Genomic DNA, 139,486 nt, shown 5'->3' on the forward strand with positions numbered 1-139,486 from the left:
AAAGAAAGAAAGAAAGAAAGAAAAAGAAAGAAAGAAAGAAAGAAAAAGAAAGAAAGAAAGAAAAAGAAAGAAAGAAAAAGAAAATGTGCATCTTTAGCTGCAACTTTTGCTGGGCTGGCTGACAGAGATCGGCTCCCAACTACAGCAGCGGAGCATGCTGAAGGGAGTAGGTGTAGGGGTATAAAGACCAAAATAAGACACGTTAGGGGGATGGCAAGGAACAACAGGAAAGAAAGAATGAGAGAGGGGAGAGTGAATATAATTGAAAGGGGCAAGGAAAAGAGAGAAAAAAGAGAAGTTAAAGGAATATAAGGACGTAGAAAGCAAGGATGGAAAAGCAAAAAGAAAAGAAAATGAAGGACATTGAGAAGGAAAACAAAGTAGGCAAGGAAAAAAAATAAAATAGAAGGACTAGCCAAAGATAGTTTCCTTGAATACTTGCCACAGACTAGTTCACTAGGGCAAGAGCTGGACCACATGCTTTCAGCTTTTGGAAGGAGTCAGTTTAGGCTTCCTGTGCTACAATCAAATGTGAAATCCCCATTTCTCTTATTTAACTGCTACAGACATGGGTTCAAGTGCTGAGCTCTCCTCAGCACAGCTAGAAGAGACAGCGCTTGCCACATGGCACCTAGTCCTAGATGCTTCATGTGCAAGCTCTGCCACAAAAACCCAACTGAAAAAGGACTGTGTTTAAGAAAAAAAGAAATGCAGGGTCAGTAATTTAGCAGTACCCTGTGGCAGCACTAGAAAGCAAAACAAACATACACATTTGATTAACAGGTATTTATCAGATAAAGTCTGTTCAAGGCGGAAAAAAAATATCAAAGGAACAAAACTTTTCCACTGCACAAAATCAGATATAAGCTTTTCTACACACTTTAGAGTTATAAGAAAGGGTCAGAAGCCCAAACAAAAATTTCCTTACAAAGTAAGGAAAGTTTCCTTACAAAATTAAGTCACCCCAGACCTTTGGTTAATATATCAGAATACAGCTGATCTGCGCAAAGAAAACTGATATTTAATTGCACAAAAAGCAAAGTAATCTGAAAATATTTGCAAAAGTTTAGTCACATAAAGAGACACCATAAATTGCATATAGAAGATACAAAAGTGGTCTTGCTTTAAGAAAAACAAACAAACACACAAAAATCAACAAAATAAATAGACTGTGATGATATCAGAAAGACTGAAGTGAGCAAAATAGGCACATAAACTCTTTTTGTCTTGGCATGGAGAGTGATGCAAAGGCAGCACCTAACTTTTTAGCTCTGATTTACTCTGTTATTTAACTCAAGTTTCATTTTTATAATTTAACATCCACGTTTAAACACAGAAAGATAAATTCTGTGGCTTTCAAACAAAATACAACCTCAACCCATGCAATTAGACGAGTTGCTCAAACATTTATTAACATGCACATAAAATTCTCATTTGCAGTAAGAAAAATAATACAGATAGCACAAAAATCTTGATTAAATTCAAGCCGAGCAGAAGCCATTTCAGTAGCAACTAAATGGCATTTTTAAGCAGAAGGTGGGACTAAACTTCACAGAAGCATAAAATCCTTCTGATGACTCATCCTAAGCTTATCTACTGAAAACCTTCATGAATATTCAAGATAATTACTACATAATCACTAAGTTGTGCTGGCATGTGGGACTAATTTGTTTTAAGAGAGATGAAAAATGTGAATTGTCTCTTCAAGCAAGAGATCCTTCCCTAAGGGAAGGAGTTCAGGTTCTTGTTTGTGGGTTCAGGTTCTTATTTGTGTGCATTATGGTTTTCAAGTCAAATCAGTCAAGTCAAGTTCCCAGAGCAGGTCTGACTGCACAATGATCTGTCTCCTCTGAGTGCTTTGGAGCATTAAGGAAGACTTCTATTTCAATCCTCACTCAGATCATCCTTTTCTATTAATTGTTTAAAAAAAACACCCCACAAACAAACCAAAACAACAAACAGGAAATAATATGAATACCTTAATAACAGGAATATTGAAGTCAAAAGTTTCCTTAGGTAAAATTAGGTAGAATTTACAAGATCAAAGAAACCATATACCTTATAAGCACAGCTTTTGCTTGTATTAACTAGTTTTAAGGCATCTGTCACAGACAGAAGTGTATATATTGAACTTTGCCAGATAGGTCTCACCTATATAATTTAAACATTCTCCCACTTCCCTTGCTGTCCTAAAAATCCCTGCCAAAAAAGAAAGCAGCATAGGCTTCAAGCTCACTTTTTCCTCTTAACGAAGAAAGATTCAGGAAGATTCACCATAGGAGTTAATGTACTGAACTGAGTCTATTATAGCAAAATTAAGCAATGTTGTTATAAAAGTGTTAACTTTGCAACACACTGAAAGTTTGATAAGAACAGGATGACTGTGGTGATGGCTCTGAACTGAAGAGCACTGGGTTGGGCTCTCTGCTGTCATGAAAACTTGGATAGTGAGACTGGGCAAGGAAATTAATAAATTTCCATCTGTAAAATGAGGGTGACAATTGACTTAGATTTGTCCATTCAGCCCTTTAGAGAGCAAATCCTCAAAGCCTCAGACATCCTGTGTGCAGGCAGTCATGAAGACACTAGGTAGCTGGAAGGTCAGGGTTTGACCGAAAACTGTCAAGCATCTCCCTCCTGAAGTAAGGCACCCAAGACAGCAGGACTGCAACGTCAATAATGATCACTGCATTCTGTGGTCTTTTCCTGAGCCAAAAGCAAATGTTTCTGAAAAATATGCAATTAGCAAGATATTGAATTGTTCTACTGCTATGAAAGTGCTTAGAAACATTCATTTTTAGCTCTTAAATTATTCAGATAGGATTTTTAGGTGACTGCATGAACAGTTTTTGTCAGTTTCAGGCTGGTGTGCCACCTTATTCTTACACCTGTAAATCTCCTGAAACATTCAGATTCCCTCTCATTAGAAATGCCAAAGCAGTCAAGCTTTTGTCATCAGCTACAGCTTCACAGCTGCACAGAGCACTCAGATCCAGCCAAAGTTAAAAGCTAAATGCATAACAGATTTAGGACATGATCTGTGAAGTGAATATAACGCTTGGCACCCAAGAGCGCCAAGGTGCTTGGCACTTTCCTGAGTGGGATCCATGGAACTTTATGTATTCCTTCCTGAGCCTAAAACTGAATACCTCAGGACATCACAAAGATGAAGGGAGATGCTTCCCTGATCCCCAGGTAAATCATAAGTCTTTGAAGAAACACTTGCATTGTTTTTATGGACTTTGCCTGTATGCATCTAGTTTTGAGGCTTGCAGACACCCCAGCTGCAGAGTTCAGAAGGCTGTATTAGGTGTTCATGCTTTCTGTGGGGCAGCTGGCATCCAGCTCTATGGCTAACACAGACACCTATGAATGCCATTTCCAGTGCTTTTTCTAAGGACTCCTATCCAATTAATGTTTCACATAAAATACAGGACCAGGATTAGGAAAGTAAGCAAGCCCTGGGACTGCTTCCTCTCAGTGAAGGCCCAGGTCACCAGCCCACACACTTTTTTGCTACATCAATCTTTCATGAAATTGCTGGTATCATGACCTGGCTTAGCAGATATTTTATAATAATAAGGAAAGACAGCAGCAAGCATTTGTTTGGAAACCATGGGGTTAAGCAGATCTGACATCTCAACTGAAAGAAATGGCTTTTTACCTATAGGAATGAAATTACGTCTTGAAACCCTAAATAATGAGGATGTTTATGTTTGCTGCATTTAGCATCCTGACCAGCATGCTAGCTACTGTAGCTCTTCTTCTGAGAGTCCTGGACATCTTCTTAGATGTTTAGATCAAAGTTTAGCTTTATTCATGGCTGTAGTCATACACCCAGAACTGCCTGGTGCCAGGCTGTAAAACCCAGCAGGTTCTCGGGGAATGAACTAATGCAAAGTCCTACTGAGTCACACATAAACTCCTTTTAAAGTAAAGTTATTGTTCCAGCACATAATTGATCTTTTACCACCCCTTTTCGTGTCTATCTGGGGACTTCTGAGAATAATACTTCTGGAAAAGAAAGAGCAGAAGCTCCAAATTTCCTCCAAGTCCCTGGGAATTTCTCCTGTAATTTAGTTCTTCCTCTAGGGTGAGAAGTCCCTCTGGTCATATGTACATATGACAAACACATGAATGGCTGGGAAAGTGGGCTTAACTTTTCTTTTTCAATGATCTTGCCACAGAACATAAAAAAGATTATTTTTATCTCCCCTTTTTAAACTCAAATACAGTGGGACATCATGCATTTAGCTTTGCTAAAAAAAAACAAGTTGAAAAAGTCTCTCTGCGGAGAAGAAAGCTTTGCACATAGTGTTTTTATTCCATGTTTCCCCCAGCCATTCCAATCTATACCAATTATTCAGTCCCAGAAAATACCCAAACTTTTACTTGGTTGTTCTCAATTTCCACTTGACCTGGGTCCTGTCAGCTATTTCCTGACAACTCACTTGCAAAGAGCCACCTGGCACAGCTGTGGCTATTGGACAACTAATAACCAACCAAAGGAGTTCCAGCAGCTTGATGAAAATTGTTCATTGCTGCTTTGCCCAACAACAGATCTGGCTATAAGTGGTAGGGCTGTGTTTCTACCTGTGGTAGATGTGGTGGGTTGACCTTGGCTGGATGCCAAGTGCCCACCCAGCCGCTCTATCACTCCCCTTCCTAGCCAGACAAGGGGAGAGAGTAAGATGGAAAACAACTTGTGGGTTGGGATAAGGCACTTTATTAGAGCAGAAGCAAAGCAAACGTTTGCCCATGCAAAAGCCAAGCAAAAGATAGCACTGTTTATTCTCTACTTCCCATCAGCAGTGATGGTTGGCCTGTGTGAAGCAGGGCTTCAGCACACGTGACAGTTCCTCAGCAGGAGCAGGCAGCCATTGGAGACAATGAATGGCTGCCTTCCTGCTCCTTGCCTGAGCTTTGATATCTGAGCTGACGTCATATGATATGGAATATCCCTTTGGTCAGTTTGGGTCAGCTTTGGCCTACTTGTCTCCCTCCCAGGATCTTGCCCTCGATTGAGGGAGGAATGTTACAGCACTGATGCTGTGCTGAGCAGTAGCCAAAACACTGGTGTGTTATCAACACCCTTCTAGCTACCAATGCAAAGCTGACTCAGCACAGTAGCTAAGCATTAGTATCTGGTGCAGAGGCACTGGGAAAAAGAAGACTGTCTGTTTATTTTTGAAAGCTTCCTCATTATTGTTGTTCTTGTGGGTTCAAGTACTGTAGGCCTGTCAGGAGAAAAAGAGGCCTTTCCTGGCTGCTGAAGCCAGTCTCCAATATCTGCCCTGTCCAGAGGGAAGGAAAGCTATGCTAAAGAAAACAAAAAAAGCCACCACAATTGTTAGCTATTTGCTAGTATGTTTAGGCCATGAGATCAGAGCGGTCAAGAGGAAGAAAAGCTTGTTCAGTTCTGATTAAGAGTACCAAAAAGCTTCTGGCACATAGGTTTTCATCTTACAGTAAATCAAAGAAGTCTCTCATGAACAAAGCCCTTTTCACATTTTAGAAACTATAAAACGGTCCACTGGGTGTTTACTTGCAAATGACAAAAGGAATGACATGCAGATTTCACAGCACATTGAAAGACACTGGTCAGAAGTTAGTTTATATTTAAAAGCAGTTATTGTAAACTTGATTGTATAACATGCTGATCTTCAACAGCAAACATCTGCTTATTCTTCTCAGACATTTGTTGTCCCACTTTTCTTCTAACAAAATGTTTTGAATACTGAGGAAGAAAAGTGTCTCCATGCTGTGTTCAATCTACATGCACATAAAGTCAATGTGTGAGCTTTTTCCAGGGACATTGTGTGGAAGTTAATGTGGTTTTACTACCAGCAATCTACCCCGAAGCTGAGAGAGACATCTGCCACACAGCATAGGTAAACAGAGTTTCATTTTCATGTCTGTGTTTCAAAAGGCTATTCTTCAAACCATTGCAAATTGTCTGTAACCTTTGGAATATTGTCTACAGTGGAAACATTTCTTCCAGACCTGTCTGTCTAGGCTGAAAATTGATGCTGATTGCCAGCAAGTGACCAGCCAGGACATGCACAGGAAGGACATTGTCACTGAGTTGTGTATTTGAAGACCAAAGGTTTAAATGTCCATATTAGGAAATGTTCACGTCACCTTCTATGATGGTGATGGTAGGTTCAAAAACTATAAATAAATTGACAAACTCCACTGAAACCTGGACAATAAAGCAAAGCCCAAGTAGGGCTTTTCCTTCCCACAATTAGGTTGAGAACCTAGAGCTGGGTGTAATAGTCTTTAAATTTAAAAAAAGCAAATAAACAAAATACAACCAAACTGTAGGGAAATTGTCCTTTTCAAATATTACTTAATCCGTTCATTGACTATTCCTGATTTCATTGGAATGTTTTCTGGCTGCATTAGGATTAATGTGTGTCTTCTGCTGTGCAGAAGAGAAACCTGCAGCAGCCCTTCAGCAGCTGTAGGAGCTGGGATCATAGGAAAATCAACCCTTGAGGGAGGAGAAGATGCCTCGTGTTACTCAAAAGTGATGTGAATGGATGAGTAGACACCACAGTCAGGGGACACTCTTCCAACTTCCAACCAAAGCAACGGCTGCAGGCAGGGCTCTCTGCAGCTTGATGTCCTGTGACAGGCTGGTTTGGGCATCACACTGAAAATAAGAAAATAACAGCATCTCTAGTGACTTTTCCCTGGGGGAAGGAAAAGAACAAGCGTGACTGCTATCAAGAGGTCTCATCTCGCTTCATGTTAGGCAGTGATTTAAATTTCTGCTGGCTACCGCGTGTTCCCTCTCTCATCAGTGGAGCCCGTAGTGTGAAAGACCGCTCTGTTTGTTTGTTTGCTGTTCATCTGTTTGTTTAGGATGGAGAGAATCATGCTGTGGAAGGGCCTGTTTCCTTTGGTTAGAGACAGTGTCTAGAACACTCTCTCAGCGACAAACATTTGCACTGGGCAGATGAGATCCTTTTGAAGCAAGTGGTCAGGAAGGGCAAGCTCAGAGCATTTGAGTGACTTGGTTAAGAATCTAAGCAGACCTTTCTATCAGGTATGAATCATGGAACTGGGGAGGGCTTAAATATTTCTGGGAAACAACATGGTTTGGATTTTACTTAACAGACGAGTCACTAAGCAGTGCTTATTCTCTGGTCTGCATAGTCAGTGGTGTGTATTATACCATTACCCCAACAGTTCTCTTTTGTAATGGCGTGAGCTGGACTGATGCTGGTTGGATGCCAGGTGCCCCCCAAAGCCACTCTATCACTCCTCTTCCTCAGCTGCACAAGGAAGAGAAAATCTGAGTAAAGGCTGGTGTGTCAAGATAAGGAATGGGAGGGATCACTCACCCATTACTGTCACAGGCAACACAGACTCGACTTGGGGAAATCAGTTTAATTTATTACCAATCAGATCAGAGTAGGATAATGAAAAATCAAACAAAAATCTTAAAAAAACCTTCCCCCCACCCTTCCCTTCTTCCTGGTCTTGACTTCACTCCTAAATTCTCTACCTCCTCCCTGCCAGCAGCAGAGGGAGTCAGAGAATTGGAGCTGCAGCCAGTTCAGCACACTTTGTCCCTGCTGCTCCTTCTTCCTCAGGAGAAGGGCTTCCGACACTCTTCCCCTCCTCCAGCATGGGGTCCCTCCCATGGGAGATAGTCCTCCATGAATTTCTTCAATGTGAGTCCTTCCCACAGGTTGCAGCTCCTCGTGAACTGCTCCAGCATGGATCCCCTCCACAGAGTGCAGTCCTTCAGGAACAGATTGTTCTGGTGTAGGTCACCTGCAGGGTCACAATTCCTGCCAGCAAACTGGCTCCTGCAGGGGCTCCTGTCTCTAAGGGTCTACAGATACTGCTGGGACCCTGCTTCAGCATGGGCTTCTCATGGGGTCACAGCCTCCTTTAGGCATCCTCCTGCTTTGGCATGGGCCGCAGGTGGATCTCTGCTCTGTTGTGGACCTCCGTGGGCTGCAAGGGCACAGCTGCCTCACCATTGTCTGCACTGCAGGCTGCAGGGGAGTCTCAGCTCTGGCACCTGGATCACCTCCTCCCCCTTCTTTTCCACTGACCTTGGTGTCTGCAGAGTTGTTGCTCTCACATATTCTCACTCCTCTCTTCTCTGGCTGCAATTACGTCTGTGCAGAAACTTTTCCCTCTTCTTAAACACATTATACCAGAGATGCTTCCACTGTCACTAATGGGTTCAGCCTTGGCCAGTGGCAGGTCTGCCTCAGAGATGTTTGGCATTGGCTCTGTTGGACACAAGGGAACCTTCTGGCAGCTTCTCATAGAAGCTACGCTGGTACCCTGCAGCTAACAGAGTCTTGCCATGCAGATCCAATACATGGAGACACTGAATGGCACAAGTAGTGGAGGAGGTGCAAAATTCCGGCAAAGAGACTGATGGAAAGCCAGGCCTGGGAGCTGCTGGTATGCGTGCTAGCTAAGGAGGCAGAGTACCCTGGGGCAGGGGGCTTCCACTTGTTCCCAGCCATTCCTGCCTTCTGGAGAGAACCTCACCCAGAGCAGTATGAATGTAGAGTGACAGCATTCACTAAAGCTGAATCTTTTTAGAAGGCAAACCCAGGACATATCCAGAGTTGTTTCTCAGGGAATTGAATTTCTCTCAGCACTAACATTGCATCACAGAGAAATCTACCATGGACACAGGAGATGCAGAACTCATCTGTACAGGTTTTTCAGATCTATTTTCTCTGAATAATGTCAGCTGTGGTGTTGCTTTCTAATGGTTTTTTTGATGACACTAAACCTTGAGATTTTCCTATTCCCAGCAGGAAAACTCCAACTCTTATCCTCTCAGTTACAAGTACTTTCTAAAGAGTAAGTGATAACCAAATGTATATAAACATTTGCACTGACTGGATATTCTTAATCTAATGAATTCCCACTAGTATCAATAAAAGTCTGTGTCTATCAAGTGCAACCAGACACTGCTAAGCAGATAATGATGTTAAACTGAAATATCACTCTGATCCTGCCATTCATATTAGTGTACTTGTATCTGAATCCTGTGCAGTCTTGACAGACGAGAATCTGAGCCCATCCAAGGATACCTTTGTAGGCTGATGATTAAAATACCTGTAGTGCCCTGGCCGAGACTGAGATTAAGTATGTGCAAACACATAATCAAAAAAAATTGATGTCTGAAGTCCATGGCAGCACACCATAAACCTGGAAAAATGTGAGACAGATTTCTCCCAACTCACACACCCCACAGAAACCACACTATGGAGAAAATTTTACACCTGAGTCTCAACTTGACACAGTCAACATGCAGATGGGGTACCTACCTAAACTGAAGTTAAGAAATGGTCAACACTCATCAGTTTCAATGGACCAAGAAGATCCTTCCTCAGATGAAGGCACATGCTAATCCAACCGGTAAAGTTTGACATACAACCTGTGTCTCTGCAGACTGACCCACTCCAAGTCCTCCTCCATGAAAAGCCAGCCTCTCGGTCTAATTTTTCTGCTGCATTCTGATGTCTTCTTGTGTCTACGCTGCACTGGTGTGTGATCCTCATGGCTCTCCCCCTTCCCACAACATGCAGGTTCAAGTAAAATGTTAATATAGTAAGACTGATGCCTCTGTTAGCACAAGTTATTTGTTGCTACTTGTTACAGAAAAAGTCTGACAGCTAAACATAGCTTGCAAGTTTGACAAACAACTTGTTTGTGAATAAAGAGAACTATAAATATGTAAACAAAGAATGGGATAAAATATGTTATTACAAAAGTTAATTCTAAAAATATTTCTTGCTTGACTTCCTAGGTGACCACTAGATTGAAGGGTAGATGTTGTAACATTTAGAAAGCACACATTGGGGATAGAGAAGGTTTTCCATCTGTTTGTTCTGTCTGTTAAAATTATAATGTGGTTTCTGAATCATAAATCGTGGAGAGGAGCTGAAGCTGCATTAGCTGTACTACACAACCTCCCTCCTGCACACAAACTCTCTTAAATCCATTTGTACCCTATGGTGAAGTTAATATGTCCACCTGTATATCCTCCAGTCAGTAAACACAGAGCAGGTGAAATCAGGAAGAAATTTAAATGAGATCAAAAGATATGTTCAAAAGAAGGGCTTAAGCCATCTGGAATCCCTCAGAGCTGCCAGCCACACGAACTAGACCTGCTGGCATCCTAAGTGGAATTTCTTGTTTCCCTTTCTTCTGGAGCTGGAGGAAGTTCAAACGAACACTCAGCAAACAGTTGGCACTTTCTTTGTAAGCAGGCTCATTGTTCAGAAAGGTGAGATCAGACACATATTTCAAGGACACCCAGATTTGAACCCTGAAAGGTTGCTGCTTTTGTTTAGGGAGTTCTTCTACACAGGAAAAAAAAATGAAAAATAAAAAATAAAAAAGAAAAAAGAAAAAAGAAGTGTATTAATCCCTGTTTTTCCATTGTTCTATAATACACTTTGACTTGTCCTACATCTTTCTTTAACTGAAGCAGAAAATTCGTTTGGCTCTTTGTTTGGAAAGTCTCTTTATTTAAAAGAAACAAAATAAATAAAACAAGTTCCAAGACTTTGATTTCAGAGAAACTGGTCTGGCTACATGGTAAGCGCAAAGTAAGAATTTACCATGTAGGATTTCCCTGCAATGATTGGAATAATATGTGCAAATCCATGACAGAATGAACAGGATTAGAAATCTAAAGTAAATAAATATGCATCTTTATTCCTGAAGTCAAAACTACAATTACAGGGAGTCATGTACTTCAAACAAACATCCAACAACATTTACATATCAGGAAGGAACACTGTGCTCCTCTTCTCCACAGACTTTCAATACAGGATTGGCAAAGGGACATTTAATGCAACATATTTAACACATTCAGAAATTGTTTCTACTCTATCCTTCAGGTGAACTGAATATCTCCAATTTTGTCTTAAACACTGCATTCAGAAAGATGCACCCCTGGGAAACAAGGATGCTTCATTACAGAAACTACTGGGATCGTATTCCAGGTGTGCATTTCTTGTTTTGGGGAATGAGCATGACAGTTCACAGAAGTCTTGGGTAGAAGGGGAATTGGCTGTTCCTGATGTACTGCCAAAGGATGGCAAAGGGATTTTCAAGTGTGTTTGTCTTTTTATCTAGCTGCTGAGACACTCCAAATCTAAGATAGATCTTAGGTACTTCTATGCTGAATTTTAACTATGGGTCTGCATTTGCCCTAAAATTTGCCCCTCTTTCATTCTGCCTGGATGTGAGACACTGGCCCTCCATTCACTACCTGCATCTCTTAGAGATAACCCAGGCTGATATATACTCTAGATTATGGCCAGAAACACATAGGGTCTCCGTCCGTTTAGCAAGTGCCTACAAGACCTACCACAGCGCTTGCTGCTGGTGGTACATAACTGATGCTGAATCCAATCCTGGGCTCCAAGAGGCACCACAGAACACAGAAGTATCATGGCAGTGTGGCCAGCAGAACAAGGTCCTGAAATAGAGGCCTTCAGCCTGCTCCTGAGGAAAGCATAAATGTAGTCTTTAGTCCGCGTTTACTTTGGCCTCAGTATATAAAGGCTGATATTTACATGGAATATCAGAAAATATTTCATTACAACGGTGTTTCTGAAGTGGAGACCACATTTTGGAAGAGTTCACAAAGCAAAGCAAAGTAAAAAAATTCTTTTGTGTCTCCAGGAGAAACATAAGTACATACATTTCTATCATAACTGAATCCTACAATAACCTTTGTGTGCGGAGCAGTGTTTCTTAGCCTAGGAAGTAATAATTTCAATCTCAGAAACCCTGTAAAACTGTTTTAAGCCCACACATTCCTAGAAAACAGATACCTTCCTCTTCAGAAATCATGTTATAAATCCAGACAGACTTTCACTGGAGCTCCCAAACATACTTCAGCAGCAGACTGAATTTAAAAAAAAAAAAAGCCCCTTGCCACTTTAAAGTACCTCCTATTCTGCAGGACTCTGGTTTTAAATTGAAAAGCTATATGCGCTAGTGACATTTAGTTGACAGTTCAGAAATTGTCTTGCTGTAAACAAAGAAATTCCTAGAAAAGGAAGTCCTTCAGCAAGTTCTCTAGTTCCCTGACTGAAAACATGGATATGTACAAGTAACTGTAAAAAAAGGGGACCATATCCTTTGATGTTCTGTAAAAGGCAAAATAGTAAAAATTCAGAATGAAATAATAACAACACAGAATAAATAGAGTTATTAAACAGAGTAAACCCTTTGTGGGTTTAATAAAGCAGGATCCCACAAAGCAGTGGAGTGTTTGCAGCAGGAGCAATCAGGCATACCTGTGTGGAAACTATAACAGGTAAAATGCACTTGAGCACAGCCAAGGTGAGGTGCTGTAGGTGGAACTCAAATACTGGTATTAGTTGTGCATCAATTCTTTAGTGCTCTCTTGCTCACCGAGGCATAACAGCTGCACATGCCAGCAGAGCAAAATATACACTCTATTCATTATGTTCCATCTGCCTTCTCCCAGTAAGCAGGGCCTCAGTATTTGTAATGGTTACTTGGGAAGACAAACAACATAACCATGCCTGCCCCTGCTTCCTCCTCCTTTCCTTGACCTCTTATTGCTAAGCATGATATTATATTGTAGGGAATATTCCTGTGGCCAGGGATATTGGGAATCTGTCCTTGGTGTCCCATCCCAGTCCTCTCCCAGTGTTTTGCCCATCCCCCGTCTCCTGGCTGTGGATGCAGAGTCAGAAAAAAAGAAAGCCCTGATACCGCCAAGCACTGCACAGCAGTAGCCAAAACACTGCTGTGTTATCAACTGATTTAGTCCCAAATCCAAAACACAGCACCATATGGGCTGCTATGAAGAAAATTAACTCCATCCAAGCCACACCCAACACAGCTAAATAGACTGAGCTCTCTCAGCCTTTCCTCATAGAAGAGATGCTCCAAACATCGTCATGGCCCTTCACCGAACCTACTGCAGTGAAGTCCATGTGTCTCTTCCACTGGGTAGCTCAGGACTAGACCCAGCACTCCAAGTGTGTCCCACCAGGCTGAGCAGAGGGGAAGGATCACCTCTAGACCAGCTGACAGGGTCTGCCTGATGCAGCTCAGGAGGCTGTTGGCCTTCTTGGCCACAAGGGCACATTGCTGTCTCCTGGTCAACCTCATGCGTTTCAAGGATCTCATCCTGCAAATATGATTTTTTCCTTAATTTCCGAGAATCATAGGCATCATTGAATTCGAGCATTGCATCCAACATGGGAAGGATTTAAATGTAGACTCCTGTTTACACAGAGGCTGTTAACAGAAGCAGGAGGTAACTTAGGACCCAGTGATAATGATTTCATTATCTTTGTTCTGTGTACCTAGAACAGAGTCCAAACCAGCAAGCTATACACATCCTTGGGACTTGAAAAGTGACAGCTTTCTACCAAGCTGAAAACAATTGACTGAAGTCAGCTAGAAGGTTACTCTAAAAAGAAAAATGTTAATTAGGAGATATTTAAGAATATTTCAGTAGATGCTAGGAAAGCCACATTACCACAACTGGGAAAGAAGGCTGTGCTGGTTACAAAATAATGTGACTTAGTAGGAGCGCAAAATAAGCTAAAAGTATTAAAAAAAAAGAAAGAAGACATGAATGAAAGACTTAATTGATAACAATTAATATGGATTAGGAATAAAAAGATAGTAAGAGAAACAAATATACACAGGTAGAATTTTATGGCTGGCATGTCTAAGAATAAAAAAAAAAGGACTTTCCTTAATAGACCAAAACAAAGAAGCCTAACCATACTGCTGGTTTACTACTGAAAGGGAGTGGTGGTGTTGCTGCTGTAGAGGACTGTGATTTCTTTTATATTTGGGAAGAGAGTCCACAGAGAGCAATTGTTTCCCAACCCTTTCACAAACACTTTTGAGCTTGAAGAATTAAATCCTCCCATATCTAGACTTTATTCTTCCCATATCTTTTCTTGTCTCTGTTTTCCCTTTCTACGCTTAACCAGTCATGCTTGGTAGTTTTCCACTTTCTACCTCAGTCTCATGCCATAAGTTGCTGACAGGAAAGCCAAACACAAGGCTAACTCCTTGCCCTACTCATGCAGCCTTCACATAACTTTTCTGCCTTCAAAAGACTCAGCTGAGTTCAGCCAGCACCCTTTTGAAAGAAAACTAAGCCCTTGGCAAGTGTCTGCTCACACCATTTCTTGCCCAGCTTCAAGTGATACCAGGAGAGCCACTAGGGCTCTGCAGATCCATTTGTGCTTTCCCTGCCAGTGTGGGATGTATACTCCACTTTCCAGAAGGTACTGTAATTAAAACTGACCTAGACAGGCTAGCAGAAAACAGATCCTGCCACCATTTTTAGACCTCAAGGCTTCAAGGCCACTATTTTCCTCTGTATTACTGATGACTGGTTAAAGTGTCATACCAGTGCCAAGGGAATATGGCGGTGCATAAGTGAATTAGATACTATAAATTAGGTGCAAATGAAGGTGGAAACATCGCTTTCAAATGACCAGTACTGCAAGGTCCTGTGCGCAACCATGCTCTGGTTAAAGCTTTTTCAGTTATGACCAAAAGAAAGAAAATGAGAGATGGAGTCTCAGAAATCACACTGACACCAAAAGGAACTATGGCACACTGAGTCCTGTGGGCAGTAGCTAGATTTTGTCTCCTCTGCGAGTTGATGTTGTGGGTACTGTTCCTTTGCACAAAATCCTGTAGGAATCTGAGTTTCCAAATCTCCTAAGCTTCAAGTTCCTAATTGCAGGGCCACAGCACAAGTCACAGAGCAGATGAGGGAAAAAAAGCTGATGGACAGACCTCCCCAGGACACACCTACAGGGTTGGACCTCACACAGAGCCCATCCACAGGGTTTCTCATACTCTCTCGGCAAAGAACACGTGTTTGAGTGCAGTTCTTTGCACCTTATAGGATTGTGGGCTTCTCTCAGACTCTCCTGCTGAAAGACTTTCTATTCGCCTAAATTAATTATATATTTGTCTGAACAGGACTAAAAGCATGGAGATTCAGAGACAAGCTGTAAGAGTAACTAAAGGTTATTTGCAGTTAGATTAAGGCAGGGAAAGCTGAAATTGAGTGCGCACACTTGCACATAAAATTGGAAGGCGTTTCTCCTCTGAGATGATGCTAGGAATTTCCATTTAAATAAATTCAGAAAATAGCGACCACAGTCCTAATAACACAACTGCCATCATCTGAGGGAATTGTCCATGCCTGGAAACCAGTCTTTGCAGAACAGTGCTGGCTTTATTTGCCCTTGTGTTCTTCTGTGATTATAAGGGTGAGGTCTTATCAGTATGTTAGACAGGGAATCAGACAAGGTTATCAGAGTGGTCCATTCTATCACACTTATCATATATGGTGGAGGATAAGAAGCAATTCACCTAGGTAACAAGCAATTAATCTTTCACTCAAGTAACCCCCTCCATTTTTTTTAACATTTTGTTGATTTGCAGGCCCCTACCTTGTTTACACTCAGAAATATTCCCAGCTATTCTCAGTTTCTGCAAGCAAGCTCCTTTCCCTGTCTCTGGCTTCTCCACTTCTTCTTCCAAGGAAAATGTCCTTCATCCATCTGTTAAAGCTTTGAAATTTAGAAAGAGCAGATAAAAGAAAAAATATCCTTGAGTTTGGACTAAACCAACCAGAAAACTGAGCAGAGCTTTGACAGGAATATTGGACAATTTAAATAGATGACTTAGATGGAGGCTCAGGGTGCCAAGGAAGGTAAATAACATGTCTGGCTGCCTCCTTTTCAGTTCTCTAAGTTGGATGTATAAATCAACAAATGATAAAGAAAGCATTTCTGAAATTTTGGAGGTAAGAAGAGAACTATAAAAACTAGCCAATTATTTACACTTTCACAACAGCAAAAGTGTTTAAAGCAGTTAACCTGAATTAAACACCCAAATTGTACTGCTTTTAACTCACAAAACTACAGCCCACAGACAAAATCCAATTCAGCCTTGCTGTGAACAGAATGCTAAAACTTCAGAGAATGGTAGGTACCATGCCAGAAATACATGGACTGTATAAACTCTGCTGCCACAGTGCAGGGACCCAGCAAAGACCCCTCTTTGAAAAGGGTCTTCTTGGGCTGACGGTCACTGGAGGGTTTTTTGGATATTTTTAATGATATCCGACACCTTTGGCACCTTCAAAACCATTGTTCACTCCAGTGGAGGTTTTCTCTCCTCTGGAATGAAAAATTTGGCTGCTTTTTAAAACCTCAGGGATGGAGTGAAACAGAAGTCAGTCAATAAGCCACATGGCTAAGCCTGATTTCTCCATTTTCAGTTACAGATGGACTTAGTAATATGGAAAGGTCATGACTGCATAACAGCCCCAATGTTCATTAACATTTAACAAAGAGTAAAGAATACTTCATGACATTGGCATAATTTCCATACTCTCCAGGACACTGAAAGCATAAAGCAAAATTCTATTAAAAATTTCATATTATGACGCCTACTCGAGTACCCTCCTTTTCTACTTTGCCCGCTACTCCCCTGGAAATCAGCAAGGAATATCTACCTCATAAAACACATAGACAAAATCTTAAGCCCAAATCTATATCCTCTGATGGATAATTCACCAGAGACAATTTTGCCCTTAAGTCAAATATCCTGGGTTTCTATGTCTGCAACAGTTTTATGACAAGGAAGGATCTTCATTTCTTCCAATGAAGAACTTTCAACTGAATTTTAAAGAAAAAGTGGAGAGGTTACAAAGAAAAGCACTATGGGGGTGAGGAACTGACACGCTGAGGGAAATTGGTCAAAGCTAGGAGAGAAATAAACCTGAAACGTTCCATTTTTAGACAATTGCACAAAATGCACATGTCAAAGGTCAGGGATTAGAACAGCAGATTTGTGCTGAGATGCGCTCAGGAGAAGTAAGTTTATTCACATAAGATATCAGACCATTCAGATATTGTGAAATGGCAGAAGATTATAACTAACATGCCAGAAGCATGACTGAATGCAGAACTCTTACCGATAGGGTACATATTAACATAAAATAATGATGTGTTTTTCAAAAGTAAATAAAGATATATATATAATTGACAGTTTCAGCTTTAGTACCCAAGCAACAAAATGTACTTAATCAGACACTGGAAGGAAAAAAATTCCACAGTTATTATAAAAGTCTCTAAAAGACAGCACCATTTATGGACACTAGAGGTTACTATTCCCAAGAGGAATCTTTTTTGGTTTTGTTGTTTTGAATTGGTTGTTTTTGAAGAAAAGAAGCAATTTTCATGGTTGTATGTGAGCCTGGAGATGATGGTGACTGGGTTCAACTTTTTGTTGGTTTTGGCTCACTGTGCTGTACTGAGCAAATAACTTAACTTCGCTCTGCCTGTGTCTCTTAAACAATAAACATCAGAGCAACCTTCAGACCTTCTTCTGTTTGGGAGGAGCTATTTTTGTCAGTGTTTTTGTCCTATCTGTTGTTCTGTTATACACTCATTATGCAATATTTAATTAAGTATTTAATGATAGGTTTCTATTCACAGCTACCATAAATGATAATGTAAGGAGTGACAGAAAGTGTCAGAGGAGCCAAGATGGACATGGAAGACAAGAGCTAGAAACAGAGAACTGGGAGAAAAGCTCATGTGTAGAAAATATGCAAGGGAGAGCTCCAGAGAAAGTGGAGTTTGTTGCAAAGGCAACAGATACCTTTAGGGGTTCAGCCAAGAATGATAGCTCCACCCCTGCCAGGAGGCATGAGGAGAAGCTGGTTTCTCTTCCAGCTGTGGCTTGACACCTAAAGATATATACAATGTGATGCAATGCAAAGGCCTTTTAGAGGCAACTCAAAGCAGCATAAGACAAGCCTTGCTGCTTACTGTGTGATCTGCCAGTTTTTCTTGGACCACAGAATAGGAACTTCTGCTGTAGTTTCTTATAGAGGCGCCTTGCAGTTCATTCCCAGAACATGTTATCTGAACCAAGTGAGGATTTAAGAATGTTTTCTGGAGAAGGTCTTGTCATTTGTTATTTTGGGGTGCTTAGGAGACAGGCACTCCTTTCAGAGAGGGGAGACAGAGAAGCTTTTCAGAAGTTCCAAGGCTCCATGCAGTAGGGAGCTACAACTGTACAACTGTCTTGAAAATGGTAATGGGGGATATTTGTCCTCGGAGCATCTTCAGACATATGTCCCTGCCAAAGAACCCCGGGGGGCAGGGGAGGGGAGAAAGACATATTTAAATAACAAAGACACTCTGGTACCTTGCTCTGAGGCAAGGTACCTAACAGGGCTCAACAGGCAAGCAAAGCAGAGGAATGTGTGAAAAAACTGAATAATTTATTTTGGTTTTCCTTTTTTTTTCTATTAATCTTCAGATTTATTTTCTTTCCTTTACATTTCTTCTACTGCCACACATCCTCCCCTGGGGTAATCTTTCTTCACCTCCCCTGCTCACATTCCAGCCAGCCTTGCTGTGGCCTTTCTCTTCTCCTGTCCCAGGGATGTTCCTGACAACCTATTAATTATGTAGAATCCCTGTACTGATAAATTTCCTGTTGGTGCAATTGTGGTATGCTGAATAACATCAGAAACTTCTGCTAAACTGAGCAAATAGCTGGATCAAAGTCAGAAAGCTTTCTGCTGAACCCAAGATGCCTGTGAGTGACAAAAAAAAAAAAAAAAAACCGGAGAGATTGTTTTTTACTAAAGTCACAGCAAACAGTTAACTGGCTTAGGGCTTATTGCAGAAAGGAGGGATAAAACCTAATGCAAAATACACCTGTTCTTCCTCAAACAAAAAGCCACTCCATTTCTTCAGGCCTTCTCTTTCCCTTAATGACTTCCTTATATACCTAATCTGTGCATTGTAGTTGCCTCTTGCACATCTCAGAGCATCCTGACTCAGGAGATAGTTTCAATTCTTTGTTAGAAACAACAACAAACATCAGAAAAGCACTAGTATTTCCTGAGAAAGACCATCATCTGCCTTAGGTTTCAGGTGAATCTGAGTGGGTATTCTGCAGGCAACAAGTTTTTGTTCCACTGAGCCTTTATCCTCCAGTTAGCAAATGCCAGGAGCCTGTGCATTCTGTGGGTAGCTTAGTGCTCAGAGAAACCTCATCTTTACATAAAGGCACTCACATACTGTGTGCCAAAAGGAGGGAAGGACAAACTCCCCCTCCCTTCTTTAACAGTTAAGTTTAGGGAGAAAAAATCACCCCCATACTTCTCTCAAAAGTAAAATGCCAGAGGATTGCGGTGTTCCAAGTCAGTTGAGGAGGGCTTTTTCAATGATATAGGACATATGATTTGAGTTAAATCACATAATGTAAACACTGTAAAAATAGAAACTGGGAATTACAATGTTTCATTAAAAACTTGAGTATGAGGTGTTGTTAACACTGTGAGGTGTTGTTTGGGGTTTTTTTTGCTTAGTTTCACTTTAACTAAACCTAGCAAAATCTACTCAGAATGTTTCAACCCCCTTCCTTGCAAAATGTAAGTGCACTTTTCCTGTCAGCTCTATACTCCACTCTTTGGGATCAAATCAGACTCTTTTCATTCAGTGTTACACTTTCATACACATATAATCTGTTGGTGAGTAATGCAGCAGTAGGTGGTGCTCAAAATCATACTGCCAGTTGCCCTTCTTTTTTACAAGTATTAAAGCTCTATGCAGCCCTACGGAGACCTTCCTCCACATACGACTTCCCTGTAGAGAGTTCTGTGACTTCCAGATAAAGTGATTTTGCTCATCAGCTTGGTTCTGCTTTTCCATTTAGCTCTGAACAGCAGCAAACAATAGCCCAGCTTCTTCTCGACTTTCTGCTGTTCAGCACTCTGGTCTCAAACAAAAACATAAATCAGAGTGGCCCCAGGGTAGCTGTCATGGGGGCTGGATGCCAGTTTTGGGATGACAACTCACAGTAGGCTTTGTTATTGATGGTGGCAGCTCCTGGTTGGCTGGATGCCAATGGGATGCTCCTTCCTCACAGATCCTCTTCCTTTCCCTGTTGTCCAGTTCAACTTCTTACAGCCTGTGCTGTCCAGGTGACGGGTCTAAGCCGCTACAAGGTGTTGTAAGGCTAAAGCCTAGGGGGTAGATTTCCTGTAGTTCAGCCTTAAAATTATGTTCTCTTATGAGAACATACAGAAAATGCAGGAGAAGGAGGTGCTTGCCTGCTAGGGTAGCATTCCCAGCCTCAAGAGCAGCTCCCCATCTCTTCCAAAGAAAACAGCGATGATGTAGACGGAGGCATCCCGCAGACAAGTTGTCATAGGTGAAGAGCTACGCAGAACCTGCAGTTCAAGTTGGAAACAGCCTGATTTAGAGAGACACTATGCACAGGGAGGATAGGCAAGGGGCACCTTGCTGTCATGTCTCAGCTTCCTTCAATAGGATCCTTCCTTTAAGGATCTTCCAAGCACTAAGGGAAGATGGAATCCATCCTTCTTCAGCTGAGACCACCATTTGAAGGCACCTGAGGACCTGAGCTGACATTGTCCTCCCATCCTGAGGTGACCTTAACTTCAAACAAGAGCCCGTAGTACAAGCAAACTTAAGGTCTGCGTCACAGCAATGTTGCATACAATTTCAAGAGCCAAAAAGAGAGCCTGGCAATACCTCCCAGAAAACAGTCATATTACAACACTTATTCTGAGGGTAATAACTTCAGGTTTAGTGGATTCAAGGCATTCTCCACTTCAGTCCTCTGCATAGGAATAGTGAGCAAAACAACATGAAGAATACATTTCGTCTGTAATGATCTGCATATGTGAATGGCAGAGCTTGAAAATCATGTGGGCATGTTCTACCTGACAGAAAAGAAAGCTGGACCTGTTTTCTGTTCAGCTATACTGGATGGATTTTAAAAGTCAGTGAATAATCAAGATGCAACTTATCAATCCCACTTCCAATTAGTCAGTCCACTGTGTGAGAAAAGAAGAAGATAAAAGAAGAAGTTCCTTTTTTTTTCTACACATATGTGATGGCTCTTTTCATCATCATCAAAGTACCTTCATTAAAGCTTTCTATACTCTCCCATGGGACCTCAGAGAAAAACATACCTCTGAAAGAGAAATAACAGTATTTCACTCATTCACTATTCACAGTCAGTTTTGACTGCAGCAAATTCCCAGTGCCTCCACCTTCTCTGAACAGCAGTGAAATACACTGACAGTGAGCAATTTTAACCTTCAACTAGTTCTGCAGTAGCGTCAGATGTGTAGTAATACCCTCATATGGCTTGTCTTTTACTGTAGTGATTCCATTGAGTGGTAAAATATAGTCTCAGATATATACTTTACTTGTTTTCTAAGAAAGGGAGGCAGAGCGTAGATCACTGTACAGGAAAGGAAGGGAAGAGGAAAGCCATGCCCACCCCAATCCTTTCCAGGCTGGAGCCTTGCTCCCAACTTCTGTTAAGCTTCTGCAGTTTCTGATTCATCTTACTCTGAGAAAAGTTGCCTTCATGAGGCAGGTAATTTATTTGTTGTTGTCAGCTTGAATAACTACTACTCTCTCACTTTTGAAGAACAGCAACATTTTTCATGTCAAAATGCTATGAAATCACACAATAAGCCTCCAGAAGTATTCAGAATCAAAATAAGAGTAACAGCTTTGGGTAACTTTTTTGCTTCTGATGTTAAAACTTTTGACAAAAAGCTTCTCAGACCTAAGAGAGCTAGAAACACAGTGTTCTTTCAGTTTTGCAAAGGAAACTGAAGGAGAGGCCTGGGGTGGTGTTTTGGGTGTTTTTTAGGGTTGGTTTGTTTGGTGGCTTTTTTGGTATACTGTAATATTAGAAGCTAAGCTTTCAAAAAAAAAATAACAGAGAAAACCCCCACAGAGTGAGTATCTAAGTGGGAAAGCTTGCAACACAGGAGAAAGAAAAAAAACACAACCAAATTTGATGAGGAGAAAAGTAGACATGAAGAAAAAAAAAAAAAGAAACTTGTGGCTGGTTCGCAGTAGGAGTGGAGATATCAAAAGTGGCCTTGTTGATCACCAGGTGGTGCACTCAAGTCCCTGCAGTGTACTGAAACAGAGATAAACCATTCAGTTCTCTCCATAATTTCTCCTGGAAGCCTGGAGGCACATCACAGGTCTTGTGTAAGAAGAAATGGATGTGAAATGGAAAGGTGGATAAATGAAACATCACAGGCAGGTTAGGTACCACTGTGCTGCTTTTTTGTTGTTTCGGTTGGTTGGTTCATTGGTTTTTATTTTAATACCAGCTGTAGAAAATGCTCTTGGTCTGTTTGGGAATGAAAGGAGGAGGGGAAAAAGGCAGGCAAGAAGGGAGAAAAGATCAGGCAGGCAGGCAGGAGGGAAGAGAAGAAGAATGGAGGGAAGGAAGGAAAGAGGAGTAGAAATTTTTCAGTCTGTCAGCTTTAACAGTGGTGGCACCAACCTTTTTGCCACGGAGACACTACAGAAGGGCATAAGCCAAACCCAGCCAAACCCTTGTTTATGGGGTAAGTCCTTTTCTGGAGACCAGCAATACCTTGTGGGATCAACAGTCAGTATCAGCACCAACAACACTGCATGGTAACCTGCTAACAGATGAGCGTGGCAAAAAGTCAGTCACCTGCCTGTACAAACTGTGTAGTTACAGCTTTGTTATGGTAGATACACTTCCAAACCACTTTTTTCCTGATGCTGAACTTCAGCAAATACCAGCATTTCAAATGTTTGTAGTGTTCTGGTCCCTCTAACGTATCATCGAGGCTACACATGGCTTCAGAGATCAGAGACCAACACCTTCTCTCCTGGCTGCTGTTTGAGGTGTTGTCACTTCATACACCGAGAGGGGAATGGTTAGGGAAAGCTTATCATTACTTTAATTCAGACAGCAATCAGTGTTCACCATATCGACTGGTTATACCTGTAAGGTAACAAATATAACAGCTAAAAGCTTGATGCACTTTGTGTCCTTGAAGGAAAAGGGTATGTAAAATTTGTATATTCAAAAAACAGACCCACTTCAGCTCAATATACAGTCAGTACCTTAGCCAAAAGTGCTCAGGTCTCATTTCTGTACTCACTGGAAAATAGAAACATAAAAGCAAGCTGGAAAATGACACAGGAGATTTATTATGGGTTATCTTTAATATAGAATGTATATTTAAATTATGTCATTGGTATCTTTCAACCTTTTTCCATTAATCCAAAGAAATAAGCCTCTGGTTGAGACAATTCCCTGCACAGGGGTCAATCTTTTTTTCCCCATAATTATTGTAGAATGAAAGATTTACCCACACACAGGTGGTGGGGCCCAGGTCTCCCTCATCCATATGAGTGGCCAGAACTTAATAAGATCTTGTTCCCATTTAAAAAGCCTTAGTCCTTAAATGTATCTAGGATACTTGTTTTTTAAGTGACCTACATTCAACTAGTTCTTTTTTCTTGACAGTCTGGTGCACATTCAGTCAGACTGTGTCAAACCTGTGTGTTGCTGCACATGTCCAGTCAAAAAGACTTGATGAGTATACTGCTGAAAAATTGAACTGTAAATCTAAGTCTCATCTCGTTTTGCTGGGATGCTGACAATGGCTGTGTCTTTATCACACATGTACCTAAGAAGTCACCATGAAATTATACAATAGTTTGGCTTAGAAGTGACTTTTAAAGGCCATCTAGTCCAACCCCCCCTGCGATGAGCAGGGACAGCTTCAGCTAAATCAGGTTGCTCAGGGCCCCATCCAACCTGACCTTGAGTGTTTCCAGGGAGAGGGCACCTGCTACCTCTCTGGGCAACCTGCATCACCGTTTTACTACCCTCTTTTAGTTTAAAACCATTCCCCCTTGTCCTATCACAACAGACCCTGCTAAAAATTTTGTCCCCATCTTTCTTATAAGCCCCCTTTAGGTACTGGGAGGCTACTATAAAGTCACCCCACATCCTTCTCTAGCTGAACAGCCCCAGCTCTCTCAGCCTGACTTCACAGGAGCCCTCTGATGATCTGATCAGCCCTCTGATCACCTCTGTGGCCCTTCTCTGGATTCAATCCAACAGATTCACATATTTCCTGTGCTGTGGACCCTGGAGCTGGAGGCAGCATTCCAGGTGGGTTCTCACCAGAGCAGAGCACAATCATCTCCCTTGTCCTGCTGGCCATGCTGCTTTTGATGCAGCCCAGGACATGGATGGCTTTCTGGGCTGCAAGTGCACATTGCTGGCGCATGTCCAGCCTCTCATCCACTTGGACACCCAAGTTCTTCTCTGCAGAGCTGCCTGCTCTCAATCTGTTCATCCCCCAGTGTGTACTGACACTGAGGGCTGCCCTAATCCAGGTGCAGGACTCTGCTCTTGGTTTTGTTAAAGCTTAAAAGGTTCACACAGGCCCACTGCTCAAGTCAGTACTGATTGCTGACGACAGGCATGTGGACTTCAAATTCCAGTTCTCAGCAGAGGCAAGTAATTTTTCAAGGTTCTACAAGATTCACATGTGGAGACATGAAGGTGGTTTTTCTTCAAGCTCTGGAAGCTTAAAACATTCAGGGATTCAATAGTAAGATCTCCAGGGCAGGGCAGCAAGCAGGCAAGTACCTGAGAGGAGGTACTCACTAGTTTATTAGTTTAGCTATGTTTTGTTGGTTGTCTTTTATTTTAAAACAAATTTGACAAAACGGTGCGTTTTTTTTTCTTTCAGCCTTCAGCATGGAACAGCTCAGCTCCACTATTTATGATAGAAATACTTCAGCTGATTAATGACTGGCAGTATCTTGTCATTGCTGATGCATTCATAAAACAAAAGAAGTTTCAACAAGGCACCCGTGAATCCAGCAAGCTTCCTTCACCTGCCTGTCACTGGAATTGTGTTTGCCAGCTTGTCCTCCAGAGAGAAAATGTATTAAACCACTGACTGAGAGCCTTTAGAGCATTTTAGAGTCCTGCTATGGGCCGTTTCCAACGACATACCATTAGGCTGTCTCTGTGCTTTGGGATCACTGTGCAAGGTTAGCAACCTTACTAAGACTTCTAAAATAGAGAACAGAGGTTGCAATGTGAAATCAAAAGTGAACGGCCTGGAAACTGCTTCACATCTGACCGAAAACGGGTAAGAATTGGAAACACTAAGCTGCAGCTGTATTTCCTTTCACGGGAATTGCTAAATGCTTGTGTTTGCATGGAGCACCAGTGGCATCTAGCGGCCATATTTAGAAGATCACCACGAATGGATACGAACACAGAAATACATGGTGTGGGCTGAGACAGTGTTCACAGCACTGACCTGCTGGTGGTCATGGCTGCAAACCTGGTCTAATCTCTATCAGCAGTATTGCATCTTTGTGGCCAGATGTTGTAGCACTTTCACAGAAGATGCTATCATGTCTTGCAAACTGCAGTAGTGAAATCCCCCCCAACTCTGTCCATCACATCGCCCTGGAGGTTCAACAGCGATGTGGGACAATCTGTGTCTCACACATGCCAGAAATGTCTCTTGGGCATGAGTGGAACACTTTCCAGTCTGTATGAAAACCAGTGACTCAGTGCTGGCTGGTGGGGATAGAGAATGTGTCAAGCAATATCAAGTCGCCTGGCACTCTGCCAAGCAGGCAATAGTCCTTCTGCTCCCTCTGGAGAAGCCTCTTCTCCAAGAGCACCGGAGGCCAGACAGTGAACAGTATTGTTGCAGCTGGGTGAAAAGTTTACTAGTCCAGGGGAAGCAGTATAAAAATTATCATATGCAGTAATCAGGAGTTCAAAAGGGCATGATGTATGTCTAATGTAGCTGGCTGGCAGTGTGAGAACAAGCTTACAATGATCAGGTTTACAGCTGTATTTTGGCGCAGATAAAACAGAGCAATAGACCCACATATATTTTTAAACAGAAAACCAAAAAACAACAACAAAACCAAACAAACAACCCTCAAAAAAAAACAATTTAACAAAAAGATTTCATTAAGAGAGTAAGGGAAGCTGCAATTGTAAGTCACAGTTGTGAAAAACTTGTACAAGTTCTGACACCACTTTCGTTGCCTGGAACTACAAGTTCACACCCTGTAAGGCTCCGCTCAGCTCTCCTCTCCCTGTGACTGGTTGCTGCCAAGCTGACAATCTCTGGCCTTTCAAAGTCTTAACACTGGACTTCTATGCCTATGCTAGGTGGTTGACAGAGACCTTAACTACTTTTCGTAAGAATAAAGTTGCTTCCTTCTTGCTACTCAAACCCCTTCCTTCCACTAGTGTCCTTGTGGTATGTCTGTACTGACTGGCACCTGCCCTTCAGTCTGGGTCAATGTTTGTACCCATGCGTCATTTGGAGATTCCCCTGGAGCTGTTAGGAAGGGAAAGCAAGGTGGAAGAGCCATCACAGGGAGTGAGTGCAAGAGCAGAGCAACACCATTGTGTGTGTCTGAACAGGGCTAAAAAACCAGTCAGGAAGTACTGGCTGTGAGCCCTTCAGCACTGCATGGGCTGTGTGAAGCATTGGATCTGGGCTTTCAGCCACATCTGATCCTCTGAGGGCCTGTGAGGCTTTCCAGCCTGTTCCTACTTCCTGCCCCTTTGGAGGATCCCTCCAGCCCAGTCCCATTGTATCTCCCCAGCCAGAGAAGGACAGTCAGCCTGGAAGGGAGAAATAATTGTGAGGCTGGAAGTGCAAGCAGTGCCCACAGAGGCAAACAGGCACACAGCAGGAACCAAAAGAACTGCTGCTTCAGGCTCACGCTTTCTGGTGTTTATTATTCTTTTCGTTCTTGGCCATATCTCCATTATTATTATTCTTTTCATGTGAAGGAGGAAATTTTGCTGATGAAACTCTGTGGTCCCTGCTGTGCATGCAGCTGCCCAGATCAGCATGCTACTAGTTTGCTGCTGGCTCAGCCATCCACCTCGTCTCTGTGTGATATGCTCAACCCAGGACAAATCGGATGACTGCCCCAAGAGAAGGCTGTATCTGGATGTACTGTATTCCTACAGAACTCCTTTCTTAGGCATTTCCAACCATTACTGGGCAGAGAAAAGACGCTAGGCTAAGACAAGCAGCAGGGCTATCCTTATCTTCCTGAAAACGCTCACCACAAACACAGGCAATGAATGCAAGAAACATTTCAGTGTTCACAAAGGGCACAAGCAAGAGGAATAGTTGCAAAACTATTGAGTGCTGTGATGCAGAAAGCACCTGTCTTTCCTGATCCAGTGTTCAAAAAATGAGGCACTGCTCAAAAAATTTCCCCATGTTACAATTATAAAAACATCAGAAAATCAACAAATGATAATGAAACACCATACACATCCTTGAGAGAAGAAAAAATATACCACGCAGAAGCCCGTTCCATCAGACATCAGGGTTGCTGCTGGGACACCAGACACAGAGAATTACATCCCAGCGCTACTGGGCTTCAGCAGTGCACATATACACCAGATCCCCTGCCAACTGGTGCAAACCATGCTCTGAGCACACATAGGCTTGCAGAGCCTTTGGGCTGAGCTAGCAAGTCAGCTCTGCATTGCAGAGCTGCAGTAGCTCGCTGAGCTTTGCCTGGGGTTGCACAGCCACATCCATCCAGCAGTGGCCTGGCACACCTGACAGTCAGCAACACTTACTAGCCTAGTTTTGGGGCAGTGTCGTCACAACCACATCCTCCCCACAAAGCTGGCTCAGGCGAAAAGAAGTCAGATGTGCCAGCAATGACTGCACATTTTACCCCGGCTAGTATTTGAGCATTCACTCCCTTTTCGATGGCTCACTGTGTCAAGCGAGCCACAGCAAACCTCATCAGAGAGCTCTCCACTGGCATCTCCCTCCTGCCAGGGCAGGCTGGGAGCACCATTGGACTACCAAGTGGGTGGACATCATTACAGGGTGTGGCATCTTGCTGTCATCACACAAGTCCATGATCACTTTGAACACAGGAAGGATGAGCAGGGAGCAGCACATCATGGATCTGATCTTTTGATCTGTTGTTTACAAATAAACAATCTAAAAAGCAGTACAGGCACTGAGTTTGCTTTCCCTCAAAACTTCTTGTACTTTTTGCCTGGATAGGCTGCTCCTTCCCTCCTCCCACCCTCTCCATCCACATACATCATCTCCCATGCCACCACCACATCTCTCCACTTATTTGTGGTAAGACAGTGTGGTTTGATAAGGTTTTATCAGAAGAAGACTTGGAAACATTTGTGGTTCTTTTTAAATCTGTGGTGAGCCAGTAAATGCTGTGTGCTGCTTGTAGGATGAAGCACAGTTGAAGCAGCATCCTGCAGGCTAGGGGAGGCTGGGCCTGGACATGGTCTGACACTGCAAACCACTTCTATGTCCTAAATCATGTTAATCTTGTATCAGCCAAGTCAGCTTGTGCAAGCCCTGAAGGAAGGCTCTTCAATGGGGAAGGATGTGCAGAAGACACTCTTCACATAGGCACTTTCCTGCCGTGTGCTGGATCCACCCCTCCCACACATGACCCTCCCAGAGGAGTACACCTTCCCAAGGATGATGTTAAGAACACAGAGGTGGTCAAAGGTGTCCAAGCAGCTTCTGGCTGCCTGAGAAACCACCCACCTGGCCAGTGTCTGCTGGCTGATGACACATGGGCTGAAGGTGCTGGTCTGGGATGACTGCACATCTCACATCACTTGCAGGACTCCACAACAACCCCCTGCCTTGAACGAATCTTTCACCAACAAAAGTGAGTAAAACTGGAGCAAAGAATTGACAAGGGTAGGGATGCATTACGATGAATTTCTGTCTCTTCCTGCTTCAGTGGAGCTGGTGTCAGATGATATTGGTTCCCTGCCACTCAGCCAGATGTAACTGCTGCCCATGGATGGGCACGAGGTAACTCATTGCAAAGAATGTCAAGGAAAACTACAGTATGGTGAAGCCACTCACCTTATTTCTGTATTAACAATTTCACATCATTTAAAATACATGCTGTGGAGGTTTGAAACAGTTTTTTAAGTCTTGAATTTTGAACATGAACATCTACCTGAATTGGAAATATCAGTGTAAAGGGCTGCATTTTACTTTTGCTTGAAATAATGTTTTGTTGCTTTTCTAGCAATCATTTAGGATTTTTTGAATGGATTCTGGTGGGATTTTTGTTAAGCACACAAAATCGAATTTTTGCTATAGCTGCAGTTGAGGATGTATTCTCAACTGTTTGCTGACAGTAATTCTGAACAACTGATTTCTACCATATACTATTTTTACCACCCAAGTGCAGACAATTTCAAATAACCTCAGAATAGCTTTGGACCTGTTTCCACTTGCAGGACTGTTAAGTGTCCTCAAAATAGAATCAAATGCTCCTTCCTTGAAAGCTTTCATGTGATGATGGTGAAACACATTCTCAGAAGGTCAATCTGATCCTAATACTTTCTCAAAAAAAAAAAAAAAAAGGAAGAGAGCATTAGCACACGGAGGCCTCAAGGAGAACAAAATATTTATGGAGGAGTGGAGGAGAGTCCCACCAACATGCTTCCCAACATCCTCAGTTCATCATCAGACCTCATTTGCTGAAGGGATTCTTTGGGGAAAAATAAGGGAAACTTCTCTGGAGTTCCCTAGACCTCATCTTAATGTTCCATCTCAGTGCTAAGTGATGAAGCTGTCTTTGTTGTATGTTCAACAGGCAGATTTCAGAGGGAGAGTGAAGATTCTTTGAGGTAATGAAATGTATCTTTGAGGTAGCTAAAATGAAATTGTATTTTCCCATCGAGCAGTACCTAAAGAAGATGTCCTGCAGCAAGCATCATCAAACTAATGCACTGAGTTGCTGTGGTTCCTTTGCCTCAATCCTAACATTCCAAGTACAGGGCCCTGAGTGCACACTCATCAATTATCGAATAGTTCTGGATCAATAGAATGTGTTCTGTTGGCTTTCTTTCCCAAGACCTATATCCATGCAAAACTTGCTGCTTTTCCACTGCTTAATCACTCCTTAACATGTTGAAAATTCATGTATGTATTTGCAACATTTTAGCAGTTTTTGCAGATTGACAGTCTTTATTTTTACTGGTTCAGCATACAGCTGCATGATACACTGAAGCTAAGAAAAACTGGGGAGGATGATTCACAGTAAAATTTTTGAGAAGTCCATTTCTTCTAAATCAATGCAGAAACAATTCACATACAGTTCATGATCAGGGACTAAATTCTACATTATTTTAAATTTACTTAGCACTAAAAGTAATCATTAGTGACAACACTACTATAACCCGGAAATAAGGCAGGGGCAAGATCTGATCTACACCTGTTTTATATTTATAGTGTTCATTCTTGAATATTGTTTTATATGCACACGCTTGCATAAAACAGCAAAATTGTTGTCCCCACAACAATGAACAGGGTATATTGTACAGCTTATAAGTTATGGTATACAGTAAAATTGATATAACATCCTACAGGTTATGGGATACGTTAATAAATACACAATAATAAATTAATTTTCAAATTTAACAAAGACTTTAAAAAAGGAAGTAAGATATTACATACAATGGGGTTGATTCATCATTACAGCTTTTACTCCAGTTTCAAATTATGGCCCTTCCATGCCACAGAAAACTTGGAAGTAAGGTAATGAATCACAGTCAGTACACACAATTTAGCAGAGCTACAACATTTTAAGAGCAATCTGAATTTCTTGGAATTTGAGTGTTTGATTTTGCAACCCTGAAGTTGAATTATCCACGTTTAGTTTCTCTGCCTGCCTCTGGAATATATATATATACACACACACATATATATATATATGTATATATACACATACATAGTACTTGTCTTATGATATTCACCAGCTTTGCACTTTTTAATTTGGAAGTAAACATTCAGTTTATCACTTTGCCATTTCTCTTTCACACCAAAAAGGAACCAAGCCATGGAAGCCCGTGGGTCCATCCCATTAACATACTGGCTGATGTGTTGGCTTCTAATGGGAAGCGGCACTCTAAGTATCTAATCACTCTATTTAAAGAATTTAAAACCCTAAACTACTTTGGAACATTCATATATTTTACCTACCGGTAAGCTGGCAATTATTATTTAACTACAAATCTAATCTAGATAATAGCTTTTAAATCCATTGAAGCCAAGATGTGCCATAATAATAATCATACAACTACACATATAGTTGTACCTAATTCCTAATTTTACAGTGCTGCAACTCTCCAGCAGTAAGTAACAGAAATGTATGTATGTACACATGTAACAGAAAAGGAGCAAATCAGTGTTGCGGATGGACTTATGTCTGCTATTCTCATGCTCACTGACTACATTTATATTAAAAACAGTATCAGCAGAGAATTGCTGTGGGAAGAGAAGCACAAAATGCTGCTTAAAGAACATCTGAAGCCAGATGTCATGAAGTGATACTTTTGATTGCTAGGACTGCTTGTGCTTCTGTTAAGTCATGGCTTCTTTGGCTCTCATGGAGCGTGAGGATGAGGTCTAATGGGGAAGCTGCGTAACAGTCACGAAAACTGTTATACCCGTCTGCTGCACTGGACAATTTGTCCTTCGAGCTCAGAAAGACAGGAGGCAGCCATGGGGGGCTGAAGGGCTAAAGGCAGCTGGTGATTTAATATCTGAGTTAGATTTAAAGAAACAGCATGCTTTGCACTGCAAATTAATGTTTATTTTACACAGGACCATCAGAATTGACAATAGGGTGCCAGAGCACATTTTCACTAATCCATCCCATAACAACACAGGAACACAATTTTCAAAGACACCTATTTATGCATCTGGTAACCACTTTTGTCTCCATTACTTAAAGATTAGAAACACTCTGGGATACACATACACATGCATACATTAAAAAAAAAGGGTAATACAATTTTTTTGTAGTTTTTGTATTCATCGTTTCCTGGTCCCACTGTTGCCACTGGCAGACTTATTGAAACTTCTGCTCATTTGTGGGAAGTGTACAGTTGGCGTTCTTTCAGTGGGGCCATACAGCCCTAAATTCCTGGCTGTAGCTGACTTTCGAAGAGGCTTGACACTGGGAAAAGGATTGAAGACTTGTGGCTTTGGGTTCACAGGTTGGGGCAATTTAGCCAGGTTTCCACTGTCTCTGGATGAAGTGGAGGACTCTGATAAACGTGGCTGGCTGGACTGACGGGGTGTTGACTCAGCGTCGGTTTTGCTATCTGAGGTGAGTTCAAGTGCTTCCAGTTTTAGCTGAATCACTGCCATGTTTGTACTGCTGCCCCCAGAGAGCCGCTCAGACAACTGCTGATCAGCTTTCTGAGTAGTCCTGTTATCCAAACCACTTCCTTCTCTTTCTCCAAAGTCAGAATGTTCGGAAGTCTCCTCCTTTGCACCAGGACTACTTGTTTTACAGCTCTCACTCTGCTCATCTATCAGTCCTACGGTATCCCCATAGCCCAGCTGGCCTTTGGCCCTAGCAATATTCTTCCGATGAACTCTTATGTGAGTGCGCCATGGAGAGTTGAGTTTTGTTTTAAGATCTTCTTGGGGAATGGGAGACATCTTCCCTGTAGCATGACTTGGGATGTGAATAACAGCATTTTTGAGAGACCTGTTATTCAATTTCATCTTCTTTCCTAAAAGGAGGTGGTTTATCACCGGGGAATGGTTTACCTGAGAAGGGAGGAGGCTGGTAACTGGCCCCTTGTCTGAAAGAAAGCATTTAAAAGAAGCACAGTATTGTTAAAAAACAAAACAAATTAGTGTTCTAAGGATTAACCACGAAATTTTAAGCCTTTCTTGAGATATAGCAAAGGTTTGTAGGACTAAGTGCTTACTTAAAAAAAACAAACCCAAACTTAAAAATCATCACTGAATTTCACTAATGTCTTGGAGTTGAACACAAAGCTGTACCTTCTATGATAAAGATTTTCTGTTCTCCCTCCCTGCTTTGCACCTATGGGTAAGTCCTGAGCCAGAAAGACCATAAAAATAAATCATAAAAAAATTAGCTTCTTGATTTTTGGAATTGCACTTCTTCCAACTTTAAGAGGCAATTCAGTCTCCATATATGGTCAATAAAATAAGCCTCTCCACGAGGCTTGTGTGACTAGAGAATGAATCAAAGTACTTTTAATGGATAAACCATATCTTATTAAACCAGAGGAGTAGACTCAGAATTAGAAATTAGCTCAGAATTAGAAATTAGATGAAAGTTTGATTAAACTAGAAGCCCAGTCCTGCATCATGATTAGTAAGATTAGAAAGGTTTGTATTTGGAAGGTAAAGGTTGGCAATCCTTGGGAATCAACATTTTACTGTTTGCACTGTTTCTGTTGGATATAGCCTTTGTTCAAAGCAAATACTTCATTAATATTTTAAAAAAATTCCTAACAAATTATGTTAATGAAAAATTGTAGCTCCATGTATTGCAACACTTCTGCTAGCACAGGTTTAGACAATCCAGAATAGAAATAAAAGTTCTCCACAGTGACCTATTTGCATGGTTGAATGCTGACTTAGAAAAAGTGGGGTAGAATGAATGGAGTGGGCTGTGTTCAGCTTGCAGGCCCACTAAAACCATCAGCTGTGCTGTTCATGCCAACCTCTGCATTGTTGAGTCTGCCAATAAGGGAAATAGACTCTGCAACCTGGATTGCTAAGTCCAGGTTGACATCCAGCTCAGCCCTCAGAACAGTATCATTATAGCTAGGTAAAGTGCCAGCCACAACGGAACACCTAAGCCTGTTCCTTGAGCTGCATAATTTGCCAGGCCCAGAAAAATTCAGAGTTCAGATAATACAGACCACATGGTCTGAAGCATCCTCATCTCTCCATTTACTTTTTTTCAGTGCTTCAGTATGTCAATTCCAAGACTGCCCAAGATTTAAAGTTTTTAATCAGAGAGAACAACACAATGCACCCAGATAGTAAAGACACTTTTAAATACCATTGTTCAGTTGGTCCCTGGGACCTAAAAAAATCCCAGGGTCATCATCTTCAGATCCTGACAAAAGAAGAAAAAATATCACCTTCTCATTTTCTGTCTGTATGAAGTCATACCCACTTTACTACTAATGTGCTATATATTCCATCAGTCTTTCTTGTTTTGTCTTTTTGGTTAAATGTAAAAAACTATCATTTGCCTTGTCTCCACTGATGAAGCTAGCCTGCAATAAATCAGTAAATGAGGCATATTTCAATTATGTTACCTGCTCTGATATATACATGGTGAACCTGCTGTTGCTGCTTCTTCTTTATCCTGGAATATTGCTTTTTCAGTGCATTAATATCAGTGGTCATACGCTCCATCATCATGCTGTTAAAAGCAGCATGATAGTCGCTTCGGCAAGAGTCTATTGCTCCTGGACTTAACTCTGCAATGTTACTGGAACCGAGACTTTGTTCTTCATTCTGATCTGCACAAGGTGGGAATAAAGGGGAGGTGAGGAATAAATTGGCCTACTTGAGAGTTCCACAGATTATTTACAGGGGAATTCTGTATCTGATTCCTATCATCTTATTTACTGTATTCTTAAATTAAAAATTTATTATAATATGTACATTTAACTAAGCTGTGTTATTTACAATAAGTAGTATTACTACTGGTTAAGAATAGCAAGGGTCTGAGGGGAGGTTAAAGAGTACAAAAGTTGATTAACATGGCAATGCCAAGTTATAAGCACAGTTCTTCAAATATCCAAAAGTACATCAAACCATCACTGAAGTAATTCAGTAACTGATTATTAAAGACACTCAGGTGGTCAAAGAAGAGGCCAACAATGCAAGTTATAAAATACCTTACAGTCAAGGAGGCATGAGCTTAAACAACTGACCTAGTGATACCATCAAGAAACAGTTACACCACCACAGGGTGAAAGCTGCTAGTAGCGACAAAAGGGATAGGTGCAGAGCAGCTGAGGGTCAGACAACTTCAGAGGGTCTCTAATCAACAGCTGCAGAGCAGCAGCAGCAGGGCAATTTATTTTCACAGCTGTTTCTGATGCACCACCAACCTGGCACTCCAGGGTCAGGGGGATAATTCTTTTCAAGGGATGTTTATTTGCCTTTGGCTTAGTTTGCAACAGCAGTTTGATGTTCTGACTAAGCGCTAGCTTGAAACAGCAGGTAGAGTCTTACAGTCCCTCCGGAAGGGAAAAACAAAACACCACAGTAATCAAGAGGAAAATTGCAGCTCACAGGTCTCAGCAAAACGAAGACACAGGAACAACGAAGTGTAATCAGAAAACAGCAACTGCTACATCAGTCTGGGCTTTTTTTGGTGGTAAGGTGGAGGTGAGTTGAGGATAAGTAACAATGGCCTTCCCCAGGATATTGTGAAATCACTGTTAATCCAGTACCATTTCAGAAAGGTTGCTACAAGTTAACAAATCATCTTTGCTTTTCTTGTATGGATCAGAACTTTGTTCTCCTTGTAGAGGAGGTATGCACAGGTATACATACAATTCTGTCAAGAAACTTTATTTCAATGTGGAGGGATTGGAAAAGTAGTGGCATTTTGTCAGAACATCCTAAACCATACCAATTTTTTTTTAAAAATGTGAATATATCAAAAAACCAAAACAATCTGAAGGTTGGACAAAAGGGCAGTGAAATGACCTGCAGAATTCACTCACTGTGAATACTAATACTAATACTGAGGTTCCAGTATTAGCCATGCATATATGAAAAAAGGTCAAGATCATTTATTATATGTACACTCTTCAGAAAATGCTGACAACTTGACTGCTGTCTTGGAAATATGCATGGATTTAGGGTGGACTGTTTTCCATGCTTTGGTTTTCTGTTGGTGGGCAACATTATGGGGTTGTTTTGTTAACCATTACTGTAGCCAAGTCCTTAATTCACACTGTCATTTACTGTATACCTACAGCCTTCCAACTCGACTTTGAGGACATCTTCAATGACTGCAGAGCATGTCATTTGGTACCTGCTGTAACCTCCACGTGCATATAAAACACATTTTCCATAGCAGCTTTCACAGAAGAAGGTACAGACAATTTCTGCAAGGCCATGCAGATTTAACCACATGTTCCAAAATCAACAAAATCACTTTTACCTTTCATCTGTTTTTGGTATTTTTGCAGCTCTGGTGCCAAAAACCCACTTAATGGTCCAAGACAGCCAATTGCATTTGCAATTGAGTCTTCATCATCTAAGTCATTCTCTTCATCACTGTCTCTGGTTCTGCCTAACCTTCTGTCAAATGAGAACATAAGAGAAGTTAAGAAAGAGACATTCTTAAATATGAACATTGCCAAACATCTTTATCTTCTTTAAGAGCATACAAGGGAGGGTGCCACCTGCCTTTTCAATTCTACATAAACAATAACCCTATATGACATAAGCAGTACATTTCAAACTTACCCTGAAAATGAAGTTGATTTTACTGCTGCAGGAAAAGGAGTAATGTTGTATGTGTACTTCTCCCTTAATTCTGCCAGTTGTGGGAAGGGAAACTGAGCCATGGTATAAACAGTCTGCGGGGGGGAAAAGAAGCTTTTAAAATTGTTGATTTAACGAACAGTCCCACAAAAGATTTCTCCATGAAAAGACTTTCAGAGTCTTGCAGGATTAAAGGATGCACATTCTTGCACATTCACGTGCTTAAGAAAACGGTCAGGTTTTATGATTCAGTCAGTACTTCCTGCAAGACTCACTCACTAGAAAAAACCCAGAGCATGAACTGAAGTTTTGCCACTCCATTAAACTACAGTGCTACTGTGAAAGAAAAATATTCTCTAGGGCCTGAACAGTGATAGCCTGCCAGTCTAACAGACAAAGGCATTTTATGATCCAGAGAAAAACCTACCTCTGGCCCAACACTTCTGCCTGTTCGTTTCATCTCCACCATACTTTCCTGTTTGTTTTTTTTTTCCATAAGTCTCAACTCTGTCCCTTCATAGAGAAGGAAGTTTGTCTGGAATTTATTTCTACTCTTTATGCCTTTTCAGGTAACCTTTTCAGAGGATAGTTACCCTCTAAGTGAAACCATTGACTCCGAGTCCTCCACTTACTCCTTGTACCTACTGTTTTAGATTATGTTTTAGCTTTTGCTTGTCTCCACTCAGTGTATCTTCTAGATCCTCTACAATTTCTTTCATTTAGCATACACATTTTTAGCTTAATTATTTGTTATCAGATTGTAACTGTAGGCCTTGCTTGCCACCTGACTAAGAGATCCACAAAACAAATTTTATGCTGATGCAAGTTCCACTGGAAATTAAAAAAATATTGTCAATCAACACCTGTGATATCCTCCCAGCAACATTTCAGTGTCAAAGTATTCTGTTTCTAGTTTGTACACAGCCTTGGAAGCCACTTGGTTAATTCTGGTGAAAACTGCGTCAGAGGGAATTGGCCTATATACTCAAAGCATGATGCAGCCAAGCTTAGTATCTTATTTATGGTGATAGGGGACAGATTCTGGGAATAAGAAAAGAGACAAGGAAAAAAACCCCTATTTTTACCTTGAATCATTTTACAATTCTCTGCCTTACTCTAAAAATTCAAAGGCATCTACACCCTCAGCAGCACACCATACAGCAGGCTGCAGCATCCAAAAGAGAGAAAGCTGTTTTGCAGACAGCTCAAACACACTCATCTCAAGAGCTGACCAGCGCTGGTTTAAGGCTATTCTCTCTTTTCACTTTCATGAAAAAAAACAAAACAAAAAGCAAATGCAAAAATAAGCCCAAAAGATAACACAAAAAGTGCTATTCAAGTAGGAAGTTAACAGTGAATACCATCAAGTCAGGGTAACTGTCTAGGGAGATAGTCTAAAATGCTAGAGTACCATAGAAGGATTAATTCCTGTTCCACTCCATCCCAGTAAATACACAGGGATGCTTCTCTTTTTCCTGTTGGCTTCTCATCTCCTCTACACTTCAATGTTTCTGGGTGTACAAACTGAGTTAGTTTAGCTGCTTATAAAAATGCTTGCTTTCTGAGAAGGCATGAAAGCATGGATTCAGTCTAGCACAGGCTGTTTAGAATATCTGCAGACACCTGGTGTACAGCCTTCTGTCTCCATTATAAACAGGCCAATAAAATTACATTACTGAATACTGTATTTAACTCCTACTCTTGAATAAATATGCTGTCTAGAATCTGATGTATAGCATTCACCTTTTATTTACCCAAACTGTTCAATCTGAAAAAAGAAGAAGCTGTAGGCTTGCCTCCTCCTCCAATCCCTCCACACTCCACTCAGTAAAACATTTTAATAACCCTTGCAACACAACGGCCAAATCTGCAAAAGCTTTAAGCCCTCAATCCAAGGTACATGTACTGCTTGCATAGGAGGGATAAACTTACAGCAACTATATATGCTGGTGGAGAGAATGAGGACAAGAGTCCTCTGACCTGCTTTAGACATCTGCTCTGTCAACACTTCCCTTGAAGGATCAGTTATCCCTCCCTCCTCTAACTCCCAAAGGAAACAAGCCTTTTAAAGCACAATTTGTTTCCCAGTGGTTGAGAAGTGCCTGTTAGTCTTCACTGGCTTAAGTGAGCCTGGACAAGTAGTTCAGATGCAAATCTAAGTATTATGCAAGTCTAAAGAAAAGTGAGATGATTGCCACTAGCAAGCTTTCCTGAAACACCAGTGAAGGTAGAGCGGGATATTAGTCCTTTCCTGCAGTAGGCTACTAATCCTTGAGCCACCTTGTAAAAAGTATTAGATGTAAATTCATCATTCTGATTTTTATTAGGGGAAAAGAAAAAAAATTGAAAATAAAGCAGTCCAAACATTCGTCTCTGTCTGATTCCGCTGAAAAAGTTTAAAGAAATTTAAAAAGCAGTGTGTTCAAGCAGCCTAGGTGTTTTCATTAATGCAGTGATTCATATTTCTTAATTTTCTTCTCTAACCAGACAGATATAGCATTCATAAATAGCATTCATCTACCCTGATGGTAAACTCTTGTAGTACCTATTTCTCTCCACTTATGGTAAAGAGGGCCTAGAGTGAAGACCTCAGAGATGGCTACACTGCCAGTGTCTGCCTTCGACTTGAAGAACGTTATCAAACTATATTGTGGTCTCCTCAACTAAGAGGACACACATAAACCAAACACATTTCTTCTCTATGGACAAAACTTCAACCTGCCACACCCTCCATATCAATGGCAATGCCTTCCTACCTTAGCATTCCTGTCAGTGTCACAAAATACACACATATGCTATGACTACACACATACTTTGCACCAAGTACTCATTTTTTTGCTGAAGCACAAAAAGACTGCTAATTTAGTGTACCTGTAATTGCAAGTTAAAAAACAAAAACGATCCTTCCATCCCAACAACTAGTAAGTTCACTATGCCCTATTTTCTATTACACACAACTGCAAAAAAAGAAATCCACACTGAGCCATTGAAGTCCACTTTTCCCAAAAATATTCTTTGTCACAAATATCACATCTTGATTTTGTACCACACTGGAGACCAGGAACTGAAACACAATGAATATGAGAAGGCTTCAGCTTGTACTGCTTTCCTCACAGATCCTCAGTATCTGAACCGTCTTGAGAGGAACCTGAACACTCCTTTTAAAAAGCATGTGAGTAGCTCTGACCGGCTGCATTTCCATTTTTGAAGCAAAACAAAGCCACAGCACTCACCTCTCCCATTCCTAGAGCTTTCTCATCAGACAAAAGAACAATAACCAAAATAATAAATCTGAAAATAATCCTTTACACTTCGGGGCAGTACTTTACCAGACTAGGGAAGTGTATTATCCCAGACAGTAAGTTTTGCTTCCAATAACGGGTAACAGAAGTCACCTGCTAACTACTGTTATTAAACTCATGCAACTTCATAGGCCAACTTTTTTCCTTCCTCAAGGTAGGTACAAAATTTCAGGTTTATTATTTGCTCTGTACTTGCATCCATTAAATCACAATGCTCTAACTCATCAAAAGGAAAGTTCTAAGAGTGTAGTATGAAATCTTCATAAAACATCTAGAGTAAACAACACCTTAAAGATATCACAAGAATAAGTGTAACCATGAATAAATAAATTTTATCTGCGATATTAAAGGCTCTTTATTTTTCCAGAACAATGTGGGTCTTCGTTCTCATACAATGATGTATGCTGTGAAAACTCAGGGACTGCAATTATCTACAAATGTCTTTGTTTATAGTTCACTAATGACTGTTCATGGCCTTTCACTTTTTTTTAAATCATGAAGGATTTTTTATTCCCTTTTCACTGCATAAACTCTTGCTTCCCACAGTGTCTGCAGAATGAAAAGCACATTGTGCAATAAACAACTGACCAAAACATCAAAATAAGACAAAAGAACACCCTAAAAATGATGACTACTAAAAGATTCTATATCTCACTTGTGTAAATCAAATTTTATTGTACTTTATTGGATTTTTATAATTGGGCATTATAGCACAACAAACTTTCAGATGTCAACATAGAACCAATTTTTATCAAATGAAGTCTAGTGGTTCTCTATATTTAATGCATAAAATAAGAGCTTTAACTGCAGGTCATCTATTTGTTTCATTAATGTGCCAGCTCAACCCAGTTATCTGAAACTTTTTTTCTCGGGAGAGTTTAGGTTTCTGCAGTATCTGAACAAAAATGTAATTTGTTGGGAGTCAACATCTGAAGGATGACACAAAACCCACAAACTATAATTATATCACAATTACTCACCTGCATAAGTTCATTGCTGTCAATCAGACTGTCTTCAAGCATCTCCTGGGTCAGCTTGCCCATGGTACTGTAAAACTCATCTGCAGTTTCACAACACTCTATTTGCCTACATCAGAATACATGTTGGTTTTTATTTTACTTTTACATATGATGATATGTAAACCAAACCTGCTTTTTTATCATTATAAAATACACGTTTCCATTAGTCAGCCTAACTTTTAAGTTTATTTGCAATCCTGCTTAGACTTCCAAATAATAAAATTGCACACATGACATTGGAAAAGCTGGTGCAGTAAAACAAAGGACGTACTGAGTACAGCTTACTGTCCTGATTGCTCATGATAAGGTATTTATGTATGTCCAGACAGGCCATTCTTCTGTCCCTTTCACTTCTACAACACAAGAATCAGTAAATCCTGTCTCCTATTAGCACAAGGGGATCCTCTCATCAGCTCAAAAAGGGAGCATAAGGATTTCTTGACTGCCTCATCACCCATTCTTCACCATGCACCAGATGGCTGAATTTACTGGTTGAACTGTCTTTTTGTCAGACAGGAACATATTCTCTGGCCAGAAACCATTCCTGTGGAATAAATTAAGTATAGGTGTATATATACATGTCATTGTGTTCAAAAAGAACTAAGCTAGCATAATGCAGAATGAAGGAAAATTCCCTCATCATATTTGCAAATCCTATTTCTAAATTAAAGATGCCAAGTTTTTTGTTTTGCCTTTTTCTTTGTCTGCTTTCTAGTGTGTTTTTATTTGTCTTGGGGTTTTTTTTTGACAGGGAGAGAAGTCAATTGGTTGAGGTTCTTCCCCCAAAGTCTTCTTTAAATCTCTAAAAACACAGAATCACCCAGTGTCTGCTAGAGGAAGAGAAATATGAGTAATATGCTTGTGTTGGTGTTCTCCATATGTTAAGGGTCAGCTGCTAAAAATCTCTCCTGTCAAGCGAAAAATTTGTTTTACTTCTATCCCAAAGAACTGCACTGATGGCTACATACCGTAGCCGCTCCTCTAAAATACAGCTACTGGAATGATGACAAAAATACAGCGCCATTTTTCTTGAGCTTTAGAAGAAGATGCTTCCTTGATCCTCAGCCTCTGTACAGAACAACCATTGAACTGTGAAACTCCTACTGAAATCTTAACATATTTTAGTTAAAATAATGATTACGTAGCTAAAAAAAAATTAAAAAATTAATATGGTATGTAGCCAATTATCACAAACTTACTGCTTACCTTCCCCGATACCTTTCCTCTCTCATGACCTCCACATACTGCACCTATTCCACTGCATCTATTTTTAACTTCCCTGTTCTTTCAGCCTCCCTCAAAACAGAAGTACAACTGAGCCACCAAGATTTTTAAAATGCACTTCTCACCACATTTTCATTTCTAGAACCATAGTCTTGAAAACCATGAAGATCATGAGACAACAATCATAATTTCAGGCCCCACTTCTTTAAATCTCCCCTGTTCTATTTCCAATGGTGGACAAAGAGAAACAAAAAAAACACAATCTTCTCCGAGCAAAAACATAATGCCCAGTTTTTCACCAGACCTCCCATTCACCACAAACAACAGTTACAAAATGTGCAGTCTGATCAGCTTATTCTTTTGGACATATTCTTATATATTTCTTGCTTCTTTTTATTTCCATTTTTTAAAACATGTTAAATTTTTCTTCAAACTTTACAGTAAAATCTTCAAAGCAGTAACTTCCTTTTTATCATGGGTTGTAACACTCACAGTTACAGCTTTTAAGTGTACAGAGACTCACTGCAGTAGGACCTTTTGTCTAAAGCCCTATGTGACTACATATAGCTTAATCCTAAAGCAAATGATTTGAGCAAGTTTCATGTATGAACTCATTAAAAATGCTCTCAGGAAATTATTATTACAATTATTATTCTTCAGATTAAAAATTAAATGTACTAAACAAAGCCTCTTACAATGCTACTGGCTTGCAGTGCTAATTTATTCAGTAAGAAAAATGAAGCAACACCTCCAAGAACAGAGCCGAACATAAATCCCAGTGTTTCGGTCTCAGGGAAAAAAGGAAGGTGAGTGTTAAGAGGCATCACAAGGAAAATTTGAGGCAGCTGCTGATGCCAGCTGAAAAATGTTTCCAGCTGAACTAACATCTGCTTGACCTGTCAGAGCTCACACCTCCCACTGAAGCCAGCGACAAAACTCATTTCTCTGGGAGCACTGTAAACTCTCTGGAATGCAAATATTTGCTGTGACAACAGAGAAGTTTAGAAGAACTAACCATCTCGTGTTTTGGCCATGTGGTGAGTTTCCAAGACCTTAAAGGACTATGACAGAAACTTGGCTCAAATGTGCTTAAAAGCAGGGAATTTCAGGAAAATTTGTTTTCAGTCCTTAACAGAAAAGACCTGTGTCCCACTAAGTCATTCCCTTAGTAACACTGAACTCTTTTATTGGGCGTAGCAAATGGGTTCAAATCCCTAAGTCTCCTTAAGTGAAAACAAGAGAATTTACATCTCCAGGTACCCAACAAAGTTAGCTAGTCACCCTCAAGTCTCTGTGTGTGTTTTTCCAGAGAGTATTTACCAGTTCCTTCAGACGTTTATGTTCTGGAAAGTCCAACCAACCTTTTAGCACAGCATGAAGACATTATACACAGACAACTCAAACAACTGGAGACATTTCCTACAGCAAAGGTTGGTTATCATGCCCATTCTGATATGATGTCAGAATACCGTGTTTTTGGGAAACCATAGAGGTCCTTTGTGCAGCTTTTTCAAAACAAAATCATTCTCCTGAAAGATTCCATATTGTTTAGAATTGAGAACATGCTCTTTGGGAAAATAAAAGTTACACGCGGCTCATACCAAAAAGAAAAATCACATAAAAATGACCACTTACTCTCCGAGCTTCGCCCAGATAGCCAAAGCTACTCTCAGGATAATTTCAGAGCCTTCAAAGAATACTGAATCCCAGATCTTCAGAACTGTATGGTTAGGCAGACAAGTGGCAAAGAGTGTCAGAAACCACTGCATTGTGAAAACATTTGTAAGTGGGGGTTCGTAGCCTCCTGAAGTTAAAAAACAAACAAACAAACAAACAAAAAACTTGAAATACTACAATTTACTATTATTTTACAAGAAGTATAAACCGCACTCTCAAATCCACCAGACATTCTAGTACCTCTGTCATTACTCAAAACTTACTTAGCCTGCAGCTGTCCAAAGATAAGCTGAGAAAAGCAATGGAAAAATGACACGGTCACCTTTCATTCTGCTGCTGCAAAAACTAAGCAGCAACACTGGGTTTGGACTGTAAACCCTGGAATAAGCGACCACACTTTTTTTCCCTTGTATCAGAAAGATTGCTTGTCTTTCCCAGAAGCCATATGAAATAAAAACATTTATTAAAAAGAAAACTAAAAACTAAACATACAAAACCAAACAAACAAGAAACCCAAACCAACAACAACAACAACAAAAAAATACAACCAAAAAAACACATCAATTCCCCCCCCAAACATTTACTGCATTTCTTCAGCAATTGACAGCATAAGTCTTTATCTACATAAAGGTGAAGATGACTGTCTGTGTAAAGTCTTATGCATAATTTTAATATCCTCATGTACTTGTTAAGTTTCAAACAAGATGCAGTATTTCAGCCTGAAACTCTGAAGTTTTACTTTCTTGTTACACTCAGAGTACCCTTTGTGCATCCCAGTATTAACTGTTGTGCTGAAGGCCATGACCAGAGAGGCTGGCCTGTGAAAACACTTTCAAACAGCAAATACTTCCTTGATACCCTTTCTTTGTTTTTTAGAGTTTGGACATAGCCACATGGAACATAGTAGTAGATCTTTTCTAAGATGTAACTCAGAGTGCACTTAGCTTCCTGACTGAAAAAGAAACCCAACCAATTAACAAAGAAACCAAAATATGATTCCCAAAACACTTCCAAATAAAAAAACTGAAAGTCTGGAGGGAATGCTACACCAGTAAAAAAAAAAAAAATCACAGTGAAAAGCCTGTTTCCAGGTAGCAACCCAAGACGTACTTTTCAGTTTTGCAGCTGTGTATTGCTAAGCATCTAGGTGAAGAAATACTAACCTACCCCCACTGGCTCTCCCACTGTAAATCTTCCCTATAGCTATATAAGCTAGCAGCTACAAGGAGCAATAGTAGGACAGGTATTTTGAGCTAAGGCAAGAAATGACCTTTTCAACATAGCCCTTGTACTAAACTATGTGTTAGTGTTGTCACTCCATGCATTATATAGTCTTATCAACACAATTCTGTTTGCATCTAGTGGTGGGACCAAATTATTTCCCCTTTTTTTTTTTCCTGAAAGCACCACCTATTTATGTTAAGGTTATCAATAACTGAAACCATCATGTTTCACCTTAACAATTTAAAATATATTCTAAGCAATAAGCTCATGTAAACAAACTGTACTTTTAAATCAGTGCTCAGATGAAACAATAGCAAGACAGAGTTAATAGCATTTTCTGTTGAACATACCTCCACTTTCTCTGTTAGCAGCTCTTTGCAAGGTGTCTAAGTGCTGGGACAGTTCAGGAAGCTTCATTTGTAAAAGATCTCGGAAAACAGCCATATCCACAGAGAGAGCACGGAGATTATTGACAAAGTAGCTATCAGGAAGCACCTTATCAATCAGGTAAATCATGATCTGTGGGAAAATGAAAGATCATCATGTAAGACTTACAGAGCCAGTTATTTTCTAGGAATAACATAAAAATAAAACCAGAGAATTTGCAAGTTCTCTTCACTAAAGAATAGCTCAGAGCCAGTGACAACATATGCCTCTGGCACCTCCATTTATATGGGGAGAAAACATTATAATTTTAAGCATCTACAAGTACTCTTAAGTATTCACAAGCAATCAAAATGCAAAGGCCTCTTAAGGCTGCCCAGAATTTATGAACTGTGAATGACTGAAATCAATGTCACACTAAGCTATGCCCAAATTGGCAGCATTAATCAAATCAAAGGCAACTTTTAGCACTTTTGATGTTGGATGTGTTTATGACATTCTCCACACTGTGGGACAGTTTCAGGGTCCCTTCTCTGGTTAACTGCCACAGCTGGAAGACTGATTGTCCAAATCACCTCTTTTCCCTCCCCAGAATGCAAGATACTGTTCTTTAAAAAGAGATTCTTCATATATTTTACTGTGATATATTACCATGCACTTGTAAAAATATGCTTTATTTTGTTCAGATATATTTCAACCAATGGAAGAATAATTTATTAAAGCAACATTAACTTACAAGTATACTATTTCTGCTTTCATTAACTACTTATGACATAAGCCATAAAGAAACCAATTTATAAAGGCTTTTGCCCCCTTCTCACTGAATCATATTACTTAACAGATCTCAGACATATGAAAGCATAGAAAAGAACAGAAATCTTTTTTCAACACTTACTTCAATAGAACTTCATTCTGTTTCATCAACGTGCAAATTGCTTTGAGAATGCTTTTTTAAAAAGCAGATTCATGTATTTCCCAGTTTGCAATAGATATTTTCTTCATTACACATATCTACATATTTATTTTTATTATTTGACTCTGTAATATTTCCCCACAATAATGTGCAAGAAAAAATATTTTTTAAGTTTCAGTATCTATGAGACTCATATGCACACCTTGATAGCTTCTACACATGCAAGTTGTGATTTTCTTGCTTACCCTAATTTCCGTAGGCTAACTTTAAGGCACTTCCAGGGATTTAACTTAAACATGCTTACCTTAACTAGTGAAGGCTCAAGCATCACTGGCTCAAGCACCAAGCATTCACTGAAGCTACCATCTTGGGTCCTATGCTGTTAAAGCCTCATGGTGTCAGTAGTACCTGTCATTTCCCAGCCTCTGGAAGACACTTCCCACAGAGCTTTTGTTTGTAATGTCCTTCCCAGAAACGGGACCTGACTGGCAAGCCCTGAGAATGCCCTTACTCCTTTAACTCCTAGACTCTACAATAATTCAAACATAGTTACTCCATAGCTCCAGTCCTGAGGGCACCTTTATAGGCAGCAGCATCTATAGCTGTTCTGAAGTCACTCATTACTTGGTTTAGGTGGCAGTGACCACACCAAAACAGTCACATACTAACTCCCAATTATTTTCTACTCCTCCCCCCGCACCCCCAGTTCCTTCCTCCTTCTTCCCTCTCTCTTCTGGGAAAATTCCAATCCTGCAAAGCCCACACACTAAGTTTGGAGAAGAAACGACTATTTTTCATTCTTGTTTTTATCAGGTAAGACCTGTTTTGGTGCAAACAACCTTCAGTGCTTTATATCCCTGGGGCAGTCTGGCACCATTCCATTGTCTCCTTCCCACAAGGAGCCCAATACCACTCACAATAAAAGACAATACAATAACATAAGGATGCACACAGTTCTTATAATGAATTGGGACTTCATAAACCTCAGGTGATCCTATTTCCTATATTACCATAATGCGTTTGATATAAAGTAGGTATATCGTGGTATTTTCTTCCTATTACAGGCAGCTCTCTAGAATGCAGGAACAAACACCAGCTATCTGAACTCTACTACCACAAGCTTTAAATTTTAGGAGCTCTGAGTGAATTTAAATACTTATAAAATTTAAATCATTGCCTAAGGCAAACAGCTCAGTATCTCAAGACTCATAGTTATCTTTTACTAATCTGACCCCCAACTCACACACGAGTTTACTTCAGGAAATTTGCACATAACCTTGGCAAACCTTAAACCACTTCCTAGTTTAAAATAAACTTCCATTTTCTGACATACTATAAATCTCATAAAGCTTTCTTTTAATTAGAAAAAAAATGGCCTAAGAAAATAAACCACTGTATGACTAAGATAGCCCAGAAATCAGTTTCAAGGTGATTTACTTGCCTTTTAAATATTTAATGTTTTCCTAGGATTTGCTTTAAAATATAGCAGATTTATTAACTGCCTTGCGTGCCACACAAGAGGTTGATATTGCAATTTTAAAGTTTCAGCTACCTCTGATGTCTGCAAGCAGACCTGGGAGTACGGAATAAGATATTTTGAAGCAAGTAGCAGTGTTGCCATTTATTTTTATTAATTATTATTTCATTAATTTTTATTATTTTATCACAGCCAAACCCTCATTTGTTTCTGTTGGAAAAAAAAATTAACAGTGATAACATTCAAACTGTTCATTTCAGATAGGATAAAAAAAAAATCTGCAGATACAAACTGGTTAACTCCTTTGAGTGCTGCTCTTTTAGGCGGACTACAAAATTCATTTACTGGCTTATTCTGAAGTTCACTAATTAAAAGCAATCTTCAACACTGAAAAAAATATTTTACTCACTTTCAGGGCATCCCCTTCATTGCCCTCCATTACTTCCAGAATAAGTGCAGCTAGTATGTTAAATCCTTGACAATAGCCAACAGATTTGTTCCATCTGGCATAAGCCAGCAAAACGCGCTTTAATACCACTCGATCTTGCTCTGCCTCCTGGCCGCAGTAAGAACTGCAACCAGTTCGGTGAAGGTCCTTTAAAGAAAAAAAAAACAAACCAAACAAGGACAGACAAGGTGTGTATTCCTTTAGTTCTCCTGCTTATCCCAGTTTTCCTTCCACCTCTGCCTTCCCAATACCTACTCTCAAAGTTGATGACAATGCTTCTTTTTTAATCTGTAAACCTTTAGCCAAGAGAAATAGTTTCAGCAAGCTCTGAAGTAAACAAGTTACCTAAAAGATGTTCATGCAAAGTTGTCACAGAAGATATTAACAGATCTCTGGGTTTCAAAGAGGCAAGACATAACAGCTGCTTAATTGAACAAAAAAGAGCAGCTGTTTCTATCAAAGTATAAAAGAAGTACTGGGTAACTAAGTTTTCAAAACAAAAATCAGAAATCGTGTCCTTGAGATTTAAGCGATTTATAAGTGAAAGGCAAAACACCTACTACAATGTTTAATATTTAGTAAGTATTATCTATAAGCTTAAACTACCAAGTACAGACAACAACTGTAATAATCAGGAACAAAAAGTATCTTGCTTCATGTACTCTAATTAGGGCGACTGTAGAACACAATCTCTCCCAAACAGAGTAATACTCCCTAAATAGGTAAACAGACTAATATTTAAATCACTGCAGCAATAAAAGTCTCTTAAGCTCTTCCCTAAAACTGCCGTCTGCTTTAAATATTAAACATTCATTCGCTGAGAAATATATACGGACAAGCATGTTTCACTCCTGCAAAATAACTGAAAAACATTCAATTGTTATATTATGAAACATACTTTTAAATCTCAAATTTTTTTGTTTGTTTAGCGAGAAAGAAAAAAACCATTTATGTTTCTTTGTCTCCATTAAACTCCAGTACCTCTTTCAAAATTAAAAAAAAGTAAAAATTGAGGAAAAAATATCATTAATAGCCATTTTTTTCTCAGCTGACACTAACAAGACTAGTGCAGAAGGCCCAAAGCGGCCAAAAAAAAAATTTTTTTTGGTGGGCCAAAGGGAATTAAGATGTAATTTTTGCCAAAGCAGTTCCAGAGAAGAAAATAAAACCAAATTCAAATTTCAACTTTTCACTACAAAAAACCACAACAACAAATTAATTACTGGCTACCTTTACTATCTGGATGCCCATAGAGTCATCATCAGGATTACTTCTTTCATTGAATGTGAAACGCATGGTTTTGTCCCAGTCAATTGCTATACTGTGTAAGTACTGATCAGCTAGGGTCAGCCAAACCTAGAAATACACAAAGAAAGTCAACAAAATTAATTATTTCTTGGATTAAAATATAAAGTTTTTATATATATTGTTAGATTAACCTCATCAGCTTCACCCATATATGATCTCCTTGAAATATGCAGAAGAGGACTATATCTACAACAATTTTTGCACCATTAAAATAATACCTCGATCCCTAAATCAGAAAGGAAGGAAAAGGTCAGCATTAAGTGTCCAGATCTGTGAACTGCTTACAAAGATGTAAGTCCACTGTCAGACACTGAAACCACAGGGGCCCTCCATGATGGAAGCACAAGGCAAGGACCCTCTTTTTCAGTTCAGCCTTTCTATCCTCATAACCTACAAGGAGTTTTACAAAAGGGTAACACTGCTGCTGGTTTTCCTCAAACTCAACCATGGATACATCTCTTGGAAACTCCACAAAAGAAATCTCAAGGTGCTAGTGCTTCTCTTTACCAGAATTCTCTTTTGATCAACTTTGCAGAAGAAACAGTATCTAATATTAACCATTTGGGATTAATCTAAAGGCATCACTTAGATCAGAGTAACTTACTCTTACAAGAGGGCTTCCTAACCTGTTGGTGCTACAGGGAATTCTGAAACAAACAATTTGACTATTTTGAAAGCCTAATAATTACCAGAACAGATTTATGCATGTGTACCTATGACAAAGGCTGGACCATTATTAAAGACTTGAAAAATTCCTGAAACATGAAAGACACATGACAAATCATACAATGACAACAAGTAACAATAAAGGATCTTTCTCCAGGTAACTGAAAGATATCATGAAAGCAAACTGATCAAGTTTTATATCAGCCATTAATTCACTCAAGTGAGAAAAGCAATTTAGACACTTCCCACAGATTTAAACACTTAGCTGCATGATGAAGGAATTTATAGACAGCTCCCAGAATCTCATGTTTTCTGCATTTAAATTTCCCTTCCCACACTTTTGCAAAGCCACCATGCAGAGGAACGCTGTTGTTCCGCCTCCCAGCAGCTTTGGCTCTGCTGACATCCTATGGTGTTGTTTGACTGGATTCTTTCTCTCTGCCAGGCCCAAAAAACGAATGTCACATGCCACAGCAACAATGCAGATGTCATCCTGCTCCTTCTGCTGACAGCAAAGGAGGCAATCAGCATGCTGCCAACACAAAATCCTTCCTTTATTTTGGTATCTATCTTAAAATCGTTGGGAAACCAGGGAATGGCAATGAAAAGACCACATTCCTTTTCTTAAGGCTACTTCTTTGGGCAGAATCGTGTGGTCATATGTGAGCAAACACAGAGATGGGTAGGCAGAAGAAGAAAAGACAGAGATCCGAGTTGGATGATGTGGCAGACCATACCCTCAGCAAATCTGCTGATTACACTAAGCCCAAGGGCTCCTCAATAGGATGCAGAAATTGTCTGAAAAGAGCCTCATGAAGTTCAACGAGAAGTTCAACAAGTCTTGCATCTGGGGAAAAAAATCCCAGGCAGCAGTATATGCTGGGGACCACCCAGTTGCAAAGCATCTCTCCCAAGAGGAAAGGCTGAGACCTGGGATCACTCAGACTGAAGGTGGCTCAGGGGGGATCCTAACAGCCTGGATAAGCACCTGAAGGGAGGGTGCAAGAAGGACAAAGCCAGGCTCTTCTCAATGGTGCCCAATGACAGGACCAGAGATAATGAGCACAAACTGAAACACAGGAGGTTTTCTCCAAACATCAAGAAACACTTTTTCACCGTCAGGGTGACAGAGCACTGACAGGTTTCCCAGAGAGGTTGTGGAGTCTCCTTCCTTGGTGCCCCTGATTGGGCAGAGTGCAACTAGGTGCCCCTGACTGGGCAGAGGGCTTGGACCAGAGGACCTCCAACCAAGGGACCAAGGTCCCTTCCAACCTCAGTCCTTCTGTGATTCTGCAACCTGTGCCACTCATGTACCACAGTAAAGTGTCTTGGACACTTTCTAGAGCATGGGAAAAGAATATTTCAGGAAAGAAAAAAGGCTGTTAGATGGATATAACGATTCACTTTAGTTGTAGGTTAAAAATAAATTCATAGTGGTGTGAGGAAAACAATGCCACTAAGTCTTCTGCTTCCTTCTCCCCTGATTTGTAAGGAGATGCAGTTCAGGTTGGAAAGACAGCAAAAAGAAAACTGAAAAAGGAATTTAGGCTGATGCATCAAAGATGTATGGAAATACATATATTTTATAAAGCTTAAAAATTATTCTATTTATTAAAATAGTGTTTTTAAAGCTGAGATTGTGTGACTCAGTTTTAAAGAAAAGCTGAATAGACATGCCTCTTTTTATGCTAGGGAACTTCAAACATTGTTGAAGAAAGCAATAAAGTAAGTTTAGCAAATTCCCAATGGACCCTTTCCTACAACACTAACTCAGTGTAATTTCCCACTAATAGTGCACTCTGCCATTCTGTATCACTCCTGACTCTGAACTTCCCTAATTTACACAATCTTCATTTTCCCCATCAAATGTTTCTATGAGCATTCTGCCAGCATTAACATCTATCAACTTCACCTCCGTAAGTGTGACAGCCTACACTGCAGATTTGTTCTCCTTTCAGTTATCTTCAGCTGTGGGAGCAGTTTCACCAGAGCGATTCCTTGAGACTGACAGAATGAAGCAATAATATCTGCACCAGATTAAGTTACCTAAGCCTCAAGCAGAAAGAACCCGACCACTGAAAACACCATCTTTAACTGTCACCTCCGTTTCTCCAGCTGTCCTGCAAGGTTATCAGTGAAGAATGTAAACCAGGCAAAATCCTCAGTACAACTTAAAAGGTCCAAATATTTGTTAAAAAATATCCCAACAGATAATATTGATGTCATTCACCTGTCCTGAGAAACCTACAGGCAATATGGCCCACAAAGCATGCAGGTGTACCTACCTTTCTCCGCCACTCCTTTGGGATGCCTGTCGGCAGTCTGGCCACTGCTTTGAGCGCATCATGCCACTAAAAGCAAAAGCATCCAAAAATGTAGGAAACTCATCATTAGTTTAATGCAACAGTATATCAACATTTACAACCTTGCAGACACGCACATTCATTTCATCTTACTGCACATATTTCAGAGTTTAACTGCTTAATCCACTCACAGGGAAAATATAGATTTATTACTTAATGATGTAACAGAAGTATTACATTCTTGGACTCAAAGACTCGAGTAAACAATGAAAGCCTATTGCATTTTCTGAATATGAATGGAATAGTTTTTGATGCAATTGCAAATAATATGCTGACATTATGATGACAGGTGCACTTCTGAACTAGGGCAAGCACCTTGACTGCAGAGAACACAGTCCTTCACAAACTCAAGAGGAAAATGAATCAAATTACCTGCTGAAAACCATTCTGACCTAAAGATGGTTCAAGAGTGAATTTCAATTTTGTATCAACCCCTAGAAACAAAAAGAAAAAGGTCATTATTTTCATTTAGCTCAAAGAGGGAAAAAACCAATACACACAAAAACCCCACAGGTGAAACAAGAAAACAAAATTCTGCTTCAACAATTACATTTCAACTGGTTTCTGTGAATTTTTGTCCTCACAGTGGATTCAAGGCACATATTAAGAAGTACATGGACGAAGTTTTTCAAAATGCAGTAATATCCTCTTTAATGATGTGGTTTGGCACAACTGATTTCAATAAAATTTGTGTAGTCCACTATTCTACAAACTATATGAGTACCCTACAACCTGTAATATGCATCCACAGAAAAATACATGTACAGAGACAGTTTCGTTTCATCTATGTCAACTTCTTGACATTAAGTCACTCAAAACTCATTTATAAGTTTGGGATGCTAAAATTATTGTTCAGGATGTAATTTTTTTAATAGTTCTTCAGAACATAAAGCACATTTTGTCAGTATTCTCATTTAAGCTTAGATTTTATTTTGTCACGTGAACAAATAATTTTAATTGTTATAAAGCAGGCCTACTAATAGTTCATAAAATATTACATAAAATACCAGGATCTCAAGTGGATCCCAACATGGCACCAGAGTATGCCATAACACAAAGAATAACACGTTTAATTTGCTTTCTATCCCACAATCTGAATGTACAATTCTTTGGTCCTTCAAATGCCGCTGTCCAGAGCTCAGGTGCTGAACACAGTGTTACACTGCATCCCCTCCCTCCAGTTTGCTGGCACAAAGAATAAAGCCTTGTTTTATTTTCCCTCCATAATTTAATAAAATGTATTGCTCCATATTTAAAAACATATTATGCATAGCTTCGCATCTTTGCAGAATATGAAGCCAAACATTTTAAATATATAAATATCCATATATACATATATATACACACACACAGGCAAACCAAACTACAATCCTGCAAGGTTTTAAGTATATAAAATCCATGCTAACCAACTCACCAGTAATATTCAGTGCTTTAGAGGACTAAGCCTGCAAGTCTGACAGAAATCCAAACTGTAGTGGCATTTGCTAATTATGGAATGTAAAATGCCTTTCAGCATTTGCATACTGAAGTGATGGTAAGTAATTTTAAAGCCTTGCTGTTTGATAAATATATATTTGAAGACAAAGCTGCCTTCTTTAAGGCTTTCTTTTTTTCTTTGTTGGGCACGAGTGAAGAAAATAAAAAAATCACACGAACTCTGATATTGTTTAGAATTTTAGTGTTTTAGAATTGCATCACTGAGACCTGGGGATTGGTGCTCCCATTTCCCTGCTTCAGATCTAAAAGACATGCTTGTTAGATCTAAAAAAATAAAGGCTTATAACCATAATATATATGTCTTGAAAAACATTAAAGGATTAACAGCTAATCCTGGAAGTAACTGTTTATTAGTATTCCTTCCCATAACACTAAGGCACTCAGCAGGGACTCCTAAAAGATAAATCTCTTCAAAGTAATTCAAAGCAATGCAACAATGCCAGTAACCCACTAAAAGTAAATTGTATCACGTTTGCTGAAATCGGAAAAAGTGAGTCTCATTCCCAAGCAAAAAAAAAAAAAGATAAGTACTGCAAAAGCCCCTAATACATTAAAAAAAGATACCATGGCAGGGAACTCCTTTTGTTAAGGAAACATATGCTGACATTATCTAACACTATCTTGTAGCAAAGAACTAACAGCCTTCCAAAATAGCCATGTATTTGTTTCCAACTCAGCAGCCAAATATTAATCACTTCACAGTTTTCTAAGACTTAAAGATCCCAGTAACAACTTCTCTCTTTGTCTTATAAGCTTCCTAAGAAAGATGCAAGCAGATACTGCCAGGTCTTCAAAAGATCAAGCACAGTAAGACAAAACCTCAGAGTAAGGAAAAATCTATCTACAATTACATGAACATCATGACCAGGGAGCTCACACCAGGGCCCAGGTAGCTGTCTCTCTTGATTAAATGAGACTAAAATGAGATTCTTGAACCTCCATCTACACAAGTTTATTAAGTCATGGCAGACAATTAAGACAGGTGTGAAAATTACAATAAATGAGAATAACATCACATGGTAACACCAGACTACACAGTACACTGTCTTCAGTATGGCAAGGAACATCTCAGTCGGGCCATGCACTGTGACGTCTTGCAGAAGCCATGGAATCTGTTTTCCCTTATTTGTTCCCTGTTAGAAATATTCTCAAAATCAAATTATATGACAATTTAGTGACAGGAGAGGAGAATTGCCATGGGGAGTGAGCCACAGCCCATACAGGAACAGTTCCTCATTCCCACCCATAAATTTCCTAAAACCAGAAAATTACAACCTTGTTCAATAAAACAAATACAGCGAGTAAGCAAGTAAGAAAAGCTGGAACACAAACAGTACAGAGAGCAAGGCAAGGCTATGCCCACCCAGGGCATCTGCAGGACAGCAACCAGCAAACTGCAGGCAGCATCTCATTGTCTGTCACTTACTTCTGGCACAAGAACCATCTCGCTACATGCAGTTTCTGCGCTCTTCTCAAGGAATTTGTCCTTGGACTTTAGAGCTTCAAGGAAATGAGAGCCTATCCCTATTCCAACCTCTCCTGGTTTCCTAAACCTCCTTTCTCCATCATTCCCCTTCTCCTAACAAATCTCCCACCCCTGCACATACTACTTTTTTTTTTTTTTGCACTGTTCTATCATTTTCATCCTGTCTACTTTTGCCTGGATCGTCGCCAGTCTTTCCCCAGAGGCTTCTTCCACATACAATCTTCCATCATCTGCTACGTCTTACCAGCAACTCCCTTTAATTCTGCATTCAGTTGCCTTCTCTCCACAAACTAACTTAGATTCCCCAATAGCTTCCTTCCCCCTCAGTACCCCACATCCACAGAACCCTACTCAGGTCTGCACCCATTTTCACTGGATTTTCCCCTTTCTGATAATCCTCCATCTCTGGGTGACATTCCTCTCCATCATGTAAACATATGCTTTTTGCAGAAAAGACCCTTTGGGGCCTTAGGAAAACTTTTCTTCCCAGCTCCTTTACATGGACAGCCTGGCAGAAACGTACCACATACGCAGCAATAGTTCCTACTCTAAGTGCTGTCTGTACAACTCAGCCCTTTTACATCAAACCAGTCAGGCTATAGTGTCATTTGACATATTAAACATCACCACTAGTTCATACACTTTCAACTGATTCTTCATACCTGAGAAGCATATTAGCTCAGGAATATGCTGGGAACACATTTGAATTATTAGCTCCATGAATACAAGCACACACAAAGGTAAATTTGGCACCAAATTTCTGAAAGGTAGGGGTATGCTAAAATAAGGCCTGTTCGATGCTCTTACAAGCAGGTCACCAGAAATCACTGCAGAAAAGTTATGTAAAAAATAAAAGAAAAAAAATGAGAAAAAGATAAAACCCCACAAAACCCAGTCCTATTAGCTTTTCCATGTAAAATATACAGTGACTCCTGGCAAGAAAAGGCTGTAAGAGGGAAGATTATTCCCCTAGGATTCCCAAACCCTAGCTGTCTTCCACTGCATGACCAAAATGTAGCACAGAACCACAAGAGGGGAGAAAAGCACCTGGGTGAAGGAATCAAATTCCCAGTTCTCCCGCAGCAACATTAAACAAAAGGATGAGGCAAACTCTGGGATTTTTTGAGAAATTTTAAACCAGAAGAAGTGTAGGAAGATGATCTGTTCTGATGCAGATATGTGATCTATAAAGTCATAGCTTTAAACTAAACTTACAAAGTACACTACTATAGGTTCTTGGCTGTACTTCACAGCTGTTGAAACCTCTCCCACAGAAAGCCTATAAATATTTTATAAAAAAATATATGAGGAAGAAGGCCTAAAGCAACTTTGTGTGCAGTGGGAGCCCATACATGGGGAAAGAAAAGTGACCATGTAAACTACCACCGTACTGTTGCCTGTTATTTCAGGAAGATTCTTAGCCTTGCAATTTATCTCTAAATGTAGGTTTTCATCTGCAAAAAGAGAAAGAAAAGTAACATTCTGAGTAACTCTGCATGAAATCACTTCTATCAGGAGCCAGAGCTCACTGGGATGTATCAAAGCACATCTAAAACCTCCAGTCTAGAGAAACTTCTCAATACAGACACTAAGTAAATCTAAAGGAAACTTCATCCAGCATATTTTTTAAGGGCTCATCAGGTGCCCCATCTCCATCACTCTATGGAAGCATGCATCCTGAATGTTACTGTCTTTACTTACATACGGAAACCCCAGCTAGTGGGATTTTTAAGACTATGGCGTTTGTGGTTATGCCTCTGATCACATCCCCTGGTCTTTGTGCGAGTGTAAATAAAAGAATGTCATTATCCAGATAACCTGGGATATTAGCAGACTACTGTTGCAGCAGGGGACTGCGAGAATTACAAGTCAGGAAATCTGGAAAACAGCAACCCCATAAACCTGTACCAGAATTAATAACAGCCTCCGAAACTCATCTCAGACACAGAAGTAGTCAGCTTTGTGTGCTTGATGCACACACAGGTAGCACAATGGAAAGTGATCCTCACATATTTCCATGTATTGCTCTATGTTTCAGTGGATCTCTGGTTTGCAAGCTTTGTAAATGCTTATGACTAGGCAACAGATCATCAACATTTTAGCTACAAGTGACAGCTCTAACACTGTAAATTGAATTTAAATTTCTAATATTTCATAAAAAAGAAAATCCAAAATTTTGATGGCAGGCAACTAGAATCTAGCATTCAGTAATGATCACCGATCAACGCTTCTGTTGCGAGTCCACCTCTCTGGAGCAAACATACTTTGTTCGCTGACCATCTGGTTCTTAAAAGATTTTAGTGCTGAAGCAAGATCCAGAAAAATAGCTGCACAGCTGATGCCTTTCCCTTGGGAAAGGCACGGTTTCGAATTTAGACAATACCCTACAGTAGACAAAGGCTGGGTGGGAGGAGGGCTCTTCGGCAGGTCAAGAGTTAGTAGGTTTATCTGGGGAGACTGAGGGGGACCACGGGGAGAGGCTGGCGGAAAGCTGCGGCACCGAGCCCGGAGGAGAAGGGAGGGAGGCAGCAGGGACAAACGACACAAAAGCGCTGCGAGGCGGCGACGCCGGGCGGGAGGAGCAGGGAAAGGAATGGGAGAGCTGGAGAGCGGATCCCCGATCCGCCGGCCGGGCGGGATGAGCCCCCGGCGCTGCCTCCCTGCAGGGCCCCGGCTGCCTCCGGCCTCCCGCCGGGGCCTCCTCGCACCCGCCGCGGTGGCTCCGCCGCTCCCCAGCCCGGGCCCCCCTCGCAGGCCCCGGAGTCCGCGCTCCGCGCACCCCGCCGGCCCCAGGCCGCGACCGCGGCGCCCCACGCCGGCCGGGCCCCACCGGGGCCGCCGCACCTGCCTCGGCCCGGGGCTGCCCCCGGGCGCTGCCCCCCGCCCCGCCGCGCCTACCCGCAGCCCGCATCGCCCTCCGGCCGCCTGCCTCCTCTCCACGCCGCCTCCGCGGCCCCGGCCGCTCCCCCGCCCCGCTAAGCCGCTTACGGGGCGGCAGCCGCCGCCTCGCCCGGCCGCGCGGGTACCTGGCTCCAAGGTGCACAGCAGGCGCGGCGCGGTCCGGGAGATGCAGCTGCGCTTCTTGAGCACGTTGCTGAGGATGGTGCCCACGCCGCCGCCCGAGCTCTGCCGCTTCAGGCATCGCCCCCCGCGCCGCAGCGAGCCCGTCAGCCTGTCCTGCCGCATGGTGCCCGGGGGCTCGCCCTAGGCCGGCGGGGCCGGGGGCATGGCAGGCGAGGATCTGCACTGCAGACAGCGAAGTCCAAGTGCGGGAGAGAAGAGGGAGGACAAGGAGAGGAGAAAGGAAAAAAGGGGAAAGAAAAAAAAAAAGCTGTTCCCGCCCACAATCGTAGCATCACTGCCTGAGTAAAGCAGCAGCCTCTCCTCCTCCAGCACCACCTGGGATGCAGCGGGCAAAGGGAAGCAGAGCTCTGGTTAGAAATCAAGGGAGCCCCGGCGGCGGTGGTGGGGCTCAGCGCTGGCAAAGGGCTCCAGGACAGCTGCACAGCCCCCCAGGCTGCATGGAGACACTCGACAGCAATACGGACACAGCTCGCTTGACGCTTGTTAACAGGCGGCAATGCCGAAATTTCTCCAGAGAATGAAATTAGCTAAATATCCACCAAAGAGTCTTCTCGTGTAGTTCTCTGGGCTACAGCTGGACACATATAGATAGTCCTGCTGCCCCTTTCAAAAAGCTGTCCTGGGAAGGAATACCACAAGCACTACCAGACCATGGAACAGGGGGAGAGTGAAGAATATAACAGCATCTCAATGCCAGGGCAAGCTGGATCAGGTCCTGCAGCCAGAGCTGCTTATGGACAGCCTCAGCAGCAGCACAAGCAAGTGAGCTGTGCAGTATCTGTTTCTGACTCTCCAGCACAGAGCCTTTGGACATTCTCAGCTAAAATAACAGCCTTTTCTATGAATCTAAATTGCAACTGCACTTACAAGCAATGATGTGCCATGCACTAAATAGTTAAAAGAAGCTATTCAACAGCACTTTATTAGATGCATTTTCCATTACTATTTGGTCTAACAGCATCTTAAAAGGGTTTAATACAGAATTTCAAACTAGTGGTTCGATTGACAGGAAGGAAGAGCATTTGAAATAATCACAGCTTTTACAACCTAAACCATGCAGTGTTTCTGTGGAAGGAGAGCAGATTTATCACACCACATTAGTCAGGCTGAAAGACCAAACTACCAGAAGTCTGAGTCTACCTTCCAATGACTGTAGCTTTGAAACAATTTGCTCCTTTCTTAAAAAGATGTTTTACTCAATCACATTATAGAGAGGAGAAAACTGGCAACAGATAAGCAGTGAAGCCAATTACATAAAAGATACACAATATAAAACACAGAATCAAGCCTTTTTTAAGATCAGTTATAGCTATCTTTAGAAGTCACTGTTACGTTTTCAGAGAAGCGTGATTTTGATCACGACTCTTTAAATATCTGTTTCAGTTTTGGAGAAAAGTCACTACATTTGAGCTGCTAGCTTGCACTCTGAATAGATAATTAAGTCTGTGTGTCGGTGGTTCTTTTTTTATCAAAGGTGACACTTCCCTGCTGATGTAGATATGCAAATCACTTTCTTTCAGTGCCAGCTGGAGATGATGATTTAGTAGTTAAAGCATCAAATTTTAAATCAATTAGTCTCCCTAGGTGTACTGAATGGACCAATGGGACTGTACCAGCAACATTTAAATACAGAAATAGCCATATTATGTCTCTAATATTATTCTTCCCTTGCTTGAGCACCATCCACAAATAGCGCCATATCATTCTTGGATCATTTCAAGACTGACTAACTCAACACCACATGCCATTGCCCAAAGTCTCAGGAGCCATAGCCAAAGTTTCAGAAATCACTCCTTATCCATACAGTGAGAATCGGTCATCACACTAAACTGAACATAATCATACGTTACCTTCAATTTTTAAACAATTACCAATCAGCTCTAAGACATCAATATTTAACTGATAAGGATAATCAGCTCTCAAAATGAGAATTAGGTATCCCCATTACTGGTATTTCTCCTACTTGTCATCTTGTTGCTATAAGAATACTGGAAACAATCAGGACAATCATTCTGTGACTCAGGACATGGATACTTCCAAGCATACCAGCATACCATTAAGGAGCTTTCCCGCATGCCAGCCAATAAACACAACATTGAAGAAAAAAAATGCAAAATTGAACTTCAGGAGACAAAATGAAGAAGCCAAACCATACTAATGGGTTTGATGACTCACTGGATCATTAGCACAGATGGATTTTAGAGACAAGGGATAACCCTTCCATTAAGCATACATATACATATCTTAAGGCCTAGAGCCTAGTTTCTAGAAAAGTGGATGGCACTGGATTTTAACCACTGATCAGCCAAAGCCTCTAATTTGCCTTTGGCAAGACATGTTTGCCATCACGAATCTAGTTCAATACGCCAATGCACAGAAGTCTTCTCACATCCACAAGTCCTCACCTGCAGTTACTGACAACACAGATGACATTCAGAAAGGATTTTGAGGGGAAAAAAAATATCAAAGCATTTGGCTAAGCGAGATATTTCAGCTCCAGTATTTCGTAATAATCAACCCGAGACTTTGTTTCTCCCCCCGCCCTGTAGTTCATGTATTCCCTCCCACACAATAGAGTCACTTTCTGAAAAACCTTACCTCTTCATTTAGTACCTCTTTGCAGTCTTACCACCATCTGCTACCCATGCCATTTTAAAGCCAGAGAACTTAAGAAATATTAGTTCATATGTATAACTTGTTCCTTTGTTACAATCAACCTTATCGTGGTCGGTCCTATGATCACTGCCAGGATTTTACAAACTCCATGTACTTTAAACCTCTCCATTCCTCAGCCCTCTTCTGTCTTCACTGGGACAACAAGGTAAAACAGAGGCAGCTAGAAAGGGAGAATGAGCACAAACAGATGGGGCAGTGACAGGAACAGTAGCAGAAATGGGGCCACAGATCAATCTTGCTTTTAAAGAACATATCTGTTTGCATGGAGCTTTAATTACCAACCCTAGGATTAGTGGAAGGCATAGTTTACTGCTTCTCTTCTGATGCGTGCTAAGAAGACTACTGTAATCAAGACTAAAAATGGTAAGACATTTTTTAGCTGGGTGACTGTATTTCATTAAGTCCACATCCTCCCCTTTATTTCACAAAAAAGCATACAGATCTCCCTTAATTCTGCTTTGCATCACAACATCCCAGTAAAACAGTCAAAATCTGGGGACAAAAAGCTTGTTTGCCACACTTCTGGACATATATGTTGGCAAAAATACTTTAAGCAACATGTACCCATGAAAAAATACATTATAGTAAATATATGGTCTGATAATATTGTAATATGTTTCGTCCAAACACATTTTAGAAATTACACTTAGGCAGCATCACTACAGCAGCTGCCAATACAGCAAATATCAGGAAGAAATATCTATCAATAGGATGAAGGGGGAAAACGTATTGTAACCACAAGGGAAAACCTGTTATATTGACCAAATCATAGCCTCATACGCTACCTTTAAGAGCCCAAAAAAATGTACCCAGAAAATGTGACCCCATTACCACTGGGTTTCAAATAGCTCTACAGAGTTAGCAAATAAAGACATTTTAAATCCAACCAACATATGTTTTGATGTGTATTGTAGTTCATCATGAGTTCAAAAGAAAAAAGGATTTCACTTGCAAATTGTAATGTACAAGAGAAAACACGTGGAATGAAATATGTTCATGTTGGAAGGAAGAAAGGGTAAGGCAATTTGAGATTCTCCCAGGAGGCCAAACTATTTTAAATACATTTAGCCCATTAAACCATCTTCACCACTGGAGCACAAGATTCCTATCTTACCCAGTTCTGTGTTCTATTAATAAATATCCCCTCTGTCAAAACCAGCCCTGCTTCCTTCTGCTTGATCCTAGAGGCCTAAAAACAAGTACGACCCACTTGGAGTTTCACAGTCCTCCAACGCACAAGATGGAGCCACCTCTGACAGCTTGAAAAGAGGTCTCTGGCTTGTTGGGTTTTTGACACTGCAGGGGCACAGGCACTACAGAGATGCTACAGCACGTGTCCCTTGACCACAAAAGTCTGTGAGGTGGCACAGCCCAGCACACCTCCCACTTCAGGCTGCAAGCAGAGCACGCCCTCCTGCACTGCCAGTACTTCTTTGTCCGCAGGCTCTGGTACTCACATGCTACCTTAGACAGTGCAGGTGAGCGGGTGCTGTGATCCACCACCTGCCTGTAGCTATTGTGTCAACCCCCAAGCACAGTCTGTAGCACTGTTTTGCATATCCACAGCATGAGCACCTGACAAGGGAGCCCATCAGTAAGACTGGACGGATTTGTGTTATACAGAAGGAGAAATGGGACTTTGGACTAACAGGTTCTGTTCTGCCACCAATCTGGTTACTGCTGTCAGACAAGTAATCCAGGGTTGTCTTTACTGCACAGAGGATGGTTCCAGAACCAATAAAAAAAATGAAGTTTTGCTACTGTACTTGTGCCTAGAGAAGGTTAATTCTGTGCACTTTCAACAAGTAGGAATCGTGAAAATGGTACAAATTGTTGGCAAGCTACAGTCTCATCAACACAGCATTAATATTTTAAACTTTTCCATTGCGTTAGTCATCATTTGTATCACTTTGTATATAAAATGTCACAAAAAAGGTCAGGACCTCACTTGTCCTATACTAGATATCAGAGACAAAAAGCGCAGAGCCAATCCTTGCCTACAAAGACATTCAGTGCAAATTTAAGCTACACAATGGACAGGAAATAACATCTGTGATTTCCAGAAACAGAGAGCTAAAATTTACATGATTTAGCCTCAGGAAGAGTGCAGCTAGTCAAATGTTTCCTCTTCCTTTAGACTTCAGGCACATAACCTCATTACTTATTTCCCCCTTCAAAAACTGTGGGCACAATAATTACTCTTTAACGGAGCCTTCTTTTGAAGGAAGCCCTAAAACAGCCCACTTGTTCTTGGAGAGTGTAAGACAGAGGATCCAGGGAATTCTCTCACTACAGAGTGATCTCTGGCCATGGGGCTTTGTTTATAGCTAAGATATCTGAAAAAGAATATTGCTTGCACGTTGTTTAGCCATATCTGTTAAGGACTGATCCAGAGACCATCATTACAATAGTACTGCTCACTATAGTATATATCTTTTAACAGGAAATTAATCTACAAGACTCTAACTCCTGTAAAAAGCTCACTACTGTATATGCACTATCCTTCAGCTTATCTTAATCAGGATTCAGCCAAGACAACTTCATACTCAAGATTCTTTGTTATGATCTTTGGTTGTGGTGGTCTGATTTGGTTTTTTTCTAATTCTCAGCCCTTCCTCCCATACATACTATCCACTCCTGCCTTTTGTACTACACACATGCATACACTAGGACAGGACTGACGAGAAAAGAAAGTCCCCTCCCTAGAGCCAGGTCTTCTTGACCCCAGCATCACTGGCCCGCAAGTGCACATTGTAATTTATCCTTCGGGAGTGATGGACAGTTACAACTAGTAAGTGTATTTACAAGTTGAATAATGTTCATAGTCATATCTCTTCTTGAAATTTTTGGCAGATACGCCCTGAGAAGTATGTCAAAATTTTCCAGCATTAGTGAAAACATTTGAAAATATAATACAATCCATTAATCAATTGTGAAAGCAGTTTCTGGCAGTTTACAGCACAATGGGGTGGACTTGTGATGACCAGTTTCCAGTCTAGGGAGGCACCACATTCGTAGGCAGTAAATCAGTGCAGGTAAGGCCATCTGCAGTCCCTTGATCCACTGGTTGTTCACAGAGTTGCACAAGATGCTTATGCAATTGGATCATGTAGGTGAAAATATGAAAGCCCTCAAAAGCACTGCAGATTGCCAAAAGAGAAGTACACACATGCCTGTAACCCCCTGAACCTGCCTATAACCCCTCTCCATTTGCAGATATATAACTATTTAAATTAATGAAGGAGGTGCAGAAAGACTTGACATCTGTTACAGTACCAGGTCTAAGGGCAGCAACAGCAGAACTGCATGAACTCATCTCCCAGACCTATGCTCAATCCAGTAGAGCACAAAGCCCCTATTTTCCTGAGTTCTTTAGAAAATCACTCAGCAGTAAGCCAGAAGCTTGTCTTAAACCTGTCTACAAGATAATCACATCAACCTAACACTGAATATGTTAATATTCAAATGCTTTACATCACAAATTATTAACTCTCCTATGCCACCAACTCTCATCGCCACACAACTAATCAGCTAGTATTCTGTAGTATCTGGAGTTCCTATGTCAAACTGGTTTTAAGGATAGAAGAATTAAAATTGCTGATAATTCAGTAAGCATGAGCACACAAGTGACAGCAAATCGTGTCAATGGGCTGGGTAATAAGAAAGGGTGGCCTATTTCACTCTAGGCCCATCACTGAGAATTGGCTGTTCCCAGAGCTTAAAAGGAAAGAACTGAAAAACTTCCTGAAAAGTAGAAACTGACTCATGTTTTTTAAACATGGTGCATCACAGATCACAGGCACCTCAAATATTTCAGGGAAAAACAACAACCAAAAAACCCCCTACTGACATTACAAAACAGATGTGATGTGGAAATCTTTACCTTAACGTAAGGTTCAACAGCTGCATGGAAAGGACGAGGCAGAGATTTAACACAGAACTATCCATGAGGGAAACAAAAAGGGGATTAAATATAATTTTGCTTGATCACAAGACAGCAGTAAGTTCACCTTATTATGCCAATAATAGAGGACAACAAACTTTTACAATTGAGTATGTCTGATATTCCATAAAAGCTATCTGTGCTCACTGCAGTGCCCATGAATCCTAATTTTGAGCTGCAGCAGTATTGCAACGCACTTCAGAAAAGCACAGCAGAAAAGCAGACCGCCTGCTTTAAAAGAAAGTAAATAAGCGAAAAGAAAACACATTAGCATATAGAGGAGCACAGTTAGACAGCCAGATGATATTGAAAAGCATGGTGGGCAATAGTCTTAACAAAAGAGCTGCAATTGTTTCTGTAGACTTATGGCAAAGTTGAGTACCAGGGGACACACCGTGAAGGCATAAGGTCAATTAGAAGGCTGAGAGATTAGGTTTTAATCATTAGCATGTTTAACATGGTTAAACATCTATAAGAAAATGCCAACATGGGGGGAAATTGAGAAGGTACTTGTTTTAAAACATGTGGGATGGAGGTAGGAGGCACGAGCTAACCTTGAATACTAAGTAAGAAATTATAAGGATGGGACAAGAGAGAAAAGTAGGTTGTGAAGAGTTCTGGATATTAAAGCAATGAGAGGAAGACATAGAATAGATCTAAAATGATAATAAAGAAAGCATAGTCACAAGCACTCGTGAACACCTGTGATTAATCAAACACTGAAGTTCACCTCTGTGTTTAATTCTTTGTATGTTGTCTTCCAAAAGGACAAAAGTACGCCCAACAAAAAAAGAACTTCAGAAACTTTCTATGTCCCAAACGCTCCCAACAAGCTCTTAATCAGAGAAAAATTATAGACAAGTAAGTGGATAGATCTTTCCACGTGGTGAAATTGGGTGTGTGTGCAATTCAACAACAGCATTTAGTTTTCTTACTATCTTTTTCCACTTTGCTTCAAATGCATAAATAAACTCTAAAGTTATAAATGCCACTTGAGGAGCTGTATTGTTCTGATAAAGAAAGTAAAAGGAGGGAGAGAATCAATTTATTTTACTTACTGCCTTCATGTGCCAGCTATAACAGTAAAGCAGATCATATGCAGCTACATTAAGCTGATAGTTGCATCTCATGAACAAGGTAAAACACATGTCACACAATGCTAAAGTAACAATATATTTTAACTGCTGCAGTAACCAGTAGTATAAAGTCTAGAGTTACCAATTGGAACAAAAGTCACAGCAATACTTAACACGATCGATAAAATATAGAGAAAACACTTTTTAAATTAAATATAAAGCAAAGAATTGAAGTCTCAAAGAGCAAATTACCTTCTTTTTGTCAGAGAAATTATTTGACTCTACCAAAGCGCAGAATTAAAAATAATATGTTTCTTACCAAAATAGTAAGAAAAAAAATTGCTGAATAGGCTTATATAAAAAAAAAAATTGAAAAGTATGATTATAAAAATTAAGAACTGTTCCTTAACCTTGCTAAACAATATGAAGTAAATGCATATCTTGGCCAGTATTCATACCCCAGAATCCAGCTTAAATGCTATATGGTAATGTAAAAAAATAAATCACCAAGTCAGCAGAAAATCTAACCCAATACATGAAAAAAGAATTCTGACAGGTTTGATTTGTAGTTATGTTAAGATAATAGTTGCAGAAAAATGAAGGTCATAGCAGGTCCCAGGTCTAAAACTGAACTGCTCTTCCTTTATTAGAATCTGATTATTTGCTTAGCACCTAGTATAGAAAATTAATTTTACAGTGTGAATTGCCAGCTTCATTGATCTGAACTGCTATTTCAGAAACAGCAAGATTCTAATCCCCCCAACATAATGAAAGAAAACAAAACAATCCTATGTCCCCAAGACAAAATTTGTTCAGAGACTGAACACTTTGAAAGATTTTAGATTAAAGAGTAATTGCCAAAGTCAGAAAAATTATTAATGACAAAATGTCTTTGCTTTGGACCAGGAAACATTATGGAAACAGGACCACTTTCATACATAGATGGTTTTATACGTTTAGTACTTATTTGCAGTAACACTAAGGTCATCCATCAATGATTAGGCTCAGATCATGGAAGGTTTTCATTAGACACAAAGCAGAGACAGGCTGGTCCTGCATTGCCCAAGGGTAAGAGTCCAGCTTCCAGCACAGATCCTCCCTCTCCCACTACACATGGCCTCTACTGACAGAGCTCTGTTACACAGAAACAGAAACAAGACCCTTTCTGGGGCTGGGGAGGGTAATGGTGCTGACTCCAAAAAGAAGTTCATATAAGCCCCATAAAAGCTCTTGGAACCACAAACCCTGACCAGTTAATAGGAAGTCCTACACCACCACTCAAGTTCTTTGATCACATATACATTAGTTCCCATTTGCAGATGCCAATAGTTCCTAAAAGAAACTTGTGTGTACATGAAGCTATTGCAACCCCAAGTCCTCCAGAACACATAATTCTTTTCATCTCCCACATGGGCCATAGTTTCACAGAGCATATCTCCAAGTTGGTCCCCCCTTCCCCCCAATATGCTACTGCCAAGTTCTTGTCTTGTCCAACATTCATTGGCAGCAATAGATACTAGGCCCTAGGTCCTGAAGGAAAAATAATTATACAGTGACTCTAAAGGAAGTGAGAGTGGGGGAGTAATCAATGTACATAGCTGATATATTTTTAAAACATATACTAACCAATATGAATAATTGAATATTACTAATATTTATAGTCATGTCTAGAGAGGTCTCTGTTTCCATATCTTGGAAACAGAAGCAACTAACAAAGAAAAAGAACTTCAAACTACCACCTCTCTTTCCTGAAAAAAGTACATACATTGGTCATTTAAGCAAGTTTGACATAGATGGTTTTTTTGCTGAAATTTGTGAGATGAAGAGGGAAAGAGTTATCAGTTCCAACAACATTACTACTCCAAGCTTTTATACTCAACAGTTAAATGACAACATTTCAGTTCATAACCCACTCTTACAGGACAAGTTTATGGAACTGGATATGTATTTAGGATTAATCAAAGGCTCATTTAGTACTGAAGCCTTGAGCCATTAAAACTGATTTTGAGCATGTACAACACCATACAAGCACGAGTTTGCTAACAGCAAAGCTCTGTTCGTTTATTTACTACTGCGTATCTTTGGAAGACTCGCTTCACTTCTCTGACTATGTGCTTCTCCTACCAGCCTTCAAGTGGTCTTGCCTTGTTATGTTTTTCAAAGAGCCTTGTACCATGTGTTTGCCCAATGATGTCCAGTTTGTCCAGCTCAACAAGTTCCTGACTTCACTGGACCTCTCTAGACATTACTATAAATGTTAGTAATATTCAATTATTCATATTAGTATATGTTTTAAAAATATATCAGCTATGTACATTGATTACTCCCCCACTCTCACTTCCTTTAGCGCCACCGTATAATTATTTTTCCTTCAGGATCTAAGGTCCAGTACCTATTGCTGCCAATGAATGGTGGACAAGACAAGAACTTGGCAGTAACATATTGGGGTGTCCTAGTTAGAACAGCTGGGACCAGCTCATCACTGAGTAGGTGTAACCCAAAACTCTGTATTCTATACCCTTCCATGCCATTTCCCAGAAACTGTTATCAATAGACCATTTACAGCAACTGCCCAGAGCACACCTGACCCCTCAGGCTATAAGCTGGGTGTTAAGAGGCCTGTGAGATGGGAGGATGCTCCTGTCCTCACACCCATTGTGGAACTCCCCGCTCTGAGGGAGGTACTGGGCATTCCTGCCTGAACCTGAGGATATATAATCTTGGAGTCTTGGGACTTCTGTACCACCCGTGGGATCCAAAGAAGGACCAGAACTTGGACTGGACTGCGACCACCACTCTCAACCAGACTGAGACCATCTTGACTGGACTGCGACTACCATTCCCAACCAGACTGCAGTCACGACTCTCGACCAGACTGCAATCACCACTCTCACCAACAGGTTTTCCCTCTCCTTTTACATTTGGACTCAGGGGGACCATGTGGGGCTCACCATGGGAAGGGGGGCCCAACAAACACCACTCTGTTCATGCCCCAGGGTGCTGGGTTATACATCTGGGTTTTGTGGGTTAAAACCAATTGTTTGTCTGTGTAATTGTATTTATTGTATTATTTTTATTAAATTGTTATTCTGACTTATAATCTCTTTTGAGTTGGGTTCATTTCCCCTGCCGGTTTACCTTTAAACCAGCACATGGGGGGAGGGGAGGACAACATAAAAAACCAGACAACCAAAACCATACACAAAAAAACCCAGACCACATTAAAATGTTAGCTAGCTATCAATGATGCCTAGTCCAACCCAAGAACCAAAAACTGTTCATGCTCTGTAGTTTGGCCATATGTATTGTATAGATGGCAGGGAAAACACTGATCAGTACCAGGTTGCTGTGATTTTAGGAAGGTAACAATAATTTATAGAGAAATAAATTTAGAGGCCGTTTCACTGCTGGCAAAACATAGCAAGAAGTTTCCAATTTTTACTAAGAAATAAGATACAAATGATAGGTTTGTAAGTAAGATGATGTAAAATGGAGATGGAACATAGACTTGACTTCCTTGGCAAATTCCAAGGATATATGAAGAGCACTCATTTACTGCTCAGTAAGTCACATTCAGGTTATTAACAGCTTCAAGCAGAAAAGCATTTTAAAATCTGAGGTTCTCATTTAACTCTTCCTCCAGAGATGCTCCAGCACTTAACTATAAGCAGGACTATTGATCCAAATAGACCAAGTTCACACCCCATTTTTCTAGCACCTTGTTTTTAAATGTCAAGCTTATCTCACAAAGCTGCAGAAACATAGCTGCTGGCACTGCCTGATGCTCCATAAATCAGTCTGTTCCTAGCACTAATTATTCCAGGCAGCTGTTATCCTCCATTTGATCTTTAGTACTCAGGAAATCTTCTCTTCAAAGACTAACTGACCAAAGAATGTTTAGCATGTGCCACTTGGAGATAAAATGCATCTGTGTTACTTAAAGGCCATGTACCCTGTTGGGTATTTTCAGTGAAGCCCCATTAACCCTCCTACAAGTTCACAATGGTTTAAGAAAAAAAAAAAAAGAAAAAAGGTTGTTTCAGTGGGAAAAAGAACAGTGCAGTTACTTGTACTGAAGTGTAACCCCCAGAAGAATAAAAGAGGAAGTAGTGCTAAGCTAGGCAAGTGTCAAAGACTATGCATACAATCTAATCACACAACTTTTTCTCTCACGCTGTTTCTACATTCAAATGTTTGTCAGAGGGAGATTAAAGACTGCAATGACATGGTATTGTAGTTATGCAGCTCACACAGCAACCCTTGCTGCAAGCTTATACACAAGAGCAATCTTAACATCCTGATTGTCCAACATTTGCCACAGATGCCATGGCTTTTCACTACCTGCAGGAATCGGAGCAGGAACTACGTCAGTTCAAAAGTGTCTAAAGATCTGTGAAATATGAATACACTCAGGCGCACTTCTCACGCAACACTCCTTCCCACGTGGCCTTTGGCACCACTGGTTGTGCAGCCAGCTTCCTCACAAATTCCCAGTTAACAAAATTAACTCCTAGGTTATACTGTGGATGCTGACAACGCCTCCCAGCAAAGCGCACAAGCACTTTTCAGGCTGAGCCCTTTGCTCAGTGGGGGCCCTGCACCCCACTCCTCCCTCCATGGCCAACACTCACCCTGCCCAGACAGACATGCTGGGCTGCAGGATGGTGAGCTGTTTCACACTGTTCCTGAACCTATGTGGAAATTGGCACCTCCTCTCATTTAACCACAATAATCCCTGGGTGACTACATAAAAGGTTTTCCAGCTTTTCAGGGAACTATTAGACTAACCAAACTTTACCACTGATCGGATATCCACAGCAGTGTCTGACAGTTAATTCTGATGTCATGACTGACTGACAGGGACTGTAGACAGAGAACAGGCTGTTCTGACTGTTGTCAGCAAACAGCAGTCTCCTTGCTCCAGATGACTGCATGCCTCTTCACTTTGAGCTAATCAAATCCCACCTTCCAAAGTTACCGCAGTACTACAGAAATAAGACATCACTGGTTTGAGAACTGCTTTGCCCAGGCATATTAGTATATAAGTACTACTAACAGTACTTGATAAGTAATACAAAAAGCCCCACGCACAATAATCTATCACATTAATTCCTGTTTCTAATACTAAGGGAGCATTTTATGTAACAAGTACTGTCCCAATACATCAACATCTCATGGCACAGCTGTTGCGAGAAACGTAATTCAGTGAACTCAAAACTCTTCATTAATTACAAAATTAATCCTGTAAAGTTAGCTATGACTTTGCAACAGTGACAGGATTACTGTCACACAGAAGAATACAGAAAAGAAGCTAAGCAGTCAATGTCCAAGTTGTATGCATACCCAAAACAAACACAATCTCGGGTGTAGCACTAACTCACCCAATTTCACTGTTGTCACAGCTGCTAGCACACTGACAAAGAGTAGTTACAACATCCTATACCAAATGTTGCAGAACAAGAATTTAATAGTGACTCTGCAATCTATACATCCTTATATTAAAGAATCTGAATTTTATGCTGCAAACTAGGCCTAGATTCAGCAGCCAGCCTAGTGCTTACAGCACGATTTACTGAATTTACTGTTTGGTTCCATGATAAGCAATGAAATATTTGTTCTGCAAGAATAATTTTTTTATATTGTAACCACATTCAGCTGTTACTATTCCATCAAGTTTCTACATCATTAAAAAATACTGCTGAACTATTTATTAGGGAGAGAGGGAAGAAATAAAACTAGTTGTAGTTAGGTAAGCAGTGGTTGATTCTCTCACCACCTCAGGTGACTGTCACAGGGTGCCCCTTCCACCTTAGCAGCTGGGGCCAGCTACAGAACACACCTACACAACACACTTCAGATGGGTCAATTTAGCCCCACTTCACCCTCACCCCAGATGTCTGCCATTTCCCAGGACAAGCATTCAACATGGGGCGAGATGGAAGGATGCAGGGTTATGGCTCTCCATTTCGCAGGGCCCACAAGCTTATACAGACGTGGGACACCACAGCTGTTTGACCAGTGTCTCCCAGATCTCACCACGCTCCTTTGGGTGAAGGGCTGGTATGTCCCAAACAGTAAGTCACTGCAATCAATATCCACTTGCTTCTGTGTGAGGCACGTTTGGGGCCAAGTTTGATGCTCAGTGGGCAGAAGTAAACAGGTAACTGAAAGCTCTCTCCTGTCAGAGGCAAGTGCCTGAGGTCAGATGCTCATTTGCTCAGCTTCCACCTAGTCCCAAACACCTTTCTCATGAAAATCTCACCTCTCCAGACACAGTGGCTTACTGGACTGGAAAAGGAACAGCAGCAGTGAGCCAGCACATTCCTCAAGGACATAATGGTCTCTTAGTCAGCAGGCTCCACACTGTCTCCAGGAATTTACCAGCAGCAGTGACCCCAACTCCAATGCAGACAATTTCCTATTAATGGCAGCAGTGGAATGATACTTAGAAGAAAAAAGCGTCAGTCAGGTACAGTATTATAACCCCCCATGCTGATACTGAGCACTGCCCAGTGTCACTTGAAACTGTAAGCACCTAGATCCTGAACAGACTCCCAGGGTTTGTAGCAAAGGCAATCCTATCTCTGGCTCCTGACACCAGCTGAAGCAGCCACCAGGACAGTTAGCTTAGTTAAATCCTGAAGAATGTAGCTGAAGGAGCCCATTATAAAAACCATTTTCAAGAACCGTTCAAATTTTAGTCAATGATGGAATATGATATTTGTTCTAGGGGAGCCAGGAGGTATTTTTCATGGAGGTAAAACATTTCAGTGGTGAGAGTTAGGAACAAAGAAGTTAGGAAAGTACATGACACAAAAAAGTAAGGATTCATATAATCCCTAAAGACTCAGAAGGAAAATATATGGCTTAGGAATGCATGTGGGGTCCTCAGCTCCATAACCAGCCTGGCAATCCCAGTGCTGAGCAGTCAGGGAGTGAGCTGCAGAGATGGCTGGCTGCACAGTCCCAGGAAGATCTCTGTAACAAAGTTGGTTGGAACCACTTTAATGGAAAGCTCTGCCATAAAATAACAGCTTGTGGAAAGCAAAGTCCTTTACAGCAAATTGTCATCTTTGATTAAAACATATTTCCAAATGCTAAAAGCATAATTTTGACTCTTTTTAGGATTAAACATTTTATCACCTTACTTGAAAATGGCTCATTACCTAACATGAAATGAAAAAGGCATCTGAACAAAGCATGTTGGTTCTAAATATAAGCTTTCAGAATTTTGCTTCATAAGCAATTGACTTTTGTGAGTGGGTGTTTTATTTCATGCTGGAATAACATATTTTAGTTGCTGTATCCTTAAAGCAAAATTTCCCTCAGAGTAAGGATTCCAGGTTCTGTAAGGGTCTAATCACTTAGTTCTTGACATCTTTTTAATCTGATATTCTACAGTGGCACAGACCACAAAAACTTTTCAGTTGAGATATGAACAAATTAGATAGCAAGCCAGCCTTTCTTTCCAGAAAAAAATAAAAGGAAAAAAAAAATCTTCTTTTCAACATCAGAAAAGAAATTTTGCTTTATCTTGGGAGTTAAGAAACTGAAATTAGCACCAAAGTGGCCACTGAGGGATACCAAATCTGAACAATCACAACATTTCCCAGGTTTGCAAGGAAACTGACTGGACAGTTTGTCAATTAGAATTCATATTACAGCTTTGTTTTTACAGTGGAGAATACTGGCAAGAGAAGATGGCAGTCAGATGAAGTATTTTTAATTAGTCACACATCAGTCAGCTTTCTGGAGCTAGCACATACCATCATGAAGAGCTGGCTGGAGACAGTGAAACAGGGTGGTCTCTCCCTGTAGGGCTTACCAATGCAACTGCTCATCAAATGATCAAAGATGTCAAAATTCATTACTTACAAGATCATGCTCTGTGTGCACATCCCATCAGCAGCACAGTTACACTTTAAGTCTGGGAACTTAGTTGATAGTTCTCCAGAAGAATATCCTGTGAGAGGGATAGTGCTGTACCAGAATTTTAGTAACTTGCTGCTCTGTTAAACTACTTCCCTGAGTCCCAGCATCCTGGCTGTGCTCTCAAAGACCATTTCCAAGATGATACTCTCATCAAAAGAAAGTAACCACGGAATTCACTAAGTAAAAACTCCTCAGGATTATTCCGTTAATGATTAGTTGTCAGTCTGCTATCCACACAGCTGGTATGATATTTAATAACACTTTTCTTTCTCCCAGAGTGATTGATACCCAGAATATACAATGTAATTTACATTAGCAAATACTAAACATGACACACACCTACTCATTGAAACATTTCTTCGTGACCTGAGGCACAGCAATGAGTGTTACTGTTTGCAGTCCTTCTCCTCCAAGTCTAGTGTTAACAAGAAAATAATCCTTCTCAGTCCAGCTCCCATTGCAACAGAATAAGCTTTCACATTTCCCAGAATCTTGGCTCGCTGAAGCTGAATGGAACATGTTAGTCAAATGGCATCCAATTTTATGCCCCTCTGAAGGGCTCTCCAGTAATATTTTTTAACATCACACAATTTATTAATAATACTGGACAACAATGAACAAGTCAGTTAAGATCACACTTACATCTAGAGCCATTTGTCTTTGTGCACAGCCCATTCCAAGGGACCAGCAGGTGAACTTCACCACCCAGATCAAAAGAACTCCTGCCCAGTGGCCCAATGCATCTTATGGACCAAGCACATAGCTACCATCCCCGCTGAGCCAAGCTTCAGCATTCCTGAATGCAGGTTCTCTCCTTTTCTAACTGGTCCATAACTTCACTCTTTGCAAACCAGCACAGGACACAAAACGGATCAGAAAATCCTTGCTAACCAGTGCTCAGACCACTTCCATATCCAGAGTCATAAGAAATAGAGAAAGCCTTTGCTCTGTGCAGCACAACTAACAGTTGGATGAAAACAGCAATAACTAAAAATGAATAGCAATATTCTATTTATTTCCACATGTATTGCTACAAGTAGGCAAGTGACCATAAAGAAAATTCAGCCTATCTTTGGACACAGTTTAAACAAACAAGATGACTGTGACATTTTCAAGCTCATGATTATGTTTCATTCCATTTCCCTTTCGCCACCAGAAGACTTCAAAGGACAAAAGATCAGGTAGAACTAAATTAACAACAATTCATTAGGAAAAAAAAAGAAGTAGCCACAAACAACATTTCTTAAGCATGCATTTCAGAAAGCCACAGCATCAATTTAAAGGATCAAATTCATTAGCACCCACAAAGGGTAGGCTAGTAATGTAGCCAAGCACACGAATACACATGAGGTAATAGGAAAGCTACTGAACTGAAACATGCAGCCAACTAAGTCATTTGAGAATGACTCACATGAAATCAGACTCCGTAAGAACTAAACCTCCTATGTTAACTGCATCAAAAGAGGAACGCACTTTTGATAGATCAATTAAATGGCTCTTGCTATAAAAAGTTACTGAAGCAGATTTATCTGCCTTCAAACATCAGAGCTACTGAGTAAGATTTAAAATCTATTATATCAACACCTTGAAAACGACAAATGATTTTCTAAATGAATGACCTGTTTCACAGCCACTTGGAAATCTAAATTAGAGTTGGAGATCAGCACAGCACATGCATGATAGTCTCTCTTTTAATTGCAAATGCAACACTGGAAATCACACAGACATTAATATTTTTATTCTTTAATAGAGAACATCCTCCTCTTTAATATATATATCAGATGTTAAAGTGAAGAACATGAAAAGCAAATATGAGCTAAAAAATAGTCCCCTAATTTATAACAGTGGAGATTCAGGGGAAGAAGGGTAGGTCAAAACTGCCATAGTAGCAACATTCATTGAGTAACGCAACTCTTCATAAAGAAATTAAAAAATTAAACAAGAGAAATTGAGGTGTTCCAGGTTAAAGCATATTTATACAACTGTGAAAGTACATCAAATTACTGGGAAACGAGTGAGAAAAGACAGATAAGCCACAGGCAAAATTTGATCTGCATGAAATATTACACATAAATAAAACCAAAACCCAGCCACAGAAACCCACTACACATATACACAAGTGCTTGTCCCATGTTAAGAGGCATCTGATCCAGAGTGAAATCAATCACAGAATACCAGGTTGAAAGAGACCTCAAGGATCATCTGGTCCAACCTTTCTCAGCAAAATCATGGTCTAGACAAGATGGCCCAGCATCTTGTCCAGCCGAATCTTAAAAGCATCCCTTTTTGAGGAATCCAACACCTCCCTTGGGAGGTTATTTCAATGGCTGATTGTTTTCATTGTGAAAAATTCTCCTCTCCTCCAAGAACCTTGTGAAGTTCACGTTCAATCAAATCAGTATTAGCTGTGCCCACAGTATATTGTGTTAAAGTTGTTTTCACACCTTTAACCAAACTTTTATCCTATGAACTAAAATTTGTGAATTTCTGCCTTGGTTTTGTAACAAATGTTGAGGGAAGAGGAGGGATGGAGAAAATGTGTGAGTAGATAATTAGTGCATGCAGAAAAAAGACAAGGAAGAACATATGAAGACAACCAAGGAATAATGTGAAGAAAATTCAAGACTGGGGAGTCATCTAGGTAGACACTGCAGGGTACACAAGCCACAGGGATGGGAAAAAATGGAACAGGGCCAAGAAGTCCAATATTTAAAGACTGAGTCAAGTAAGAAAGGCTAATAAAGAGTTTGGAAGGGAAAAAAAACATAGGACAAGACACAGATGCGACAGGACTGCAGTTAAATGGAGGAAGGGAATGAGATAGAAAACAGAAGTTTAATCTAGATATGTGAGTACTTTAACATATCTAAGTTACACTTTTCCAGAGACGTGATCATGGTGACCTTGCCCAGTTCTCTCCTAACCAAACAACAGCAGGCAATGCTTTCCCAGTTTCCTCTGAGTTCCATAGCCTGTGAGAAAAGTTGATGCTACAGAGACAGTAATTCATTCTCAGAAGTTGAGGAGGCTTCATAGTCCAATCTTCTACCAGAAAACTGTCCACCCCTCGAGGACATGCAGGGTACCAATCTGTGCCCAGATGGCGCAGTTCATGCTGGCTTTCTATGCAATTAAGATGCACTCAAAGAGACCACTAACAGGGCTAATAAGTATAAACATAACCTTCTAAATTTCTGTAGATGGACTCCAAAATATTCAGCTCACTCAGACAGGAGCTTCTAAATAACATCCGCAACCATGTGGGAATGAATGATCTCAGTTATAATTAAAAATCCATTTGTCACCATTTTTCAACCACTTCATATACGGAACCTAATACTTCTTTTGTGAATAACATTTATTTGACAGCCAGATGCTAAATCTTTTCATTCAATTCTTGCCTGACTACATTTGTAAAGCACTTCTCTTCATGTTTAAGGAAAGGATATGAAAGCCATCAACCTATGAAAACCAGAGATACACCCCTATTCCTGCACAAAATAAAATATTCTGTCTCCCTCTACTGGCTCTGCATTAAATCAAACCAGGAGGAGGAAAAGAAAAACTAGAAAGCTAATGCTTATTGTTATCTTAGAGAAATCTATACAGGGCACTATGCTGAAATAGCAGAAGAATAATACTTTAATCATAGTTTCTAAACAAGTATTACAACAGACAATACTAGGAGTCTTTCTGAACATGGCATGAAATCTATTTAAAGTTATTATAGGTACATAGCACCATAGCAATACAGCACCAAATTAATGATATATTTTGGAAATCTTCTACTAAAATTATTTCTTCATTAAAATACAAGAGAATATTAATTAACTTTCTGTTACTATAGCTTCAGTTTATTTTATATTGAATCAGATTTAAGCATTCCTGCTTGCCTCCAGCCAGACTGAGTTACAATTGAGTTGGATTATTTTAATTCTAAATAATTTATAGATAATACATGTTTTTAGTTTGGGTTGTTGGGGTTTGTTTGTTTGTTTGTTTTAATTAAAATGACAGGCAAGGAAATTTTGTGATTCAAGGAACATCTGGTTTGCAATTCAATCAGTCAAAATATATTTAGTAATGTAGGCAAGTTGGCACTATATAAAATACAGGGAGATAAAAGACAGAGATGCCTTTTGCATATTCTTTAGATGACAACTGCAAAACCTGAATTTATTTTTTTACCGAATTCTGCTTTTCTCAAATGATATAATTAAGTACATAGAGCACTCTGCTTAGCTTTTAAGGTGGACTTGAAATAGTTCACAGTGCTCCAGAACAAACTTATATCTTCTTACTCCAAATAAGTCAAAATCACAAGAGTAAGAGAAACATGTGCCATGTTTGTCATGAGTCCATGACTGTGATTTCTCTCTTACTGATTTTCTTCATTGGAGTATTTTATTTAAATTTGGGTAAAAAATTATTATTGAAATGGAACTAGTGAGTCATATATCTTGCAAACTAGAAGTACAGCACAGTGTACTGATTTTATCACATATCCAGCAGAACAATTTATCCTCCCTCAACAGAGCCATAGCCATTCATGCATCTGACCAAAATGCATTTCACTCTGCAGTGAATTTTATCTTCTGTGGTAATACCTATTTGTATGCAAAATGCACATCACCTACCAGGGACAAGGGTCAACAGAGTAATGAGAAACACAATAAGTTATGAAGTTGTTCCTGGCAACTGCTTGCTCCTCCACATTTACTCTATCCACTCAGGGGTTGAAATGCTGCAGGCCCTGTGCTGGGTATTGGTGGGTCTGAAGGACAAGCAAGTCAGATAAGGGCTCCCAAAGCTGCCAGGAGGGAAGATGGGGGCAGGCCTCTCCTGTGCACTCAGCAGAGACCAAGAGCCAGCAGAGGTCAATGACTGAGCAGTGGATGCCTTCCTTTGTGAGCTGTAAAACTCACAGACCCTGGGCTTTCGGACACTGAACACCATTTTAAGCATACAGTTTTTTAAACAGTACTTGTTTTTTTTCTCTCTGTAAAAGCAGACTAAAGCACAATAGACATTTCATCAGAAAATCAAATTTATCAGCCCTGTAATTTCCAAACTAACTGAAATTACCCTTAAGAGTTAATTTGTCAAGAAGTATTCAAAAAGGGTCTGACATAACTTCATGAAAAAGTATTGTTTGCAATTGGTCTGTACAGATTGCCTAAAGGTAGCACTCAAACATAAGGATGTGAACTTAAGGTTAATTGAAAACTAGAGTTCTAACTCTACACAGAGATTTCATTATGTGGGAGAAAAAAATTCCCAGTGTGACAATAGTATAAACATACCATGAAACTCGATATAAATCAGATGAAGAATCACTTGTATTTTGAAACATTAGAATTAATGATAATGCAACTTCAAGAAATTTTATTTGTCACTTCTACAGAATGTCATAATGTTAATTCTCAACATGAAAGCACATTATAAAGCTTTATAGCACATAACATTATGCTGCAAGTATTTACCTTCATCAGAAAAACCTAGAACAACGAAAACTTCAGGAAATTAATAATGCTTTTAATTTTTAAAAGTGAGAGGGCAGTCTATAGAATATTTAGTTTCCATGGGCTTTAGTGAAGAGAAAAATTACATTTTGAGGCAGAGGGGGAGGTATGCAATTTTTAATGTTCCATCACATTAAATGTTCGGGGGTTTTTATGGTTAAGAGATGAGAAAATAGATCTTTCCACTGTTAGTGTAAGTTTTGCAGTAACTTTAGAACGTAATTACATATTCAAGCTACTCTAAGCAATCACTTCTCCCGTACAGCCACTTCCACCACCCCCTGAAGAAACTGGAAACAGGGAACTGCTACAGAAAAGAAATTAGTTTACCCAATCACCTCTCCAATTTGACTCATTATATTCCAATACAGGGGTTCCTACTGCTACACAGGAAATAGTACAAAGACAAGAATAAACAGTTGGAGGGAAGATCAGTTGTGCTGGCCTTTGGACAGCTGTTATCAAACATTGCCTCAAAGGCAGAATTACCAGGAAATTTCAAGTTATACATCCTACAGCAAAAGCTTATTATACAGAGAATGCAGGAATGTTAGCACATCTACACTGAGCAATAAAAACACAGTCTTGATCTATTCCAAAGCAACTGCAGTTATCAGAAGTTGTCCACCACATCCCAGTGGCTTTGGATTAGACATTAAGGCAAGAAAAAACTAAGTTTTTGGTGCTGTGGAACACATGCATCCAGTTTTTGAGAAATATAAGCTGAAAATAACCACTAGGTAAATATGCTATATTAATAATTAAAATATATCACTCAAAGAGATGTAATACGCAAATCTACACAGTCTTAAAAAACCTGCATGCATATGCATGGATATTAGGCAATAAAATACATTACTTCAGCTCAGTCGTTACCAGCACACCATAAACATAATGCCCCATTAATTTCAGTGTAAAATTGTACCTGAAACTTGCAAAATCACATTCATATTTAGCATGAAATCCATATCCCTTTCAGTAACATCTTTTTACCTAACAAATGAGGCTCAGACCCCCAGAACCTACAATCAAACCCTCTAAATACTTGAAACATATACAAAATTCAAGAAGTCTCATTTAAAAGGAGACTACAGTATATGCTTACATGCTAATGGCACTGAGGACTTGGTTATCAAGCTGATGTTAATAAAAAAAAGTTTTCGAGAAGAAGAAATATGCCTACATAGCATATGATAGCCAAGAACTTACGTGCCAGGTTTAAGTAAAACAAAAGAACACTTTTAAATGCTTAAAAGTGAAGTTTCACATTAACAGACAAGCCCTTAACTAAAATACATTAGCACATGCCACTACAGTAAAATTCTTTTAACGGAATTTTTACATGCATCTCAAAGCTTCTGCAGACATTTTTATGAAAAGACCATGCTTTGTTTACTGTACCTGAACATTTCTGTACCTGTCACGCTGCATGTTAATGAAAAAATAAGACAGGGAATATTAGGTTATTTTCACATGTCCTTTCTAAAGGCATAATTCCTATTTATTTTTACACACAACATTACATGCAGTTTTACTTTAGCAGAACTATCGAAAGCACTTCAGCCTATCATAAGATGACAACTTTGCCAAGTCAAATAAAAAGGTTTCACTGTTCTGGAAAAAAAGGCTAAACAATTAAAGAATAACTTCTTTCCTCTTTCCCATGCACTCTCACAGAACCTCCCAAAACACTGGTACTGATAAAGGGGTTTGAGGGAAGTAGGCTTGTTTTTATTAATACTCCTCGTCTTTGATCAACCTGACAGAAATGAGTTACACGCTATTAACAATGCTCTGGGAAGACAATTCTATATGCTGTCTATAGCTGCCAGTGAGAATAATTTCTATTTCTAGGATCTCCCTTATAACACTATGAAAGCAGACAGCTCCACACAGCAAGCACATCAAACAAATTCAGCTCAGGTTGTCTGTTTAATTAAAGCTGAAAAAGCCTGGCAGACAACCTGCAGTGAGGGTGCCACAGCACTACACACAGCTGAGGCTATGGCAGCTTACCCAGCCGAGGTAGTTGAACTTTGACTGTTTCCAGGTGCCACTGACATCACTAAGAGCCAGTCATATCTAAGAAATAGCACAGCCTGGCCTCCTGACTTTAAATGAAGTGTGAAGGCTTGAATGAAATACTGCCCATGTTAATGAAATAAACTACTTACACTAGCGCACAGAAAGTACTTACACCGTTTCTGGGAAACCGCCTGCAAACAAGCTGTAACAATGTCGCAATTCTTCTGGACTTTTTGTACAAGCCTGTCTTTCTGCTTCAGAAGACGAAGCAACTTTGCTGATTGAATAGAAATTCTGTAATTCAGTTCTTGCTTTATAGTTGTTAATTCATCAACATCTGCCAACAAACAGAGAAAACAACTTCAGTACAGGCCAAAACACTTACAAACAGCCCATTGTAGCTGACGTACAAAGAGACGTGCCCCATGGACATTTATATACAAGCTTTCTATAAATTACAAGTTCTACTGACTGGGGTAATTCCCAATTATAAATATTTTCAGGATCTGAGCCAAAGTCTTTAATTTTCTTTTAATCTAAAGTACTTCCATTTATTGCACAGCATATGAATCTTAATAATTATGCTATTATAAATTCATAGAATTGTGACAGATGTAGCCAGAATATCCAACAATAGTGCAACAGGGGGGTAAATTTTAAATACAGTATCTTCAAAAAGCTGCCTGTGCATGGGGAAGATGTGCATTTGTAACAAAGGAACACATTCAAGAAGCTGCCTGCAAAGCTACAAATTCAAGTCCAGAATGAGGGCAAAGTGGGAATCCACACTAAGACACAACTGGACAGCTTCAGTCCAGGCCTCAGCTATTTCCACTGGTCAGTCACAGAGTCACCAGACGCCTCTTAGTTCACCAAAATGTCTCAGCTTACTTCTGATATTCCTGTTGCCCCCTACGTGACATGCTTCAGGTCCAGAAGAGGGAGCTGTTGGGAAGAGATCTTAAGTCCATTTATTTTTCTGCGTCCTCTGCTCTGTTCTCAGAGGCTCACCCCACCAGTGAAATCCTGGATCTTGCCTATCACACACTGACCTCTTCAGCTCTCCCCTGTAATAGCCTGGCACAGCTTGTCACCAGCATCTACACAGAGGTGTGCTCCCTGCAGCTAAGTTTTCAAATCCTATCACTTTCAATGCAACCATGCTCCCCTGATGCTAGAAGGAAAATCAGTGCAAGAAATCCATACTTTGGTAACCTGATCTAATGAGAAAAATATTTATGCACCCAGAAAAACCTACTATTAGTGGGATGGTAAACGGCTCAGCTCATGTGGTAAAACTTTTTCAGTAATTCTGGAGAGTTTAAAGAAAAGGACAAATTAGGCTGAAATGACCATCAATCATGGGCTAGTGAAGAGCAAAGTATGACTGCAAGGGGAGCGGAACCACTGGTAAACCACACCTGTATTTTATAGACACTACCCTGTTTCAGCACCTGCTGCTCAGCTGAAACTCCCAATCGCTTGTACCAGGCAAGGGGATTTAAAAATAAATTCATGGATTTTGAGAGCAAAAAAATTAATTTGCACTCCTATTGATTTCTACAGTCACCACACAAGCAGGGAGCTGAGTTTTCTTCTTTCTCACTCATGCCAGTTAGTTGTCCCTGTAAAAACAATTAACTTTGCAGCAAAAGTAATGAGTTGAAATACTACAAAATATATTCCTCAACAAGCAAGGGGTTTTTGAGTCCCAAGTTGCTATAGGACACACAGAAGAACGTGAGCTACGTCCTAGTAACATCAGATGGTGTCTCATCTCACTAAGAAGCCAAACACGGAAGCAGACAGCTGTTTGCACAGGTCTGAAAAACAGGTGCGTTTATTCACCTCTTCTTTTTTTTCCTCCTCATCAAAAGCAGGAATGATTAAACATCAGGAGACAAGAGGCCTTTGTGCCGCCCTCTTCATCTGATCAACTTGGAGTTGCAAGTCTTATTCCTTCAAAAACATGCCCTGTTGAGGTTCCTTAGCTTTCAGGAGAATTCTTTGAAAATTTCTTTTAGATTTTGGTTAATTGACTATAGCATTTACACCTTTTATTACACTTATTTCTTTTCTGGAAGACATGCCAACCTGCAAATAAGCCTTACAACTGACTGGTTTAGTTTAGGTTCACTAGAACTAAAAGGACCTGAAAAAACAACTACCTCTTATGACACCGTATGCCTAGCATGTCTGCTAGACTGAGAAAAAAAAAGGAAAGAAATGAAACTTGGTCACTGATTCATTACTGTGAGGAAAAGCACTGAACTCGCAGAAACACAAAAGCTAGTGCAATCTGTCACAGAAATTAATAGCAGGTGACCTCATTTTTGCTCCTACAGCACCTGGAACAAAGGAGGAAGGAACAGCACGGGAGGCCCTGGTCTGAAGGAGCTCTCAGCTAACACCGCACGGGAAGCTTCTGGGAGCCATGGCCATGCAGAAAGGCTGCTATAGCGAGCGGAGGGCACCCTTGGTCAGGACTTCCGAGCAGGCACAGAGGGAAAGCGAGGCGGCAGGGGCAGCTCCCAGCCCCGGCAGCGCAGCGCAGGGCAGGCGGGGCGGGCTGTACCTTTCAGCCGCAGGTACTTGACCTGGCTCGGCCGCTGCTGCAGCTCACGGAGGGCGCGGGAGCGGGCGCTGCCCGAAGGGGCGGCCGCCTCAGCGGCGCTGTACAGCTCGGTGAGCAGCCCGCTCACCAGCGACGAGGTGCGGCTGGACCGCCCGCTGCCGGGACCCCCCTCGTCGTCCTCCTCCTCCTCTTCCTCGGCCAGGCTGTCGGCGCTGCTCCCCGCCCTGCCACCCGCGCCGGCCTCCCCTGCATCCATCTTCCACACCGCCGCCAGGTTACGGGCCCGGCCAGTTCCACAGCGACACGCCGGAGTGGGGCGGGCAGGGGAAAGAGGGGCGGACAGGAAAGCCCAGGCGGGTGGGACGCTCCCCCGCCCGCAGGAGCGCCGCGCCCGGCTCCGCCCCCTCCCCGCGCACCGCGGGCACACACTGCGGGGAGAGGAGGGCGCTGCACCTGCGGAGGGGTGGGGGAGCAAGTGACCTCGCCCCGCCTCGGGGCGGTGACACTGGGCGCGGTACCCGGGCACCATCGTCCTGCCCGTCGTCCTGCTCCTGCTCCCAGCTGGAGCGGCGGCCTGGTTCTGCGGCAATTCAGTACCTGGGCTGCGGCCGGTCCCTGTAGCACAGCCCGCGGCCCAGAGCGCATGGCGGGATCCTCACGGCTCCGCCTAGGCTCGCTGGGCACCGATGGCGCTACAGGCGGGCCGGCCGGCCACAGGCGGGGCAGCCGCGATAATTCAGGTCAGAAATTCACAGAATCACAGAATGGGTCAGGTTAGAAGGGACCACAGTGGATCAAATGGTCCAACTTCCCTGCTCAAACAGGGCACACGGCACGGGAATGCGTCTAGGCGGTTTTGGAGTATCTCCAGTGAGGGAGACTCCATAACCTCTCTGGGCAACCTGTTCCAGTGCGCGCACAGTAAAGAAGTTCTTCCTCGTACTCAGGTGGCACTTCCTGTGCATCAGTTTCTGCCCGTTGCCGCTTGTCCTATTGCCTGGCAGCACCGAGAAGAGCCTGGCTCCATCCCCCTGGCACCCGCTCTATAGACATGTACACACATCCCTGCAGTGGAGCGCGAAGGTCCCAGATGGAAAAGGCCCCCGCGCAGTCCAGGCCGGGGCCGAGCCCGACGGGGCGGGGCCGGGGCTGTCCCCGGGCCACGTGACGCCGCCCCCCCTCGCGCTCCTGGGTCATATGCCGCGGGCGGGGCGGGCCCGCGCGCTGCTGCTCCGGGACCGGCGGCGGCGCCGAGAGGCACCGACCCCCTTGTCCCGTCCCTCCGCCCGCCCGTCCACCGCGCTATGGCCCCTGCCGCGCTGCTCCGGGGGCTGGCGCTGGCCGCGCTGCTGGTGCTGAGCCCGGCGCGGGCAGCCCAGCAGGCGCGGAGGCCCAACGTGGTGCTCATCCTCACCGATGACCAGGATGTCTGCCTGGGCGGCATGGTAACCCCGCCGCGGCGGGCGCGGGGCCGGCGGCAGCGCGGCGAGAGAGAGGGGGACTCGCCGCCCGGCCGCCGAGGCGCATACGGGGCTGTCGGCCGGCGGGACCGGGCTCGGGGGCTGGGCAGGGCAGGGCGTGGGGCCGGGGTCGCTGTGGCCGCGAGGGGCGGTGGGCTGGGCTGGGCCCGGCCCGAACTCGGGCATGGGCTCCCGCGGCCTCGGGCCGAACTGCCCTGCTGAAGGAGCGCCACGGTGGGGCTTCCACGGGTGGGATGAGCTGCTCTGCAGAGCCATTGGAGCTCGATCGGGCTGGGGCGTCTCCAGTGCAGCCGCTGCGAGTACCCCTGGAAACTCCCCGCACCTCTGCTCCCTTGGGCCCACCTTGCGCAACCGCCGTGGCCGCTCCAGGCCCCGGCAAGAAGGAAAGGACACTTAGTGTCTTTCCTGCGTGGTGCCTGAAAACTCTGATGGTGGGACTTCTTTTGCGTAGTCTGCTTCAAGTCCCCTGCTCTACCTGGCATCCTTGCCTTTTTAGCTGACACCCTTTGGGTATTTTTCTTCCAGACTCCCCTAAAGAAGACTAATGCTCTCATTGCACAGATGGGAATAACCTTCCTAAATGCAGTAAGTGTTTGCATTAACTCTCTGAGCTTCTGAGGTTGCATGCATTTGTGTACTCTGTATCTCAGGTCATCTGAGGTCTCAAAGCTGGTAATAGTTTTATGAAGCCTGTACCTGTGGTTGTAGGGGTTTTTAAATTCAATCTCTAACTACTTTTAGGTCTCCGAATGAATATAACTTAAGGCCATGTTAAAATCTGTGAAGGAAAGTTTCACTTCCTGAAAACACTTGTGCTAACTTCCTTTAACTGTAAAGCCATGTAGTCTGAATATTTTTATTACAAACTGAGAAGCATTAAAAGTAGCTGCTTGAAACTTTCATCAGCTTCATGCATGATGAAAATCTGTTTCACTCTTTTCATATTCTAGTATATCTCCATGGCTAAAATAGTGGAGTGAGTCAATGGGCAATTGTTCCTGTGTAAGAACCACATCTAATCTTGCATTGAGGGGCTGAAGGGCATGTACTGCAGACCTGAAACTGGTTTCATGTGTAGCTTTGCATTAGTGAAAATACTCGGAACGTAATTCTGTCTGTCCAGAAAGAAGTAGGTTTTAATGTTGATGAACATTTTAATCAACCTGTTAGCTGATATTTAAAAACTACAAATTTTGAGATAAAATTGTTCTACTATGCCAGTCTTATCTGTCTTCATTCTGTTTTTCCAGTATGTTCCCAGTGCACTTTGCTGTCCCAGTCGAGCTAGCATTTTAACAGGAAAATATCCACATAATCATCATGTCGTTAATAACACTCTGGAAGGGAACTGTAGCAGCAAGTTATGGCAGAAGATTCAAGAACCATACACCTTCCCAGCGCTGCTCAAATCTATGTGTGGTTATCAAACTTTCTTTGCTGGGAAGTATTTAAATGAGGTATTTTGTGCCTTTTTTTTTTAATGTTACAGTTTATTTGCATTTGTATATCTTTCTAAAACATTCCGTGATTTTTCTATTTGCTGGGTCCCCAAAATGTATAATATGACGTAACTTGGATGAATGCTTCCCTTTGCTCAGATGAGATAAATATGATGTAAAGTTCAGATCTCTAATTTGGTTAAATTCAGGTTCTGTATCATTCTGTATCAGAATGTTTTTAAAGTTGATTTTGAAAGAATGATGGAATCCAAAAGCTTTTTTTTAGTACGTTCAAATGTGTTAATTTTTAGAGATGATGATTTTAATGACTGGAGGAAATGGATAGATGATTGGCCTGTGGTACTGAAGAACCCATCAAACCAATGCCAGACCATGCATGATGTTAGAATAACATTTAAAAAATTGATTTGTCTCAGTATTCCTGACTGACATATCCTCTTCCATCAGAGGACTATTTTTTTTTAGCAGTCAATATGATATTTTAAAAATTAAGTGTCCACTAAGGTAAATTCATTGGGAGAACAGATATTTTCAGAGCTCTTTACAGCAGTTACCCAACACTTTACCATTAAATCACTTTTATGTGTGTGCTTTTGTTTTTTTCTCTTTTTAACTAGCCTATGGTTTCTAGTAGTTTATGGTAAGATGTAAAATTCAGCACTGAAAGCTCTAAAATTAGGTATTCCTCTTGTGTGATGGAATTGGATTTGAAGCTAGATGAGTTACAGGGTTCTTAACAGCATTATTTTCCTTGCATCTCTTGGTGGAAAATGCTGGTGGTATAATAGAATAATGGAACGTGAATTTTCATAGCAATGCACGAATTTGTTTCTGCTGATGTTCCTGAGGCAGCAAGGGGAAGGGAAACTTTTAACTGTCTTCCTCTGAGCATCCCTTGACTCAGCAGTCTCCCATCCTTGCAGTTAGGCAAGCCATGAAGATGGGAGGGGGCAGCCCTGAGAAAACCCGTTGTGTTGCTCTGAGGCACCCTCTGTTTTGAGTTTGGCACTGACTCAGCAGCTACTTTCCCTTTTTTGCTGTCTTAAAGGCTGCTTGTTGTAGATTATTTGGCACTGAGGTGATAAGAGGCTATGCCCCCATTTGTGGAGAGTGAAGGAAGCTGTTGGTCTACATGAAATTTTCTCTAGTATCTTATGAACTGTTGTCACAAAGCCTAAGATTGTCATGTAGATGTTTTGATCACTTCTCATTACCTGATGGCGTACCATGTGTTCTCCAGGATTTGTGCATATTTTCACAAGAAAATAGAGAAGGGAATAACACTTAAATTTTTTTGTGATTACCAAGCTTTCAGTTACTGTCTTTCTAGTTATTGAACCCTAGTTTCTTTAACTGGCTCTACATGTGTTTTTATATGTGTATATACTTGTTTTTCCCCATTCTGAAATTGGGTTTGTCCTAACATGGTTTCTGACTAGTGTTGAATAAAGCACATGAATATGAAACATAATTTCTAGCTTTTATTCATCCTAATTGAAACTGTGAGTCATGGTCTGTCTTCTTGCAGTACGGAGCAGAGGATGCAGGGGGAGTAGGTCACGTCCCTCCTGGATGGAGTTTTTGGTATGCTTTGGTATGTGCCTTTTTTTTTTCTTTTTTTAATACTTAATTTTGCTTGTAATCCAATTTGGTTTTGTAATCCTAGTTGAATTCTAACTTTGCTGATCATGAAAGAGCAGGCAAAGAGCATCTAACAATGCAAATTTTCTTCCCTTTTTTCTTCTGTTGCACATCAGATCCTTGGCTTTCACAAAGGCTACTCCTACTGAGTGCCTGGTTGAAAACTCTGGTTTGTAAAGCCAAAGCAGTGTGAGATAGCACCAAAATAAGTTTTGATGTTAGAAACTTCTGAGAATTCTTGCAGTATCCTTATGGCAAATGCTCACAACCTTTTTGACAAATGCTTGTGGGCAGCTCACTTCAATTACTTCAAGTGATCAATGTACATGTTGTTTTGTATAAAGATCTATATAACTTTTCTTTTCCACAGGAGAAAAATTCAAAGTACTACAACTATACTCTCTCAGTAAATGGCAAAGCACGAAGGCATGGCGAGAACTACAGTGTAGATTATCTGACAGATGTCCTGGTAAGAAATTTTGCAACGTTTGGTACAGAAGCTGCTTATGACCAGATAATGCCTCATGCTGAGAGCTTGGGGAAGGGTGGGATGATAATTTGTTAGGCTGTATTACTTCATACATGCACAATTATGCTGTCGTGATGATGGGTAGGCATTAATTAGCAGAGCAAGATTCTGAGTATATTTAGGCATGACAGGTTTGTGTTTGAGCTCTGGAGAGGAAAGGGATTCCAACTACCCATTTGCCAGTCGGTAGCCTAACTGAGAGGTTAATACTGCTGGGGTGCATGAGGAACACATAGGCAGTGATTTAAATTACTTCATAAAAGGATATGTTTCATTATATATATGCAACTTCTGTAACAGATTAACTGGGCCAAGATTTCAGTAGGAAGTTAAGCATGTAAGAATAGCTTTACAGCATGTTTTGTTTCTTAGGTATTATGATGTGGTAGTGTATTGTAATCTCCAGCTACATCAGGCTGATAACTTGGAATTATTAGAGACTAATCAGTCTTTCATAGTATGAGAGGGCAATGTGTAGCTGACCAAGGGAGTTTGTCACCTTTTTACCCTCCTAAAATAGAGAAATAACAAAGGTTTCAAAGACAAAGGAAAGTTGGAAGAGTTACTTTAGCTCTCTTAAGGCCCTATTTGGCAAGTAGTGGTAGCTGGGGGGGAAAAGGGAGGATGTTGCCCCTTCCTGCCAAGCTGGAGTCATAATCTGACTTGCTGTTACAGTGTATGGGTTGCTACTGCTGGGAGCTCACATGCAGCACTTGCAAAAGTTCTTCTCTGAGATGTCTCCTCGTGCAGTGTTGTAGTCTTTCACGGAGACCCTGAAGAGTTTCGTTCCAGTGGGTGCTAGAACAGGCAGCTGCTTACTAGCAACAGCACTGATTGATGTTTCCTAGGGTACTGAACAGCTGTCTGATTAAATTTAGATTTACATGCTCTAAAGCTAGATTGGAATTGATAGGCCAGAAGTGAGACTATCCTATTACTGGCATTGTACTGGGGTTTTTTGATCCTTCAGCAGCTCGTAAGCATTTTGTCCAACAGGTCATTGTTGCATAAACTGCTTACTTGTGGTATGTTACGTATTGACACAGCAGTGTATTATGATTTTCAGTGTATTGCATTCTGCTTTCTGCCTGTAGTTACCAAACATGTATTCAGCATTTCAGAGTTGTGTTCGAGTTTAATTCACTTGCTGGGCAGTGCACGGGAATAAATTGCTTGTGCAGAGTTCCTGTGTTGCTTGATGTGATGTACAAGCTTTCTGGTCCTGACTAAGGGCACCTGAATCTTTCTACTGCAGTCCTCACATGTTGCAGTTTAAGCTCCTAATGAAATCAAAGTTGGCTACCTCTATGAGTTTACCTACATCATGCTGGTTTCTGAATGGTTCTTATCCTTCCTTAACTCTGTTGTCATATAACTGAAGTCAAGCCCTACTTGCTTAGATGTACAAGTTAGGAGGAAGGAAGAGCGAGAATTCCTAGTGTATTGTTTTTTTCTAGAGAAAGAAAAAGGGTATCCAAAATGGGGTATACTAATCAGACAGGAAAGAAAAATGCTGTAAGATTTGAATACTGAAGAACTCATCTACGAGTAATATCTTTGAAGCTTTAATTTTAAAGGCTGACCAAGGGAAGACCGAAATGGAACTCACGCTCTCTTCTAACTTGCTACTTGAAGTTGTGTATAGGCTGAAATGAAACTGAAAGTGCAGTGAAGTGGCACGAGCTAGTGGAGTTTGGCACTGTTCTTCACCAGACCTGCTGTCTTCACCCCTTGTGATCTAGGAGCTTGCTGTAGAATGAGCATATGCTATAAACAGTGGGGGTGACATTTTTATTTCCCAGAACTATTGCTATTTCTGAAGACAATTGAAGCTGCTGAACTGGTACCTGTCAAACAGCAAGTGGCATCTGAAAGCCTCAGAAGGATTCTGATTGTATTAAAGAAAGCTCTGATATTACTTGATAAATCCTGTTTAGGTGGATTCTGTTGAAATAGGCACAAACTTCTGATGAGCTTTCCAAGTTTAAATAATGCAAAGTTCTGAAGCAGAAAGTTGTTCAGAGTTGTGGGAGAAATTATTTGTTTAACTTGAGCACTTGGGATTGGCTTTATTATGAGCTGCTGTTCTAGACATTTGTAGATGAGCAGACAGTAAGTTTTTGAAATAGTTTAAAAGTTCCCAGTATTACCAAGCTCTAAATGAGTTACGAATGTTTAGTTTGGATTTTTCAAATACTTACTGTTTTCCTTTGAGGCATAACTTCTCTCCTTCAACAACACTTTGCAGGCCAACATGTCATTGGACTTCTTAGAGTACAAATCTAATTTCGAACCTTTCTTTATGATGATCTCAACCCCAGCACCACACTCCCCTTGGACACCTGCTCCACAGTATACGAAGAGCTTTCAGAATGTCAGTGCACCAAGAAACAGCAATTTTAATATTCATGGCAAGGTAAGCTAACTATTTTAATATTCATGGCAAGGTAAGCTAACTAGCAAGAATCTCTATAGGTTGTTCTACTTTGTGAGAGCAGTAAGCAGTGCCCTAACTTGATGGTTTAAACAGTGAGAATAGGCCAATACCATGACTACTGGTTTTTAATGATTCTGATCAGTCTGTCAGGGTCAGATACATTTATTGTGATTTTTAAGATATTTGCATACCAATATCTTGTAAATAAAAAATGTAATGACAAAATTATATGGTAGTACAATGGAATTACGACTGATAAATGGAAAAAAGTGAATTCCTTGTCCAATTTCCAGATTCTTGTGAAGCTCTTAAAAAATTCTTTTCTTATTCCCAGGAGTTCAGGAGAACACATAGGTAGTATGCTACTCAAAGGCTCGGGTGAAGAATGTTGAGAGCCTTGAATTCCTTACGCACATCTGCTGGTGTGGATGGGTGTTCCATTCCTTGAGCTCATGGCAAAGCTGCCCTGAGGTGACAAGCATGTCAGACTAACCAGAGGACTTAGTGAAATCATGAACCACAGGCCCCAGGGTCACTAAGGACTTTGAGAACTTCCATTTGTTGAAATAACCTGCAAACAGAATTACTGAGCCTAATATTACAAACTCAGACATCCTTGGGACAGGGCAGTATCTTCCACTGCCAGCAAACTTGGCCAGCTGTGGTCTAGCTCACACTAATCTGCTGCAACTTACTCTGCCAATAAGTGAAATTCACAGTTCATCTGGTGAGATACCTAATTTACAGAAGTTTTGTATTTTTGATTCAAGTAGTTTAAAATATAGAACCCACTACTGCTCAGTGTTCAATTATTTCACTTCAAGATTTGCTTCTAATCTCAAGACTGAGAGATAACATTGCTTAAATGCCTATCAGGAGCCTAGTCGTACTTCTTCTAAGGTCACTGTGACTCATGTGATACAGAATGAAACTTGGTTTTTGCTGTGGATTGCAGCTTGCAAAATGACCATGTACTTATCAGTATGATATAAAAACATGAATGAAAGGGGAGAAAAGGGCTGCAGGCAGTAATAAACACTTCAGCCGTACTTTTTAAGTTTCAAACTAGAGAGTAAGAATCAGACTGGGATCTTTTCCTTTGTAAAAGGATCCTGAACTTTGGCTTAGATTCCACTACTGTAATAATTGAGTGCTTTTAAAATAGTGACTTAGAAATAACTTGGTCAGTGAAGTCAGCAGCTAGCATACAGTGTGGAGCTCCCTTATGTGGTGCAAAAGCTCTGCATATGCCTGTATCACACAAAGCAAAACAATAGACTTAATGTTTGGTAATTAATATCTGTGGAAACAGCAGTTTTCTTATAAGAACAGAGTAGCATTACCCTTCTTCCTAGACACAGTAGCTAAGGTCATTAACAATGTGCATTTCTGCAGTTGGCAGTGCTGTAGTCTTGAAGCCTAACTCTTCTTTGAGCTTCACTGTTTTTTAGGGCAAGCATGATTCCTGCAGTAGCAGTAAATATGTACATAGGCTCAGATCCTCACTGATGTTGTAATGCTTGCTGGACAGTCTTGCATTGTACAGTCTTGACTCCTAAATGAATATTGCCTTACTTCCTTATGCAGTATATGGGCAAGGGCTACTAAAAGGAGCCATTTAGGCAGAATCTCTGCATGAAAAATAGGCGTTAAGCTCTTGTGTACATCACTGCTCAGAATCTGACTTGAATTTCTGCTTCGGATCCTCAGCTATGAACTGTAGGGAATGATGGGCACCTGTCTGGGTTCCCAAGCAGGACTGTTAAATATCCAAATGAGTGTTTTATCTAAGCTGTTCTGAGAGAGAAGTTAAGATATGTGTTGGGTATTTCTCTTGCATGCATTGTTTTTCAGGCAAAATCAGAGCACACCTGTGTTCAGATTCTGCTGGCAATATATGGTATACTGTCTCAGTCTCCTAAAATTTCTCTGAGAATGGAACATAGAGGCAGCAGGACTGGTGGACAGCTTTGTATGTAAATGCTGAGACACTTGACAGGGAAGCATATTTGAGGACTCTGAGTCAGTGTGAAGTTTATTGAAATCCACAAAGGTGTTTAGGTTCTGTGTGAAGTTTTTGAAATTTCAGAGAAAGGTAGGAAAAACAACATACTCAAGTGAAAGAGGATTCTACTGCAGTTGGTGACTTTCCAGCCTTATGAAGCACCTATCCTTTTCACCCTTGTGAAAAGTGGCTGGTGCACAGGTGATGTTACCAGCTCCTCTGTTCTTGCAAGAACTTCTGCTGAGCTGGAGATAAGATTTGTGATGTATTCCCTTTTTCCTCTCTCAGCCAACACACAAGTCCCAGATGTTTGGTGTTGATTATGCTGTGTTTCTTGTTGAGATAGTGACATGGTGTCTCACCAGAAAATTGTTTTACAACTACTGTATAAGAGAATCTGAATACAACTGAATTAAAATAAAGTGGGCATGGCATTAAGTCTTTATGCCAAAAATCTTTCCTTTGATTGTCAAGAACAAAAAACAGGGGAACTGAATAGTTGCAGGAGATGAGTTGATTTGTTGTGAGTCCCTAAAGCCTGAGCTCATTCAGAGTCATTTGCTTGTGACAGAAGGGAAATTGCATAACAAGAGGCTCTACGGAGAGGAGGGACCAGCTAAATACAGGCTCAAGCTGAGGATGATGTGTGGGTCATCTCTGACCTACTAAATGAAAAAGTGTAAAGCTGCATTGACATGACTTTCTTCTTTGTTGTGATTCCCACTAATATTAACCTTCAGGTTGTTCACAACAGACCTTCCCTTGTATTTGTACAGCAGCTGACCCGGTTCAGACTGGTGCTTCAATGTGGGAGTATCACGTTTTATATGAATTACATAGTATTCATTACTTTGGGGGGGGTGGATGAGGGGAGAAAGGGAGGGGCTGTTTCTGAAAGTTGGGGATCCAGCTAGAAGAATCGATGATGCTGCAGCTAAATAAATGCTCCTGTTTTGAAGTCAAAATCCAAATAAAATGGTAATGTTCTGCTCCTCACCCTAGTATCCAGCCCCGAGTTCATAGGTTGCCAAGAATCTGATAGTGGCACTGTTACAGATATTTGTCCTCCCCTGTCTATGACTTAAGTAGTTCCATTTGCTTTTGATGCAGGAGTTTCTTCCCACCTCTCTATTCGTTAGGATGCTCATTAATCTTAGTTGCAAAGGTCCATCACTGACAACCAAGTCCAATCTTACAAAGATACTCAATACTTTAGATTGTTTTCATCAGACCTGTCTCTGGCTATCACACTTTTACCTCTAAGAGAGCATTCCTAAATCCTTTCACAGTTTTCTTCCCTGAACTGCTTTGAAAAGATCCACAGCTATTTTCTTCTCATCAAGGGCTGAGCATAATGTAATACATTCTGCTCTTGAAACTTTGATCTTGCCTGTTGGTTCATGTAAAATCTGAGTCAGGTCAGTTTGGTAGCATTGCCAGGCTGTTTCACGGGGATAATTTCTATTTTAATTGGTCTAAGAAAGATTTAAAACTTGATATTTCTCTCCTACACTAATCTTTTCTGTTTTTTCCCTTTAGAACAAGCACTGGTTAATTCGACAAGCAAAGACTCCAATGACTAACTCTTCAATACAGTTTCTTGATGATGCCTATAGAAAGCGGTAAGAATTTTCTTGTTGTCAAAGGTTTCTGATCAGAACTTGTAATTTTTTTTTTAAAAGCGTGGGTTTTTAAAAATGTTGTAGTAAGTCTGACAGTCAAAATCATATTACCTCTAAGAGTTCTCTGGCATCTGTCTCAGCCAACCTGACTTTGTTTACTTTTTGCAAATGAACTTGTCATTGACTTCAGAAATATTTTATTCACAAATGGTGCCAATATTTATCGCAAAAAAGACCAATCACACTTCGTTTTTCTATTGCTTTTCTTTCAGTGCACTAGAGGTTTTTATTTAAAAAATGGCCTTACCTTCTACTTCACTTAATTTTGGATTCTTGCCTAATGTACATCGAATGTGATTGATCTGTCTGCCAGCTAATCTGATTTATTAACCTCGGCTTGTAGTCTTACATGGGAATACCTGCCTCGCCAAGGGTGGTGCTTGATTCCTTTTTATAAAAGGGGATGTGGAGAGTAATGTCTAGATATGACTTGTTTCCTTTTTTAAAAGAAATGAAGAGCATTTGCTTTGACTGCAGGTGTATTTTCTTGAAAAGTTCTGAAATAAACATTAGTTTAAGTGTTGAACTTCATTTTGAGCAGTTATCAGGGACTTTGGAGATGGAAAACCAAGATTTTTTAGGCTCTTGCTTTATAAAACCTGAAGGTAAAATTATGCAACAAAATCTTAAATAAAGCCTGGAGAAAACAGCATCCAAGTATTGAATAGCTGTAGTTAATTCAGCATAATACTAGTCTGTGGAAGCTTATGGAAGCAGTCGCTTTTCTCAGCGGCAAACCCCATGACAAAGAAAAAAAGAACTTGTAGCTATTGAAGGCTTTAGGTACCCTGAAATAGTGGACCCTGACATTACATGAGTAATACAAAATGGCTGTTATAGTTTTCAAACAGAAAGTATCTCTTATAGACAACTGAATTCATGGCAGTCTTGCATTTTAATATTAAACTACATATAAAGAACTAATAACAACTGACCTTGCAGGAGATAATTGTTGCTTCAAGGTTGGTCTTCACTGTCGCCAGATAAGAAGTAATCGGCATTTTGGTGTCTTTTGCAGACACTACAAAATAAAATTAACAAGAACTCAAGACAAACAATCTTATTTCTATCTTTAATTGCAGCCTCAAAAAGAACAGTGTAGTAGTCTATGAAGTTTGTTTTCAGAATTTGTAAGCAAAATAATTCAATTACAGTGCATACGCTGTTAACTGGAAGCAGGATATGAATGGCCTACCTGCAGTCAGAGTTATTCTAAATGTTTCATACTCTAATATGAAGTACTTTTTCTGTATAGGTGGCAAACTCTGCTGTCAGTAGATGATCTGGTAGAGAAACTAGTGAAGAAACTGGAACTGAATGGAGAATTAGACAACACATATATCTTTTACACATCAGACAATGGCTTCCACACTGGTAAAATTTTTACTGTTTACTGAATATTTGTAGAAGATCCAGGAATCACGTAACATTTCACCCTCATGACCACTCCAGAAAATAGAAAAGCAGCTGTGGAAAACTGTAGACAGAAGAAGTACTGATTTGAGTTGCAAAACAATCTGGAGTTGCAGTGTGGGGTGTTTGGTGATTTTATAGTTTGGTTGGGTTTTGTTTGGTTGTGGTTTTCAGCATTAATCTCTACCAGTGTATCCTGGTATACATAAAATTAGAACAGAAATGGAGGAAGGGTCTTTATGTTCTGTAGGAAGAGTTGGCATAAGATAAAAATCTGTTGAAGACCTATCTGTATCATGTTGTACAACTAAAAGTGCAGTATGTAAGCTCTTAAACTTTTTAAGATATGGCTTATACTTTGGAGTTGTCTGTTCCTGTCCTCCAATTTGTTAATGCAGTTCAGGTTAAGAACCTCTTCTGACTTCTTTAAAAATTGGCTGCTGGCAATTATGTGCCCGCAGCAGGGAGTTTGGAACTAGGTGATTTTTGAGGTCCCTTCCAACCCAAACCATTCTGTGATTCTAAGTAACAAAAGACTTGTAAAATGTGAAACAAGAAGTCATTTAACTTTTTCCATTTTTCTATTGTATAGGCCAGTTTTCTTTGCCAATAGACAAACGGCAGCTTTATGAGTTTGATATCAAAGTTCCACTGCTAGTTCGAGGACCAGGGGTAAAACCAAATCAGACAAACACGGTAAGAAAGAAGTGAAATCAAGAGTATAGATTTATTTTTAATATTGTTTCACAGTTATCAACTTCAGGTAATAGTTTATCCTCCTGCATATATATGTATATATCAATGAAATTAAATACACAGTGGTAGAAAGTGCAGAGACCTCATTATAAAAAGCTATCTGTTCTTCCTTGAATCAGTGAAATTAAGCACTTGCAAGCTACAGAGTAAATGAATTTTGAACTCACTTTCCAAAGTACCTACCGTTGGAATGTCACAGGGTCCATTAGCCTATAAAGATGAAATTAAGTAGTGTTTAGATGTACCTAAATTTACAAATACTTGTAATACCAAAGTCCTATTATTACATCTGTTAGATACTGATCTTCTGAAGTTACGTTTTTCTCACTCTGCAGATGCTTGTTGCAAATATTGATTTGGGTCCCACTATTCTGGATATTGCGGGATATGACTTGAATAAAACCCAGATGGATGGGATGTCACTGTTGCCACTGTTGGTAAGTCGATGAACAGGGATAGTAACTGATAATTCTTGCAGGGGTAATTCTTCAAAGTGAATACTACTTCCTTTGATAGACTAGCTTAACTCATAATCCAGATTCTTCCTTTGATATAATTTTCACATGGGATGTTCACAGATTAGTGGAAAAAGTGAGTATGTTGTTTAAATGTATTTTCATAAGCACTACAACTTTGCGATCATTTTATAATAGAAAGTTGTTTCATCCTTTGGCTAATCCTGCCATTTGTAGTAATTTCTATTTTGAAGCCTGTGAGTTGTTTCCACCTTGCATCCTCTTTCCCCTTTTCTTAGCATTTCTCTGCATAGACATAGGAGAACAGCAGACTGTTCTTATTAAATCTTTAGTTTGACTCCATTTTCAGTAGAACTAGTGTTCCCTGCCAAACTCTGGAAAAATGCATGTGGTTTTATAAAGTAAACTTGACCTTTCCAATAGGTGAGCAGAAGCCTATTTAAATAAAGCTGCTTGCAGTTGATCTGTTTAGTTTTAATTAAATTTAGTCTATAAATTGAAGGCAGCTTACTTGGAAAGTAAGCTTGGAAAGATCATCCAGATTTAAAACTGTGCTTTGCTTTAAAACCTTGTATCCAAAACCTTAAGCTGTTCTTTAGACAGAAGCAGGTAAAAAGCACCTAGTTTAAACTTTGATGGAATCAAAACTGCAATTCAGTGTTTTGCTGCATATGGCTGAGATGCTGCTGTATATTAAATTTACAGTTTCATCTCCTTTGTCTTTTAAAATGCAGCTACAAATTGACCAGCTTAAACCTTAATTGTTTCTTAAAGGTGGGGGTTTTTTTTCTTATGGCTGGGGTATCTTTTTGCATCTGTTGTGGTAGTGTGATATAAATCAAAGAGAAACAGCCTTGTTTACAGGGATATTGTCTGCAGGACTGTAATATCTGGCCATGTGGCTCCTACTTGGTATTACTGCATGATCCTTTATAAATTGAAGGTAGTATTTTTAAACCCTCACAAGAAGGTGTACTAATATTTTTGGAATTGAATTCTTGTCTTCCAGTTACACAAGACATTCTAACCTTAAAGTCAATTATTTAAGACTGATTTTGCCTTGTAAGCAGTGGGAAGTGTTAGTGTTATACCAAGCATGGAGAATTTATTCTGTTTCACAGTGCAGCAGATAACTAAGTTGTGTTAAACTCTTGTTGTAGAGAGGAGACAAAAATGTCACATGGAGATCAGACTTCCTGGTGGAGTACCAAGGAGAAGGATACAATGGCAGTGATCCTACCTGTCCTGGCCTAGGACCCGGAGTCACAGTAAGCAAGACAAGATCTGTTAATGTTAGGAAATAGCTGCTGAATTAAACCTGTTTGCTGTATGGGCTAACCTGGTTCTGTACGTAATCCAAGTGTCTTGGTAAGTTGGAGCTCTGTAGGTGCTCTGCAGCATTTGAGAATTGGAGGGAGACATCCAGCCATGTGGAACTAACATGGAGACTAACATGACCATGGAGATCACAGCAACCCTTTCAACAGGAATCTGTTGGGCCCCAGGGCTGGAGAAAGATGCAGGAAGGTGTAGGCTTAGCCAAGTGTGTGGCAGTGACAAAATGTTCTTTCTAAACTTGCAGTGACCTTGTTGCACAATTCTTGTCTGTGACTATTATTTCAGTCACTAGCTACTCTTTGAATCAAAGCAGGTTTGCTTTGCTTTACTTAAGTAAAGCATGTCTTTGGTGTTGTCTTTAGTAGTGTGTTGTGCTGTTCTGTTCAGTGTATGTACATTAGCTTCCTGTACATAATGCACTTAATTATACTGGCTCTAATAACACTTTCTCAAATTCAGAAGAGCTGAGTTTTTGCTTAAAATCCCCAGTGGAGACTTGTGTGTATTAAATTAAGATCTGGGTGTTTGTCAGTTAACTGCTGTTGGCATGAGTATAGTATAGTCTCTAGGAAAAGGATTGCTAGTTCACCTTCTTCTCCTGCTCTGAAGTTTTTGTTCACTGCTCACTTCACAGCACTGCTTCCCAGACTGCGTCTGTGAAGATTCCTATAACAACACGTATGCTTGTGTAAGGACACTGTCAACTTCCTGGGATCTGCAGTACTGTGAGTTTGATGACCGGGAGGTAAGTCTGTCTGACTAGCAGATGTCAGCTGTTCACAGCTGTGAGAGTGTCTGTCTTATCAGCTCTCAGGGTTTCTGTGAAGTACCCTGAAAAGCAGACTAGCATTGCTTGCAGGGTAAAGTTATCTCCTGGTGAGAATGTTTGACCAAAACTGTAGTGAGGTTCTGGGAAAAAGAAAAAAAAAAAGAAAAGGGGCTGTGTGGGAAGGAAGTGAGGCCTAAACTCTGATTATCACCTTCTGGTATTACCTAACAGCCTCTCAGGGAGCTTTGCTGGACCGGGTTCAGTTCTCTCTCTTAGCTTAGTTCCATATGGCAGTCTCTTCTCTACAAATATTTTCTGCTCCACTGTACCTCCGGTGTGTTTATGTTCAGCTGCAACTCTTTTACCTGTGAAGAATTGAAATTCCAGGCTAATAATTTGTCTTCTATTACTCATTTGTTTGGGTACTTAAGCTACAACTGTGCTTATCATAAGTTGTTTGGTTATAAAGGACCTAGTGTCCCCCCTTCAGAAACTGTACAGATCTCTCTAGGGGAGCACACGCTGTACACACAAAAGGTGGTGTGTTACACAGCTGATCATTACTTGTGCCCATTTGCACACAGCTGCTCTATTTCTAGAGCATGTTGGGTTTGAGGCAGCTGGGTCACAGATCTGCTGTATTGTCAGCAGATGTGCAATAACAGCATGAACAGCAGGTATCCCCAGTAATTGTGCACCACAAACACGTTTTATGGTGGTCTACAATGACCAACTTAAACCAGGGGAGTAAATCCCACAAGATGCTTTTGCAGTTAGATAGTGTGAAAAACTGTACAGGAGACCAAAATGCCAATTAGCAGACCCCGCCCTTTGTTTTTCCGCTTTCTGACAACTCATGATCAAGTTAAATAAGTTTTGCAGCTTTCTTGGTAAAAGTAGACTCCAAAGTTGATTCAATAATACACTTCATGTCACTTTGGTTTTTTTTTTCTACTGAGGAGGTATGGCTGTGGCATTTTGGGGTCACTGCTTACCTGGGTTAGCTGAAGTAAGACCAACAGTATTGGGAAGGTGCAGCAATGGGACTTTTATGACCTTGCAGTGAACCTTGTAAAAGCCTGCAGCCAAAGTCTGTCCAGATATGTCTTTATCTATGTTAGACACAACTCGGCCAATTTTTATCAATGTCATCTGTGGTCAGGCCTCCTACTCTAGCACAGACAAAACAGCAGCTGAATTCTTGACATATGTCTGACCAGTTTTTGTCCCACAGAATGGTCTAGAGATTTAATGTCCCAAAAACCAAATCTGCCCTAAAATCCTCCAGACAAACCTCAAAGCACACACATACAGAATAAGCTTTTCTTTTTTGTGGCTATAGCATACTTGTGTTCAGCATATTTTGTACATGAAGTCAAGACACCTGTTTGGGTCTGACAGCTCTGAGTATCTGATGAACCTAGAATGGTGATGTGATGGTCATAAAAGTGTGTATTTTGAGATCCATTAGTGAAAAGACAGCCAGCTTAGCCTTGGTTTCTTACTGTGGTCTTACAGTCATAAGACAGGTTCCATTTATGTGTTGGAAAAGAATCTGCAGTGAAGCAGGTGAGTCCTTCACGTGAAAGTGAAAACTTTTCCAACAATACTGTGTTACTTCAACACTTCTGCTTTGCTTGCACACTGTCTTTGACCACTTAGCTGCATGGCTAAACATACCTTATGTGTGGGGCTGCTGCAGTGGAGCTCAAAATAACATTTGAGACTGTGCTGCCATAAAGCATTTTTCCCAAATAATATGACTAAATGTTAATTAGCATTCAGGACTTAATACAGTGCAAGAACTTTCTTCTACAGGTGTTTGTGGAGGTGTACAACTTGACTGCAGATCCACACCAGATCAATAACATTGCTAAAACAATTGATCAAGAAATTCTAGAAAAGATGAACTATCGATTAATGATGCTGCAGTCCTGTTCAGGAGCAACTTGCCGGACACCAGGTGTCTTTGATCCCGGGTAAACACTGCTCCACTTAATTATTATAATACTTTTAAATATAACTGTGTATTTTTAAAATTAAGCTTTTATAGAGGGTATTTGTGATGGAATATATTATCGATGTAAGTACTGCTGTTTAATAGAGACGTTTTCTTGATGCTTCTATTTTTTTAACACTTAATCTCTATTTTAATTTAACTTACCAAACATAACTTTGATGGTATGAATACTACTACTTTAATGTTGTCAGCCACTGTTGACTTAGAACAGCTGAAGAGTACAGCTGTGCTGAGTAGTCAGAGACAGTGACCTTGGGTTTGCCTGCAAACCAGGAAAAGCTCTGCTGATTTCTACAGGCAGGCATTTTCCAAATACTTGCTCTGATTGGTCCTGGAGATGCTCTTAGCAAGAACATTTCCTGCAGGACTTAAGCTGTATGTATTAGTCAGTTGTTGTAAGTAAATAGCACTTCTTACCTCAAAACTCAGTTATCGTTTACACCAAAGCTTTTTTAAGCACTATTTAAAATGTCCTTACAGTTGTGCTACAGAAGTTTGTAATTTGGGGCAGCAAAGCTTTGTTAGAATGCAGCTCCTCCATGTTTGTTATACGTGCCTGTAGGCTGTTGGTACATTGTAGCTAGTATTTATTTCTTTGGAGACCATCCACTCCTTGGTTGCCTAAGACTCCTTACAGACAGAAATTGTTGCTACTGCATACAGTTGAGAAAGCAACTACTCATGTAGCCTTGTACCAGAGCTATTCCAGCAATAAGCTTTTTCTAGAAGTGCTGGTCACTGCAGGACAACTAGCTCAGGCTTGACTGTTCCTTCCTATAGGTACAGGTTTGACCCACGGCTCATGTTCAGCAATCACGGCCTACGTGCTCGGAGGTTTTCTACACAGTCCTTATAAGACCATCAAGAGCCTCTTGCAATCAGCTCCTACTGACCAGTTTCTCCAGTGGCTGCAGCAGGTCTGTCTCCATTAACTCTTGCTGATCACAGCTGGAAGACTTTTAATGGGCTTTTCAAACCTTGTTTGGAAGAAAACCCCTTGTCTTTAGCTGGTTGCCTTGTGCAATATGTATATTTTACAGCTGAACTCTAACTGTAAATCGTTAGACGCAGCTAATCTGTCTTGCTCAAATAGTTGATTATCACCTTTGTCTTTCAAGTACCTTTTCATATCACAGGCACAGAGGTATACCTATGCCTATGAATCTGAACAGTTTATTTTGTTCTAAAAAATCAGTAAGCGTATTTGAGTCAGGTTAGATAGGCAGGTGCTATTGCACAGTAATGCTCACCCATATTCAGTGTCACAGACTTTATTATAGGTTTCCTGTATCGAGCTCAAAGCTGTTAATGACAATAGCAAACTAGCCCAAAATAGAGTAGGAAGGCATTAGTCAAAACTGTAGGATCTGACTAGCAAGTGTCTTGTGCAGAATTAAAATCTGTTTGCTAAGTAGTCTCTTTCAGTGAGACAACTTCAGATGAGACCAATGAATTTTGTAGGACAGCTTTGGTAGCTTGCAAACAAGAATGTAATGTCAGGCTCCTTTTAGTTTGAAATGCTGGAATGGGGTACTGAAAAAACTCTTATTGTTTAAGATAGGCTTCCTAGTTAGTTTAAATAAGAGAGTGTTGAGGCTAGTAAGTATTCAAGTAAGTGTGCCTGTGCTTTGAGCTAACTCTTAAGTCTGTTTTTAATACACAAACAGAATACTAAAATAAACAAAATCCAACAACCAGGGCACCACAGTAGAGTTGATCTGTTTTTAACTTCCAAATGTCTTAAATTGTCTAACATCTTATGTTGATTAGATTCTTGAAGGTAATTTATTTTGAAAGCAAACTAGCTAAAAGTAAATCACAGAATCATTGCTCACTAGACATTAGGCTAAGAGAGCTATTTTAGGCAGTTTAAGTGCTTCACAGTGTTGCTTTTTGGTTGAGACATGACTACTTGGAACATGCAATAAGTGGCCTTCACACCAAAGGTCTACACGTCAGAAATCACTTTGTTTCCTTCTGAAAGTCTGCTGTCTTTTCAACCTTCTGATTAGGCTTATTTGAAATGCAGCCATCACATGTACCCAAACTTGAGTATCTTTCTAAATCTTGAAAAACACCCAAACTTCCATTACCGTACTACTTCTGTAAAGATTCATTGGCAAAACACTGTCTGGAAACACTGAATTGTGGATCTTCTGCAAGACAAGTTCCTGTTGCTTGTGGGCAAATAAACTGTGTTATCAGCAAGATAATTGTTCCCTTGTCAAACAAAGTGTGGCGAAATTATTTAGTTTTCAGTTAGTTATTTCACATCTCTTACCCCGGTAGAGCATGATTATTTCAACTTCTGTCACATAATACCTTGTAGTAAGTAATCATTAAGTAGGCAACAAAGTATGACTCTTTCAAAACTGTGAAGGTGCATACCCCAGTTGTCCTTCATGTAGCTTATAGCTGCAAACTTCTGTGGTGGTCTCCAGGTTAGATATTATAGACCTTTAATTTCAAATCTCTAAAAGTGACCAAATATTTTGAGGGGAAAAAAATTGCTTGAAAGGTAACTTTTCAGCTGGAGCATCTGTATGAACACAGAAGTTTTTGGATATGCAAACTACTTCCATGCTTTCAAATACTCAGGACTGGGTTTTTTTTTCCTTAACTACAACTATAGCTTTATCCTGTTTTTTTTGTTTCTTAAACCTTAGCATTGCCCATTGGTACCCTTCATAAACTGTTTTGTCTTTAGAAAAAACCCCAAAGTTGTTTTCAAGTGTTCTCTTGCACTGAGCTAAACGTAAAGCTCATGTATGTAGTGTTTTGCTCAGAGAATTCTAGCAACTTAGACTTGTTCTTTGTCTAAATTTTGTTTTGGTAGTGGTATGGAGGCTAGTGTGAAATAGCTGCACATTAAACCCTTAACAGTTCTAGCAAATCTGGGTCATATGTCAAGTTTCTGCTTGAATTAAGTTTTAGTGCAAGTAATGTGCATTCTGTTGCTCCTTAATAGAAAACAACTTTGTTATGGGTACAGATGTGTAACTCTTATACAGTCTTTTCTTAAAGCAATCTTAAGCCATAAGAAGGAAACTTTAATTTGAAATTTACTTTTTGCCTAATAAGTAATATGAAAATTGACAGAATTGATGCAGATGTAGATTAGTCAGTATGAGTAACCAGATGTTTTACCCAAATTAATACTCTTGCTATCTGCACATACCTGTAAAGCATTTTATAATGAGGCTCAATAACTGTTGCCATAAAGCATAAGAACCTCAAATGAACAGTGTTAATTCTTATCTTTGATTAAAAAACCACTATGAAGGAACTTTGACTCTTACTCAGATCTAATTTCCAACTAAGTTATTTTAAAACTAAATGGTCTTTTGGGATATTCCATTTCATGTGTTATTTGACTGTGGCTGTACCTGTACCTTGTTACCAAAGGCATTCATGTTAAATGTACAGTTTTAAATAAAGGGCCTTACTGGTACAGAGTTGGGTTTAGATAAAATGTGATAATTTTTTTTTTTTTTACTTTTTTTAAAAATCATTACTAGTGAAAGTAGAGCTGTGAACTTTTAGTGATCTGATCTGGTAAGGTAGATACTATACAGGGAGAAATGCAGTTAATAACTTCATTATGTTACCCTAAACCAAAAAACATTATCATCACTTCAGCATAAGTGAATACAGCTAGTACATGCTTACCCAGCATCAGCCCAGTAAACCGGACTTCATTTTGAGGAATAAAGCTGTAACAGAGACACATACATGGAAGCACACAGCCAAAGCAGGTTATAATACCTTTTCAGTAAAGTTAAATTTGAGACTGATTCAACAAGCTGAATACAATATTTCAACATAATGAAACAGCTCTCATTTGTTGTGATTTGATTAAAATTAATTTTCTTTGTATTACTCTCTCTGTATGTGAGCATACTTTGCTGTAGCATGTTGTGAGCATATTTCTGCTGTTTTGAATGTCTGTTTAGAAAGTGCCCTTCCAGAGGACCCTGTTCACTGCTGCACTTTTGGAGAAGGAAAAAATAAACTGCCTCTCAAACTTCCTAACTTTGTTACTGAGCTTGAGTTAAACCTTTCCACAGGAATAAGCTGTGTCACATGTCTAAGGACTGAATTCCTGTTTTATAAGCCTGTTCTCTGCTTTACTGCCCTGCTGCTTAACAATGGCTACTTCATATGGTCACAGGGAGCCATATATACAGGACAACACTTGACTGCTTTGCACCAGGAAGAAACATGAGGTGAGAGGACAAATTGAAATGCAACTGTACTTGCTCAGAGTTCCTTGGAAACTGATGTAGGTGAATAGATGGAAAACTTTAACAAAAAGCACAATGGAGAAACTGCTGTTCTCCCTGCTGTCCCAGAGCAGTGTGTTCTGCCTCTGGGAAAGAGGAAGAATAAAATCACACATAAGGGCTTTTTCCAAAATGGGAACTGTGAGCAACAGCAAGATAAATGCTACTTACTCACCTCAATCCCTGTTAGAGAGTTGAATTCCCTGAATTATTCTGTTTAAAAATGTATACATAACTTTTCTGAACTACAGAGGAAGGTGATTTGGTACACCTTCAACCTATTTAGGTCTGATGCTTTCACAAGCTACTGAAACAAGTATTTCTGCATTGTATTTGCATTGCTGCATAACCATTTCTCCTTCAGCAAGGAAGGTAGCAGTCTTCCATTAATTAAGAACAAGCCATATTTGTGAAGAAAATTGCTGCTACAAGGCTAAAGGAGTCACCTGTTTTAGAAAAAGAAACCCAGTGTCAATACCTTATTCAAGGGGTGAGGCAGGGGAAATCCATGATTAGAAAGAAGGGCAGTGCTAATATATTGCCTTCCAGATGTTGCTGTAGTCAGATTCAGCTGTCACTTAATCTTTGGTAATACCCACTGGACTGTGTCTAAAGCTGGAGTTCAGTAATTGCTCACAAATCTCAAAATATAGTCAATGCCTGCTTGCTCAAGGTATGGAAGTTGTCTGAACTTATTCCAGCTGCCAAAACCCAGCCATTTTCTAGAAACAGGAATTAGAGTGACTTGACGGAAGACAACTGAATCATCAACTTCAGCATTTTTCCTGTGCAAGTTCTGTGGAAAAGCCAGCTCCATGACTCTTTCTTGGTAAGAATGGCTTTGCAGACTCCTCTGGGTTGGCAGTAAACAAACGTATCAAGGATGGAACTAAGGAGTCATAGAAATATTCTCAAAGCGTTGATGAAAATCAGTGAAAGCATAAGCAGAGCATAAATGCTCTGGTTTTTTGTTCTGAGGGTTCTGCCACATTATCAGCCAACTAAAATGTTCAGTAGATAAAAGGAAAACATTACAATGGAAAACAAAACAATCCAAACCAGGAAAGTAACCCTTCTCCTAGAGCATTAAAATCCTAAGCAAAAAAAAAAAGTGGGGGGTTTTTTGAGCTGTGATGTTTTGCTTTGGTTTTGAACTACCAAAATAATACCAAAAATGTGTAAGTTTGGAATATTGCACTTGGATACCTGCTTAGCAGTATTTTTAATCCTCTGCTTTTAAAGTGTTTAAAGTAACAAGGCAAAAACCTCACAGAAGTATTCAAATCTTTTGACATGGTGTTCGTAATTCCAAAAGCTTCTCTGGAATATCAAAGAAAAAACACAGGCAGTAAAAAATAGCATCCTCCTACTTTTTGGCTACTCCAGGCTTTGAAACAGTACAATGCACGTGACCAATCCTAGACTTACTGTGCAACAAAATACGCTTTTGGTGTAAAGTCTGTTAATTGTCTGGAAACATTTGTCTGATTTGTCTTTTATTTACATGGGTTGAACTAAAGTAGACATTGTTTTTTAATGTGTGTCCTGCATTTTCAGTCAGCCTCGTTTACATTTAAAAATGAGTGCTCTCACTTGGCAGCAGGTGTTAAAGGATACTCTGCACAACTTCTGCTGCCTTTCTGTTCCAGTGTTACTAAAAACCCAGAAGTTCTGACTGTGTCTAATGAGCACTTAAACCAGAGTAATAAACAGATACAAAAATGTCTAACATTTGCTCACACATCTATGGAAAAATGTTGTGAGCAAAGAGCAGAGATTTTGAAAATATCAGTTGACAGATCTAGAGTAGAACAGTCTAAGATTACTGGCATACGGAAAGCACCTGTTTATCTGAAGGGAGAACTCTGGAGCCGCTGTTCCAATACAACTACTTTGCTTGGTAAAAAAACAAGAGGCTGAACTTTGGTGTCATAAAATATACTGGTGTTCTAATGCCTCCCAAGGCACATTGAAAACAGCTGAAATTTCTGACCACATACCAGATTCTGTATTTAAAGAGAGAAATCTTAGACTTGCTATTTTGTCTCATGCTATGCACAAGACTATGATGCTATTTTTAGGTTTATAGAGCTAGTGCAAAAGAAGGGGCTTTGCACTTGACTTCTCTCATGGGTAGTTGCAGTAAAGGCAAAACAGAACTCCTCTATTTATCCATAATATCCTGTCTTACTCATATGGAAAACATACTCAAGAAAAACAGGACCAAGACAGTACTTTATACAGCATCATGAAAGATGTTAGATTTGACAGCACTGAGCATTTGCAGAATTAATCCTTGCAAAAAGACAATTTTAAAAAGCGCCTTTGAGGAAAGCAGGAAGGAAACACTTTGAGAAGTCATTTGCTAGTACCAGGTGCCTCAGTGCAAGGTGTTAAGCTGGGTCCCTTCTAGGCCTCCATTGTTGCAACTGAACGCACTTCTTCTAATTTGTTTGCGCAGTGGCAAAAAAGAACATTCCAGATGATTAGCTCTCACCTCAGTAGCACACAACACAACAAGGTGTCCTTTCAAACACATCTTGGCCTATGCAATATTTCCTTGAAAAACACCGCAAAACTAGCTCCCAGCAGAGGTGCTGGGTGTCTGAACTGCTTGGCTCAAACTTCTCTGGACTGGGAGTTGCCTACTAGCTACTGCAGGAATCTCTTTTATCTACTTACACATCAAGAGGAAAATAATTCCTCCAGAACAGGGTAGTCCTCAGTTCACAGTACTAAACCTGTCTTCTGAACAGCAAAGCACAGTGCGTCTGTGATCTGTGTCAAGCCTCTAACTTTCAGCACAGTCTGTGCTTGCATCACACTCTGGGTAAGAGAGTTGCTGGGAAGATGTAAAACAATGGCCCTCTGCTTCCCACCATCTGTAAGGTTCCTGCACCTACCGTTTTGCCACCTCACTTCCAGGCAACCAAGATGAACTACACGGATAGGTAAGGAGAGATTTTATATTACAGTGAAAAGTTCTTTCATATTCTGAGCTGCTCTAAAAATAGGTTTTTGAGAACTATGTAAATTTTAAAACAACTGCATTTGCCCTCTCTTTTTGCCCTCCATCTGGATGGATGATTCTGCTGCTGAACCAGCCAAAACCCAGGAGATTTCTTTTGCCAAGTTGTACTTCTAGTAGTACATAACTGCTGTAGGCAGAGACACGACACAGTTACTTGTGTGGTCAGGAACTTGACTGACTCCGCTATCTTTAAGGCCTTTGATCCATCTCACCCTGGCTGAGTGCTGGACTATTTGGTATTAACTTGGCATTGCCAAGCACATAGACAGTTGTAGTGTGGTTGTTGCACATACCAAGCTGTGAGGTCTCACATAAACCAGCCTTCAAGGCACTGGCTGAGCCACTACCTTCTCCTCTGCTGCAGGGCCACAGTGCCCAGGGAAGCGCCACAGAGACCAAGGTGAGCAGCACAGCAGCTTCCTTCCACCAATTCAATTAGGGAGGATTAAACTGGTTTTGAAATCACAAAATAAGTACCAGAAATTACTGGAGGAAACCACTAAAAAGTCATTAAAGATAAGAAGGAGTGAAATGCATTTCCTGTGGAGCGCAGACCAGGGGATCACCTCCAGCCTTGCTGTATTCGCCTCGTGTTTCTGTGAGGTATTTCTTTATAGAAGGAAACTGCTGGCCTATGGGGTTTCCCACCCAGCACCACTATGTGCCCATGGCTGCATTCCTTCTGTGGTGGATTCGGCTCCATGAGGGGATCTGAAAATCCTGCCATTGTGAGACAAAACATGGTGGCCCCATTGCCCTTGGCTCCCTTCCTCTTCTTCCAGGCAAACCTTAATTTACAGCTGTGTCTGCCCACAGCATTTATTGCTGCTGTACAAGGAAATCCATTTGGCTTCAGAGCAATCACAACACCAGCATCAGGTAAAGGAAAAACCAAACACGCCACGAAACTGAGTATTGCCAACTTCAACTTTAATAACTGAACCATCGCTTTTTTGCCATTTCAGTAATAACTTTAAGGGGAATAAAAACTTCCCTACAAAAATAAAACTAAGCTTGTCAAAATTATAAATAGTTTAAATGTTTGTATTTAAAGACATACATTTTAATGTTTCCCTGCATTCCCCCTCCCCCTATCATTTAATCATTCTGGTACCATCATACAATTATATGAAAACAGTTTTGCAACAAAAACTTTGATAGTTCAATTCGATGCTAAAATTAAAAAAAAAAAAAAGATAAAACTGACAAGGCATGACCATTTCTTTTAAATTAAAGCTGCTGTAATTGCCAGTGTGTAGAACAAAAATGAGAAAAGTTAACCCCACACATGACATCTTACAATAATTAACTGTGGACTAAGACAAAATTAAAATATAAGTTTATTTTGGTCCCCCACCCCCATCCCCTCCACCCCAAATCAAGACTCATAGTGCATACAACACTGATTGAGGTTTTTGGCTAAAGTAAATGCAGATGTGCCTACTTAAAAAGACTGATCGTTTAGTTCAAGTAAAACCAAAAAATTCACATATTTTTATACTCCACTTTTAAACTCAAACAGTGTTTGAATCTGAGCAACAAATGATTCAATATTGACAGTGATTATGTAATAATTACATAGCTATGGGCAGATACAGAAGTAGATGTTAACAATATCCACCGACATGCTGCTGCATTCCTAGAAAAACAAATTGTAACAAAACACAAAAACATTCCCTGAACCATTATAAAGTGTCTCACTTGAAGATAATGTTACTAACTCACACATGCACTACCATGTTACATGTGAAATTAAGAAAACAAACAAGATATGCCTTATATATACTTTATCGTTAGTACTACTCTTAATTTCTCTTAACCCTTTAAAACATTATGATTGTCTCATAAGCTTGCAAATTCTTTTTACCATAAAAAAAAAAATCTGTGAAGAGTTTTTAAAAAATCTTACTAAAGAAAGGAAACAAAGGCACAATTACATCAAATTAAGGGGAAGAACAGAAGCATCTTGGAGTTTCACACAGTATCCATTAGATGTCACTAAAGTTTTAACAATTCCTTGGGAATTTAAAACAACTTCTGCTGCTCTTCAATCGTTAGCACTCCTCCACTCCCCCACCCCCCGTATATAACTCATTTCCTCTCTGGCCATGATAATGACTAAAGTATCAGTCACTCAAATCTGCCTCATGCTTCTATTGCACACCCACTTCTTTGGTTTCTTTTGAACATGCTTTTTTTAGATAAATAACTCTGAAAGACCAACAATTATATTTACACTAAAGTAAAAAGTTTTCTTGCTACATTTTTCCTACTTTTAAATCAAGTAAACCAGCAGTCTGCAGAATTTGGTAATCAGTTTTTCAATTAAGAGCTTAAAAACTTTAAGGGAAAAACCTTCTGAATTACTAAAAGCATAATAAGCTCAGTCATCAACACAGACTTAATTAAATAAATGTTAATTTTCTGCTGAGCTGGAAATATGAACAAGACATTTTACTTTCTTTGCCTGACTGAGCCTTTAACAAAGAAGCAGAGGAAGTTATTTTTACCTTTCAGATATGATAATTCAAAATTATCCAGCCTAAAAATGGATTGCTGAGCCAGAGGAAAGATCTGACTTAAAATAAAGACCAAATGCATCTGTAGTTATAGCTTATGTCTGAACACTCACTAGATGGGTATTTCTCACAGAGTTATCTGAGACATGGACCGTTTTTCAGAATTCAAGTAAGCAGCTTTTTAGCTTGTCCACACTTTTCAAACCCCCACTATGCGTTTTTGGAACCCGCTTCTCCAATAGTGACTTGTATGTGCAGCTTCATTTCCATTCTTACTTAGCTTTTGCTTCTCATTCCTTCCCACTATTTCTATTATCTTTATTTCTTTTCCAGTGTGGATTTACACAGTTAAAAACCATACACTTATTCACAATATTATAAGCATCCTAAAACTTTAACCTTGTAGAATTAGTATTTTAACTTCCTCTGTGTAAATACTATTTCCATTTAAAACCAGTCTTCTCCTCTGTCAGCTTCTACAGTTCTCCTCCCTCAACTCTTACCTTCTTTCCAACTTTCTCTTTACCTTCTCCAGAAAGGCCACTTGAAAGCTTTCCACAAATTTCACAGTACAAACCACAAGATCTCATGTGCCTTCCATCTATAATAGTTCTCTCACAAATTATACAGTAACTATCTGAAAACAGAAAGGTAGTGCAAATCAATTTCATCTGAAAGATAGTTCTCCAACTAATTCTCATTCAGATGGTTTTAATTTTTTTTAACCCATCAATTTGCACATCCTTACTTGTAAAGCTACCATTAAGCAAAGAAGAAAAAAAAAAATCTTATTTCATAGCATCACTTACAGTTTCACAGCTTGCACCAAGGTAACTTGGAAAACTCTCTAGGAACACAGAGGATTGCAAACTGATGTACAAACATGCAGAATCCCTTACTTGCGGGTGCAAGATGCTAAGTGACCTGGCTTATGGAACTAAGTCTATAGCAAAATTCAGGTACCCTGGCATCACAAAACAGTCTTCTGAATAAGGAAAACTACTCTCTGCTGCTCTTTGTACGTTGGGTTTGGCATGCTATACTGACATTTGGTAGCGTGCATTTTTCCTGAGTGTCCTTTGGCCCCCTTTTAACCAGGTTTAAACACTCCTCGAAGGGCTTCTTCAAGTTTGCCTCTGTAAGCTGCGTAACGGTTCTTTAAGATCTGCAGTTGGTCGTTTTCCTCTTTGTCCAGTATACGCAAGAAGTTTTGCAGTTCAGGAATACTGAAAGCTTCCCACTGGAAAGACAAAAAGCAAAAAGAATGGATGAGATGAACAGGAAATACACAAGATACAGTATTTTTAAACAAAACACTCAAAAAAATTTCAAGCTGGAACAGTAATGGGCACCCGCCTTGCACCCCTTAGGGAATCGGAAAACATTTTACTCTTTTAAATATTTTTCCGTTCTGCAAGTAACAACACGTCAGTCTAACTACAAATGAAATGTTTGCAAAAAGCACCAAGTAAATTAATAAGAAAAAAAACCCAAAATCTGTTTCCAAGAAGTGGATTGCCTTGTCAGCACAGACCAAACAGAAGCCCATCCATGAAATTACACAAGCCCACCGAACCAGCACGGGTGTTGACATACCATGACTTCTCCAGTTTCATGCTCACGTAGAACAAAACTGAGCATTTCTGTTCTGGGGCCTGCCACCAAGCGCAGGTAAAGGGGATGTTCTCTGTCTGACAGCTTGCATGTATAAACTGCAGGAGAAGGAAATCACAGTAATTATCATCTTTACCAACCATGTTTCAAACAGTTTGAATGACTAACACTAGCTAATGTTAGAAAACTTTGGAGATATGCATGGGTAGCCACAAAATTTACACACTGTATGTGTTAGTCTACATAACGGTTTTGAGCAAATGAGTTTCAGGGAAGAGCTGAGCAGGTGATTGATGGTGACAGTGCAACACTGCATTCACATAGGAATGAAATGGCCTCCAGTCAACACAATACACCGTCTGAATACATGCAGGGCAGGGGAAAAAAAAAAAACAACACAAGAAAAAAGTACAACACAGATCTGTTGCTATATCTAAGCTTTTAGACATCAGAGCTGCAGGAACACCATTCTGATACTTTTTTCTCTTAAAAATCTCACACACAAAGTCTAAAAGACAACTCCGCCTGCCTGACATGGTTGGCGTGACTTGACAGCCAGAAACATCTGGACTCCTGAAACTGCTCTCAATGTCCATGGAAGAAGGTGGATTCTAAGTGCAAGAAAACAATGTCGGCAAAACGCACCTTTCCCTAAAAACACCTATTCCATCTTCTTGTCTTCCCAGTAACAACATACAACAAACCCCTAACAGCATCCAGTGAACTGGGAGAGCCATGTGCACTAACTGACACTCAGCACCTCGAGAGCTGTCTGCCAGTGCAAGGATCTCAGGCTCCTCAGACACCAGGGTTTCTTTTTTTTAAAATCTATCCTGTAATTTAATCTCACAACTCTGCAGCGTATAAGGCTAGCTGAAAGTTAGAGCCTTATAACGGGGCATAAAATAAAATGTGTAAATGTTTTGACAGGTGATTTTGTCTCTTGGGAATTATCCTGAAACATCCCCAAATCATTTACTCTGTTACACATGCTACTTTTCATAAGGAAAAAAAGAGTGGGACTGTCACCTCCATTTATCTGAGTCCTTCCACCTGGCTTATTTCAAGTATTACTATAGCACAACTCCCTCACCAAGCCCCTCCACTACTGAAATGCCACAAGCTTGGCTTATACCTTGATCTTCCTTGTGACAGCGTTTATAAAGTGCAAACTTCGCAGGGTTGTCAGCCACAAAGAACTTTTTGAGCAAGGCCTCGATAACTTCACGCACAGTGTTGGTGCTGCTGATGTGCAGGGTATTCACGCAGCCGTCCGGCAAGTAAAAAGCAGTTTCATTATTGCTGTGAGCACACCTCCCCTGGCTCTGGGAAGACTGCACAGTGATTGGTCTGCATAGTTCCATCTGGACTTTGATGAAGCCAGTGTAAATCCCATTTGCGTTCTGCAGCAGAAAGAAAGTACTCGACTGTTAAAATAAGCAATGACCAATTGTGACGGAACAGTGGAGCAGGCAGATTAAAAAACTCGTAGTGAAGAGAATTTAAATGCCACTGCAATACATGACATCTCACAGGAAAGGTACTGTTTCAGTAATTCAGTTATTCTTTCTGGTTTATCTGCTGAATATTAATTTTTCTTACTGAATATTACTTTTTTTCTTATTAATAACTGTTGAATTCTAATAATATTAGGACCTCATCAAGCAAAAGATATGACAAACTAGTGGTAAGTTTTCACATTAGGAGAGAACTATGAAGTGAAAAAGACCATTAAACCCAACTTTAACAGATTTTGTGCAGAAATACAGAAATTATCTCCCACGTTTTACCTGCGCTTGTCAACTTTAAAGCCTTTAACTGCTCAAATCCTGTTGCAATCGAAAAAAAAACCAACCCAGAATAAATGCCAATTAACATGTGAAATTATTTATTCCAGTTGCTTCTGAAAGACAAAACTGATCAAACCTTACTGAGCCAGAAAGGTTTGGACAATCTGGTTTTAAGCATAGTAAGTCCTGATCCACATGGAAGCACATAACAAAAATTTTTTTAGTTCATAGTCATATTTATATGGTTTAGGATATAACAGAATTTTAAAATTTCCATATACACCCACAGGAATACAGACAGTGTAACAATTGAGTAACAGCTTGTTAGGCAGATAGATGTGAGTTTTATTAGTATGGTCTTCAGTAGGCTGGACTGAGTATTTGACCTGGTTCACAATCCTTGGAAATGAGAAGTCTTATGTATTCCAGTCCATATTGTCTGTGTCCTGGGGGCAGGGGGAAAGTCTCCTCATGCTGAAAACCTCTATGACTACTCTGAAAATTAAGTCTCCTGTAATAAATAATGCATATTTCAACTTTCTTCACTGGTTGAGCATCTTGATTGGAGAGATACCAACAAAAATTTATCTACACAAACAAGATAAATGTATCTCTATTTTTACCATCTGAGCATTTTCATCTAACAAACTTACTTCTTAGTGTCAACTGACAGTTTATTTCAAAAACGTTTCAAATTACATCCATTTGTTTTTACTACAATTTGTTTTGATCCCTATAAAAGAATTACATGAATAAGAACATTTCGGACATGAGATTTAATTTCCAGAATCTAAGGGAATGTCTCTTACAAAATCACTAAAACAGAGACAGTTTGATATGTAAGATGCTGATACTAAAATGATTCACAATGTGCTACGAAGTTACAGCTCAATTGCTCCTATTAAAAATTACAGGAATTCTATGCAAAACTTACCAAGGTCATCTTTAGTTTATCGGTGACAGATGAATTATAGCTTTGTATCTTCTCTTTAACTTCTTCTTTACTGAGATAAACATGAGGTTCCCTCTCCTTCTGAACATCCTTCAAAAACAAAAGAGGCAGCAGTTTTAGAAAACAAAATAAAAACAATTATTTTAAGATTTTGGATATGACCATTCTTAGTCCAAGTGGTAATTATTCCACAGAGGCTCAACATAACAGTAAATAGCTGTACAGCAACATAAAGGATTAACCCGTTAAGCAAATCAAACACAACACTTGGACTGAAGGGAGATGGTTAAATCAACACACCCAAAAGACACTTGTGCCCTTTTTTTGCCAGCTGTTTTCATTCAAATATTAGCAGCAGTGTACAAAACAGCTCAGCTCATTTTATGGCTTGATTTGTTCATGTCAATGCCATGTCATACTGTTAAGAACACTGCTACAATTTTCATGAGATATTAGTTGGTATATCTGAATCAGTAGCTATTTCTGAACAAATGAAGAGTACATATGAAAATAACAGCATGTATTAAATAAGTAACACCAACAATCCCAGCATGTGGCAACAACACCACAGCATCCCTGAATTCCAAGGCGACAGACAGTATGTTACAGGGTCACTGCCTACAAGGTGAACCATCACAAGTAACTCTCCAGATACAAAATGTTACACCAATTTCATGTTTTTTCCATGGAGGGAAGGCCTATTGAGATTTTTCAACTGCTGCTTTTACGAGGTTGCTATGGATTTTACTTGCAGCATTAAAACAAATCCCTAGAATTGGATTTTTTCCAAACAAACATTTGTTCCCAATCCATACTCCTGCAGCAAACCAGTGTTATAAATACACTCCGGTTTGTACCACTAGCACAAATGCCATATATAGTATGAAAGAGTTTCAGCTCTCAGCTTTAATGATTTAAGACTTCACTTAGAAAAGGAGAAGCTTTGAAGAACCTTTACGCTTTCAAAAAGAACATCTGAATATTCATTCACTCTATGGACAAACAGCTGAGTCACAGTGTTCCATCTGTCCTCACAAGCACATCCCAGCAGAGCTTATCCTGAGAAAGGATTTCCCTGACTTCAGTGGCCAGTCTTGTATCACAGTCTACTGGACGCTACTCGGCACACACCTTTGCAGGCACTTCAGTTTGCCAGCACGACCTCAAAGATGAGCACATCTGCTGTGGCACTCGAAGCTTCCATTTACCAGAAAGAATCTGCAGAACTTTTTATGTCTCCTAATTTAAAACCAGCTACTTTTAGCTCTTCTGGGTTTAGTTTTTCTTTTCCTATATGGCATTTCACTAAATGACATGCTGGAGCAGACTTTTTTCCCATAGCTATAAAAAGAAAGGTGTGGTCTGAATGGGGAACTGCAAGTCAGAAACCTTGAATTCTGATCTGAGCTCAGATACTGATTTCCTGCATGACACAGAGAACATACCTTTATTTCACAGATAAGGAAACCAAGGCAAAAAAGAACACTAGTGAAATACAACTCTCCTATTAGTTCCTTAGCACAACTCTAATATTGTGTAGCATCTTGCACAGTTGCCAGATCCCACCTAATATATTACAAATACCAGATTACTGAATCTATTCAGAATTCAAATCTCTATTCTTGGTAGACAAATTAAGCCTTCTTGCTCTTTTATTTTTCACCTTCCCCCTCCCCAAAACTGCCGTAACAAGGATAGACACGGCTTCATCTAAACTGCCCACTTCATCTCTCCAAAGGCTATTATAGCTCTGTAGTATTTTATTCAGGGGGAAACAAAGCAGCCACAGAAGGAAAAAAAAAGAAGTGGATGCTAAAGGGACAGGAAACAGTCTGCAGGCCTCTGGCATTGGCATATGATGCATTTCAAGAACTGAAGCTTTAACTTGGAACGTTCCTAGTCTGTCTAACCGCAGACAAACCCCTTCATATAGATGCCAGCCAAGACTCACCTCTCAGAGACAAGCACATTGTGGAGTACATCCCTCTCCAATCTCTTAATACTACTGATATCGAACTTCCCATAATGGACACCTCAGTTTTAATATTTATTATTAATTCTGATAATATTTATTATTATGATGATTGTTCAAGCAGGTACCTACCCTGGTGGAGCCGACTGTCACCATGCTTACTGAAGTCATCCACAACATCCACTATCATCAAGCAAAAACACTAACCAGGAAAGAGGAAGAAACTCACCTTTCCTGTGTTCAAATCTCAAACTTTGTATAAGAAGAAATAATTAACAAATAAACAACCACTTCCATTAACGTCTGTGCACCTTGAAGTTTAATTTCACAAAAAGGACTTTTATCAACTTAGATGACAAAAAGAATCTATTGCCTTTAATGGCAATGGCATAGGGTAAGTTCACAAGACTGACAGCTGGGAAACAACCTGTATGCCGTATTAAAACAAACAAAACATACAAACAAACAAAACCCAAAAAAACAAACAAACGATCCCACCTTGGTGAATTAGTAAGTACAAACAGACAGCAAAAAACTTTCTCCTGTTTTCATACAAGAGAGTCTTCAGGTACATTTCTGTTCTCCCAAGATGACATATTTTTCTAACAAAGCAACACATATTTGGTCTGGTTGGAAAAGACACAAGCCCATGAGATCACTCTAGTCCTGGGCCTTGCCATGGAACCAGCCATGACAAGCAAAACCCAAGCACAGCACCCAAGCAAGCTAATTTCCAACAGACTTGCTCTGGTGATGACTTGCAGTCAACCCTGTCGGGTGTGGCTCCGCCTATGGGTCGTGGGGCATCACTGGTGCAGCCATCATTCACTCAACCGAGTTAGACATGATTCCATACTTGAACATACCACAGGAATTTCTGCCTTCTTGCAGTGGCACTAGAGGCTGGGCAATTTTGGCAAAGCTTAATTAAGCACACAGAAAACCCGTCTCTGTGTTTATGCAAAAGCTGAGAGTACCTCCTTCTGAGCTATAACTCATTTTCTAAACAACCAAAGCCTGTGCCTCGACTAATTTTAACAGCATGTAGATTATATAAACATATGAACTAAATACAAAGAAGGGCTACAGGGATTAAAACAAATAAATAGAGCCAAAATCATTCAAGAAAAACACTATACATAATAGGCAGAAACGGTGTTTACATTAATCATCATTTTCATCCTAGTCCACCATCTCTGACCATCAAGACCACTGACAGCAAACAGTGAAGCCACGTGTCCCAGGACACAAAACAGCTTGATGGCCACTGGAAATCTAAGCCTGAGATCTTCATTAATTAATTTGGAGATACCCTCCTGCTCCCAAACAAAAGCTCAAAACACTCCAACTGCTCACACATCAAGACACATAACTTCAATCAAGCAAACAAAAACTCCTCACTAGCTAGACTCCAGCACTTACAGAAAAATCACATTGCTGTCACACAGTTTACTGTCCCACATGACTGCTGTCAAGTGAAAGCCAACAAAAGAACACCTCACTAGATTTATTATGATCAAGAAAGCCTCAGCCCACCATGATTCACTGGGTCAGCTGCTCTCAGTGGGTATTATTAAGCAGAACACGCAGATTTGAGGCACCTGTGTATTCAAATTTTCCCCAATTATACTTAACCAATGTACAAAGAGAAGCCGACAGGATGTTATACAGGTTTTTTTTCCTCCAACTTTCCTGGAGCTGAACTGCTCTCAGTATATGCTGGCACTTAAATTTTGACATACAGCTTTGTTTAGCCATGTTAGAAGTTAAAATATATGTCTTCTTCCACCAGCATACTTAGGTGGGTGGAGAAAGACTGGGCAACTCATTTTCCACAGGAAATAACAGATCCTTCATATCAGGACCCACTAAAAGAAAAGTCATCCTCTGCTAACTTGCTTCTGTCTAACAGATTAAATTCCACTTTGTTATCTCAGCAGGTAAATGTATTACTCGTGAAGACCTTGAGTCATCCAATACAACAGCAGAGTAACAGCAGTAATTAATTAATCTCTACCATGCTTTACAATGTGCTTCTAACACCTTGCTCTTGAAATGGCTACCAAGCGGTTGAAGCCACACCTGCTCAGGGTGCAACTACAGGGAATGCCATTACTCACTCCAAAGTCAGCTCTTTGAAACAAAGGAGCCTGGGCATTTTGGAGGTGAGATATGGCACAGCTTCTTGAAGTCAGTTGCACTGCTGAGGCGCGAGGGGAGCGCGATTCAGCTCTAGGCCGATTCAGATGCAGCTGATTCATCCCCAGCTCCCTACAAAACGCCCAGCACACATGCCTCACAATGCCTGTATGCTGGGAATTGTGAAATGTCTTTCTTCAAAAGTTAGGCCTGGTGATGAGTTTCCTAACCACAGATCCTTGCATATGTCACAGCAGCAGAGTGAAGTATAAGCACAACCAGCAGAGCAGCTCACACTGTGTCTTCTGTCAGCTAAGGCCTAGATACTGCTGGGATTAACAACAGCACTTCCGGGTGCTACTGTTCAAACAATGAACTTACTCTATAAAACCATGCACAAACTTTTCAGTGTTATTTTTGTAAAAATAAAATAAAATATATAGAACTGAAGTTAAGTGTGACTCTTCTATCACTTAGACAAATTATACTCTCAGTAATGTCTGCCATGTTTCCCTTTCTCTACCAGGCCCAAGTAAGTGTTTTCCCCATCAGAACTCCTAGTCTCCATCCATTCCCCACTCCTCATGTAATCTGCTACTTCCTCAGCCCAGCACAAATATAGAAGACAAAAACTAATCTCAAGGAGACAGTTGAATACATGAGAATCCATACAGATGAGGACCAAAACAGTAATTCTAGTCCGAGCCACTAACTTTTACAAAAATCATGCTGTCCTTTCCAGCACTTAGAGTGCACACCACTGGCAGCCATTTGTATAAAAGCCATTTCTCAGGTCAACCAAAGCAGCATTTATTCTCAAATGAAATTCCTCACCAACAGCTGCCAGTAAGAGGGAAATGAGGCAAGTGCTTTCATTTTCCCAAGGGGAATAGCTGGTCTTTCATTAGAGCTGATGATGCAATGCCTCTTCACAGTTGAGCTTCCTCTCAACAAAAAGGGCAGAAAATGTTTTTTTCTTTATCACCTCCACCCCCCATGCTCATCCCATTTATTGTAGCGCAGATGTTTAGAGAAGCAGCACTCTCTTTTCAAATATTTACGCTCAGTGTAAAGCCCTAGCTGAGACTAGCTCAGCATGAATCCTCAAGAAACACAACTAAAACTGCACAAATTACAATTAAAGTGAAGTGCAAATCAACTTGTGGTCCCGAAAAAGAAGAATCATATCACATCAGGGACTTTATGAAAGTCCAAGTCTCACGGTTGCTGCCAAACCCTATTCCTTCAGGCAGTAAGAAAGGGCTAATAAACTCAACAGCTAGCAATCTGCTATGGGATGAGGCTGAGAAAAAGTTCCACAAAGAAAACTCCAAAGCCATGAAGCCTGTTTCCTCAGGATCCTTGCCCTGAGTCAGATGCATGGCTTCCCCAAACTGCTACTGCAGTATTCTATTTATAGAGGGATACAAAAAAAGTCTCTTCTATCCAACATATTATTTTCAAAAAGCTTCAAGAAATTAGCATTTATTGAGGAATGGGGAACCAAGCTCCTCCTAATACTCTTAATATTTCAGCTTGGAAGACAAAGAAAAATATAATGGATGAAAAGTTAAACCTATCCATGGAACACATATAAAGTATTTTTATAAGAAATCTGAAGAACCAAAGACCTATGGGAACTCAAGCCAACTTTTAAGACATATCAGAGTTCCTATCTCCAGCTTTCCCATTTACCCCTCATATACAGTGACCATGATTCAGTCAGATGAATGAAGATGCCCTGATCTTGCTATAAATTGTGGCCAGGAATAATTTTTGAAACAAAGCACTGAGGGTTTGACAAATGAGAAATGCAGCCTAATACACATTTTTAAAAAAAAAGTCTTGTTTAGTCATAAAAATTTCAGCTAGTGCACCCTACTTATATCATGTTTATATCAGAGAAGGGATTTAACTAATGGTGCTATCATACAACACAGAAAGCCCAACAGAGAATACAGGAAGGAAAATAGAGAAAGGGAATTCTGATCTCAGCTGTTGCTCCTTCTACAAGCAAGAACATTCTCTTTTCTACAGCCTGTCAGCATTCCCACAGGAAAGAAAGAAATTGAAACCTTGCAATTAAACTATTTTGAAACACATTTTGCTTCTCCCTCATCCTAACTTCTAAGAGCAGAGCAGCTTTGCCAGTGACAGCAATCTCTCCTTCCACCCTGGGGCAAGCCTGAACTTAGGATATGTGCTCTTCCTTCATCTGGAACCCAGGTAGAGACACTGGTCACATCCATCCACAAATAGCCAGTCAGAGACACTAGTAGCCAGAAAGGTATGGAGAAGACCAAATGGGGGCAGGGTAGCCAGGGAGAAGCATTAACATCTAAACAGCTCCAAGCATTGCGCCTTACCACACAGCTGCACCTTGAAATGTTTGCATCCTCCTGAATGGGGTGAGTTTGCTCTCTGAGTCAAGGCAAGGGGAATTTTTCTAACTGGATGGATGTGGGCAGAATAATCTCTGTATCTTCTTGTGATATGTTTGCTTTCTGCACTCAGTAAGATCCAGTTCCCCCAGTGGCACATAGGGCAAGGAAGCAGTCTCTTTTTTAGAAAAACATTTTGTTTTTCTAAGCAGGTTTGGCTGACCTGAATCTTAAACAATTATCCTGACAGAGTTCAAGAATAGCCTGCATCATGTCCTCCTGAGGGAGTAAGAGAAGTGGCACCCTCCCAGGTGAGGGGTACGGTGCATCCACTCTGATATTCTGCCTTCAACAGCAGCAAAAACAAAGGCTATTTCAAGCAAGCACGTGAGCCTTTTCTGCAGCCTCTCTGCTGGCATCCACAAGTGTTGAAGCAGGAATTCAGAGGGCACCTCCCTTCCGAGTCTATTTAGTGTCCATTTATGGACATAGGCACTGATGCCTATGCATCCACATAAACCCTTTTTGAACCTGCCAACACTGCCTGTCCCTACACTTCCTGTGGCAGCAAGTTCCAGACGTTCATGACTGCTGTGTGAAGAAGTACTGCCATCTGCTTTAAGCTGATCTTCTACTAAGACAACTTCTCTTAAACACATTGAGTACCCCTTAATCCTAATATGGCAGGACCTCGTGAACTCGAGTTTCACATTCGGCTTACACATTACCTTTGTGATTTGGTAAACCACAATCACACACACTTCCTTTTTTTCTTCCCCAAAGTGAGGAGCCTTGAACTCCTTAATCCTTACTAAGGTAGTTGCTCCATCCTCTCAATCATTTTACAGAGGGGTGACCAACCGCAGTAAGCCCTTCCTGGGATGTGGGGACCAGAGCTGCATCACAACTTGTGACATAAGTACACCAAAGCTTAGGTGCTCTTTGTTTACACGTCTTGCATGCTACAGGTCTATAAAAATTTTATCTGTGATATAATGTGAAAAGTCTCCCTTCCAACACTCTTCCATAGTGGTTAAAGAAATCTCCATGCAACTACCACAGCTTAGAATTTTATCATAATTTTACAAGGTACAGGTATTACAGGTAATAAGTTACTTGCAGACTGTTTTCAGTTTTTCCACTATGCGGCTAGGCATGCTAATGAAAGCACTGAATGACAAAGTAAAGTATTATGGCTCCTGGCTGACTCCCCTGATGTAAACACTCAGATGTTTACATGGTGAATATTTTTAAGCAACAGAGAAACAAATTAAGAACTGTGACTTCCCTTTATTCCTTTTAAGAAATTATTTTCCTTCAAACAGAGGTAATACAAACACAGTTCATATTCAGGCATTGTGAAAGGAAGGCAAGAAAAAGGAAACTATTTGTTAGTGACATTAACATTGCTGTTTAAGTTTCATTTAAGTTTATCATGACCTCACCTCTGAAAACCCCTAGTTACAAACCCTGTCATACCCTACATGGCTGTACTTTAACTATTGGTATGCAACCCAGTTCACAAATAACCAGTCATCTGTTTAAAGTGAAAACCAACTACACAAATAATAGTAACTGAGGTTAAGCATTACATTTTGTCTGCAAAGACACTACAGATTTTACACGTATCTGTACATTTTTCCCCCCTCCATATTATGACATATTTTTAAAGAAATATATTACGTGATTTAAAAAAAATTCAACAGCTGTTTCAGTTTTGCACATTTCAGTAAAACTAGATGTAAGAAACATCACAAACAGTAAACCTCCTTCAGGTCTCCTCTCTAGAAAGTGTGAGTTTTATCTGCTGGCTACTTTAGCACATAAGAGATTTAATGAACTAAAATGGATTACCAGCCTCTGTGAATTGTACAACAAAATCAAGCTTTTAACAGACAGTTAGGAAACAAGTTTATACAAAGTATTGTATTGAAAACTAATTAGTAGATCTTGAAGGTTAAGTATGGTCTGGAACACAGGCTATTAATACAAGTAGCGATCAAACACTGAAGTGGTATTAGCGCTCTGGGTTATTACACCACAGTACTTGCATGTGACCCTGCAATGCAAGAATCCAACATGCTCCATATCCAACAGAAGGCAGGAAGAGGTTGTTTGCAACAACAACCTTCCCAGTCTTCAAATGCAGCTACCTACATTTTACATTAAAATTGGTACTGGAAACCAACCAGCCATTCCTGGGGAAGCACAAGCCCCATGCTAGGCCAAGGCATGCAGGCTTCTCCCTGCGCTTACTGCCAGCACTGTCCACTCTGAGGCAAGCTCAGTCATGGGCCTTGTCTCAGCAGAAGCTGGGCAACGTCCCAGCTTTTGCCAAGTGTGTCAGACACCATTTTATCTTTAGAGCAACATTCCCTTCCTGGGCTCGGTTGGGTAGTTCAAAGATTGTGTCACCAAATTATTTTTTAAGCCTTCTGACAAAATCTGCCCATATCAAGGAAAGGCAACAACTTCATAACCAGGTCCAGCTTTAGGGCTGGTGTTAGACAGAAATGGTGAGTCTGCACATGGTCACAGTCCCACCAACCAAGTCATTTTTATTTGGATTCGTTCCACTTCAAAGCAATTAAAAAACACAAACCTCAAAAATGCACAGTAACCATTCTCATCGAGGAAACATCATGCAATGCACTGGCTCTTCGGACATAGAGCAACCCTGACAGTTTTCCCTCACTGTGGATACTGCAGTGAAAACAATGTTCAGAAAGAGGTCCAGTCTTCTCAAGAAGATACTGGCCATGGGGAGGATGTAGGGGGGAGTATATTGTTTGAAGAACACACAGTCTTCAAATTCAAAAAGTTACTGTTACTGTCTTTATCAACCTGGCACTGATATCACATTTGAAACTTTTCTGAAAGGAAAAACCCTCCTCCACCACACATGCATCTCAAAACCCCACAAAATTAAGGAAGCACAACTATCTCTTCTTCAAATGAAGTCTGTAAAAGCTCATAACAATAACCTTGGGGAGGGGGGCTGGGAGACGTTCAAAGTTGTAAGCAATCACTGGTATCTTCAGTAAAATACACAACCTCCAAGCCAAAGTAGCAGAAGTACCTTCTTAGTAGGTTAAATATGATCACGATAAAACCACTGCATGCATTTAAAATCAAGTTATGTAACTGCTGCTTCATATATATACAAAAGAGTAAGCTAAAAACTAACTCCATCTAAAATCCAATAAAGTTTACAGTGACTGTAGCTCTACTTCAAGTTAGGTTTTTATTAAGTAAGTCCATAAGAAATATTTTTACACCAATACTACATCTCTCACTGCACTCTACACAGCTTCCACAGAAATATTAAAAAACCAGTCTCTTCAAAGAGGCATCCAAATTAGATATTTCACATAGAACAGACAAAAGGAGGCACTCCTGCAGTCTAGCCTGCATGAAAAATTTCTTTCACACTCCAGAGGATTTGTATCACCTGCCACATTTAATTAACCGTTAAAACTGTAATGACTGCACCCTTCTGTAAGTCTTTATATTAGCATGTTTTATTAAAAATCTGATAGTATTGAAACGGTATTTCTAAAGTAGCAAACTACAATCATTAGCTTTACCTACTACTGCCTGATCTAATCTGGCAAAAATTCAAGAGAGAGAAGAGGAGAGGGGGCAAACTAGGCAACCATCTCAGTACCACCACCATGTACTACTGTAGTGTCAAATTAAGTTGACCTTAATGATAGGATTTTACCTCTCTTTTGTATCCCCAGCCTTGAGAGGTCAAGTGCTTAAAAATAAAAACCAGAACCCCTTGGTCAATCACCTATCTCAAGGCTGCACCCTTCGTTCAATTTGACCAGAGTTCCAGTTTGAACTTAGCAAAGCTTCAGAGCTCAGATTTGACTGCTCCTCCAGTAAGAAGGAAAATAAAAGGCTTGAACCAGTCTTGGATTCAACTTCGCTGCAGCTCTCTGGTTAAAGTTATTCCTCTCACCTTGCAGATGATGAATGCAGCAGAGCATTCATGGCTCACACAAGAAGAAACTGGTAAGGGCAGTGGGGGCTGCTGGGCCTTAGCCATTCAGCCCCATGCCACCACCCGAAGGCCATGTCCTGTCAAGATCACATTGATAAGGTGGTACTCGATCCTTAGATCTCTGCATTGTGAGGTAACCGACCAACTGACTCAGCAAGATTATGTCTTGAATAAACTCATCAGCATGGTAATGATAATCTGCTTCTGAGGGGTTTTCATCTCATTTTTCTATCACCTGTTTGTTTTTTTTTTTTACTACTCGCACATTTAACAGGCTACCAAGAACTTCAGTTGCAAGTAGAGCGGGACTGACAAAGGGACAAGGTTTCCTTAAAACTCCTACATTCTCTAAAAAGACAGATGAGACATATTATTGGCATTACAAAAACTGAAAACTGCCACCAACTTATTTGTCTCAACCCTTTTTGCAAAAATATGCTTGCTGCCCAGTTTCAGTATGAATTTGTTTTACAGAACACACACATTTATTTCTTACAAATGAATCTAGATGCCTTCCATGCTGGGACAATTTAAAAGATAACTGGTTTTAGCCATATGCCTGCTCCTCTGCTGGATGCTATCACTGTCTAAGAAACCAGTGTTCGCAGTCACAGTCCAGTAACAGACTCCTTTCTTAATTAGAATGAACATGGTAATTTTTTTCTTTTTACAGGTGAAAAAGAACAGGATAAACAAATTGAAAACAGAAGAATTAGCAAAGGTTTTATTTTTGTACAGGTTAAAAAAAAGCCACAGATACATAAACAAGCATTAACCAAGTCTGCAGCATAAGAGAACTACAGTGCAATAAACACTTCAGGCACAGGTCCCAGCTTACCCAAACACTGTGCTAGCCTGATGCCATGTGTCAGCAGACGGTTTACACCATTAACATCTCCAGTGCTGATCTGAGCCTGCTGCTCCCTCCTCATCAACTCACAATTTCTGTACCAGGGCAGACAATTCCGTAGTAGCGAATCACTTCAGAATTACAGGACAATTGTTACACTCAGACATTTTTTTTTAATGACATCAATAAGAGTGGGGTGATACCAGTCCTAGTTAGATCAGTGCTGACAGGATACAGTGGAGAGAGGAGAACAGCGTAGGAGGTCACAACGGGTAGGCATTCAAGGGAGGTGTGCACAGAAGACTTCAGAACACGGTTAACGAATATCCCACTGGAAAAGCTGGATAAACAAACTCTCCTTCTGAGGAAAGGTCTGGAGACCAGCAATTAGGCTGCACTGGAGATCAGGGCTTGCTTATAACCTGATGCTATGGCCCAACTCCAAATACAAGTTATTTTGCCATCCTGGAGAATAGCCACCAGGAAACCAGAGAAGGGGGAAAAAAGTTTACATGCTTTGTTCTTAAGCAGCAATTGGGTGTTGACTTTACAACAAAAAGTTCAAAAGTCGTTCTTTTTTCCTTTCCAAACAGCTATTTCCCTGCTTTTATGGGCAGGATGTTACAGGCACAAGGAAGCGCTGCCTACTCCACCTTTCCTTAAGCCTGACTTCTGTTTCAGGAAATGTAATTATGAAGCTCATGAAGGTATGAGATCTGTTAGAGCTGATATTCATTTCAGGTGGAAGCAGAAGAGAGTCTGGTAGAATTTCTCATTAAAAAAAACCTATCCTGATTAATGTTAAAGAGAATAGGGATAATCAGTACTCACCACACCCTCTGAGAAAACACTCTTAGAAGACAGGACACATTAAAAAGGATGGGCCACCTTATGGGCAAGCATCAGCTAAGCAAACAGAATTTCCTCAAACAAACAACAAATCCTGCAAAGAAAACTCACAAATTGCTTTTTAATAAAAGTACCTGAAATACTTTGTTAACATTTTCTGTACTTTAATGGAAAATAAGCACCTGCGATTTTAGAGGATAAAATAAAGCAAGCAACCTGATTTCAACTCCATTTTGACAGGGGATCAAAATTAAAGATTTTTTTAAAACCCAAACAAACCACTGCCCAACTGGAAACACTGCATTTGCCTATGACTATAAACTTAAACTTGTTAAGTTACTAAATTATACCACTATTTTATATTTTTAGACGTTTATCAATCTTAGGAGCCATTCTTAGCTTACAAATATCCACATGCATCCTTAAAACTATATAGTCAAGGAGAGTCTTTTCAAGAGCTGGAAAAATTAGGAACATATCTGGAACTTCTGATGCACACAAAAGCATTAGTCCTGTAAACAGATCAGCCAGTTCACATCCACTCTTCCAGTGAGCATATATAATATAGGTGCACTAACAAGACCTTTCTAACTGCGGACTTCTCACATGTGAGTGAAGGGCCTCAGCTTTACACACCTCTAGCAAACACGTAATGAATTACAGTTTTGGTTTTTGTTTCTGTTCCAAACCTGCACAGGCAATTTAGTCAGCACACTGAAATTCAGCCAAATTTCTACCAGTAGCTCCTTTGTATAAGGTGATAGCAAAAACTTCTCAAATTCACAAATGCTACAAGTTCATGTAAGAAGTTCTCCTGTAATGCCTGGTGGCACAGCGCAGGGAAGCAGTAGAGGATCACGCTGCTGTTTCCTACGCAGCATCCGCGCTAGTCAGCACCATATTATAATACAAGGAGCAGACATGGACTCTGCAGACAACAGAACAGTGCAGAGAAACAACTCAGTTTTCTGGGGTTTAAAAGGCATTAATTTAGCATCCAAACAATCACTTCTGTTCCACATTATGAATGCTGAAAGTTACAGTATCATAGTAATAAGTGTCACCTTTGCACATAAACTACAAGCCACCCCTGAGCCTAAGAAAGTTCTCTCAAGATAGCAGAGCCTGGTCCTCGATTATCAGGACCATTCATCAGTAAGTCCTAATGAAATCAACAGAATTATTCATGCAGTCACTTATTAATCAGTAAATTTTAATGAAAATCAGTGTAGTTACATAGGCTAAGGTGACACACATTGATGCCCACATATGCAGGAAAGATACGTTTTCAGAAAAAATAACATCACAACATCAAAGCGTGGAAACACAGGACTCTAAAGGAAGCTTACTACATGCTTTTAATCAAATGGTTTTTATTATGCAAGTGGGAGGAAGCCAGCCACAGCTTTTCAGCATTTCAGAAAAAGAGCACAGGCAATCTAAACAAGCAAACTACAAAGCATGCAAGTGATCCTAAGAAAAGATAATGTTGTGAGGTGTACAACTTGAGGTGCCACCACACCTTCCATTTGTGCTTTAGTAAGTTGCATTTTGTTTGCAATTTCTCAATCTAGTAAATCTTACTAATTCACCTTATTGGAAAATTAACAAGACTCCCAAACACCTTATGGGCTTAACCAGACTAGGAAACACCATATTTCTAGTGAGTCATAAGAAGCTTAGTTCTATCCTAAGGAAAGACACTGATCAAAAGTGCTGTCCCCTCTTTGTACTCCTAAGCAGTTTTACATGGCCACAAAATTATACTAGAAATGAAGCACCTCTGCTCTCAGGCACCCTCCCACACAGGTGGTTCAGGTCACACAGCCCATACACAGGAAAGCCAAGGAGCCTGCTCTGGGATGAGGCTTTCCAAAGCACTCTCTGCATCCAGAAGGGGGGCAGGCACTGCATAGACCCTGCACCATGTTCTCCTCCTGCTGCCAGAGTCCCAGCTCCATGCCCCAAACTGCAAAGACTGAAACTGGGCAAGAAATACCTATTTTTTCCAACAGAATTAACCTCACTGAGCTGCCCTCCTTTCCTGCTTGGCATATCTCAGGAGACCATCAGCTACCACTATCTGTTTTTCCTGCCCACACAGGACACCTGAACCCAACCTGATTTCAAAGTGCTTTGAAAGAAATTCATGTGCACCTAAACAGGCAGGTGTAAATGCTGCCAGGGGGTCATGCTCTTGTTTTAACAAGTTCAGGTGTTGTCAATAAAATGGGTTAACAGAACAATTTTCACCTCAGAAGCAGATTCTTTTATGTATGTTAATAATAGATGATAAGTAGATGACTGACTGACTGCTCTACCTGGTGACACTCTCAAAGCCAGTGGGTGGAGAGAGGGTGTCCACTGGCAGGCACTGGAGTACAAGCCCCTTTGTGGAATCTTGCCCATGAACTGGGGGGAAATATGCTCCTGTGTATTAGGACTGCTCTCATAACCTGCACTCCTACTCCCTCTGGGATCTCTTTGCAAACCACTACTGGTTACGAGAACAGTTTGCCAGCACAATTGGAGATTCCTGGGAATATTTTGCAAATCAGCTGTAAACGGTAGGCTTAGAAAACCCTTTCTAAACATTACACAGAACAAGGAAACATGATCCCTGCACTCATAACCTCAGCGCTCTTGCATTTCAGTTTACAGTGAGTCCCATAGATCTGTTTAACAGGACATTTTGGCATACCAAGTTATCAGGAATGCTGGCAACAGAACACTGATCTTCACGTTAACTCTTCTAACATTACAAGATCTTCCAGGTCTGACTGCTTCAGTTCAGAAAGAACAGTCCCACTGCAAGGGCTACTGCCACCCTCCACCACAACAGCTGTTTGCAGAACGTGATTTCTCTCTGCATCCAAACCCTCACTGATATTTGCTGTTGTGATCCAAGCTGTTTAAGTGACTGCATAGTTCTGAAGTAAAAAAAGCACTGAACAAAATGCAGATTTTAAACAAAGAATTAACGTAAGAAAAAGGAGCCAAAAGAGCACAGCAATGCTCAATTAGGTTTATAAATAACAACGGGACTCTCCCCACATCCAGACTGACTTAGAAACTCCCAATCTCCCGATTGCTTATTAGAAACAAGAGCCATCAAAATGCTGCCAAGGGACACCTGGCCCCTTAAGAGGCCTCCCATTTACTGTCTCTGCAGCTGGATAATGGGAAAAGTCACTATTTTTCACTCCAGCACTCAAACCATGAATGAAGATCCAGTTCAGATTTTGCAATGAATCTACATGCAGTTTTAAGATGAGGTTTAATCTAAGAGACTTTAATTGTGTGCCCCCTGAAAGTAAAGCGCTGAGCAAGTGTTGCCTATAAGTATTACTGTGAACTTGAACACAACAACTAAGTAACGGGTTTAAGTAATTTAACTGGAAATAAAGCTAGGGAAAGGTACTATAAATGCTAAAGGTACTATAAAAGACAAATAGAGCACACATCCAGGTTGCAAATTATTGTTGCAAATTTGACAACAGATTATTTAAAAAGAACACAAACCATTACCTCTATGAACACAAGTGTGTATTGACTGAAACTGCAGCAGATGGCAACAGCTATTTTTTAGTTGATTGCAACTGCAGCAAACATTAAAAAGGCTGAGCCAGGGTTCAGAATACATTTATCTCCCTCTCAAAACTCCAGCCAGAATTGCTCCATTGCAGCAGAGGAAGAAGCTGCAGGGAAACAGTGGGTTAGTCCACAATAGAAATTCATCTGATTGTCCCTGAAGCAGTTGTGACTGCAAAGGGAAAGCTGTGGAGTCCAGGAGGATGACAGGGAACCAGCAGGGAAAGCTAGCACAGGCACAGCAAGTCAGGACCATGTACTGAAGGAGATGCACTTAGCACTGTCAGAATTTCTGCTCAATTCATGGACCACCACTCTTTAAATAAATGCATCCATCCTTTTGAGCTGCATCATTAGACTTTTTCTCATCAATAATTAAACAGAATCATAGAACAAACTAATTCATTTATAGTTTACCATCAGCATATTATTCTCTACACTCCACAGCACCGTTTTCCTCACACACTTGCAAACACGTGTCTAGACAGATCTTGCTTTTGACTTCATACAAGTTTCTTCATCCACATTTCTTACGTTTCAGCATCCATATGGAATGGGAATATCACCGCTGTGCAAGAAAGAAACAGCAGGTCCCAAACCAAGTCCTGGCTAACCAAGGTGACTGCCAGATGAGACCTGCATAGAGTCTGAGGTGAAACAGCAAGGGATCACCCAATTTAACCCCAACACAAAGTAAAGTTAAAGCCAGAAACATGAGTAGTGGTGTACTTGCAGAAGGGAAGAAGTTGTTGTTAATATGTTGTTATTATTGGAAAGCACATTCACAAACATTTGTGAAATATCACAGGAAACAAAAATCCATGCTGAATTGATTAATTCTTCTTTTAGAGCAAGCTTTGAGTACCATGCAGGAAATTTATGACCTTATGCCACATATTCCAGAATAAGGAGAAGGAGAAAGACTCATCAAGATTAGTATCATTTATTTAGTGTGCTGGATAAGGCACAGAGTCTGTGGGAGGGATGCTGGCAGGCAATAACGTAATTAAAAGCTGTAACCTAACCCAGAGAAACAGGGAAGAGTAATAATGCTAGCTTTTCCAAACTAGAGACAATTTGACTTAGCTATCAGGTGTTTTTAAAAGTACACACACACACACCCTTTAAAGTGGTCATTTATAAAAGAATTATTTTATTACCTAGAAAGCACAATCCAGAACTGGAATACCATGGAGCTAGGATTCATTAAGTATCTATGAAGACACTCAAGAACTTCTTGTTACTGATGCTCTCCTCTGTTCTGTCTCAGCACCATGTTAGTGAATTGTCCAGCCACCTGACAAGATGGGAGCTACCTCAAGTTTAGCAAGACCATAATGTTCCTCTCTCTCCTGTTCAAGTTGCATGAACAATTTTTGCAAGCACAAGTCTTGAATCTGAAGTCAGTGTTTTAGTACTAAAAATATCTTCAGCTTACTTCAGAGGTCTATTTGAAGCCCACAGAGAAAGCAAGTAATATAAGTTTTTTGCTGCCCTGACTGGAGAAAGTGCAGTCAACCCATCACACATACAGAAGATATTAAAGAGAGCAGCTGTTCCAAGGTCTCTGTTGAGGGAGGAGGAAGAAATCTCCCAAAGCAACTTCCACTCTCCCAAAGAAGTTCTGCTATTTGGAATGCCAGGCTAAGCTGTAGAGAAGCCAGCTCTTGTTTCAACCCACTAGACAGATATCAAATTGTTATAGCTGGCTTTCATTTTGACAGGTCAAGAGAAATCTGCAAATCCTACACACTTAAGGCACATGAAAACTAAGCTATATGGCCACAAAAAAAATGAAAAGGCAAGAATTATCCCCTCTGTTTACAACATTCAAGGACAAAGACTATTTCATAACATCTCTTTTCAACTGCAGCAAGCATTAATAGCCTCCTATAAAAGACAAAAAAAATTTAGAGGGCAAAAAAAAAAAGGGCACCATTTCTACCTGAATATATGCAGAGAAAGAAATAAGTACAAACATGGGAAGTTAAGCCCATAATACATATGACCTTATCTAAATAGGGATACCAATTAAAGAGTGATCTAAACGGAAAATCAGTTGAATTACCTTTCATCTTGCTGCAAAGGGTATTAAATAAAAATAAAAGTAAATAAAAACACAAGAACAACAAATCCACTTAAAAAGATAAAGTATGAGCAGATAGGGTATCTGATCAAGAGTTCAAGACTGCATTCACATTTCATGGAGTAATTGGATACTGCACAGAAGCCAACATAACAGGATGCTCTCCCTGGACAAATGAAAAATTATCAGTCGGAAACTAACAGGGTGGGTTTTGTGTTCCTCAGTATTGGGGAGACCAAATCTCAAGTGCCAGGCAATCCTTAGCCAATTCAACATATACTGTATATATTAAAAATACATAGAAACAGCATAAAACCCCACTTGTACACTTGTTTACATTTCTCTCATCTGAGTAATATAGAGTGGTACAGGCAAGACGCAAACAATTTATGTCTGGCACCACAGAAAAAAGAAACTAAAGGTCCTACAGTGTTTCCCTTGAAGCTGCAAAACAAAAACCCAAAGTCAACCTTCCCTTTTCAATTTCACACCTTTTCCAGAAACGTGCATTGATAAGGAGGCTGGTAAGGGGAGAGTTGTTAGAATAAAAGTCCACCTCAAAGAATCCCACCACCATCTCTTGCCATTTAAAGCACGGGTGTATTTTAAACCGTACAATCCCCTGAAGCACGCTGCTCCTCACACTGGCCCCTCTTGTCAGAGTCAGAGAATCCTGCCCTGAGTAGCACCAACACAGCTACGCCCCAAGAAATTAGAAGATAAAGATAAGTATCTTTCATTTTATCCAAAGTTTCCCTCAACACTTTGTAAATTCTGCTACTGCCCTGATTTTACAACCTTCTGTCAGAAAACCCTCGGGCTGAGGAATGCGTGGAGAGATACTGGATTACGAACTTTTCCTGAGATAAAGAGCAAGCTACACAGCAGGATAGCGCTGCTCCAAACAGCTGCCAGCAGATCAGAAGAGCAATATATACTACCAGGGTAAACAGAAAAACCACCCCAGTCATGTCAGCTACAGAAAGACATGGATGAGGAATTCATAATACCTCTCCACTCCCATAGCAGGAAGGAGAGTGGAAGTCCCTTTGACAGCCTCCCTGCAGGAGAGGCTTCTCCTGTCACATTTTGTCTTTACCATCTGAAGGACTTCTCATAGCCACCCACAGAGTAATTGGCTCTGTGCCCACCTCCTCAGAGCAGATCTGGGGAAGCCAGGAAGCCCAAGTGCAGGTGTCTCCGCCTATGATGTGGCTGAACTGACACAGGGAGCGAAGGCTCCTGCAAATACATCTGGTTGAAAAAACACAGTGGCCTCCTACACAGAGTTTCTGAAAGCCACAGACTTCATGAACATAAATCATCTGGTTGTCACACACTAGAGTGGGTTAGGAAGAAAGGCCAGATGATCATCTGTACTATCCCATATGGATTAAAACAGAAATACTGGCATTTGACAGAAAGAAAGCAGCTAGAGAGAACAAATACTCAAGGCTGCAAGCACCTGCATGGAGAGCAGGTAAGTAGCTGTGTTATCTGACCAGGGAAAGAAATGCCTCTAGGAGGTACCAGAGATCAAAGAAACAGTAAGTAGTAGAGCAGGGAGGAGATTACAGGCTCGAGCTGCAGACACCCACCCAGGCTGAGTCACTACAACAGCTTGGAAAAGACCAGGGAGTGCTCAGGCCATGGTAGAAAAGGGAGTCCTGCTGCACCCAAGAGATGCATGAGCAGAAACCATCACAGGGAGCAAAAAGGACCAGCTAAAGTAGGGTTACGGAAGAGGAATCAAGAATACATCCAAGCCACTGGTGTAAGTGAAAGGCAAACACAGTCATTTTTCCTAGATCACAAGCATTTCCCAGCATCGCAAATGCCTCAGCATCAGGGTGCTCTTTGGATATGGCAGTGGTTCACCATGACAAACAAAACTGTCTTCTAGCAAAGTCACACCACCAAAGCCCCCAAGCCCATGGAGGAAACACTTCAGAGAAGCAGTTGGGAAGCCATTTATAGTGAATCCCAGTATAAATGCTCAATGGTCCAGGACATACAGATACTTCTCAATTGAACGACAAGAGCTGTCTATGAGATGACAAAAGCTTTGAAGAACCTATTAGTTATGCATTATAATATCAATTCAGACTAGAAGTGGAAGGTACTTCTGGAACAGAGATACTCTTCATTAGACCTCTCCAGAAGACAGACAGCATCTTCATACTTGAACCCTGTGCATTCAATTTAAGATTTCCTAATAGCAAGTAATTCAAACTTGAAGCTACCATGTATTTTCTTAATGCTCAAGATTTACAAGCAGTAGGTAGCACTACATAGTGTAGAATGTCACTTTAAACCACCATTAAAGAAAGGGATTTATTAAAAAAACCACGTTGTCTAGTTGATCTTCTACTGTGAGGACTTGGGAGGACAATGAGGAGAAGCAAAGCACAAGCAGTGAACAGTACGATACAAAAAACCCACATTCAAGCTGTCTCTGTGCTCTGATATGGCTGGTACTGAGCCACAGTCTGAGCTCTGCTGAACCTCAGTCAGCTCCTCCTCAAACATCAAGGCATCTCTGCAACACACGTCACTGCAAAGAGCTACAGTGCAGGATCTAGTCCACACATTCCAAAACTCTCCACACGCCAATCAGCCCTCTCACATCCCAGGCATCTTGACTGGCAAGCTTAAAGCTCCAAACAGAGATACGTTCTTTTCTGCTGGCACAGGTACTCAAATGGCCCCAACTGCCTCTTTTTTCCTAGATGAGTAATTGTACTGGAGTTCCCTGATCTCACATAATACATCCCCATCAAACACTGTATCAGCTTAAGTGAGGGATGAATGGAACCAATGTTACACTGGGCAACACAGCCACCAATTTATGTCATACCATATTCCTGATGGCTTTTATTTGCTGTGGAAAGCAAGCACTACAGCATTATCATCCAGACTTGGTCAAACATGAGTGTTAAATATTCCTAGGTGTTACACAACCCAACGGCTTGCTGCTCTCAAGGACAAATGGGGTCCCCTTCTCTATAGCTGTGAGGTCTCACCTCCTCTTAGCATTTATTCAAATCTTTGGTGAGAGAAATTTAGCTCACCTGCCAAGAAACTACCTTTAGAAGAAAAGCTAAGCTAGCAAAACAAGGTGCAAGCAGTACAGGAGGCAGCACACGGACAGAGTGTCTAAGATTTTTCTTCAGCAGCTGTTCCGCTCAGTCAACAACTTCCTGACCCACTCGCACTGTGTGTGCCAAATGCCCTATAATAAGGTTTCTAGGGTTTGGGTTGGTTACTTCTTAATAGCAAGAAATTAAAGGCATTTCCATGCAAAACTGGAGATAACATGCCCTAGTCTTCAATGGAATCCTTTACATTGCTCTTTGAACCGTCTTTCTTCCCCCTACCCACTGGAGAAGAGTTCAAAATGCTATCTGAGCAAATCACTATGGCAAAAACTCAGTAGGTTAAAGTTTAAAATCTAAGGATGCGGACCCATTAGATCCATAAAGAAATCCAGACTTCAGACATATTAACATGGGTTTGGAAAGATTTTTTCACCACCACTGAAGCTATTTGAAAAATTGCATCAAATTGACTATACACACAGATTTTTTTTTCTTCCTATATTTATTCATTCTTAACTTCAGAGAGATCAAAGGCCTTAAAGAGCAGCTCTAGTAGCAAAGTACAACAGTCACCAGGACTGCAGCTGCTTGTCTTACCAAGAGAGAACCCAAGAGTCCAAATAATAATGAAAGACTATATCAACCACAACAGCCCCTGTGCATGGACAATCCTCGTCCAGATTTGCAAGCCTAAACTGCAGAACTTGTAATACTGAAGCCATTTGGCACACCTAAGCAGACAACAGACAGCCTTAGAAATTCACTATGTGTCTTCAAACTTGGCAAACCACCTATCCTCAGGTGATTTTTTTTGACTGGGAGCTAATGGACGACCTAACGAGTTTCCTCTGCACCAGAGCAGAATCACACCTGTGTAGTTTTGCCCAGTCTGGACCATAATACTTCTTCAGTCAGATGATACACTTCCTCTGCATCCAGAATGAACTGTCAGCTCTCCAGCAAGGGACAGCTGTGAGGTTTATCAGATAAAGAACCATTCCAATTTTGACTTAGGGCCTGCAATGAAGAGAATTAGTATGGGAAAATGCTACTTGAAATGACACAAATCACCATGTGCCCATTAAAATACCACAGGGTCACTGAGATAAGTTTCACGCATCCCAAAACTTTCACACACTCACTTAAAAAGATATACATTTAATTAATTTACATGCGAATCTCACATGTCTAGTAGTTAACTATTAACATGAAAAACAACTACTACTGGAAACAAATAATGAGAAAGGTTTATCCAGAAACTATTTTAAAATTACAGAACTGCAAATGTCACACTCCTCCTGCATTCAGAAGTGTTTCCTTATTAATATTTCTAATCGGACTTAATGTTTAAAAGTTTCCTACTGTGCTTCATGATTTGCCTATAAATCATTTGCTTATAATCAACCCTGCAGGATGAACCATCTTTCTTTAAAACATCGAAGTCATGTTATGCAGTTGCTGAGAACTGACAATGAAGAAACACATTCTCAATGAGAAAGGAAGACACGCAGAACATATTGAAATTTAGCGATATGATAAACTTGAATATTCTGTTATTTTATTCAAAAACACTTTCCTGCTTTGAGGTATTTTTACTGAAACTACAAATACTCCAGCCTTCCTCAACAGCCTCTCAGTTTACTGACATCCCAGAGTACATTTAAAAGTAAGGTAAGACTTCAACATGTTTCCTATCCACTTGCTGCTAAGGACAGTCATTTGCATGATCCAGCTATAATGAGCTGCTTACAGTAACACAGAACTCAAAAGGAATGATGTTTTCCAAAGATGGAAGTGATAAAAGTAGCAAAGAGGATAAGAAAATACAGCATCCTCTGCTCTGACATATAATGTATATCACATAAGGCTAAATCCTACATCACACAAACTGCAAAATGAAAACTTTTTTCCCTTTCAAAACCCATTTGATGCAGTCTTTTGTAAGAACACTTTGCTTATAAACCACTGTGGGGGTTTTACCCCCACAAAAATCCAATCTCCAAGCTTCCCCCCACAATTTACCTTAACACCGAAAAGCAAGTTTCAGACAGGCACACCTCAGTATGGGGGAAGGGAATATATACAATTTATTACTATACACAGTAGATACTATAGAACCTAAAGAGCAAACAAATACACAGTATTAATAATAATCCTATCACCCCTTGGCCCCTCCCACATCAGTTCAGGAGAAATCTTCAGGGCGATAGTGAAAAAAAG

At 40.4% G+C, this 139,486-nt stretch overlaps 3 protein-coding genes across 11 annotated transcripts in view; 1 reads left to right on the forward strand and 2 right to left on the reverse strand.

Moving 5' to 3' along the window:
* Nucleotides 1–30,264: 30,264 nt before the first annotated feature.
* TBC1D30 (TBC1 domain family member 30) lies at nucleotides 30,265–84,399 on the reverse strand. 3 transcript variants are annotated; one of them, XM_017822197.1, is made up of 13 exons: nucleotides 84,096–84,399; nucleotides 81,693–81,857; nucleotides 52,652–52,713; nucleotides 52,202–52,267; nucleotides 49,173–49,298; nucleotides 47,904–48,089; nucleotides 45,071–45,239; nucleotides 43,455–43,623; nucleotides 40,557–40,662; nucleotides 36,257–36,369; nucleotides 35,949–36,088; nucleotides 34,081–34,287; nucleotides 30,265–32,577 (listed from the first exon to the last, which is right to left on the reverse strand). In XM_017822197.1, the coding sequence occupies exons 1-13, from the start codon at nucleotides 84,349–84,351 to the stop codon at nucleotides 31,796–31,798; spliced, it is 2,547 nt and encodes an 848-aa protein (XP_017677686.1). In that variant the 5' UTR covers nucleotides 84,352–84,399; the 3' UTR covers nucleotides 30,265–31,795. The 3 variants fall into 3 exon arrangements, with proteins under 3 accessions (XP_017677686.1, XP_017677687.1, XP_017677688.1); XM_017822198.1 differs by lacking the exons at nucleotides 81,693–81,857; nucleotides 84,096–84,399 and adding exons at nucleotides 33,819–33,875; nucleotides 58,289–58,626; XM_017822199.1 differs by lacking the exons at nucleotides 81,693–81,857; nucleotides 84,096–84,399 and adding an exon at nucleotides 58,289–58,626.
* Nucleotides 84,400–85,399: 1,000 nt separating this feature from the next.
* Nucleotides 85,400–106,134, forward strand: GNS (glucosamine (N-acetyl)-6-sulfatase). Of its 2 annotated transcripts, none has more exons than XM_017822182.1 (14): nucleotides 85,400–85,540; nucleotides 86,102–86,161; nucleotides 86,827–87,033; nucleotides 88,565–88,630; nucleotides 89,048–89,146; nucleotides 91,455–91,622; nucleotides 95,188–95,270; nucleotides 96,586–96,704; nucleotides 97,336–97,439; nucleotides 97,835–97,936; nucleotides 99,136–99,243; nucleotides 99,948–100,058; nucleotides 101,901–102,061; nucleotides 102,883–106,134. In XM_017822182.1, the coding sequence occupies exons 1-14, from the start codon at nucleotides 85,400–85,402 to the stop codon at nucleotides 102,956–102,958; spliced, it is 1,605 nt and encodes a 534-aa protein (XP_017677671.1). In that variant the 3' UTR covers nucleotides 102,959–106,134. The 2 variants fall into 2 exon arrangements, with proteins under 2 accessions (XP_017677671.1, XP_017677669.1); XM_017822180.1 differs by lacking the exon at nucleotides 85,400–85,540 and adding an exon at nucleotides 85,734–86,007.
* Nucleotides 106,135–110,325: 4,191 nt separating this feature from the next.
* RASSF3 (Ras association domain family member 3) overlaps nucleotides 110,326–139,486 on the reverse strand; it is a 110,115-nt gene continuing 80,954 nt past the window's right edge. For 4 of the 6 annotated variants that reach the window (XM_017822099.1, XM_017822097.1, XM_017822098.1 and 1 more), the window contains 4 exons: nucleotides 116,274–116,381; nucleotides 114,685–114,952; nucleotides 113,532–113,647; nucleotides 110,326–113,175 (listed from right to left, as the gene is read on the reverse strand). In XM_017822099.1, the coding sequence (XP_017677588.1) occupies nucleotides 113,026–113,175; nucleotides 113,532–113,647; nucleotides 114,685–114,952; nucleotides 116,274–116,381 (642 nt within the window). In that variant the 3' untranslated portion in view covers nucleotides 110,326–113,025. Of the gene's footprint in view, nucleotides 113,176–113,531; nucleotides 113,648–114,684; nucleotides 114,953–116,273; nucleotides 116,382–119,426; nucleotides 119,460–120,383; nucleotides 120,540–139,486 lie in introns of those variants that run through there. The other 2 variants (XM_017822100.1, XM_017822102.1) reach the window with 2 other exon arrangements.

This window comes from Lepidothrix coronata, unplaced genomic scaffold (assembly GCF_001604755.1).
Source record: "Lepidothrix coronata isolate B3197 unplaced genomic scaffold, Lepidothrix_coronata-1.0 Scaffold95, whole genome shotgun sequence".
NCBI lineage: Eukaryota > Metazoa > Chordata > Aves > Passeriformes > Pipridae > Lepidothrix > Lepidothrix coronata.

Excerpts from the sequence above, each read along its gene's own strand:
- GNS (XM_017822180.1), top strand. The coding sequence starts at position 85,810 with ATGAGCTGCTCTGCAGAGCCATTGGAGCTCGATCGGGCTGGGGCGTCT. Across the intron at positions 99,244-99,947 it reads GCCTAGGACCCGGAGTCACA|CACTGCTTCCCAGACTGCGT; the intron begins GTAAGCAAGACA and ends CTCACTTCACAG. Across the intron at positions 102,062-102,882 it reads CCAGGTGTCTTTGATCCCGG|GTACAGGTTTGACCCACGGC; the intron begins GTAAACACTGCT and ends TCCTTCCTATAG.
- TBC1D30 (XM_017822197.1), bottom strand. The coding sequence starts at position 84,351 with ATGGATGCAGGGGAGGCCGGCGCGGGTGGCAGGGCGGGGAGCAGCGCC. Across the intron at positions 49,299-52,201 it reads CAAAGGAGTGGCGGAGAAAG|GTTTGGCTGACCCTAGCTGA; the intron begins GTAGGTACACCT and ends GTGTATTTCTAG. Across the intron at positions 40,663-43,454 it reads ATCTGGGCGAAGCTCGGAGA|GCAAATAGAGTGTTGTGAAA; the intron begins GTAAGTGGTCAT and ends ATTCTGATGTAG.